Source organism: Scardinius erythrophthalmus, assembly GCF_964197995.2.
Source record: "Scardinius erythrophthalmus genome assembly, chromosome: 5".
NCBI classification, from domain to species: Eukaryota; Metazoa; Chordata; class Actinopteri; order Cypriniformes; family Leuciscidae; genus Scardinius; species Scardinius erythrophthalmus.
The window spans coordinates 34,541,938-34,666,673 of NC_138225.1; the positions used below are offsets into that span (position 1 = coordinate 34,541,938).

The 124,736-nt window shown below is 37.8% G+C and overlaps 8 protein-coding genes across 13 annotated transcripts in view; 6 read left to right on the forward strand and 2 right to left on the reverse strand.

Annotated features, from left to right (window-relative positions):
- Positions 1 to 2,001, forward strand: part of cert1a (ceramide transporter 1a) — a 30,830-nt gene extending 28,829 nt beyond the window's left edge. The window contains exon 17 of the mRNA XM_081366365.1: positions 59 to 2,001. The gene's annotated coding sequence lies outside the window, so the exon portion shown is untranslated. The remainder of the gene's footprint in view (positions 1 to 58) is intronic.
- Positions 2,002 to 2,784: 783 nt separating this feature from the next.
- Positions 2,785 to 13,602, reverse strand: hmgcra (3-hydroxy-3-methylglutaryl-CoA reductase a). Its single transcript, XM_081365037.1, has 20 exons — positions 13,384 to 13,602; positions 11,967 to 12,157; positions 11,733 to 11,844; positions 11,557 to 11,644; positions 11,367 to 11,451; positions 11,137 to 11,242; positions 10,902 to 11,008; positions 10,706 to 10,825; positions 10,131 to 10,291; positions 9,337 to 9,578; positions 9,077 to 9,246; positions 8,562 to 8,756; positions 6,426 to 6,584; positions 6,121 to 6,278; positions 5,930 to 6,035; positions 5,624 to 5,794; positions 5,370 to 5,510; positions 5,095 to 5,253; positions 4,796 to 4,950; positions 2,785 to 3,909 (listed from the first exon to the last, which is right to left on the reverse strand). Exons 2-20 carry the CDS (start codon positions 12,129 to 12,131, stop codon positions 3,855 to 3,857), a joined length of 2,655 nt encoding a protein of 884 aa, XP_081221163.1. The 5' UTR covers positions 12,132 to 12,157; positions 13,384 to 13,602; the 3' UTR covers positions 2,785 to 3,854.
- A 1,352-nt stretch (positions 13,603 to 14,954) lies between these two features.
- On the forward strand, positions 14,955 to 30,386 carry LOC308691310 (uncharacterized protein; the record flags this gene model as incomplete). The annotated part of the gene is made up of 7 exons (XM_081366386.1): positions 14,955 to 15,031; positions 17,961 to 18,061; positions 24,024 to 24,077; positions 25,827 to 25,969; positions 26,068 to 26,212; positions 26,466 to 26,615; positions 30,163 to 30,386. The coding sequence occupies 7 exons, from the start codon at positions 14,955 to 14,957 to the stop codon at positions 30,384 to 30,386; spliced, it is 894 nt and encodes a 297-aa protein (XP_081222512.1).
- A 4,032-nt stretch (positions 30,387 to 34,418) lies between these two features.
- Positions 34,419 to 43,253, forward strand: LOC308690319 (uncharacterized protein). Its single transcript, XM_081364725.1, has 8 exons — positions 34,419 to 34,702; positions 34,778 to 34,933; positions 35,011 to 35,153; positions 35,562 to 35,826; positions 36,229 to 36,347; positions 36,453 to 36,599; positions 36,798 to 36,921; positions 42,244 to 43,253. Exons 1-8 carry the CDS (start codon positions 34,444 to 34,446, stop codon positions 42,384 to 42,386), a joined length of 1,356 nt encoding a protein of 451 aa, XP_081220851.1. The 5' UTR covers positions 34,419 to 34,443; the 3' UTR covers positions 42,387 to 43,253.
- Positions 43,254 to 44,329: 1,076 nt separating this feature from the next.
- Positions 44,330 to 48,732, forward strand: gcnt4a (glucosaminyl (N-acetyl) transferase 4a). 2 transcript variants are annotated; one of them, XM_081365396.1, is made up of 3 exons: positions 44,330 to 44,419; positions 44,800 to 44,859; positions 44,971 to 48,732. In XM_081365396.1, the coding sequence occupies exon 3, from the start codon at positions 44,972 to 44,974 to the stop codon at positions 46,256 to 46,258; it is 1,287 nt and encodes a 428-aa protein (XP_081221522.1). In that variant the 5' UTR covers positions 44,330 to 44,419; positions 44,800 to 44,859; position 44,971; the 3' UTR covers positions 46,259 to 48,732. The 2 variants fall into 2 exon arrangements, with proteins under 2 accessions (XP_081221522.1, XP_081221523.1); XM_081365397.1 differs by having other exon boundaries at positions 44,371 to 44,457; positions 44,971 to 48,726.
- Positions 48,733 to 72,749: 24,017 nt separating this feature from the next.
- On the forward strand, positions 72,750 to 90,541 carry LOC308691606 (uncharacterized protein). The gene is made up of 12 exons (XM_081367001.1): positions 72,750 to 72,976; positions 76,371 to 76,506; positions 77,363 to 77,462; positions 77,566 to 77,651; positions 77,754 to 77,922; positions 78,007 to 78,186; positions 78,295 to 78,417; positions 78,693 to 78,805; positions 79,523 to 79,550; positions 79,635 to 79,737; positions 79,817 to 79,919; positions 80,085 to 90,541. The coding sequence occupies exons 2-12, from the start codon at positions 76,372 to 76,374 to the stop codon at positions 89,715 to 89,717; spliced, it is 10,773 nt and encodes a 3,590-aa protein (XP_081223127.1). The 5' UTR covers positions 72,750 to 72,976; position 76,371; the 3' UTR covers positions 89,718 to 90,541.
- Positions 90,542 to 91,165: 624 nt separating this feature from the next.
- On the forward strand, positions 91,166 to 102,952 carry pomt1 (protein-O-mannosyltransferase 1). Of its 5 annotated transcripts, none has more exons than XM_081366357.1 (20): positions 91,166 to 91,412; positions 91,550 to 91,673; positions 91,759 to 91,865; positions 91,955 to 92,005; positions 93,587 to 93,733; positions 93,827 to 93,932; positions 94,059 to 94,118; positions 94,230 to 94,323; positions 94,404 to 94,559; positions 97,031 to 97,161; positions 97,263 to 97,358; positions 97,450 to 97,542; positions 97,713 to 97,809; positions 97,897 to 97,989; positions 99,130 to 99,250; positions 99,326 to 99,423; positions 99,530 to 99,643; positions 99,741 to 99,867; positions 102,026 to 102,203; positions 102,379 to 102,952. In XM_081366357.1, the coding sequence occupies exons 2-20, from the start codon at positions 91,555 to 91,557 to the stop codon at positions 102,551 to 102,553; spliced, it is 2,163 nt and encodes a 720-aa protein (XP_081222483.1). In that variant the 5' UTR covers positions 91,166 to 91,412; positions 91,550 to 91,554; the 3' UTR covers positions 102,554 to 102,952. The 5 variants fall into 5 exon arrangements, with proteins under 5 accessions (XP_081222483.1, XP_081222482.1, XP_081222484.1 ...); XM_081366356.1 differs by having other exon boundaries at positions 91,185 to 91,392; XM_081366358.1 differs by having other exon boundaries at positions 91,204 to 91,288.
- ccdc180 (coiled-coil domain containing 180) lies at positions 102,866 to 121,362 on the reverse strand (the record flags this gene model as incomplete). The annotated part of the gene is made up of 34 exons (XM_081366387.1): positions 102,866 to 103,292; positions 103,989 to 104,130; positions 104,523 to 104,625; positions 106,244 to 106,355; positions 106,449 to 106,586; positions 106,816 to 106,976; positions 109,473 to 109,617; positions 109,714 to 109,783; positions 109,883 to 109,957; positions 110,198 to 110,306; positions 110,440 to 110,507; positions 111,603 to 111,790; positions 111,878 to 111,964; positions 112,043 to 112,141; positions 112,229 to 112,345; positions 112,435 to 112,579; positions 112,694 to 112,840; positions 112,929 to 113,109; positions 114,010 to 114,185; positions 114,444 to 114,631; positions 114,711 to 114,820; positions 114,915 to 114,957; positions 115,040 to 115,166; positions 115,331 to 115,446; positions 116,694 to 116,867; positions 117,026 to 117,145; positions 117,220 to 117,502; positions 117,610 to 117,729; positions 118,003 to 118,166; positions 118,247 to 118,342; positions 118,423 to 118,533; positions 118,629 to 118,757; positions 118,890 to 118,999; positions 121,275 to 121,362. The coding sequence occupies 34 exons, from the start codon at positions 121,360 to 121,362 to the stop codon at positions 103,158 to 103,160; spliced, it is 4,377 nt and encodes a 1,458-aa protein (XP_081222513.1). The 3' UTR covers positions 102,866 to 103,157.
- Between the last annotated feature and the right edge of the window lie 3,374 nt (positions 121,363 to 124,736).

Consider the following 124,736-nt stretch of genomic DNA (forward strand, 5'->3'; position numbering starts at 1 on the left):
TGTCCCGCTTGTAAATCACAACGCGTTGTACATTTAATCTTGTTTTCTCTTCCCACAGGTTGTTTAATCTACATTCCCAGTTTGCTTTCTGACTCACCTGAAGAAACGCCTTATTCACAATGCTCTACCATCACTCATGACAAAGCGCTGCTCTGCCCAAGTGCTCTTGACACTCTTCAGAAACCCTTTTCAAACTGTATCCATACAGACTGAACAAAAGCGGTACACCAATGTCTGTAAAAGCACCTTTGAAAAGTCAAACACACTCGAATCACCAACACAGTCTGTTCATCTTCAAAAGGCCTTACTTGTTTTTTCGTAAATGAGCTGCGGCTCAGGTTGTTAAAGTGTTTTACATTTTTGTAAATATTTGATCATAGTTTGAGTTCTTGACTGTGGTCTTGGTGAAATATATATATATATATATACTGTAAACTTGATGCCTTGATTTATATGATTCTCACTGGCCAATAGCCGTTTGTCTTAGGAAGACCCTTTCTGTCCTCATGATCAAGAGGATGTCACACTTCAGTCTTAAGATCTATTGTACAGTTAGTGTATGAATGTTTAACATTATTTACATGTGAAGGCATTACACATTTTTGATTTATTGTAATTCATAAATGTGGCTTTTGGCAAAGTGTATGTTTAACGGGAACTGCTAATATTGAAAAGTAGAGGGTATTTTGGTAGACCTGTAAAAAGTTGGTATATGACCATTACTCCCTTTTCTTTTTAAGTTTAGTTTTGTTTTTTGTTCTAATTTTCAGAAGTTTCAAAAATGATTTTTGCTGGTAGGTGGCACTTTGTTGTACAAATGCCTGTGTTTGGATGCTATTAGAGCAGTTTCATCATTCCACTTTTCATATTCCTTAATGAATTGGTTCATTATTACCTGGCCTTCCATCTACACAATATATGAGGAATTACAGCAGTTGTGCCATTTCTCAGTTTTATGTCACTTAATGTGGTCTAATTCACTGTATGGAAGAATTAATGAATCTGGCACATTTTCAGCTATCACTAGATTTAAACGAGTAGTTTACCCTAAAATTGTCATCATTTACTCACTCTCATGTCGTTCCAAACCTGAAGAACTTTCTTTATTCTGTGCGATATTTTGAGATATGTGTTTTTTTTTCCCCATGCACTGGTTACTAAATCAGTTTGGTTACCAACATTCCTCAAAATATTTTCTTTTGTTTGGACGAACAAGAGTAAATTATGACAAGTGAAATTTTTTGGGTGAACTATCCCTTTAATAAAAGCTTCAACTTCCTGATTTTTTTTTTGCAAGGCAAATCCATTTATTAATTGAATCATCTCACTGTTGTAATATGTTGGTTTTGTGTTTTTTTGTGACGTCAGTAACATTGTTTGCACTAAACGATATGATTTTTTTTTTTTTCTGTTTTAAAATCCCATCATATTTTTTTTTTCCATACTAATACTCCAGTTCCGAACGGCTGATTTGATGCATGTAAATGATCGAATTGTTGCATAGGTTATGCCGTCACAGATTTGCTGCTGCAGTACTGCTTAAAGCACTTTTATTTAGTTGAATGTGTGAAAATCTTAGTTTATGAAAGCAAGAACAAGAAACTGGGAAGAAGAAAAAACCTGTTTTGAGATTGGTTACAAATGTTAATTGCTTTTTAAAAAATAAGCTTTGTAAATGACTTCTTTCTATATATATGTAGTATCACCAACTTATTAATGAAACCAAATTTTATTAAACACAAGCAAAACTTTCACTTTTTCATTTGTGTTTGTTACAGGCTACAGCAAATGATTTAAGTACTGAGTAATATGAACTACATGTAGTTGCAATAGGGTTAGTTGCATGTAATTATGCAGAATATATAGAGACTACATATAACAAGGTCACTGTTAAATCAGTTGTTACTGCCTACAGTTTTTTAATCTCACTAAAGGATGATTTTATGCGTGTTGTACAGGAAGAATGTCTCACAGTACGTTGCAATAAACCAATTCAACCTCTGTGAACTCTGCACTGGGCGTTTCCAATCACGCTGAGCGCTGATGATGACTGACAAACCTATGGGCTGATATGGTATCATGAGCATGCGATAGGGTTACTATTCAAGACAAGCATTAGGGGAGGAGTAACACGGTTAGCGCTCTCAGATTAAGTTGTGTGTGTGTGTGTGTGTGTGTGTGTGTGTGTGTGTGTGTGTGTGTGTGTGTGTGTGTGTGTGTGTGTGTGTGTGTGTGTGTAAAAAGCCCAAAGCCCGTTTCATCCCCGCAGGTCTGTCTAGGCTAGTGCCTCGCTGAGGTTAAGCCAATCAGCAGTCAGTATCCTGGTGAGATGTGATGCAGGGCGAGCTGATTGGTCGGCTCACACTCTGGTGAGGCAAGAGCCTATAATGTCATTGCCTTAGAGAACTCAAACATCTCACCACATTGGTCTCCAGCACACGCATAGCCTCAAAATATAACAGCTGTGCTTTTTCTTTTTTTATATATTGAACTTTTTTTTTAGGTGGTATTAGAGAATAAATTGCGACATGATTCATTTGGTGCTTTTTTGTTCTGTTCTTAGGCTTATCACTTTGTAATCTTTCTTTCTTTAAAGTTGAGCTAAATGTTAGCAACACACAAGAATAAATAGTAATGCACACAATGGCAACCGACATTATTTTTTTATATGAAATGCATTCATATATTCATTCAAATAGTGTTTGTTTAGTATTTGGTTAAAGTTGCCCAAGTGAGAAAGAGAATATGATCAATTCAAGCGCAACACAATGTATTATATATTTTCCTTTATTATAAAAAAATATACAAAACTTTGCAGCTTATTATTTATTTAATCATTTGAATTGTGCCTTTGGGGGAAAAATAGCAAGCTTCCTTTCAGTCTTCAGCATGAAACATACTTTTCTAAACATCAGCCACTCTTTTCCATTACATAAAAACCAGAACCAACTTAATAAAAGCCATTTCAAGCCTTCAGAAATACGCAGTGTGTTGTGTATTGTTACATAAACCTATTGCAGTAGGTGTTCAAACACAAAGAAATCAGTAATTGAACAAAGAACTGAAACGTGGATTATAGCACCTTTTGAAATATTTGTCCCATCATGCCGTAGCACAACTCCTTTCAGTTAAACAAGTCATTCAATACATTCCTGTGTCATAGAAAAAAAACGGATGTACATTCTGACACGAGAAACACTGCGATCACTGCTGACGGCTGCCTTTGGCAATTTCATAGTCGTTCTGTAATATTCTACACGTGTACCAACTAGTGAATCATAGTACTTTAAACTCCTCTGTGTCAGTACTGTCCTGTGCCATTTCCCTTTCTAAGTGCAAAGTAAACCTTCTCTTTCCCTTTCTAATGTTGCTGTCCAGTTTGGCGAACAAGTTGGCAAAGAAATGCTCCCAGTTGCCATCGCCATCAAATAAAAATAAAGTACAAAATGCTCTCCACTTTAACCCATCCAGTCGGCCTTGTATGACCTGAACTTCATTGATTTTAGAAAACAAATTATGTTATATGGCCCTCTTTATCTGTATGTTCCGGCTGCTGTGGATCTAAGATCAGATTTGCTGTTCATAGCGAGTTAAGCTTGACAAAGCAGGCCTGGAAACTGCGATCCTGCGAAGATACGATTTAGAAATACGGACTCTAAGCTTGTGAACACAGCTGGTCTTGATTCCAGTCTTTAATTAATCTAGTCTCTTTAACAGATCAGGGAAACCATGAACAGCCATAAGTTTATATTCCTTTTGCTGTCCTTGAAAATAATCTGAATTACTAATCATTTGTGCCTTGAAGTTGAGATGGTCTTTCTGTTTGGCCCTTTGCCTCTTCAACAGGCGACGTCTTAAGATGCCTGCTTAGTACATGTTCCTGGAGCTTCTTGCAAATTCACTTTTGATCTAAAGCCAAAATATAAAAAAGAAATGATACAGGTGTTTGCAGATGATAGTTTACGTTACAAAACATGGTCAGTCTATTATTATTACATTATATTGTACTATATTTTAATTTGGAAGGTTATTTTATTAATATGATATTAAGATTACAATTATTATAATGATATATTACTGTGTGCGTGTATATATATATATATATATATACTGTATATATATACAGTATATACTATACATTTTTTAATTAAAATTATATATATATATATCTAAATTATATATAGTATATACATATATATTAAAAAATACTATTAATTCTTATAATATTTGTATATATACATATATATATATATATATATATATATATATATACATACATACAGTATATTACATAAATGTGAATAAAACTAGACATGATTAAAGTATTATTATATACATTTATATTCAATAAGTATTTCAGTTGTATCTGACTCCATCTCATGCCATACACAAGAGACAGTCCATGCATTTTGTTGGCGATGATTTTTCCGGGGTAAGTTGCTTGGTATACAGTATATGAAGAGTTCAGATGCAAAAGCCTCTAAGAGCCATCTGAAATTTTCTTCTAGAATGATCTTTTTTTATCAAGCTTGTATATTTAAAATCAGTAATTTCACTTAAATGACAATGAAAATTACCTATTAATTGAAATTACTGAACTCAAATATACGAGCTTGATAAAAATGATCATTCTATAAGAAGATTTCAGATGGCACTTAGAGGCTTTTGCATCTGAACTCTTCATATATATATATATATATATATACTGTATATATATATATATATATATATATATATATATATATTAAATAATATTAAAGTAATGTTCTATTCATATTTTATAAAGAGTTCTTACCTGTTGTGAGTCATGTGACTTTTCACCAGGTGTCCGGCAGCAAGTGCAGACATGAGTGACAGCTCTCCTGCAAGCACGGTCCCACACACCACCTTGGCAAGCTGTCGGGCATTTTCGCCCGGACACACCTGATTGGCACCCAGAACACCCAACATCTAACAGGAAGAGACAGAGAGAATAAAACTGAATGAGATGCTATGAGAGTGGCTTCAGAACTGCGCATCCACAATGAAACTAAAACATACGTCTGTCTTTCGTAAGTGTCAAATATTGATCCTGTATCGAATAGGTGTAAGTACCTGTAAACAAGCCTGCTGTGGAGGAAGGTTAGTGCCTCCGCCCACAGTGCCCAGCTCAATGGATGGCATAGTACAGCTGATATAAAGATCCTCCCCGGTGTGGCCTGAGGCTTCCATTATAGTGATACAATTAGAGCTGCCCACTGTCTGCGCTGGGTCCTGTCGACAACAAACTCATTTGTACATCTGCACGTATTGTAACTACACAATCACACAACACATCATTATCCGTATCAAAATCATACTTCAAACAATACAGCATTAACTTTTATTACCTGTCCACAAGCAATATAGATAGCAGCTACGATGTTGGCAGCGTGAGCGTTATAACCTCCGATGCTTCCAGCCATAGCAGATCCAACCAAGTTCTTGTTTATGTTCACGTCTACCAGAGCCGCAGTCGACGTCTTTAAAATCTGTGAAAAAACACTCGTGTGAGATAGTCTGGACTTTCATTCCAAAAACATAAATTTCTACCCAATATGCATCCAATATGGGACTTTTTTTGGAATATGACGTGGTTGTGTACCTCTTTGACAACTTTAGCTGGAATGGTGGCCTCACACACCACTGACTTGCCCCTGCCTTCAATCCAGTTGATGGCAGCAGGTTTTTTGTCAGTACAGTAGTTTCCACTAACAGCCAAAACTTGAAGCTCTGGAAATTCCTCCTTCAGCCTGGCGAGAGCCTGTTCTGTGCCCTGGTGACCAAAGAGAAAAGAAAGTTAAAAACTCAGCGAAGCGCAAGTAATGAATCATGTCAGGTCAGTTAAGATCATTTCAATATCTGCAGAGACCGTGTTTAACATCATTTTGTAAAATGCAATTCAGCGTACTTTTGAGATCATGTTCATGCCCATTGCATCTCCAGTTTTGGACTGGAATCGAATGTACAGGTTGCGACTTGCCAGGCCAATCAGAAGCTTCTCTAATCGTGCGAACCTACACAAACAACACAAATATATGCTTCAAAATCACTACTAACTGCACTACCACAATAAATCTGTTCAGTGAAATGGTCCCGTACCTGCTGGTCTGGTCAAAGGCCTCCTTGATGGTCTTGAAGCCCTCAGTGCTCTCCAGATAGGCCTTGACTTCAGCCGCTTGACAGGCAGAAGGCAGACGCACCACCGGCCCTCTGGTCATTGCATCTGCAAGAACACGGCTACTGGCACCACCTCCCAACTGTGGGACAGCCATTCACAACAGAGCATTAGATTAATGTGCTTTACACTAGACATTACGCAACTTTACATCAGTTTAGGCTGCTGTTAAATGTGTTTGCCTTCAGCTTCCCTTTGAGAACTAAAAAAAAAAAATGGTTTTGCTTACAGCTATAGCTCTGCAGCCTCTATTTGTGCTGGCAACTAGACAGCCCTCAGTTGTTGCCATGGGGACTTGAAACTGCTTGCCATCCAATAACAGAGGACCAGCAACCCCCACAGGGACTGGCATGTAACCAATGACGTTCTCACAACATGTTCCCATCACCTGGAATAAAAAACATGAGAATTAATGGTGAGGTTTCCATCAAAGGCTCAAAAAACCTCAATAAACTGCTAAATGTTCTGGGTGGTTGACAGGGTTGCTGTGCAGTTGCTGGCGCATTACTAAATAGTGTTTCCTAGCCCAATTCAGTCCACCCTCTAAGTATGGTATCAAATTAGTTATGAGCCAATTTATATATATATATATATATATATATATATATATATATTTATATATATATATATATATATATATATATATATAGGTATTGCTCATTTTGGTATACATATCATTTTTGTTTTTTAGGTCAATAAAATAAATAAATAAATAAAATTGATACTCTAGTCAGGAAGAATGCATTAAATTGAGCAAAAGTGACAGCAAGGACATCTATAAATGTTTTTTACAAAAAATCTATTTCAAATAAATGAAATAAATGCTGTTCTTCTGAACTTTCTATTCATTAAAGAATCTTAGAAATAATTAAATAAAAAGTATGATTAATAATATAAAAAAAATAGCAGCACAACTGTTTTCAACACTGATAATAATAAGAAATGTTTCTTGAGCAGCAAATCAGCATATTAGAATGATTTCTGAAGGATCATGTGGCACTAAAGACTGGAGTAATGATGCTGAAAATTCTGCCTTTTCATTAAAGGAATAAATTACATTCTTATAGTTCTGTCAAATCGATTAATCACATCTAACAAAAAATGGGTTTAGAAAACAAAAATATATGTGTGCATATATACTTATTATTATATTTATTTATATTATTTATGTCTGTGTGTATATACTGTATAGACGCACACATATTTACACACACACACACACACACACATATATATGTGTGTGTGTGTAAGTGTATATGTATGTATTTATATATATATGTATATATATATATATATATATATATATATACACAGACACACACACACACACACACACACACACACACACACACACACACACACACACACACACACATATATATAATATAAATAAATAAAATAATAATATACACACACATGTATAATGTAAACAAAAACTTTTATGTTAGATTGCGATTTATCGCAATCTAACATAAAAGTTTTTGTTTACATTATACATTTTATTTATTTATATAAAATATATTATTATTATTTTATTTATTTATATAAAAACTTCTAACATAAAAGTTTTTAAACAAAAACTTTTATGTTAGATTGGGATTATTGATCTGAAAGCACAAATTTTAACAGTATTACTGTTTAGCATTAAAGGGTAACTAAACCCTAAACCAACTTTTTTTAGTGAATGATCTGTAAGAATGGGGCTTTATTAGTGCTGTTCATTGATTCAAGTAATTTGTTTGACATTTGTGTTTAAAGTATTTTAATTTTACTAAATAGGGTGTAAAAACGTCTGAGTGCTGCCCTCTTCAGGTTGAACAGTGGCTACTGCAGTTGAATTTTCCTATTGGAAGTTGTGGTACCCTCTGACGTCAGAGGGTACCAGCTAACCACGCCCTTGCCTGCAGAGAGATAAGGCTTGTTCGACTTGAACCGGCGATGCACAGACCGATCGGTTTATGACATCAAAGTACCGCGAGAGTGATTGAAAAGCATACGGACACGTCAGCTCTCTAATCGCTCTCGCGGTACCTTGATGTCATTCACCGATCGGTCTGTGCAGCGCCGGTTCAAGTCGAACAAGCCTATAGTCTCAGATGCACGCCCCCTCTCCACTGGGCTCTGCCTAGTTTTCCAGCATTTTTCAAATATTGCCAGTGGGTGGAGTCAGGCTCTGACCAGGGGTTTAGTTACCCTTTAAATAATCATTAAATAATAAAAGCATTAAATAATCTTATTGGATCATATCTTTCTGAACAAAATTTGGAATTTGAAAATGTTTAAATGTCAGTACATCCCTAGTTTGTTCAAATCAATAAAGCACCACTAATTAAATAATGTATGATGTAATAACCTCATGTCTTACCTTAGAGTAGTCATAGTCTTTATAAGGCAGACAGGAGAGAGCTGAGGGATCTGGGAATTTGGGGGAGAGCATTTTTCTACGGATCATCACCCCTCTCTCAGGGGTCTCCATCATGGCCTCCAGTTTGTAAGCTGGGATGTGCTTTGAGTTCACCAAAACGATCACCTCCTCATCACTGAGGTACCGAGCGCCCATCTGTGGAGTCAGAAGAGGTGACACTTAAAGACTCACACACATACACTGTGATTATACTTGGATTAAGGTAACAGAAGTCTACTCTAGGAGGTAAATGGTTTCACTACATGCTTCTGATCTTGTCTAACGTCATAAACTAATTGGCTAAGAGTCAGAGTAAAGAGGGAGAGGAGGATCTCATTAGAGATTACATGGGTCAACCCTGAGGTAAAAAATAACTACAGCCTTCAGTCCCACAGTGAAACCAGGGCTAATCTTGATGTCGGAAAGAAAAACAACAAGAGAAACGGTATCGCTGGGATATTTAACAACGCTCTGACCTCTGGGTTTTTCAGAATGGACAGACAATCTTCCACAGGTCTAGGTTCGGCAGGTACACTGATCGCAGGCTCCGACACATCAGCGTTTTCCAGAGTTTCATCCTCTCCCAGAACAAAATTACTTTTATGCTCAGGCTCTTTCAGGGCAGGCAAGGGCCGGATCACTGAATCTGAAAGAGAGAAATTGCTGTTAGATTCCATTATAGAGTGATGGTTTTGCATAAAATGAACACAAAAATGAAAAGGCAAGGGGGGAATACCTCTTTCCTCTTTGGTAACAACAGGAACGGGAGTTGGGGTTTTCTCAGGCTTGCTAGAACAGGAAACCTCTTTCCTACAGCACTGATCAGGAGACCATTTCTGCGAGAGCATGGAGCCTGGAGTGGGGACTTTCAGGGACAGGGTAGATTCCATCTCCACCTGCTCGAAGAAAATGTACTTCACAGCCAGGAACAGGGCGAGACCCAGTGTGATCACCTGCTCAATGTCCATGCTGATCATCCTAAACGCACAGAAAAAAATAATAATCACATCATCGTCTTATTACTATAATTATTAAGGATGCATGATGATATATCAGTATCATATTGGTTATCAGTGAATATTAGAGATTTTCTTTTCAATTTATCGTATCTATTGATATTAGATATTTAATTGTGCATGATCGTATCTACTATTTTTTACTATGGATGCACTGAAATTTCGGCTACCCCAAAAGACACAGAACGTGCATCCTGAATTTTCAGTTTCGGCCCAAAATTGTCATTTCGGTGCATCTCAATTAGTGATTTAATATGCATTCCCAATTATTATACAATGCAGTATGCAATATTATAAAAAATGAAATTTGCTGCAGAGATTTAGCTGTACTATTAATACATAGAACTATGTATTTTGAACTATTGAAACATAAAAACTAAAGAACTTAAAAAAACAACAAAAAAACATTCAAACAATTGAAATTAATAGTAGATAGTAGAACAAATCCAAATATTAATGGCCAAAACCAGCATTATTATTAATAAAATGAATAAGACCTCTGAAGTGTGCCCACCTGGACATGTAAAAGTGCCACAGGGGCATGTCTGGTTCAATCCTCTTGGGCATATTGTCATTCAGGCTCACTCCGACTTGAGGAAGATCAAGAGTTCCGTTACTTGACGTGGGATCGGCAATCCACCGGCTATGAGCGTGAACCATGACCAGGCCAAGAGACTGCAAATATTAAACATGATCCAGACCATTAGAGACCAACCCATTAATATCACAAATCCCAGTATCAAAAAACTGTTGTAACGGTCTTGTTCTGTTTTGGTTTTGTTTTCATTCTGTTCCCTGTGCTGCTTTTCCTGAGTTCTGTTAGCTAGTTAGTTCCTATGGTTTCTGATTTGATTACGTTCACCTGTTGTTTTTAGTTACCCTGTGATCTCTGTGTATTTATATCCCTTCATTTCCTTTTTTCATTGTCTTGTGACATCTTAGTTTTACTTGATAGTTGTTTATAGCTTTCCAGTGTTTTCCTGCATTCCTTGAATATAGTGATTAAAGACTTATTCTAGTAATTATCCTGCGTCGTGCGATCTGTGCGACCAAGCGTGACAACTGTAGTGTTTTTGGTTCAGTGTGTACCATGATCATTTTGACTCTTTGCGTGACAGGGTTAGGCTTGTTGTCCTCTTCCTCTTCCAGAACTCTAGAAAAGTGGCTCAGCTGCCAGATGGGTCGTCCCTCCCTGCTTTCTCTGGACAACTGATTGAAATAGACATACATGTTAGAATATGACCTAATCTTCATTTATGCGTACTGCGCAAATAATCTTACATACCTCCAACACAAGAGAGACACAGGCCGGGAAGAAGGTCATGAACACAAAGTAGTTCGCCAGGACAGACATACAACCAAAGCAGCACATGATCTCAAGCTGTCGCACACCTGCAGGAAAAATAAAGTTAAGTTTAATAAAAATTAAGTTTATTGCTGCTGGGTTAAACAAATCTGTTTAATGTTAGCACATTCCACCTGTGCTAATTTTCTGTCTCATATGAAAGGGTGAAGTTTACCTGACATTGTTCCCACACCGATCACCAGGCACTCCACAAGGGCATCAAGAGTAAAAGTGGGTCCTAAAACGGCCATTCCTTTGGCAATATTCTCTCTCACCTCATCCTGCAGGACAGCCAAAAAGCCATTTACAAAAACCCAAGACAGGCATGATTGGTCTTATTTACTTAACCCTCAGTTAAATGTAACAAATGTGGACTGGACTGAAAAAATCGAAAAGGTGAAGTACCTGTGAGTTGGAACTCAAAGCAAACTTGGCCAGAGCACATGCTTTTGAGAGGTCAATCAACAGCAGAAAGAATGGCAAGGCCTCACTGTGAATATTAATACAACATATAAACATATAATATATGTACAAAGAATTTTCCAAAGCAATACTTCTAAAATTTCAAGTGAGAGTGATACACAAATGTACATACTTGAGGCCTGTCAGCTCCTTGTCCAGGAAGTGAATCACAACCGTGCTGAACACAAAACTGGAGAATATTGTGAAAAGTCCTGCAATGCCTGAAAGGAAAATTTAAAAATGAACACTTGCAATTCATGTTACCTCACAAAATAATTGTATTAACTAGGTTTAAAAGCTTCAACTCACCCAATATGTATTTGGATCCTAACTGTCGAAGATTTTGGAATTGAAAATAAATATAGACGATTGCTATACATCTTGTGATTGTCAGGATAATGATATCGCTGCTTAGGACTTGCTGGAGACAAGATAGAAAGGGGGAAAAAACATAATATTATAATTCAAAGAGAAAATAATATCATTCAACTTTACTTTAACCGCCACCGTGATGTAATTTATTTCCAAAGTAACAAACTGTACCTCCTCTAATTTGGGGCAATCAAAGTTCCACCCACAAATCTGGTCATTTCCAGTGAACATGTTCATGGACATCATGCAGATGGTGAGAGTCACAGTAGCCACAATGACTTCCCAAGGATGGGAGGCCACAAAGAGGCCGTGGATTCGGAAAAGTCTCGTCAGCATGATGAATTGTGTGTTGCAGTCTCTTACTGTAAATGACAAAAGCAAAGAAGAAAAGACAATTGTTAAACAGGATTACAGTGACAGAATTATGATTATTCTTCTTACTCTCTACTCATAACATTGCAACTTCATGAGTATGAAATCAAATCATGCACAAAATATACACATATATAAATATATTTTAAAAAACAATACATTTGTAAAAGAAAGAAACATTTAAAAGTACTCCGAGAGCATAACTTACATTTTAAAGTTGGCATGAAACTGAATTTGCAATAGTCTTTTCTTCTCTATTGTGACATATATCCGAGTGAAACACAAGAAAAAAATGTAGGGCAGAACTTTTGTCTGTCAGGAATTGATTGGTTCGTTGGTGAACGAACGATCTCATGTGATTGCAGGTTGTCCAGCCCTCGAGGCAGTGCACACATCATCAGAGATGTAGTTGCAAATGGGCGTTATATTGATTAAAGATAATGAGAGCACATGAATATAAAAAATTTCTTTAAATAATATACAGCACCATTAAATCATGTGTAATAACTACTGGTGCAATAGTCCATAAAAAATAAGAAGAAAATAAGTCTTTTTTGATTTCATGGTGACTTTAAAAGATGTTTTTTGAGTTGTTGATCTTTACTGCAGTTACAATGTATAGTAACATCAGATGGCTTGATATAAATTCAGTGTGCTAAATACATATGTGATGTGACAGATGACAGACAGTGCCATCTGTTTCTGTATTTACATTTTTGATTGGGATGACCAATAATCAGATTATGATGACTGATTTAATTGTAAAAAAATACTTATAAGATTTAATATCAAAATCAAAAAATTAGAAATAACTTTTTTGTATGTGGTGATAGGTGGTGGTAAGTACGTACTTTTGTAATCATTAACCCAAATGACTCACCTAAACACTCATGATTAAATTTTAAAATATTCCCTTTATTTAAATTTCTTTAAAATATTTACAATAAAAGTGTATCAATAAAAATTATATTGAATATAAAAGCACTTTCTTCTGCACTTTGCATAAGCTCGTACAAAGATTCTGACTTCCTGTTCTGCTTTCTTAGCCTATAAATATCACCAACAATGATAATAAACCAGATGAGCAACTGATGCAATCATGCAGTAACGAGCTGAAGGAAATTGACATTCAAAACATGAATCATGGATGACATGGTATATTAAGCAGGCATGTGTAAAATAAAAGCTATGAATAGATCTCGATGCAGGTACTTACCACCAGTGAGGGTCAATGAGGGTTTAAAGAATAAGTACACCAAGAGCAGATCACTGTCAAATCCTCCTCATATGCGATTAAATAAATAAAAGACTATAGATATTTCCACTGTTACAAATTAACATTTAGCGGTGGTTTTCATAATTAGAGCGGCCGAGATAAATAAATACAGACGACAGTAATCCATATCCCGTCGTTTGAGACAGGACTCCAGTCGCTAACACCGGCATCCTCCTCTAGGCTTATATGAAGCGATGGCATGGCTCTGCGTCAGTCGAGTGATGAGCCAATCAAATCGTCGAACCATATCGATACGCGAGAAAACCACGCCCAATTCCTCCAGTTAACTGTGTTTGAAGGCGTGTCCTGACGGAGAACGCGTGATCTGGCCATCATTTGAATGCGTGTGTGTGTGTTTGTGTGTGTGGGTACCAGCCAGTGGTCCACATGAGGGAAATGGGTTAATAAACATACTAAATTATGTTTTTCCAAATGTAAAAATGCAGAAAGTTTACTGTAATGGGTATGTTTAGGGGTAGGGTTTGGGTTAGGGAATAGACAATACAGTTTGTACTGTATAAAAAAACCATTACGTCTATGGAGAGTCCCCACAAAGATAGAGAACCAGACTGTGCGTGTGCGTGTGCGTGTGTGTGTGTGTGTGTGTGTCAACCTGGTGTGAACCTTGACGCAGCCTTGACCTTTAAAAATATCGAGATATGAAAATATCCGACCTTGGAACTGCAATACACACTGCAAAGATGACATTCAATATCACTGGATTTTGTAATCGCACTCTCAATTAATCTTGGTTAACCTTTTTTTATATCAATAACAATTATCTGATGATCTATGGTTCTGTTTCATGAAACGTACATTTCAGAATTTTTGACAAAATAAAATAAACCATATGAACCATGGAGTGGTTATAAAATGTAGTGTTTGTTTAGCCTACTTTTTAAATGTGCAAATATTCCACAAAAGGTTTATGTACATTCTTAGGAGCTATAGTAGTTTGGCCTGCAAATACTTAAAGGCTGCTCATTTTTATGTATTAAAATTGCCTTACAAGTATATTGTTGTATAAATATAGATATATTTTAGATCTCTGGATTCTTTTTATATAAAGATGAGTGTGAGTGTATTTACTCACGTTGCTGCTGGACTTTAGAACCAGGTCCCACTTACATAATAAGTTCTTGATTCTTCTCAGAAATTTTGACTTTGGCTGAGTTATGCCTATGATTTCTAATCTACTTATAAATGAGAAATTTGAAAAATATTATTTTTCATGTGTGTTTTGTTCAAACAGATTAAAAGAAGAAGAAGAAGAAGAAGAAGAAGAAGAAGAAGAAGAAGAAAACATTAAAGAGCTCATCTCGAGACTCGATCGGATCTTGATTTTGACCAATCAGATTCGAGGAACAATTGAATCACCCAATTTGGCGCCAAACAACAAAAGAAATTATTATAACAAACCTTCATAGAAATCTTTCCCGAATATTCCTAAATAGCTCAGACGTTACTCTTTTATTAAGCGCCATGTGTCGTATTGTTTAAAGCAAACAAACATGGATTTAAACCAGGATGAGACCATCGCGACCGACGACGACAGTGGTGAAGTAGACGAGAGCTTTTACCTCAGCAGGTCATCATCTGATTTACGCCTAACGTTAACTAAGTTACTCCAGCTCTGTATTTTGACCCGAGTTGGTCAAATGTAGCGAAAAGTCGAGATTTGTAACGAATGATTGATATATTATTGTAGGTTAATGTTGACAGGATATCAGTTATCGTCCCCCATCGTCGTCTCTCCTGGAGCCCTGAGTGAAGGTATGATCATGTAACTTAACGTTAACGTAATCAAACTCAGCTCGTTTCTTGAGAAATGTCATTTTCGATTTTGATCCTGTAAATTTCATAGTTTCAAACTAATTTTGTGAAGAAATTTCAGTGGTGCTTGCCCTTGCAAAACTTAACCATGATGCGAGGTTGTTATCATAGATATATTATATGTTAACGTTATTATACACATATAACGTTACTATATGGTTGTGCTGTCCCGATTCAAAATATTCGAGTCACTGTAATTAAGGTAACCACTGACTCGAAGCACTGCTAATTACACTAAGTTACCAACTGTATAGTTGCAGCTAAAGCTAAAGTAACGTTAATCTCTTTGTTTTACAGAGATTTCTCCTCAGATTGGCCTGCAGTGTTACACCAAACAGAGCAGAAAGACATTTACAACAGAACAGGTAGCTTACATTATACTACCCTAATCAAATCTGCACCACTGCAGTTGTATTTACATTATGTGTTGAATTATTTTATTTTATAATGAGCAGACTAATGGCACCATGGTTCCACCAGCAAATCTTGTAAGGTGTGTAAAAACCTTTTTTTTTTTTTTTTTGACTTGTAAAAATACACACTCAACTGTAAAATTCAAAGAATAATAATTTGATTTGTTCTGTGTTTATCAAGAGTTCAAGCTGTTCTTGATGAAGAAGAAAGTTCTCCAGAAAGGGAAAACAGTGAAGGTAACTCAGTTGATGTACAAAGATTGAAAACGTGAACTTTAAACAAGTTCCATAAGACCCACAAAATTATTTAGTGCCTTGCAAATGAAGAATGCAATATTGTTAACTATATAGATCTTTTTTAAAACGAGTTGACTGTCAGCTACGCAACTGATCCACCATGTTTCATGGTTTCAGCGATTCTATAAGTAGTTCACACCCCTGATTTGTGACTAATTCTTATGTACCTTCTGCCCTCTAGTGGCGAGTCCCATTCCCGTACATGGCAGTAACTCTGATGCTTCTCACCTGGAGCCTGGGCCTTCTTTGAGACGTTCATTGAGAATAAGTGCCAAGAATATCGAAAAGAAAACTGATCCATTGCCCTCAATGAAGAGTACACAACTACTTAATACTCAAAAAAGGTCAATCTTGAATATGCTATATGGAATTCACGGATTATTAACTTTCATATTGTCGATTGTTAAAACATAATAGGGTCTTAAACCATTTGAGTAAAAATTTGAGGTTCAAAATCTTATTTAAACCTGAAGATAAATAAAGCTTTCACATTATTAACATTTTAAAACAAAGAAATGTTATGACGTGAAAATGTCTAGGGGTGCATCTCAATCAGCTCCTTGGTTCAGTAGTCAAGGCACTTTCGCTCCCTAAAAAAGTCCCACAATGCACCGTGAAAACAAGGGAGCATCAATGCTCACAGTGCTCCGTTAACGGAAGTTTTGAAGCATGAAAACAAATTGTGCAAGCCAACTCAATAGATATGACACATGATTGATGTTTAAAAAAAAACGTTATTTAATTATATTTCAGCATAAACATACATTGATGGACAAGTTTTGTATTTGTAAAATTACACAAATACATACAGTACATATCCTATGACAGCTATAATTTAATGTACAAATAAATGCACAGCCATTCACATCTGTTCTCTGCATTAAAAATATATGAACACACTGTTGCATCTTTGATAACTTTTGAGACTTTGTGGTGTTTTTATAAGCCGTTTGATTGGTTAAAGGGCCATAAAGACCAGTTACACTAACAGTGTGGATGAATTGCTTCAGTTTTGAAGACTCAGGATCTATTGAAGAGAACTAATGCGTTGCAGAATCTCTTACAAAGCTGTGTAAAGAAAACAAAAACAAACACTCATTTTTGATCCATTAATAATGCATCTCTCACTTGCTGAATGAGATCTCACTGTTTGAAGCGCCTGTCATAGGAAATCAACTTGTGCTGTCATGAATAATTAAGCAAGGTGTCTTCTTATAGGATAAGGACACACAGTCTCATGAATAATTATTAGACACAGATGAGTCATCGATGTATCATAGTTCAAGAAAACGTCAGACGAATTTAAACCCAGAAGTTGAAAATAGCACAAAAAGGTTTTAAATTAACTAGTTTTGTCCTACAATCAAAACTAACAGACACTCGTGACTGTTAAAATCTCAGAATATTTGGTGTAGGTTTCACCTTTAAATAGCATTACAAAAAAAGAATGGTAGGAAAATATCAGTTCGGCTGTTGTTCATCATAAGTAGTAGTAGTGACATTGTACAATGAGAAAATGTTTATGTCACTGTAAAAAGTCATCAGTGTCCCAATGTGTAGTGAGCCAGGGTCCTTACCAGTGGCCGAATTTATGCACACTATATACTTATTCACAATCTCGGAGCTGATTGAGACGCACCCTAGGTCAATAAACAAATATAGAAAATATAGTGACAAATGGATCATGCCATCGTTTATGACTTGTACTTTTTTTTTTACAAAATGTTAAGATGGTCTTTGGAGCTTCATGATCTTTTCCAACTTCTTTTGTGGTTGTATCCATATTCACTGTAATTGTTATGCTGATCATATGATTTGTGATTGGTTAATTAAATTTGAAAAATGCTAAATAGAAGCATTTTTAAGCATAATTTCAGACTTTCGGACCCTACTGTATGTTATTTATCTACTCTATACCGTATAAATCAGCTCAAAATGATTGTTTGTAAACTTAATATTTCTGTTTATGTACAGGTCACTGAAGGAGAGTCCAGAGACTAAAGAGCACAGTGAAGGGTTTAATACACCTACACCTAAAAAACAGACATTTGTCTCTAAACCCCTCGTCAGTCCAGGCAAGTGTTCAAACCTGACCATTAAAGGGGCATTCCACCCATTTGAACATCGTTTTTTAGTGGGTCATATATGTAGTCGAAATGTAAAATAATTTTTGATTTTGGTGCCTTCGTGACCGAGGAAAGTCAAAAAATAACTTCAGGACGCATTTGTATGAAAGACAACAACTCCCACAATGCACCACATTGCACAGCTCCGCAAGCCACTCCCACTAATCCAGAAAGCGCATATCTGCCTATAAGAGAAATCACTCTTCCGTCTACAAGGCTAGCTACCACCAGAGCTTGAAATTCATTTCACATTCACACAAAATGTCTAGTTAGTTGGCGAACTCATTAGTGCATTACTCCTCGTTTGTATTTCTTTTGAAAAGGTGAATTATTGCATGGTACCTGGATGTTCAGTCAGAACATATGCGGTGCGAAACTAGAATAGTTCTCAACACAAACGTCCGTGTCCTCGTCTGATTCAGAGATTTCGTCCAGGAGAAATTGTCATCGTTGAAATTCTTTGCCGCAGACGTACTCTATCTCTGTGTTCGTAGCGGTTCGTAGTTGCATAGTGAGATCACCGGCGCCACCAGTCCGCCCTAACTCGAGCCAGTCCGGGCTCCTCGTCCTTCGCTATAATGCGGCTTGTAAAGGTAGCCACAAACACCTGATTCAAGCATCAGACTTCCGAAATCATCTTCTTCTATATCATATTGAGCACTCTCCTCCGCTATTGTCATAACTTTACATCTGTCTCCACAGCGTCTGTTAGCTTAGCTTCAAACAAGATGGAGGATATTGCTATCAGTTTCAGAGATTAAAGTCCCACCCACTGATCTGTAATAGGTCTGTAGCGTGAGCGGGTCCCGCCCCCTGGGAAAGATGAGAAACTAGTGTCTGTAGTCTCAACAGAAATCCCCCCCTCTTACACTTCCTCCTACAATGACGCAAAATGACGATTTTTGCGTCATTGTAGGAGGAAGTGTAAGAGGTAAATAACGGATTTCTCCCGTCTCCCGAAAATGAGAGAATGTTGCACGACCATTCAGTAGTATGACTGGGTTTCTAACAATGCAAAGCTTAATGCAAATGGGTGGAGTGTCCCTTTAAAATTAAGCTACATTTTCAGACAGATAACATTACAGCATGTGTTCTTGTTGATTTTGTATAGAAATATGAATGAACAGATTTAATTTAGGCTTTTATTCACATTTAAACATTAATCAGCGGACAGAAACAGAAGCTCAATTGAACCTCATTGGTTCTTGCAAAGCTCAAACATGCTCCGTTACACACAAGAATGAACCTCATTGGTTCTCACACGTCAAGCAAGCATGCTTGAGCTTCCGTTTATCACAACTGATGTGTGAGTTGATGAATGTGAATGATATGTGAATGAAAGCTTAAATTCAATACGTTCATCATGTAAAGCAATCGAGTCTCTTCTGAAAATTTTTACTAAACCGCTCGATTCATATGGATTAGTTTTACGATCTCTTTATGAACTTTTCGAAGCGTTAAAGTGGTAGTTGCGTAGCTGTAAATGAAGGGACAGAAATCTCGTAGATTTTATTGAAAAGATCTTCATTTCATTTGTGTTCCGAAGATGAACGAAAGTCTTACGGGTTTGGAATGACATGAGGGTGATGGTTATTTTGTGAGATCTATATTCTACTTGAGTACAATTTAAACTGACTACTTGTCTACTTTTACTTGATTACATTTCTGAAGAATTTTTTTTACTTTTTACTCCTTACAATTTTATCTCAACTTGAAAAGTACTCGTTGCATTTTTGCATTTTATTTTCTTCCATCTTAAGCACATTAAATATGGTAAACGGAAGCTCAAACGTGCGCATTTGATGTGCAAGAACCAATGATCTTTTGTTTTTGCGCATCAAGCAGACGCGTTTCAGCTACAGTTATAACTTTCATCAGGGCAATTTCTGGCTATCAAATTTCTTCGCCATCAAATCTGAGGAAGCATATTGAGGTAGTCAAGTTGTTTATTTCCCCAAAAATGTATTTTTACGTTTTGATATAGCCATTAGCTGTCTGTGTAGTATATTGGCTGTATCCCTATAAGGGCTGGATTTTTTGTGCTCCACTGTGCTGCAATTTAAAGGGTTAGTTCACCCAAAAATGAAAATTCTGTCACTAATTACTCACCCTCATGTTGTTCCAACCCCGTAAGACCTTCGTTCATCTTCGGAACACAAATTAAGATATTTTTGATTAAATCTGAGCCATGTCTCACTCCTCCATAGGCTGCTATGTGACCGAAACTTGCTGGCCCAGAAAAGTTATTAATGAGATCGTTAATATAGTCCAAGTGACTCCAGTAGCTCAATCTTAAGTATATCAAGCGACGAGAATACTTTTTGTGCGCAAAAACAAACAAAAATAACGACTTTATTCCACTATTCATTTCCTTCTCTCTGGACCTCTAGTTGGTTCGCGTAGTGTTTTTGCGCAGCGCAGTGTTACACGTCACCACGTAGGCTCACAATTGGCCGAAGCGGGTCATGTGTGTGATGCGTGATGACGTGCAACACAGACGCGCAGCGCAAAAACACTACGAGGCCCAGAGAGAAGGAAATGAAAAGTGGAATAAAGTCGTTATTTTTTTTTGTTTTTGCACACAAAAAGTATTCTCGTCGCTTGATATACTTAAGATTGAGCCACTGGAGTTACTTGGACTATATTAACGATCTTTTTAATAACTTTTCTGGGCCAGCAAGTTTCGGTCACATAGCAGCCTATGGAGGAGTGAGACATGGCTCAGATTTCATAAAAAATATCTTAATTTGTGTTCCGAAGATGAACGAAGGTCTTACGCGGTTGGAACAACATGAGGGTGAGAAATTACTGACAGAATTTTCATTTTTGGGTGAACTAACCCTTTAATTGTTGTTTTATGCACTAGATAGATATTTTTGACCTGTGCCATTGTGTTTTGCTTGATTTTAGGCAATTTATTTTTATGCAAATTTTCAATATGATGAAACAAGAATCTCCTCTCTCATTTTTTTGATTGGTTACTTCTACTTTTTTATTGCTAAAGTACAATCTAAAGTTGTACTTTTTTACTTTTAATTGAGTTCAAGTTTCACTGAGTATTTGTAATTTCACAAATTTTTTTTGGTACTTTTCACATCCCTGTCCTTAGGTTTCCATGGCAAAGGCATTATAAAACAAAAGACAGGGAGATTCCTAGCACTCAAAAGCATTCACAAGCGGAATCGATTTGGAGAGACAAAGCTGCATTTAGCTGTGATGCGGGAAAACATTCAAGATGTCAAAGACTTACTCGCAGTGGATGATTCCGTAAATGTAACAGATTATGCAGGTACTGTATGACATGTTGGAGGATATCATAAAATTGTTAATTTCTCTATCACCATTTTTTAAAGTAAGAGAGAGTGCTGTCTAGGGGTGGGCGATATGACCAGATTTTCAATACAAGTAATTTTATTTCACGATAATGGTATACATCACAATTTAATTATTTTTGCTTTGAATAAGGTTTTTATGATATACATTTTCTTGATACCATTGAAATTTCATAATTCTAGGTAAAAAAACTTTTAACATTATAGCTTAAGAAATATAAGTAAGTGTATTTAACCGATCAAGCTCTATGAGTTGGCAAAAAGCCCCAGTTCTCACGCTCTTTATGAGCAACGGCGTCATTTGCGCATGTCTCTCAGACAGCGCTGAGAAACAGTCTCTGAAAGCACGCGCATATAAGCAGTACTTAAAAACTCATGCAAACGATAAGCTTTCGTGACTCTGTAGTACAACAACGTCACTTGAGCGTGACCTCAATAGATTGTCCAAAATCTCTACCGGTTGACAAATTTCTACCGGTTAATCTTGTCTACTGTATATCGCCCACCCCTAGTGCAGCCATTTGTAAGTTGAATGTGTGAGGCTTCCAGTGTCACACACACGCACTTCACTATAAAACACGCAGCTAGCACATCTATTTATATAATTAAATCGCAGCATTTGCGATTCATAAATCACACTAAGCAATATTGTGATTTCGATTCAACGTTGTTATATCGTGCAGCCCTAGTCTAAACTGTTTTTGTGCGTGTGTGTGTGTATGTGTGTTAGAGCTTAGATTCTTTGCCCGAGCCCGAACCGTGGGCTGGGTCGGGCCGATATTTCCCGCCACTATCCTCGGGAATGGGGCGTTGATTAAGCATTTGTGTTACAAAATGCAACACGTCATGTGTCATGCGCAGCGTCTTCTCCACTCGCACGTATCACACCGGGGCCTGGGATAATCAGGGGTGTGATTCTTCCGGATAAATCCGGAAATCCGGCTTTTCCGACCTGAAAATGATGCTCTCGTAAATCATGCAAATCCGCTTTTTTTTTTCTTCTTTTTTTTTTGCGGGTCGCGCTCAAAGCACTGTTCGGGTATTGGTAAACATAATGACCGCTCACCGCTGTCAACGTTTTTTGTGCCTCTGATTCATGTCTTCATGTCACTCCGCAAGTAATCCATTCATTTGTCACGATGGAACTTCATTCAAAGCAGAGCTCCACCAAAGAGCCTGCACTTGTTGCGGAAGGTTATCTAAAGTGTGCTAAGAACTTTGGACATGTGGGGCAAACTATTTCTTTTCTTAGCTGAAGCCGACAACGGGACAAAATAAATGTAAAGAGAGACATAGCTGAGTTCCTATTTTCGTTTTGACAAGTATAATAAATTCTGTAGTCTCCCGACATGGTTAGAAAATACTGCCTCTAGAGCCAGCTGCACAACGAGAAAATGTCATGCAAAACGATCATAGCATGATCAGAATAGCTTACGGAAGCCCTGAACCGCAACAAAAAAAAAAGAAAGAAAGAAAGAAATCCGTAAAAAAAAAGAAAATCTAGCATTTCGAGATTAAAGTCAAAACATTTCGAGAATAAAGTCGAAACAGTACGAGAATACAGTCTTCCATAGAAGTTGCGTGTGTGCTTGCCGTTGTTTCACATTGCACAGGCATTGCACCGGTGCGCGTCCACTGGCGCAGATCGAGTGTTTCCAATTCATTACGCACACCTGTGTGTGTGCGTGTGTAAAGAAATGCGCTTGTTAAGTCGAACTGCCTCGGACATGGATCTACACAAAATAATAGCTTTTTAATTTTATCTGGGCTTTCAACAAAAGGAAATTCTATAGGTGCCAATCTACCAACATGCCATTAGACTTCTAACCCTAACGTTATAAAATATAATATAATATAATATATAGGACGTTTGCACTGTATTTCATTAAATGTATATAAATGATGCCACTGTGTGTGTGTGTGGGGGGGGGGTCATGGTAGGTGCGCCGTATATTTGTATCTTTTTTGTCCTTTGCCAATCACACCTATGATAATAGGCTTTAAAAATATTTATTTTGTTTAAAAAATATTCTATATTCTAAAACCTTGTTGAATTATATTAGAGTAGTAGGCCATCCAAAGTTCATTCTTGTTCATTTTCTGTGTTCATCATTGTTCACGTTTTTTTTAATGTTATTATTTTCCATCTATATTGATTATGAAAAGTGAACAGCATGAGTAAGATAGGATGCGCAATATATCGGGAGACATAGAGTGAGTCAGACATGATTTTGACCACTTCATTAAGTTTTGTTTTGTAGAAAGAATTTCTTTGAAGTGAATTTCGTTTTGTATAAATTGTTTCTTAATTTTAATAAATTTTTGGATTTAATAAATAAGAAGCAAATGTAGTAGATATAATAATGACATGGAGGCCCCAGCGCCCCGCGGTCACTTGCATTGCATGTGAACTGAAGCGCATCTCATCCATAAATTAACCGAAACTCAGTGTATGCCTCACAGACATGAGAAATATATCTAAAGAAAGCTTGAAATGTCTTTAAACGAAACAATTCAAAACTAAAAGAAATAGGCTACTCTCTGATTATGTAATCCATGATGTGCATTTCTCTGTGTAGGCGCGTTCACTACGGAGATGGTGATCGTCTACTTCATTGCAGCTGACACTGATAGTAGGGCTGGACGATTTTGGAAAATAATCTAATTGCGATTTTTTTTACCAAGATTGCGATTTAATATGCAATTATTTTTTTTAAGCTCTCTTTATCTTTTCTATTATTCAACAAAAACAAGCAATAATTCATCGTAAAATATGGAAGGGAATCTTTAGGCGCTTCATGAGCCGATGAAATTTTTTTTTCTTTAATTGATCTTATAAAACTTAAAATATTTAATTACATAATTATAAGTAGGCCTACTTATAATAATTACACATTAAAGAAATAAATTAATACAATTACATGTTAATAATTTTAACAAATATAGCTTCAAAACAAATAACAAAGATGGAAAAAAATATTACAAGCAATAAACAGAGTGCTTTCAGTATTTAAGAGTAGGCTGTCTGAACGTTTTCTGAACGTATAAGATGTGGTTTGTCCTGTCTGTTTAATAACTGACTGTCACATTAATTTCGCGTCATAAAAGCATTTTGAGATGCAAGTACATTTAACCACGTAGACAGAGTCGAGCCGCATGCTCAAACGCTCTTCGCAAAGCGCACGTGAGTATTTGAAATTGAAAGCAGCTTCTGTCGGTGATTTTCATATTTTTAATATATAAGCCAACTGCATTCCAAGACATATGATGCCTTCGTAGAACATTTGTAAGTAAAATACCGGCGGGCGAGACCGCGCACTACAAAAGTAACATCACGCAGACCGCGCGTATCTCATATCTTGTGCAATGAAGCCCGCGAATGTCCTTGTAATTCGCTTCAACTTTTCCGAACTTTATGAAAGATTATTTCTCGTAAGGTTCGAGTGGTGTCGTGAGTGGTGTCGTGTGTGTGTGCGCGCACGTGCAGAGGAATTAGAAGCAAGCAGAATACGGTTGTTTATAAAGCACACGCATCATCACGTATCTGTGTTTAAAACTAAGCTCAGACATAAATCTGAAATTATCTTAATCGATACAGAATCGTTGGAGAGAATCTATAACACAATATCCCATAAATTAAACAAACTGTTATTTCCTGTAGCCAGGTCTATATGTGTCGCGTGCCAAGTTGATGCTTCATCTGCAGTACAGACTGGTTTACTCTCGCGTCACGTGACCAGACTATAATCGCAGCTTTGCGGTTAAAAAAATCGCATTTCATCATATCGCGATATTATCGCAAATGCAATTAATCGTTCAGCCCTAACTGACAGAAAACACTAGTTTATTAATAAAAATCAATGCACGCGTCATCCGAATTTACAAATGCACATCTTGCTAAAAATTATCTGGAGCCGCCCCTGGTTATAATGGCCCACGCATTAAAAAATGGTCGGGTTTTAATTACAGTTAATGTGTCGGGCTGGCCGGGCTCGGACACAACGTGGACGGGCTCGGGTAGGGTCGGGCTTGATTTTTTGGGCCTGATCTAAGCTCTAGTGTGTGTGTCATTCACTGAAACGCAAATTTAGCTGTTGTCAAGTTGGGTCTCGACCCACAGTTTAATAGCCCTTGTTCTAGTTAATTTCCTCTAGCTAATTTCCTATAGCTGCTTACAAATCAGAAATTCGCACAATCACAAAAAAATAACTTACTTCTGCATTGCAAAATAAGGTGGAAAGGATTTCACTTTTTTCCTCAAATCCTCCCACAAGCTTTTTTTGACACCCTGGTTGTACACAAATGGTCGAAGTTAGCACATATTTCCACCTGATGGCATTGTGGACCAACATTTCTCAACTTAATGATCTATTAATTGTTAGGTTGGACTCCACTCCATGAGGCGGTGTACAGAAACAACTATGACTTGACAGAAATTTTACTTGAAGCTGGAGCCTTAGTCAACTGCAGAGGAGATAATGGAATTACACCTTTACATGATGCCATACACTGTCAGTATTACAAGGTGTGTAAATTGCATTCAATTGTTAACTGTTATTATTAAAAATGTGCCTATAAAATACAGACTGTGAGAGTTATTATATTGAATACATATGCTTCCAGATAGCAGATCTACTTCTGAAGAATGGTGCTAATCTATCATCAAAGTGTGACAGAGGGAAGACTCCTATGGACATGACCACAGACAGATATTTGGACATACTGTTGGAGAAATACCTGCAAAAGCCTAAAATAAACCATCTTACAGGTGGATACTCTTTATATAAACAAATCAGATTTTTCCTACAATACAAAAAAAAATTCTTATTTTTTATTTATTTATTTTATTTTTGCTTTATTTTGGAAAAGCTGAAAATCCGCCCAGAACCACCAATTCACCATTTAATCCAAATATGAGCAAAATAATCAACCAGAACTCCATCACAGTAAGTCAAATGTGATACATCATTAAATAAAATATCCGATGTCACTGATGATTACATGATCTGATTACTGATCAGTTACTTTTGTTTCTTTTAATTTTGAGGACACAAGTGCTCCTCTTCAGAAATCAGCTGTTGAAGGAACTGCTGATACAAGTGAGCGTGAAAGCAGCCTGCAGTCTTGTGAAGCTGAACCCATTCCTGGTCCAAGCAGAGAACAACCAAACTGTGATCCATCCAAGATGTTTCAGGCCCCTTTCAAAGGTTCTCCTCTATATTAGTCAAGGGTTGTGGGAACTAGATATGTCTCATCCAATATTTAATAGCAGTAAAAGTGCACCCTTCAAGAGTCTTATCTAGTCACTGTGATGATCATGATTTTTATCCGACGGTGAAATACACATACGTTAAAATTCAAGTGATGTGTTATTTTTCTAAGTTAGTTTAAGTTAGCCATCTTAAATTAGGACAAAGATTGCTTTTTAAGATATATCAGATATTTTCTTTCATCTGATAAGAATCTGATTTCCATTATATCAAATGTTTAGGTAGTGTGGAATTATTAGTGCTGGTGCTGCAGAGCTGAATGTACCCATAAGCTGACAGATGAGTTTTTAGAGGGTGTCAAACGTAAAATTCATCATCGTGGAGTTAGGCAATGACTATTTTGACAAATTTGATTTTCATATGAACTGCAACAACGACATGTATACAAAAAAGAAAGTATTTTTATGTACCAAATGAGTGACAAAATCCACCTCAGCATCTCTCATATTTAGTTGACAGTGTTAAAACTGCGCAATAGCAAGCAACACCATTTTCAAATTAAGCCATGTTTCACCCAAGCTCTGCTGCCAACAGCTTTATTTACTAAAATGAGTCCCTTACGTCCTTGGACCACATATATAAGACAAAATTAGCTTTAGAGAAAATGTTAGTTTAGATGTTACCTTGAGGAAACACATAATCAAAAACAGTTACTCATTTTTGCCATTTTTGCTATTTATTAGATTGTACTGACTGAAGTAGAAACAGAAATAATTATGAGGAAGGAGATAAAGGAACAGGAAAAGGAAAGGAGCACAAGCCTTTACTCAAACTTTACCCCAAGGTGCTACTGCACAATATGTTGGCGCACTGTGTGACCTGCTGTGATGGGTTCACAAAAGTTTAGCCTGAGTTGAGCCTGTTGGTTGTCTAACACAGTCAGAGTTGAGAGGGTTACTTTAAAAATGTATTCAGTTACAGTTACAAATTACTTCATAAAAAATAATTCAGTAATGTAATCCAAGCACCAGTGGCTCACATGATTTATGATTCACATAATCAGCTGTCAATTAGAGATATGCGGATCAGTTAATGTCAACCGAATTCGCTGTTAATATAAATCATCCACTCGAACCTATGCTTTTCTCTAATTTAGAAATCCGCATCCGATCGTCACATTACAAGTATTCTAATTCTCAGTGTTAAGCATGATGATATGGTAACATGTTACACTGAAGTAGGCTGCTTTTAAACGAACCAAACTAACTGGATTTAGACATTATGAGCTTATTGTCAAATACATACAGCGCTTCATAGCCGTTACATATCACATACCCGTTACATATCACATACCCATCACTTGATTCGTCCTGGTGAACCATTTCAGTAAAATCCTCCCACATAGTACTTTTCTTTCCTTTTATGTTTTTAATTCTCATTTTTTAAATTTCTCTCTGATCTGGTTTGCCTCCATTGCTGCTTAAACTGCGTAGCTTAATGAGAGTCTGCAAATTAGTGTCTGATAATTTTTTTACCTTTAAACACGTTAATATTTCCATCATTATGTTGGGAAACATTCTTATCAGAATCATTTCTGTTAAGCTTGTGTATATTTTTAGAAAGCTATTAAATTAAGCAATAATGTAGTTTTTTTCTTTGTGTTTTATATAATGACCACTTGGAGGTGATCTAGGCTACGGTGGCCCAGTAGTGCACAACACAACGAAATTTAAAAAGCAAACATAAGTTCACAACACAACGGAAACAAGCCACAACACAACGAAATAAAGCCACAACAACAGAAATGCTCCCGACCAATAGAGGGCTCTCGGAGCATGGTAAAGTTAGTTTTCTCCAGAGCAGCTATATATATATATATAAATAAACTAAATTAATAACTTTTTTACAACAATAATGAACCATCACTGGTTCCAACCATACCAGCCAAGTAACCAACCATAACTTACTTAAGCTAGACTATGACGTTTTTTTTTCTAGATCTGCTGTACAACAGAAACAAACTTTGTTGCGTTATTTTCCTGTTATGACTGTAAAGCTGCTTTGAAACAATCTGTATTGTAAAAAGCGCTATATAAATAAAGGTGACTTGACTTGAATATAATTTGATAAATAAAAAAATACCTTTTGATGAATTACAGTAACCTTTTTATAAAAAAATAGTTTTACTGTACATGTACGGAGGTATTGTCACAATTTCACCTGTAATAAGTCAGTCTTACCAATAGGAACCTACTTCAAGCTTTGGAACATGAAAAAAACCCTTTAGGGTGTTCTGTGTACTGTGCATACAGGGAGCTATTGGCATAATTTCACCAGTAGTAAGTCGGTGTGGGCACTAGGAACATACTACAAACTTTAAAACATGAAAAAAGAAAAAACCCTTTTGTTATATTGAAGTAATTTTTCTTAAAAATAATTGTTTACTGTAAATACATGAAGGGAGGTATTGGAAAAAAGTCATCTGTCGTAAGTCAGTCTTACCAATACAATCAAGCTTTGGATTTTCAACATGTCTGTTTTTAAATGTTAAAAATTATTTTAATTAATACAAATGATACATTTTTACCACTTGGTGGAATTGGTAGACGTTCCCTTAGGCATCATGCGCTGTGGTAGCGCATCAAAGCATTTTCAAGTATAAATACGCAGCTATAATGCACGTAGGTGATTTTGAATTAATATTTCATGTCGATATACAATGGTTACATACTGTTAAAACTAATCGTGGTGTTGATATATTTTTAAGACTGCCGACTCTATAGAGAACAATGGAAAGGAAAACTAACTTTACCATGCTCCGAGAGCCCTCTAGTGGTGGGAACATTTCCGTTGTGTTGTGGTTTTATTTTGTTGTGTTGTGGCTTTATTTTTATTTTGTTGTGGCTTATTTCCGTTGTGTTGTGACTTGTTTGTTTTTTAGATTTCTTTGTTACTGGGCCACCGTATTAGGCATATGTTTTTCCTTAATTGGTTTTCCCTGAAGAGATATTCATTGTTGTTGAAAACAAAAGTAAAAGAATGGCGCACGATCGTTGCGTTTTACCGTGAAATGAGTGTTCTGTGTCTTTACTAAATTCAAACCATTCGTGATTTATTTCTTATTGGCCCGCGACCCACCCGCAATTAATTGGAATGTTATTTTTGTATTACTTGGGCCGCCTGATTATCCGCAGTCTCCACAGATATAGTCGAAATCCGCGCATCACTATTGTCAATATAGTGTTATGTCAAAATACTAATTTATTTAAAGTAAAACCATTGTAATCCTGATAGTAGTTCCATTTTTTACTAAACGTAGCTGTAATCTGATTACTTAGTTTTTTGATGTAACTGTAACAAATTACAGTTGCCAGATTTGTATATCCTGATTACGTAACACCATCCGTTACATGTATTCCGTTACTCCCTAACACTGATTATAATCAAAATATGAATGGAAATGTGCAGCTCAGTCTGAATTGGGGTGTTGTGTGTCCTCATTTCCCAGTGGAACCATCACCTCAGACTTGCAGAAATGTACTGTGTCTTGTGAGAGACCAAGGACAGGACTTCTGTAGCCAGGGTCCCTCTCCGGTTCACGATCAAGAGAGTGAGGGATCGGACACCTCCAGCTGCCTAGACAGTGATGTTACAGTGGACTATATCGAAGATAATTCATCATCACCAGAGCATTGGACTCTGTGTGCCACTCAAGATTTCTCTGGTTCCTAGAGCACTAGAGATGTTTCTGTGGATTGTCAAATATCTGATAAGTTCATTCAGTTGACATTTGACACTTAAATATTGGGTTATTTTTTTGGAAATGAGTTCTCTTATGTTTTTTTACATCATTTGGGCTGTATGCTATCTGTGATAATACATGCTTTGGTGGAAGTGATTTCATCGCCTTAGTAGTCAATTACAAAATATATATACATCTGGTATATGTTAAAAGTTTTGCAGTTTTCCTTATGAATTTGCAGCTGCTATTAAAAATTTACAGTGAATGTCCAGCCAGAATTAAAAAATTGTATGCTAATTACATTTGTTTTGTTATGTAAAGCAAGCAGTGTTATGCAATTTTGCAATTAAAATTTGTAATAGCAATAAAAATTATTTGTAAGCACACAATACAACAGTTTTAGGGGGAAATTATTTTTTGCCTTTATTTTTTTAGGGCTGTCAACGTTAATGCTTTATCAGTTGCGATTAATTCAAAATCATTAATGCATTAAAATAATTTAACGCAAATAAATTACTGAAGCACGTGAAATTGCATCATTAAATTATGTTTTATTAACAAAGTTCGGGAGAAGCACGTTCAGATAATTAACCTAATTGTCATGGGAGGAGCTCATCTAGTCAACTCAATTGACATCAGGAGCAGGAGGTATATATACCTCTCGTCAATTTTCTTTTCCCTGTTTTTTTTTAAGAAAAAAAGGGGTCGGGAAAGACTGTCATACTCCGGCAGCGTTGCTGAGCAAATATCCGTCATCTGCAGAGCCCCATGGCCAGACCTGCTATCGCACATGCCAGGTCATGAACTGTTAACTTTTGGCAGTTATGATACCCCACAGTGGAAGAAGCTAATAACATTCACCTATGCTACTCTCAGCTGATCGAAACTGCCGCGTTGTGCAAGAAAACATGGAGCACGAGCTGCGAGAGGCAGACGAGTTAATAAATCGCAGGCAACTCTCAACCCAGTGCAAGTGACGTGAAGGCCAAGTATGGTAACCCATACTAAGAATTTGCCCACTGTATTTAACCCATCCAAGTTAGTGCACACACACACACACACGCTTCAAGCCAGTAAACTCACACACCTGAAGCAGTGAGCAGCCATTCACTGTGGCACCCGGGGAGCAATTAGGGGTTAGGTGCCTTGCTTAAGTCGTTTCCTGCCTGTATTGAGAATCAAACCAGCGATCCATCTCAAACTCTTGACCATTAAACGTTAGGCCCCAACTCCCCTAATGTGGAAACACGGGAAGGGATTAATACTCACAGAATTGTATGTGGGCAGAGGAGGCGGTTTAAGTTATAACATCCGCCTCAACCCTTTCCGCATATACTGTAATCCTTTAGAAAGAGACAGCCACAAAATGATCTCATTCAGGAGGAAGTGGCAGCTTCCTCATCATGAAAACAATGGAGCTACTGTAACTGGGAAAGCATGAAGAAGGGAAACTGTCCTGTCAAACTCATCCACCAGTTTTATACCCGCAGTCCCCACGATCAGAACTACCGTGCTGCCATGGCAATGCAGGGTCAAAAACGTGAGGTGCAGACGCTCAATTCTAATCTCTAAAGAAAATAATCAAGCGAGAGAAGAGCTTCCCCACCACGACTCGTCACAGCGCATGCATAAACGGCTCCCTCAAGTACATTGGCAGGCGATATCTTCACACGCACATTGAACTAGCAGATCCTGAAGACAAAAAAGCTGTTGACGTCTAAGGCAAGGCACCCTTTTATACTCACGGGTGGTCCATGTGACGTCATAGGGCTGCCATCTGCCAATCAATTGCCATGTTTCCATACATGCTTCATGCCTGGGGGAGTTCCCCTAGCGTCAACATCATGACGCAGTGTTGAGTTCCCTCGAAAGGGAACCAGGCTGGTTACATCAGAAATGGCAGAGAGAATAGAGACTCGCGTTGCGTTTTCAGTGAATTATTCATTCCAGTGTGTGTTTCGCTTTAAAACACAAGCTCTGTCATATTCTGTCATTGTTTCTGAAGTGCGCAAGCCCTCACGTATTGCGCTGTTTGAAATACAGACTGTATGGAACGCTAAAACATCCCACCGCTGTATGGCCAGATGATACGCAAACTACATTTCTCGGCTGGATGAAGCAAACCATTAAGAATGTGTGAGTCCGTTACATTGATGCGCATACATGAGGTTCTTGACTTAAATAAGTACTTTGCTGCTGCACTGTACACATACAATACACTGTGAATTCTGAAATGTTTTTTTAAAGGGTGCTTTTGTGTGAATGCATTTATGAATTATATGGGCTCCTTAAATGGTTATTTGGTCCTTTTTTGGAAAGACACCTAAATTTACCTTGAAAAAATCTTGCAGAAAATACAGTTTTGGGAGAATCACCCTTCAGTCTGATGGTTTACTTCTCTGGATATAGCAAATGATGACAAAATGACCATGTTAAACAAGATAAATGTTTAACATGTATAAAAAATATATATTTTGGCAGCCCTATTTTTTATTCTATCTTTATTTGTTTCTATGTATTATTCTTAGGTGAGGCTGGTGAAACTCTGAAGAATGATGCCAATTCAGTTGTTGAGGAGCCAAGCTCACGTTCTTTCCATGACCACAACTATTCAGTGAGTGGTTTCTTTTAAACCAAAGTCTGTCATATGAATTTTGCATTGTAATCCAAAACTGATCTACATTTTTATTTCATGGACTCAAGGTAAATCCATTTATTGGACTCGAGGGAAATCCAAGTCAGAGCACAATTGGAGATTCATACAACGTTTGCTCTGCTAAAGCCATGTCAGCAGGAAAGAGGGTTTTGAAAGGTTGTCAAGACAGTTATGGGGCTGATATTAGTTATGATGATGATGACTCTGCCATGGCTAAGAAACGGATCAAAAGAACAACATATAACAATCAAATACAAAATGATTTTTTGCAGTACTTGCTCAACTTTGATCTGAAACATGTTTTTGAAATTGTAAAAGATGTTGATCGCCCCTCACTTCAACAGAATGAAGATGCAAGCCGAGATGAACAGTCAGCTCTTGATGTTTACCAGAAGGTTCCATCTGAAACAGTGTTTATTTCTGACACCAACAATGAAAGCAGTCAAGAGTGTAGCATTTCTTTACTGTCCCCTCATTTAAATGAACTAATTGACTCATGTTTACAAGGTAAATTCAAGGAGGACGTTAATGTACATTCATCTGTAGAAATGGTGGAATCACCATTACAGAGTGAGGAACTGTTTGACTCGAGCAGCTCTGCTTCACTGCCTCTGCTCAGCAAAATCCACAATCAAGGATTAACCTGCAGTCCGGAGTTTTCAGAAATAAATGAACCATTAGAGGAATTTGACAAAGCCAACAAACAACTGGCAGATACTGAAACATCAAAAGGACCATTTGTGCAATCAACCAGCCCTGCTATTGAGTCCATTTATGTGGATAATACATCTGGCTGGTCAAAAAACTTAATGAACACACCACATAATGACTTGACGCAAATCAGCCTTCAAGAACTGCATTCTCCTAATAGACTGTTCCTAGAGAATCCTCTAAATCAGGATGAAGAAACAGATGTGGTCACTGTTCAAAACCAGCAGGGGTTGGTAGAGATAACGGAGACAGCACTTAGCACTAGCCAGACTCAAATGAGTAAGAGCTACTCTGAAAATCCTGGCATGGAATATGAAAAGCTGGAAGGTGACACATTTTTTTTAAATGCGATAGATCTCACTGATGGACCTAAAGCAGAACCACATTCTTTCTGCAGGGGGGCAGTTAATGAGCTAGTGATTGATGTTCCTGAAGTTCATGCCAATGCATGTGCTGTTTCACCAATTTTTTCCTATTCCAGAGTAGATGTAGAACATCCAGAAAATTCTCACAGGGCTGATTTTTTTGCTGAGGGTGACCCGTTTAAAAATTCAGTTGATTCAGACTGCACTGTTGTGGAATGGTCCGACGCTACTGACATTCAGGATGTGGCCGTCATATCAATTCAGCCTAAAGTCTCTAGTTGTGAAGAGAGGCATAGTGAAAAGGAAGCAGAGAACATGGAGGGTACACCAGACACAGTGGCCTCAGTGAGTGTTTTAAGTCCGCTTCTTCCTGAAAATTTGTGCACACATCCATCACTGGATAACACTGAAGAAAAAGCACATTTAAAACAGGATCCACACATAGCTCTGGAAATCAAAGGGCTTTTCAACACTGGCGAACTAACAAGTCAGAAAAAGATGTCCAAGCGGCAGAAAAGGCGGTTTAGAAAAAAGAAATTGCAACGAAAAAATGACCCAGATGCATTGAATACAGGTAATTCCAGTTAATCATAAGTATTATCATCACAATTGAGAACATGTTACTTTATATATTGTTAATTCTCAACAGTATCAAAGAAGGTCGTGCAGATTACCCTGAAATCTCTCCACAAGACAAATGGTTTAGGAGAGACTCGTCTTCACCGGGCATGCATAAGTGGAGACCTGCAACTGGTCAAATGCTTGATAGAAGCTGGGATAAATGTTAATATAACAGATAATGCAGGTGGGAAAACTCTTGCCTTATGTCTTCATTATTACCTTTGATCTATTTAATGCTTACACAATGTTTTGGGTGGACAGGATGGACCGCCCTTCACGAGGCCTGTTCTAGAGGTTTTGTGGATGGGGTGGAGCTGCTCTTGGAAGCAGGTGCCGATGTCACCAGCAGAGGGCTAGACGGATGTAACCCACTGCATGATGCTGTTCAATCAGGCACATATGAGGTTGCTTCTATATTTCTGTAATGATCCGATGTCAGAATGCTTCACTTTTTCTAGAGTGGTGGTTAAAGGGTAGTTCCCCCAAAAATTATTCTGTCATCATTTACTCACTTTCATGTTGCTTACGCATGTTTCCATACAGTGGTCGTGGGCTGATGAGCTATATAAAAATAACCCATGCAACTCATGCACTAGATTCTTCTGAAGCCAATATGACTACCTCTGTTATAGCCAGAATTATGTAATTGCAACTGAACCTCTACTATTCCAGTATTATTCTCTACAGTTTTCAACCTGATCTCCAGTTAACCACCACCATTTCACCACCTCATTCACACCATCAGTGTGTACTAAAATGTGAATGCATTTTCAAAAGCAGTTAAAGTTCTGATCTTGATGTTTTATGCATAGATCGTGATGCTTCTCCTTCAGTTTGGCTCAAGCCCTCATGATAAGAATATAATGGGACAGAGTGCTGTAGACCTCGCAGCACATGAAAGCGTCAAAGAGCTGCTTTTGACATTTAAAGGACCTTTTCGTAAACCTGCCCGGACAACTGGCACTTCCAAACAAGGACCTCAGCATTTGGCTGTAGAGCACATGCAGCCAGTTGAAAGTCTCTGCATAGAAGAAGCAGAAGAAGAAGCAGTCAAGCAACAGGAGAGGACATCAGCTTGTAAGTGTTTTCTTTTCTCATTAGATTTTAGCGTGGTTTTTCGTGGCTAAGATGTGTACTGTGCTAGACTAACTGAGACTTGTTACAGCACTTGTATACTGTTGCCCTCTTGTTAGTTGGTCTGATCGCTTCTATTGTTCTCCTCATTTGTAAGTCGCTTTGGATAAAAGCGTATGCTAAATGATTAAATGTTGATGTAAATGTAGAAGAAATTGAGAAAGAGCAAAAATGGCTTATTTCTTAAAGAAAGGTCACAGAAAAGTAAAAATTCTGTTATAATTTATTTACCCTAATGTTGTTCCAAATCTGACTTCTGTGAAACAAAAAGTTTTTTGGGGTGTGTTTTTGGGTGTGTTTAATACATGTATATTAAGTTTATTTATTTACCGTTATCCTCAACAGATCAGTGTTTACAGTCAGTGGGACCAAAGATTGATTTTAGTGGCAGTAGGAAGTTGACCTGCCTTATAAGAGATGGAATCATTCGACATGGGGATGATAATTTAGAAATGACACTTAAGGTACAGTACTTAATCATTTGTTGTGTTCAGGATGTTGCCATTTGACCATTTCAAAGTTAGTTTGGTGACTTCCATAGGATTTTTAAAGCTCTGATTGAAATGTAGGGTTGTAGCCACAAGGCCTCTCTTTTGGAAAATGGATCTATCAGAGATGCCAGTGGGAGAGTCTTCCTTCTTCCAGAACATTGGGTTGAATCAGTCCCAGAGAGTCAATCCATGGTTCCTGTTACCTCAGATTTTGCCTGGAAAAAGGTAGGCCTACAAGACAGCCGTTTGAAGTGTTAGGCTAATATCTGCAATTAGATTTCTGATGCATGGCTAAAATTGTAAAGCAATCATAAAACAATAAAACGGCCTAATGTGAATACTCTCACTAATGTGAGCTCAGTACTTTTATTGTTTATTAGTGACCTTCAAACCACATTCGTTTTTTTTTTCTTATCTTTACAGGTTATGTATCAATCAAAGTCACTGTGGAATTACATTTCAAGTGATTTGAATAGAGAGAAAACACCCAAGAGATCAGTAGAACCACAGTGTTGCAACACCAGTACACCAGAACCTGCTGTAAAAGGTTTGTCAGCTTAGTCACTCAATCGTGGACCAGCCTCACTACTCCTAGTTCCCTAACCACATTACAGACTCTTATAAAAGAGTTTCATACATCCCTATCTTATCTAAATCAGATATCTTTTAAAAGATGATTACAAAAACATACACAAACCGGACCTGTGGCATGCTTTCAGTTACCATAGAAACTCCCCCAGTTCTTCAAATCAACTGTTGACAGAAATCTCCATACAATGGAAGCATACAGTACATAACTACAGTAAATACAGTACATACAGTAAATACAGTACATTGTAAAAAAAATATATATGTTAAGTTCAAGGGTTAAATTGGGATGTTTTGTGTGTGTGTGTGTGTGGGGGGGGGGGCTCTGTGGTTTCAGTTGACATCAATTGACATACTGTAAAATATAACGCGTTGAGAGAGCCCTCTGCAATGAACACCAAAATGCTGATCAGAATCATTCTATAGGCTGGCAGTGTGCAAAGAATAAAATCTTCCTGTACGTCTGTGCCCTCTCCTTTGTGTCAAAAATCTAGAAATGATGTTACCATTAAAGGAGAGAATATAAATACAAAATACAGGGCTCAACCTTAAGACTTGACGGATGGTTGCTTGTCTTCTACAATTTTTTTTTTTTTTTTTTTGTGGTGTAAATATTATTTATTCTGAAGCAATACTCTCATCAGTGTTCTATCAGCTTTTACATATTAAAATCTGCATATTTGTACAACTGCATTAAATAATGTTATCAGATTCTTTAATTTTTTTTTATATTCCTGGGGGGGGGGGGTAACTAAACATGAAACTAAACCGCCAGTAGGTGGCGGCAGATGACCGTCTTAATGAGTGAGTCATTGAGTCTTTTAATTCAAACGATTCGTTCAGACGGCTGATTCATTCAAGAATGAGGCAGTTGTTTATGAATGGTTAATAAAATCTTTAGGCTTGGTCGACTTGAAGACCGATCGGTGAAAGACATCAAAGTACCGCGAGAACAATTAGAGAGCAGACGGCTCTGCTCACGGAATTTTGAAGTCATAAACCGATCGGCCTGTCTGTGCAGCGCCGGTTCAAGACGAACAAGCCTTTAGACTCAATCGATGAGTTCAAAACGCTGAATCATTTAGTAAAGTATTGCTGTTAGATGCGCTGTTGTTCTGCTGTGATCTTTGTTTGGAACTATTTTCGGTGAAAAAGACCCGTATCGGCGTCCACTTGCGCGCAGTGACGGATCCGCAACGAAGGCGGATCGTGGACCCGCTGTGGCTCCGTACGGCCTCCGCTCTGCATCCGCGATTATTGATACACATCCGCCACGGACCCGCAACGGACTCAAAAAATAGTGGCTCATTTGGCCCGGGTCCATTTTGGACCCGTTTATCTCATCCCTTCTGTTCTTGCTGTAGGCTAGGATAAAATAGGATTAACTAAACTATAGGATAAAACCAAAACTATCACTAGGCCTAAGTAACCTAGGTTACTACAGCATATAGACCTTAAGCTTAAAATCTGCATTGCATTGCCTTGTATTTTTAACCTAACAATATTTATAGGCCTAACAGAAAAGTTCCAATACAAGACATACATTTACTGTACAAAAGTAATCACTACTCAATGGAAATATAAAATTGACATTTACATTTATGAAAAGTTGTAAAAAAAAGTCAACCTAATTTAATGCTTTATAGGCCAAGGTCGGTGCAAACATAAAATATTTTATCTATTAGGCTACAACTTCAATGAAATGCTGCACGATGCACAGCTAAACTATCAGAAAGTGAGTGAACAACAAGAGGTTCAATAAAAATGTTTTATTGTTTAATCACTTCTATCACTCAGTTTGTGTGGATGGAGCCGGGACACGTCTCCTCGTTGCCCGATCTGCCGCCAGGTTGAACCACCTGATGGCATGCTTTGTGACCTCCGCATCCGTGGCTGAGCGTGTCACTGTGTTTTTCCTCACAGCACCTGTAATAAAACAGACAGATATGTTTATGTTTATGGTATGTATAGGTGGAATATTAAACGAAATATAGTAACACATAGCTTTGGTGCGCGAGCTGATAAGAGAAAAACGCCCCGTGGATTGAGCACGCTGCGGGACAGACGCGCGAACTGGCCGAGCGCATCCTTGCGCGTGCGCGCTCTCTCGTCAGTTAAAGGTGAACTAAGTAACTTTTTTTACCTTAACTGAACAGCTTCGGAGTCATTGGAATGGTTATATTACTTATTTCGGGTTGAATGGTGGTCGTTTCGCACCCCCCTGGTGCCCGTGAGCGGAAAATACGCACTTGCAACTTTGCGCCGGCTGCCGCGTCAGGAAGACTCGCGTGATATCAGGTCTCGCGATGTAAACAATTGCTTTACGGCCAAAAGAAATCTGCTAAAATGCTGTCATTATTGCGCTCCCTCACGCTGTCCGAACCCGAATGAAGAAGACGTTTTAAAGAATGTCCCATCTGCTTTGATGTCGTTGATCTACTAGCCTCTGGTGTCTGAGAATCACCAACGAGTTTTTACAACAGTGTTGTCAAATATCTATTCCGAAGCTGTGGGGGGAGCTCTAGAGAGAAACCTGCGAGCAAAAAGCGAGAATACAGCGAAGAAATCCCGAAGCTACTGAGTGCTGCTTTAACGTTAATAACGTTAATAATAAGCTACATGCCTCGTTTTATTTTCTTTGCCATTGACATCCGACTGAAACAACGAACTTTCCACTGATGTCTGTTTAAAGGCATGTGGCTTTATCAGCTCGTGCGTCTGTGCCGCTGCGCGCTCAATCCACTGCGCGTTTTTCTCTCATCAGCTCGCGCACCACAGCTATGTGTCATGGGCCTTTCACACAGGATGCGGAATGCGCGCCGCTGTGCTATAAAACCCATTAATTTCAATTGCTTGTGTGCAGTAAGAACTGTCGGAATTCAGTCGCCTTCCAACGGTCCAACTCCCTAAGCAACCGTGGTCTCCTGGCAAACTCAATTGGCACGTTGGGCCTCATTGACTGGAGTTTGTCTGACATCCTGTCTACTATTAATGCCGGCAGTCTTACAGTTAACGGACCCCGGAGCCAGGTCTGGAGCAGTTTCCTTACAATGCCCAAACACACTAGATGCATATAATCCAAGGGAAACTGCGATACCATGCCAACCTTCACATTTTTAAATGGATGTTGCCCCTCGTGGTGGTGTAGTTCATCAACCTTCATATTGAATGAGATGTCAGTTCTCTGGGGGTGCTCTGATCCAGGGAACGTCATACGCCGGTTCTGGTATTGTACTGGGTGTAGGCACTTGTATCGCACCCATGGTAAGCATTATGGGCCTTAGTTTTTTTACAAAGGACCGTGCAGGGGCATCACAGATTACCGTGTGAAGCTTCATTTTAAGGTTCTTATCTCCAATGCAAAACCCAGCCTCTAGCTCCTGTAGTTCATTGACAAAATCAGATAGGAACTCTGTGGCCGAACTAGGTTTTTTCGGTCCACAGTAGGCTCCAATGACCACAGGTTCTTTCATGGGGACGGTAACCAGTAAGCCAAGGATGGGCCACAGCTGTACAGTGGAACTTTTAAATAAAGGTAGACCATCTATATTAATCTGCAGCCCCAATGGCATGCCCTCTGTCAGTGTTTTGGCATATTTGCTTATAGTGGCCTTCAAAGAGGGAAGGATGCCAAAGTGATGGTAGTTCCCCCCAGCCTTCTCCTGAATAGCATAATGTGTTTTTGTCTTGAGAAGGGTCCTACCATCCTTTGGCAGATTGGGATGGGTTATATGGAGTATACTCAAAAGTGCAGTCAGCGCAACAAGGGAAATGCCAAAACTCACTGCCCAGTTGGCAATTTTATCGGAAAGTGATGTTAGGTCATCATCATTTTCAGAATTCGAACCTGATGTCCCATCCCCATCACAATACACATCCTCAAAATCTGCCTCCAATTCCATGTCCTCTTCAGTTAACACTTGCACCTCTGGCATTGCATGTGCAGCTGAAGAGGGTGGGGCAGTGTTCTCAGAAAGAACTCTGTCATCTGCCACTATTCCTGTCATGTCCATATCAGTCATGTCTGTCCTAATTTGATTAAGCCTTTTTTGAACGTCTACACGTGTCCTTCGCCTTACGGTTGATAAGGAGACAGGCACAGTCTTTCTATTTTTCATTTATTCATTTTATTAGTCTTTCTATTTTTCATTATTCATTTTTGCTCTAAAAGAGAAATTTCAAGAAAGACAGGTTGCAATCAGTTGTGTAAAATTGATCATTGTTTCTAATGTTGTATTTAAATAAATACATTGTTGAATTGTGGTGTTTTCTGTTTCATAGCTACAAACTAGACAAGAACAGAGAAATAGAGCAACATTAAAATTTGGGATCCACTTCTTGATTCGGCCCCATGAATAGGTCTAGATTTACATTGAAAATGAATGTTCAAAAAAATCTCAATCCAGGTGGGACGTTTTATTATTTATATCTGCTTGGCTTTGACATTTCCTTTGTTTGTTTGAAAATAATTATATTAAGTTGGTATTCATTTAACAATAAAAAGTAGGTATTCATTTCATAGGAAGACCTAATATTTGTTTGATGAATTTAAGAATTTACGGAGCCTCCCGGAGGCGGAGCTGATCCTCTGGGCGGCGCCAAAACGAATTTGACAGTAACGCGGGTTTGGCGACTTGAACGCGGATCCGCATAGGAGTCTCCTGCTGTGTGGGAAGTGACTTAATATGAACTACTTGTTTAATGAACTGTTGTATGAAATCAGTGTCACATTTTCATTCATGGTGGTATTCAGGAAGTCAGCATTCTTGTTTGTGTGATGTTGCTTAACTGTATCACATGTTATAAATATAAAACTCCACATTTCATTTAGAATTGTTACCGCAGTATGTTAACTGGGTTTCTTTTCCTCGAAAGGATGCGCGAGCCTCAAGAGTGCAACCTTGTCAGTACATTATACATTATATATTATAGCCTATCCACTATCAGTCGCCACTTGTAATAAAATAATTTATTGTGGGATTTTTTTTTTTTTTTTTTTTTTTTTGGTATTGATGTTTCAGTCAGGCTACTTGTCCGGTCGGGCTAGAATAAATAAAAATTATTTCACTTTCCCATTAAAAAAATCCACTTGTCCCGGACAAGCGTTAATGTCTATCCCTGGTAAGCAGCCCAGGATGGCCCCGGCCCAATTTAACCCCTGGTTACGTGGTAACAGCATGCCATAAATGTTTTCTAAACTTAAAATACCTTTAGAAATACTAATTTATGTAGTTAATACTATTTTGTTCAATAAATCATTCATGTATTTATTTTGTTATAGAACCATCCAGAAATGACGCAGGCCTATTCATGAACATCAGGTCGATTCACTTGGTCAGCGATGAGGAGTTTTTTCCAAGCCATATGATGAACAGATACTTGGACTTATTCGCACAGAGTGAGGAGTGGACCTTTGGCACTTAGTTGCTTGTGCAGCGCAAGCTCTAAGAGCATCAAGAGAAGACCGTTCTAGTGTTATAGAATGTTTGTTTCAAACGTTTATAAAGTGTAAAAGTTTTCTTTTTTCATTGTTGAATATGTGTGTGAAACGTCTTTGTACACCGATCAGTTTCAATGATAAGTTGATGATCTTGATATTAAAATAAATAAATAAAAAAAATTAACAAAAAAAAACCTGGTATGGACCCTCGCCTTTATAGGCGGGTTTCGATTAGGTTAAGTTGCGTTTGTTTGTTTGGTGTGTGTGCGATGTTCAGAAATGCTGTGTAGTTAACTTTTAAGACAAAGCCCCAGTATGAGTGGGCGGACTGCACTTTACTGGCGTTCTAGTATGGCAAGCCATTTTAACATTTAAAAGCAAATTTTGACTATCCGGAATTAACATTGTAGATATCAACAATGTCTTTCTGACTAGTCGTAATTACATTTTGGATAGTTGGAATTGTCATTCAAGATATCTGTAACGTAATTGTGACTAGTCGAAACGACAGATAGAGATATCTTTAATTCAGTTTTGACTAGGCAAAACTGAATTACAGATATCTGCAATGACCTCATTGAAAATGACATTCAACTCGTCACACATCTTAAATGACAATTGCAGATATCTGTAATTCAGTTTTGACTAGGCAGAATGAAAGTTAAAGATATCTCAAACGTCATTATGACTAGTGCAAATTATTGTGCATGACGTTGCTCTATTTTACATATCCATTTCCCCTCCCCACCATAATCAAAGAAAAAGTGGGTTAATTTCTTTATTTCTATGAATGGAAGAAGAAAGAATCAGGCTGTAATCGAAAAAAACACCAGAAAATGTTTTTTATATACAAAAAAAATAAAATAATTTTTACAATGCTATGTTTATGTTCATGCTTAAAAGGTTGTTGTTGCCGTAAGATTTATGCATGAAAAAGATTCACACTAATTCACTTTAATAAAGATGCTTACATGCATGCTATTCATGAAAGTACAATAACATTAACTTCCAGATGAGAAACAAAGTTCTTAGTTCAGATTAGTTCTTATTTTTAATTTTATTTTTTCAGTTTGAAACAGTATCTAACAGCATGAAAAAAGATGATTAAAAACTCTGGTTGCTCTGACATGGTGCTAATCAGTGCTAATTAAAGTTAACAGTTAACAGGTGCTATGTGATTTGATGATTTGAACAACACGCTCTGCTCCCGCCTAAAGTGTGACGCATGCATACAGATATCTGCAACGTCATTTGGCCTAGTCAAAACTCTAATTCAAGATATCTGTAATTACATTTTGACTAGGCAGAATAAAAGTTACAGATATCTCAAATTTCAGATATCTCTAATCAAAATTAATTTCAAGATATCTTTAACTTGATAATAGATATCTACAATTAAATTATGACTATCCCTAACTCCAGTTTGAGATATCTACAACGCCATTTTGACTAGACATTACTTTACAGATATCTACAACGTAATTTCGCCTAGTCAAAACTTAATTTAAGATATCTGAAAAGGAACATGTAGATATCTTGAATTGAGGTGAATTAAAGATATCTTGAACTGGAGTTATGACTAGTCAGAATCTAATTGAAGATATCTCAAACTAGAATTACAGATATCTACAATTCAGTTACAGATATCCGTAATTCACATAGTGGATATCTGCAACTGAATTGTAGATATCTGTAATGATAAACCCCATTCAAATGAATGGCAAAAGTGATGTCATTTGTCCTAGGAAGAATGTCTTTGTGGATATCTGAAATGACAATTATGGATAGGAAGAATGTAGTTGCGGATATCTGAAATGTTCTTTTTGACTAGGCAAAACTGAATTAAGGATATCTGCAACACATATCCAGTCTAGCTTTTAAATGTTAAAATGGCTTGCCATATTCACGCCTCAAACTGCCTCTCTTCAGTCCCTGAAAGTGAAGTCACCGCGGTGTCTGAACTTACTCATCTTAAACGGAGTGTGACGGTAGGAGTCACGCAATCTTAACAGCAGTCGTAAGTATCCTGAACTCGATAGATTATTTTAGAGAACAGTAAGACATTTAATTAATATTTCGATCGCTTTTCATTTTGTTTTATTTACACACAAAACGCGCAAAGGTGTTGTCTAGTTATTCAGTATTTTATTTGCATTCTATATTAAGTCATTCAATTGCTTGAATAGAGTTGCGGATATATAACAAGTCAGCTTTTCTTGCGTTTCGGGCAGATTGATGGAAATATGTAGTGTGCTTTGTTTAATCTATGCGGTTCGTGCGCTTTAAAGCTTTCCAAACAGCCTCAGTGAGGCAACTTTGCATTCATAGGCAACGAATACATTTAGAAACCACAAGGCTTTTACATTTAGGCTATATGTTATGCTTTCTTTGTCACAGGTTCATATATTGTAATTTTTGATGGCAGTGGCACAAAACAAAAGACCGGCAGTGTGCAAGGTAAGCAAATCCCCCTTCAGTTAGGCTAAATTACTAAGTATGATACCGTTTCATGTCAGAAAATATGCCTGCTGTATTTCTAACACTTAGTTGTATGTTCTTTTCCAACAGAATGAGAAGAAGATGTGCTATCTTACACTGGTTAAGATGCAAGTTCTATGTGTTTGTTGTGTCACTGTTTGTTGTTTTGCTGGTGTACAGAAATATTTCAGTGGACGACAGTATCTACATTGAGCCCTATGGAGCTAAACAAAGATCACTCAAACCTCAGCCTCTGAATGGCATTAACTGCACAGCCATTTATGAACTGGAACCAGTGGAAATTGGCAAGTCGTTGGAGATAAGACGCAAAAATATTGTGGAAGTTGATGATAAGAGTATTGTTTCTTTCACTGCAAATTGCAAAAACTACATTGAAAAAAGGGGCTATAATGAGATCTTTGTAACTGATGAGGAATGCAGCTTTCCAATTGCATACTCTTTGGTGGTGCACAAGAACAGTGCAATGGTGGAAAGGATTCTTCGAGCCATTTACACACCTCAAAATATTTACTGCATTCATTATGACCAAAAGTCATCGAAAGATTTTATTGCAGCATTGAAGAACTTGGAGAAATGTTTTCCAAATGTCTTCATAGCATCTAAAATCGAGTCCGTTCAGTATGCACACATTACAAGACTTAATGCAGATCTCAACTGCCTTTCAGACCTGTTGAGTTCAGAGGTCAAATGGAAATATGCTATCAATTTGTGTGGCCAAGACTTCCCGCTGAAGTCCAATTATGAGCTGGTGGCTGAGCTCAGGAAACTGAATGGTGCAAACATGCTCGAATCAAGCAGGCCCAGCGAACTGAAAAGGCAGCGATTCCAGTTTCAGCATGAATTGAAAGATGTATCATATGAATACCACAAAATGCCGGTTAAAACCTCCAATCCTAAAGACCCACCGCCGCATGACATCGAGATGTTTGTTGGGAGTGCCTACTTTGTGTTGACACGGGATTTTGTGACGTACGCTATGAACAATCAACTTGCAAAGGATTTTCTGCAGTGGTCAGCTGACACATATTCTCCTGATGAGCACTTTTGGGCAACCATGGCTAGAGTGCCTGGAGTTCCTGGGGAGTTACAAAGATCTGAGCCTGATGTGTCAGATATAACGAGTAGGACACGTTTGGTTAAATGGAAATATCTGGAAATCCGTTTGTATCCACAGTGCACCGGCACACACAGACGCAGTGTCTGCATCTATGGTGCAGCAGAGCTCCGGTGGCTTCTGGAGGACGGCCACTGGTTTGCAAACAAGTTTGATCCCAAAGTTGACCCTGTCATTATTAAATGTCTTGAAGAGAAACTTGAGGAGAAACAGCGTCAACAATGCATGAAAAGAGTGTCTTAAAATGGGACCTTTCGTAGTTTTGGTTAAAATATGTATGTTTGCTGCTGCACGGATGTCTGTTCAAAGTACCAGCTGATTGAAAGGTTAGCTGGACCATCACCAAGCTATTCCTTTTCAATTTTGAAATGTTACCATCCACCTATGTTAGGTCAATTTGAAAGTGCCTTTCAGCTTCATCTTTTTTTAATCCGTCCAAAATATGAATTTATAGATGTTTGAGCTACAAAATATTTATATATTTTAATGTATTTAAACCAGTACTGTCACATGCATGGATACCCTTTTTTTCATTCTATTTTTTATTGAATCATTATATGTGGGGACTTTCGTAGGGCTTCAGCTGTGAGAGTTGTGTTTTTGTTTTGAGTCAAAAAGCATTGAAAGTGCACTCATATTTACCGGTATTTCTTGCTTTTTAAGTGCGTTATATGTGGATTTTTAATAGTCATACCAGGGTGATGCTGTGTCATTTTAAAATTATTTTATAATATCTGATGGTCTCTATGTACATTCAATATTTACTGTTTCAAATAAAGATATTTAGCTATTGTAATTGAATCACACCTGTGTACTTAGAGAACTTGTCTATAAGTGATGTAAATATTGAGCAACTGTTTGTTTCGATCTTGATGCCTAAGTGATGTTCCATAAGTGATGATAGAAGCTAAATTCTGGATGGCATACCATTACTATTTCTGTCTTCAGAACTCCAGACATACTGTCATTCTGATATTTAGTCACTCTTTCTGCGTTTTATATTATTAGGTGGTGATGCGTGATAAGTCTTTATAGTTAAGTCATTTATTTCACTGAACTGATTAATTTAAAACAAATTAATTCAGGTATGAATCAAGCAGCTGTGTTGTAAGAGTGTTAATAACTCAAACACTCAAACTATTTGACTTATTCGAGAAATCTACTATTGTATGCTGCACTGAAATGAGTGACGGTTACGGTAATTAAACTGTGGTTAGTTTTTAACTATTGTTAACTTGCAATGTTGTGTCTAAAATGTAAGTTGCTCAATATTTGCTTCTTGTTTATAGAACTGTTGCACAAACAATTTTACTCTCGCAATCATGTTGTTGGCCTGAATATCATCATGTGCTATATGATATTCAAAACAACAATCTTGCTTGTTTGATAGTATAACAATTTTTAATTATTCATAGTTAAAGTAGGCTTATGAAATTTGCTCCTGTTGAGTTTCTTTCCACTACTGCACTGCATAATATTAGTTTAGTTTAATTGTATTTTGGTATGGTTATATGTTTGTTTTATGACAACATCGATAGCAGCAGTGCTTCCAAATTTCATGCTGAGTTATACAAGAACAATAAAGATTAACCTTATCTTATAAATCACTTATTTAAACAGATCTTTTAAAAGGTGCACCTTTGTACCTAAAGAGTGCATAGCTCAAAGTAACAAATTTGGTACCAAAAGTGTACATATTAGTGCCTTAATGGTACATATTAGAACCTTTTTAAATGGTACCAACCCAGTGACAGCTTCTGTACCATTTTTTTTTTTTAGAGAGAGTTGAAGCTGAGTTGAAGTCTGTTGAGTCAAAGCTCATAGCAGTCTTTAAAGTGGAGATGCAAGACCAATAAGCAAGCTTTAATTTCTTGGCTCAACAAGTCAGTGGCTGGACAAAAGCACCTAAACTTTCACTGCAACAAGACACCCATGTGTACACACTGAATGAACTCCCAAAAGCCACTTTTTTATAACTGATATGTCCCTTGAGACATTTTAAAAACAGCCATTTTTAGAGGTAGCTTGTAAGAGAATCATTTCGTTATTTTCGGAGACTGAATGAATGTTGTCAAATATTATAATAGAAATTTTAGTCATTTTAACTCTTTTTAAACATTTTTTTTTTAATCTGTTAGCGCCAATGTCCCGAGTTTAGCCTCTGCCAGTCTGTCTGTGTTTGTTACCAGAGGGCTGGAAACAGAGCTCTTGAACCTACTTTTCTGAAAGGTTTCCACTCTAAGACGTGATTGTACAGCATGTTTGACCACTGAGGTAGCCAGCGAGGCTCTATTTCCTCAATCTAAATGCAGTACGACCGGCCCACGCGGCCCGTCATAGTGTTGACAGTGTAGTTAATGCACCCTGGAATGTAGATGCCTGCCATTAAAACCCTCTCAGTTTTTTCTTATGTCTCAGACCTCACATTGATGAAAAAGTACAGAAAGCCTTCTGTGTTCGATTTATTTACTTAATAGCAGTTACTGCCCTGCGATCAACAGTTTGACTTACCAGTTCATGGACCACGTACATGTTGTGAGTACAAAAGAAATGGCACATACATCTACTTCACAAAAAGTCTGGAACATTCTCTGAACTGAAACAGGGATAAGTCAGTTCAGTGTGTTTCCTGAAAAGTCTGGCATGAGGAAGTCACTTCTAGATAAAGCTAAAGGATAAATGTCTCTGTGGTTTAAGAGGGGAAGGAGGTCAGCTTGAAAAAAGAAAAAGAAAACAACCACCGGTTATGGGAACTAAACTGATGGAAAACAGGAAACAGACAGCAACTACTCAGTAAATTCCTGCAGACTGGGCACATCTACTTGATCACATAGTCAACATGCAAATATGATTTAAACACATGAAATATTAACCTATTCCAACATTTTATTCCCATGTCATGTTATGCACTAAAGTCTTAGATCTGCAATGACATAACTAAAACACATGAACTGAAGGAGCTTTCATACAGAAAAACAGCTTGCGTTAGTGGTTTTGTGGATTCATTGTGAAAGTAAAACACCATTTGCTTTTTCTGGTTACACTTTATAATAGGTGTTTTTAACTACAAAATTGTTAGGTACAATGAGGGATAGGTTTGGTTAGGTTTAAGGGTTGGTTAAGGTGGTAGGGAAGGGTCAACAGTGTAATTGTAGATGTTACAGAAATTACAGTCACATTAATTTCCCCCCATTTCTACTGTATATATAAGGAACTTAATGAAATATGGGTGGTTTGTATTTGAGACTGAATGTGTGTAAATGTTTCTTGTTTGTCTAAGGCAGTAACAGTACATGACTTTTACCCAGTTTTTTACCATGGTTTGAAGTCTGGACGGGTGAATGCTATTGCGGAAAGTCAGAGTCAGTCAGCATATTTTGGGCAGTCGGGGTTGTCAGATTTCCCAGAATTCAGGATGGACACAGACTCAGTTTTGTTTTGTTTTTTAGCTTCAAAAGACTAAAAATCTGTCAAATAAGAATACCAAACATGTTTTATATTTTGAGCCAATTTCAGACCTTGTTGTTTTAATTTGTAATGCGTCTCCTAGCACTGAGCCGCATGTTTCTGGGTGAGTTTGTTGTGTTCGGAACAACTTGAAAGTCTGTGATCATCAGTCATTTATTATATGATGACCAGTTTTTCTCTGTAACCAAGTCAAGATGCCAACTTGCCAAGTCAAGTTGTGTAGTGTATTCTTTCTTTTTTTCTAGTGTAGGTTTGGGATCAGTACACGCAAACAATATGAATGAACCGTTTGCTTTTTAAGTCATGTGTTCAGATATTTTTATATATGACATTTTGAAAACAATTGTGAGCAAAAAGGAAGCGATTTCCTGAAGCATTACCACACCAGCTCATATATACTGTACAGTGAAGCATAACCACGAACCTCACCCATTTCCTTTTTATGACAGGATGGTTTAACAAGCTAAGTATTTCCACCCTCAAAGCATTTGCATCACCACAGACTAAATATCATCAGCCTTCATGGGTGATACTCAAAAAGACAGGCTCTAGAGCTTAAGTACAGTTTCTTTAGAACCTGAGGGTAGAAAAGTCCAAAATGAGGGGTCATCCATTGTACCGACGTGCAAGCCTTCACTGAGACCACACCTCTGTGTTATTCATGCTAGTGCTATTTAAGGATGTGACATTATTAGCACAACCTTGTGTAGGCTTCCTTACTGCCAGAAAGAAACTGGTGTGAAAACTCATTTAAACTGACAGCAGTCAGTTGTCTAAGGCAGCCTCTTAAAGTCCCACAAAACCATCTTAAAATAATTTTATTAGTTGTTCGAAGCAAAGGACTATGTTCCTTGTAGTTGATCTAAGTAAAAAAAGTAGATTTTTGTCAATTCACAATCTTAAGTTTTTCCCCTGGTTTCACAGAAGCCTTAAGCCTATAGTCCCAGACTAAAATGCATGTTTGAGCTGTTTTAACTGAAAGTAACTTGTGCTGACATTCAAAGTAACAATAATTTGACTTTTAAAGTGTCATGTAAATGCTTTAGTCCGACTGAAATCATACCAATGCAGCTTTTGTAAAGTCGGACCAACAGATCTTGATAATGTGATTGTTACTTGGCTTTGCCCAGCATGTAAACACACTAATCAGACAATTGCCCTCACTGCTTGAAGAAATGACGCACAATGTGTATTCTTGGTAATCTTTCACTTCACATTATACCAATATTTTCCCAGAGTACTGACAAAATCAATAAAAATAGAAGTCATGTAAAATCAAACCCTTTCCATGAACAAGAAGTTTGAGTCTGTGCTCTTTGACCGACTCTGAACATTGTCATCATATCTATAATCACGTCCATTGTGGGTCTGGTGATGGAGGCTCCAGGGTCAGTGACAGATGAGCAGAGCCACGCTGACCGTAAGAGCTAACAAGACAAGCCTCGTCACTCAGCATCGTGCGCGGAGTCAGCCTGGCCAACCGACCAAACTGCAACAAAGAGCCTTTTTATTCTTCTTGCTCGTTCGCAGCACTCGCCAACCCTCCAGGCTAAGCTTGTTCACCCCAAGGACATTTGATTTTTTAATTAGATTAGAAAAAAGTACATGGCAGCAATGAGCTCTTCAGAGTCATCAAAATGCCACTTGGCAGTTTGTACCAGGAAACATACTACCAGACTAGCTAGATGTTAAGCAAGTTCCTGTTGTAACATTCCACCCAGTGCAGTAATATGTTAAACAGGATTTGAATGTTTTGCCTTCAGTAAATATTGATATGTATTAGAACATTGACTTATGATGTACATGCATTATGTGAGACAATGACTTCTTCCTTAGGCAAAACCATGGAGTGATTAGTCAGTGACTTTCAAGCATCACCGGTATTTTTCTAATATTATTTATGCAATAAATCATAATATGAAAGGGTAATATATAAAATAAAGTAATCATGGGTAAATATTGAAACGCATTAGATTATATTGACTTATTCTGAACATTATGTGACTCAATGAAACCTTAGGAGTGGATCATCAGTGACTCTGGAAATTCAAGTATTACCAGTATTATTCAAAATGTTTTATACAAGTCAGTCTTGTCTGGAATATGGAAACTGAGAAGAATGCAGCCTGTTTGCATGAGAGAAACTGTATGGCTGAATTCAGTCTCGACACACACACTTAAGTCCACTGAACTTTGTTTGTTAAAAAGGCTACAGTGACCTTTGGTTTGTGACAAACACGTCCTTTTTGAAAACACAATGTGATGCGCACAATGAGAGATTCTTTAAATACCTGTGATCGACAAACTAGAAGAACCTCGCACCATACAGCTTGTGAAGGTCTATTGTTTAAGCAAGGCCGATAATCTTCAAAGAAATGTGCCCTATCATGATCAACATGAGGGCACTAATGAAACCCAACACCTAACTCGCAGTCTTAGCGACACAAAGATACAATTGTTGAGGCAGCGGATCATTTTCTGCCCTCATGTAATGGCTTCCTCTGCATTCTATAGGGTGGGCAAGCAGGTGGCCGAGTAATTAAAGAATATTGCAAGGTGGGCTTATCAATAAATTAAAACGAGGGGGCAGAGTTTCTTTCAATTATTGATATGAAGTCTTATGTATCCTGAATCTTCTTCTGCAGGTGGTTACAGGTCACTGACACCACAGAGGGTGATTGTCAGTGGGGAAGAAGAACAGACATAACCTGTGGCGTCAGAGACATATAGGGGCTTCCTGCACTCCTCGCGTTGCTAGAAGAAGTGTGTAAAGAGAGAAGTCAAAAGTAGGAGAGAGTGAGTGGGGAAATGAAGACATAAAAGGGGAGTGGGGTTCAACGTAAGCATTTATACTTCCACTTTTTGACGTTTTGCTTTGATCCAAGTCCAGTCATGGGTTTGCTGAATATAAGGCAACTGTGATATCAGAACAAGATTTCCTTTTTTTTGGGGGGGGGGGGGGGGGGGGGTAGTAAGTTTATACAAAATGTATAACCGAGGCCTGAATGCTGGGCAAGCAGCTAAAGCTGGAAAAAAATACTGTACACTCCATAAAAAAAGTCTGTAAAAACAGGGCACAATGTACCGTGTTATTATGAAGGAATTTTCCGTGCTGACTTTTCACAGTTGTTTTACACATATTTTGAATTATGTCTTGCATTGTGTTGAGTTTAAAAAGAAAAGTAGTACCTTTTCCGAGTGTATAAGCAAACAGCAGCGTTTTTCCATGTTTACAGTTTTAGACAGGTTCAGCAGTTGGTCTTTCAATCTACCCATTTATTATAAATATATAGGGGAGATCAAGGCCAGTTGTCACATAGGGATGTTGTTGTGTTGTTGTGTAGTCTTTTAATGTAGAATCATGTCTACACTCATGTTTAGATTAAGCCAGCATTAGCTGTTAAAGAAGTGAACACAGTAAAGACAGAATGACATACAACAGAAAGGTTGAACTAATCTCAGGACAAGGGTATATTTAATAAATGTCAGGTCAGGGCTTTGTAAATAGCCTACATTTTATTTATTACAATATTTGTTGTCCAAAATAAGAGTTATAACATTGTTGTTTTAACTTTATACATTTCTGTTGTTTGAAAGATATGTATCTATACAGAAATTGACTCAACAAAAATAAATAAATGCACCCTGAAAATGTCCAGGTTAAATAAGTGTACTCTTTCAGTAAATAAGCTTGACTTTCAGTCACACCGTGATCTAAAACGAATATTGCACGCCACCTAGTGTCAGGAAATGACACAGCGCAATCACACTACTAATAAAGTGTAAAATGTCTCACTATAATGTTAAAATACAAAGATGTATTTATCTTCATGAAAAACTATATTGTTTACAAACAACAAGGAATCATGAATCAACTTTTCTTTTCTTTTTTTGCAGTGATAAAGTACATAAAACATGTATTTTTTAAATCGTAAATGAAAAACAACCACAATCTAATTCCATGCTCATCAAAAAGCTTGACCTCACAGCTTTATAATAATTTATATGACAAAATAATGTACATATGGCAGAAACAACAACTCTTTGGAGATGAAATTGTGGCTGAGAATTCTATAAAAGTAGCTTAGCCTATTGTTTTCTGAGATCAATCAAGTTGGAGAAAACAAGAAAGAAACAGGTGTTGGGCTGGAAAACTATGGTTCAAGTCAAGTCAAGTCAAGTCATCTTCATTTATATAGTGCTTTTAACAATGTAGATTGTCTCAAAGCAGCTTTACAGAGATAAATGAATCCGTGTAGGCTATCATTCGTTCAATCGTTTTTTGATTTAATATTGAAAGTAGAAAAATGAGAAAACAGTTCCTTTTTCGATTTTTCATTTTTTTCCAAAAAACGAAAAACAAGAATTCAGCTTGATTTTTCGTTTTACGTTCTGAGGTAGCAAAATTAATAAACAGATGGAAAATTCGATTTCTACACGTGGGCGGAAATGAAACGCCCCTTTCCTCTGATTTGTCAGCCGAAGATCAAACTGTCCCGTCATCAGCTCTTCCTCAGTTCTGCACTGCAGAATAAGAGTCCTCCGTTGTGTGGATTCTTAACGCGTTTATTGCAACTACATTTAATCTTTTTTTCATCAAACAACCAGACTAACGAGTGGTTCGACACAACCCGTACTGGGAAATAAACTAGACAGGGCTTTCTTCTGTGTAGATATAAATTCACCTAACTTTATGCTTTGCATCAGCTCGGTATGCAGGGTAAATGACAACTGTTAGCCTAACATGGTCGCCCTCGATCGCCCAGTAATTTTTTTTAAATAATAAATGTAGATATAGATAATCAATATAATTAGTTGTAAATTAAATATTTTAACACTTATAGAAAAAGAAAAGAATAATGCATTGACTATATATAGCCTAAGCCTAGGCTATATTAACATAAACGCATGAAATGTCATTCAGACTGACTATCTAACAACCGGAGAACAGAGAACAACATAGATATTAAAATACATACTCTTCTGAGTTTTATAATGTAGGCCTTATTGTGTTTTATTAAAATGTATTAATTTATATCTCAAAGATGTGCGCTTGTGCGCAGTGCACTGGGTCATGTTGAGAGGGAAACAAACGCATTTTTATTATTAGCCTATTCAGAAAAAAAACCGGTAAATAAAATTCAACATTAACATTATAAACACTATTAATAACATATAGGCTATTTCTATGCGTATTTTACTTCCCCTTACCATTACTTCCCCTTTGACATTTGCCTATGTCAAATCCTTAAATGAATGGTATTCAGAAAACAACAAGAATAAAAAATAAGTAGCCACGTATAATAAAAATATAACCTAATAGCTTATAATAATAGCCTATTGTGTCCTTTATTATAAACAACATTTAGCCTATTTTAAACGCCAAGCCTAAACAAATTTAGGCTATTTGAATCGAAACTGAAACTGTACCGGCGTTGGTTTCGCGCATCTCGGTCCCAAGTTTCCATATTTGCAATGCAAAATTTCGATGCTAACTATAATGTAAAGAAGGCTTTAAACTTCAGTCGAGTCCCAATATAGGCCTACACGTATAGGCTAAATCATCATCTTCACAGCATGGGAAATGAGTTTGGATTAACTGCTGTGCGGCACAGCCTTTATATTGTACAACAGACGAATTAAATTAAGCAGAATAACTTTTTATATATTTGGTTGACTGTGTTTTATTTTAATAATGAACAGGCTGCGATGTCAAGTTAGCAATGCCAGAAGTGAACTGATAATAGCCTATGTTGCCTATGTTGTGAGAGCGAGCGATGCGTCAGCGCCATCACTTGGAGTTGTTGCTCAGCAGGGGAAATAACTTCGTTATTCGTTACTCTGTCATTCGAAACAGTAAAAAATTATGTTTTTATTTGTTTACATTCAAAATGACTACAAAATGTCATGCCTTTGAAAAATAAAGAAAACAACATGATTTCTACTTTAGTGCGTCTCAGTCTCCTTGAACATCTTTCTGGCGCACACCAAAAATGAACCAAAATAGAGTGAATAGCCTTCGGACGCGCCTACTTTTCAAAGTCAACATTTAGATTATTTGAAGTAAAATGCATTATATAGTCACTCAGGAATAAAACTCAGCGTGGTTCATGATAGATAAAAAAAAAAAAAAAAAAAAAACTTTACAGTTCGGAAAATATGAAAATAGCAAACCCCTGGCACTTGAGAACTCTGGTCTACAAAGAAGAAAGCCCCGTCTAGTCTATTCCCCAGTACGGGTTGTGTCGAGCCATTCATTAGTCTCGTTGATGGAAAACATGAAAAAGTTGCAATAAACGCGTTAAGAATCCACACAACGGAGGACTCTTATTCTGCAGTGCAGAACTGAGGAAGAGCTGATGACGGGACAGTTTGATCTTCGGCTGACAAATCAGAGGAAAGGGGCGTTTCATTCACGCCCACGTGTAGAAATCGAATTTTCCATCTGTTTATTCATTTTGCTACCTCAGAACGAAAAACGAAAAATCAAGCTGAATTCTTGTCTTTCGTTTTTTTGGAAAAAACGAAAAATCGAAAAAGGAACTGTTTTCTCATTTTTCTACTTTCAAAATTAAATCAAAAAACGATTGAACGAATGATACACGGATTTAAATGGTCCGTGTACTTTTTGTTCATTTGATTTCCTGTTTGGAATGGAATAACGAGAAATGAAAACCAGCTTGTTTATTCGTTTTTTACTTTAGTTTAAAAAACGAAAAATTAGATTTTGGCTTGATTTTTCATTTTTCGTTTGTGGTTTACAAATCGGTTTATGGGTTCGATATTTCATTTGCACACGTGGGCGGCGCTGAAACGCCCCTTTCATCTGATTGGTCAAACCGCTCCGCCTTCAGTTAGCTATGAGCTTTCTTTCTGTCAGACTGAGTCAGTACGAGTGTGGCACGGACAAATCATACACTATAATAAAATAATGTCTGAAACAACCACCACTCACTGTTAACTATGCACAATATTTGAAGCAGAATATGTTGCTGCTCACGTAATTCGTGCTGCAAGCGACCCCATTAATGTGAGCCACAGTATATGACAGATTATTTTAGCATGGTATAGGCTATTTCCTATTGATAAATACAGTGCAAATAGTCCCGTCTCTTTGGATAAAAGGGAAGTGGAAATAAATATCAACGATTGGCTGAACGGTAGCCTACCATGATAATATGTCCGTAACATTTACCATTTACATCAAAGGGCAGTGTGGCGTATAAATAATTTAGAAAATCGAATAGAAATAAAGATTATATTTATTAATGTATGCATTTGTAGCCTACTACTCATTTCACATGAAAAGAAAGAGACAGAAAAGAGAGAAGTGAACGTACATTAATACTGACAAAATTAGCAGGGTTTGGGATTAATTAAAATCATGTTGGTTGAAGCACGGGATACCTTTAAAATGTTATTAGTTTTATTATAAAACTAACATTAATAAATAAAATTAGTTTTATTATAAAACTAATACAATTTTTTTACTGAATTGGTCGATGTTTGTCTGAGTTTTCTTTATTAGGTTGGCTTTAAAAAGCCAGCATATATTTAAACATTATTATTATGTAATATTATTATGAGAAATTGACTCCGCCTAGAACTTAAAGGGGTGGTTCGGGATTTTTGACATCGGACCTCATTTTTAAGTCAGCCTGGTTGTTATTCATCAGTGGAGACATTTTTTAAAAAAAATTATCCAGTCCTTATATTTGGATAGTTAGCCGATGCTAGGCTAGCGCGAGTCAAGGGTAGATGTTAGCCAGCCATTAAAAACCGTTTTACCCACTCCACAGTGCACCAAACGCAAATCAGTTATAACACTAGACTATCGATGCAAATGTACGTTGAGAGAATAATGTTAGAAATCAAACTTACCTTTCATCTCAATGATCCCAAAGGAACTAGTTTCTCAGCAGCTGCGGAATTTTACTTTGCTCCAGTTAGTAATGCGGCAAAAAGTAAACACAGAAAAGAAGCGCACTACAGCGTGTGCAGTACATGTGTGTACCGGTGTTCTGTCGATGTAGCATACTTTGTCAGAATAGCATACCGGAAGTTAAGTTTTATAGCGGGGTCTGTCAATTTAACCTACTTTGTCAAAACAGCATACCAGTGTTTGTGAAGGGTATGCTATTTTAAAGCCCCTGGTTTAATAAAAGTACAGTTTATAAAGGGGTTTCAGACATTATTTTATTATAGTGTATGATTTGTCCGTGCCACACTCGTACTGACTCTGACAGAAAGAAAGCTCGTAGCTAACTGAAGGCGGAGCGTTTTGACCAATCAGATGAAAGGGGCGTTTCAGCACCGCCCACGTGTGCAAATGAAATATCAAACCCATAAACCGATTTGTAAACCACAAACGAAAAAATGAAAAATCGAGCCAAAATCTCATTTTTCGTTTTTTTAAACTAAATTATAAAACGAATAAACGAGCTGGATTTCATTTCTCGTTATTCCATTCCAAACAGGAAATCAAATGAACAAAAAGTACACGGACCATAAATGTATAATTTAACGTAAGATTGTTTTGGCTTTATAGCGGTTCTTTAATAAAGTTATTTTCCAGCTAAAGTTAGTTTTGATTGATTCGCTTCCGTCGCAACGATCATTTGTTTTTAAATTAGGGCCGCCAAGACGACACCATTCTCTCTACACAGACTTTAAACGCGAACCTGTGAGAAACGCTGATGGCGTTCAGATGCGCATTAAGAACGGGTTCTATAGTTATGTTCGTTAAAATATATGTGTGCAGGTTTGGAATTCCCTAAAAACCAAGCCTAAACAAATTGTGTTTCCTTATAGTTTTGATTCAGAATTTTATTTTATTTTATCAATTCGGGGTAGATACCTAAATTGAGTTTTCCCAACGACGCTTTATCTGTAGAGTGGGAAAGGGATCCTCCATAGGGAGAGACTAGTTGGCACTTCAGCAGTGCGTTGACATCGGGTCCAGGCGAAGGTCCTTCATCAGATCTGGCAACGGCCTGGATCCGGCAGGCTGCGGGAAAACCTTGGGATAAACAAAGACACTAAAATTAGCGTAGATGCCATTCTTCTCATGATGTAACAAGTACATCAGGATTTATGGGAAGTGTTCCCGGTTGACCTAATCTATGCAGCCTAATATTGAATTATAGGCTAGACGTCTATAATGTATTATGTGAACGCTATGTCAAAGAGATGTGTCTTTAATCTAGATTTAAACTGACAGAGTGTGTCTGCTTCCCGGACAATGGTAGGAAGGCTGTTCCAAAGTTTTGGTGCTAAATAGGAAAAGGATCTACCGCCAGCAGTTGATTTTGATATTCTAGGTATTATCAACTGGCCGGAATTTTGAGATCGCAATAGACGTGAAGGAGTATAATGCGTTAAGAGCTCGCTCAAGTACTGCGGAGCTAAACCATTTAGTGCTTTGTAAGTAATCAGCAATATTTTAAAATTGATGCGATGTTTAATAGGGAGCCAGTGCAGTTTTGACAGAACCGGGCTAATATGGTCATACTTCCTGGTTCTGGTAAGAACTCCAGCTGCTGCGTTTTGAACCAGCTGTAGTTTGTTTATTAAGCGTGCAGGGCAACCACCCAGTAGAGCATTACAATAATCTAGCCTTGATATGAACGCATGAACTAATTGTTCCGCATTTGTCAATGAGAGCATATGACGTAATTTAGATATATTTTTAAGATGGAAAAATGCGGTTTTACAGATTCTAGACACTAGACAGATACTGACTTTCAAATGAAAGATTGGTATCAAAGAGCACACCCAGGTTCCTAACCGACGACGAAGACTTAACAGAGCAGCCATCAAGTGTTAGACAGCTTGACCTTCAAAGGTTGACCTTTCATCCTGAATCAGAGTAATGCAAAATGTAAGTTTTGACTTGTATGAAAATAAGGCTGTGAGGGCAAACATTCAGTTGTTCAGCTGATGAAACATCTTTACAAAAAACTTTCAGTAGACAAAAGCTGCATAAACAGTTTTAAAAGTTGTGAGTTGTGAAAAGGACATGTGATCTAGGTTCAGACTGCATGCCATTTAAAAGACTGGAAGTCTATCCCTCGCAGCCTTGTTGTTTCGCAATGTCTATTGTTGACAGTTAAAGTACATATCTATGAAATGAAGGTGGATAGCAAAGTTTGTTATTGTACATAGTGACTGAGGTATGGTGGCATTCCTATTGAAACTCTGACTAAAATGCATACTTACACAGTATGTGCTGAGTGCAGTGTTGAGGACTAGTCTCTTCTGGGGGGACTTGTGAGATTATTGGGCTCTTCATCTGGCACAGAAAAAAAAAAAGATGACTTAAGTAAAAGTCTCTTTTTTCTTACAATATAATTGCTGTATACAAAAATGGTTATTATAACGATTGTGAAAATCATTTCATGTGGTCTTATTTGTCTAACTTTTGCCACTTTTTGGCTTTTATTTTGAATTTTTTGTCAGATGTATGTCTTAACCATGTTCATTGACACTACACTGACTCTTTCAAACATTCGCTGAGTAAGCGAAGGGTTCCCCTCCCCAACTCAGGCAGAGCTCGACCTACTTGTAATGTGCCGGAGGGCAGCGAAAAAACTGACCATTGCCTGGCTGTCGCAGCGGGCAGCCTGTGCAGCAGCAGCCACTGAACGGAGATCTCTATGATGCTAGGGACTGCCGTCACGTGTCCCAGCCAGAGCCGTTAAATATGTTTTTCAATAGGTCTGGTCCCAGCCATTACACATAAACGTCCCTCCGTACGTTTCAGAGATGAAACCTTTCTGGGATAAGCCCTTTTCACACATGGTTCCTGGGTTTTCCAGGCTGGATGCTAACAACACGGAGGTGTTCGCAATGTCAAATCCACCTCCTGCTGAGCTGTCAGTCGCACATCATCTCAACCTTAAGGCCGTGTGTCCACCAAAGCATTAGCCTGCTGAAAACGCCTAGCTGTGGGTGCTTGAGAGCATACAATTTTGCCAGCGCAGCGTGTGTTTTTTTTTGTTGAAACGCTTTGATTGATACGGAATATCCGCGGAAGTGCTAGCATTTCAAAAGGCTTCCCGTGGTCTTACCCTTGTAGTCCAGGTGATATGTTCACTTTTTCATAAAAGCATATGAAACTTGGTACTCTTGTACAGTTTGGGGCCCTGAACATTTTCAGAAATGGAGCCATTGCAAAAACTCCTCGTGGTGGCCATGGGGGCCATTTTACTTTCCACCATAACCCAATTATGTATTTTGTATCATATCTGCTGAATCAAAAATGATAACACAGAAAAGAATTTCAGCAGGAGTGGGTGGGACTTGGAATATAATAACACTGATTCCCAACTTTGAAATTTTTTTTTTGATTTTGAACTCAATTCTAGTTGCCCTTCATCTTTATGTCTCTTTTCCAGCACTTTAGACACAGTTGCTCCTTTGCGCTTAAAGACGATTAAAGAAAATAGTACAATGAGCACACTCAGGCCCTTAAGAGAGCAGCCAGAATAATGGAGCGCAACTGGAAGAAAACAAAACTAGAGGTATTTCGCATTTCATGGAAAGAGAGCACGATTGCGTACAGAGAGGCCTTAAAAGCTGCTAGATCTGCTTATTTTTCAAACCTATTAGAAGAAAAAAAAAAAAAAAAAAAAATGAAATAGTGGCTAAACTAACGAAAAATAAATAAATCTTCACTTTATGAACTTCTTCACTAATAAGATTGATAATATCAGGGAGAAAATAATAACTATGCAACCGTCTACTACAGTATCGCATCAGGCAGTGCATTGTAGTCTCCTTGAAGAAAAATTTGATTCATTCATTGCTATAGGAGAGGAAGAATTTACTAAACTCGTTAAATCATCTAAATCGACAACATGTATGTTAGACCCTATACCGATTGAGCTATTGGAAGAGATGCTTCCAGAGGTCACAGTCACAGATCCTCTTCTTAATATCATTCATTCATCTTTGTCACTAGGATATGTACCGAAAACTTTTAAGCTGGCTATGATTAAACCGCTTGTTAAAAAAAACGCAACTTGATCCTACAGAATTAGTCAATTACAGGCCGATCTCGAATCTACCTTTTCTGTCAAAGATACTAAAAAAAGGCAGTATCCTTACAACTATGTTGTATCGTGGTTGTATCTCGTTTTTAGTGTTACTCGATCTTAGTGCTGCATTTGACACTATCGACCACAACATTCTTTTACATTGACTCAATTATACATAGAAAATTATGTTGGGATTAGGGGAATTGCATTAGCATGGTTTAAATCATACTTATCTGACCGTTATCATATCGATCAAAAGGACCGTTGCTGTTCACTCTGTACATGCTACCCTTAGGAGATATCATTAGGAAGTATGGAATTAGTTTTCACTGTTATGCCGATGATACTCAGCTCTATATTTCTTCACGCCCAGACGAAACTTACCAATTCACAAAATTAACGGAATGCATAGCTGATATAAATAATTGGATTACTAGTAATTTCCTACTACTTAATTCTGAAAAAAAAAAAACAGACTTCTAATTATTGGACAAAAAACCTCTGCACGTATTAACCCAGAATACTGTCTAACAATTGATATATTAGCTAATATTAGATCTGATTATTTCACAAAATGGCGACCGAGACCGGAAGTAGGGTAGCGATACTTCCGGTCGCGCCGCCGCCCGCTACGATCGCTATTCATTCTCAAAATGGACTATGAACAGCTTGTTTTCTCTATCATTAATATATTTGACAAAAGTAAGAATAGCAGATGTTGTCCATTTTGTTGATAGTTTTCAGGGAGCTGTGACAAGATCGAAATTGGACAAAGGTTACAAATTATTCTTGACGTTTGCTTAAAAGTTCCATTCATTTAAATGGCATGACACTTGATGACTAAGCTCACACTTACTATAGCTAAACAAAATAAATAAATAAATTGAAATGATGTCTGATTGTGGGCTATGTTTGAAATCTAGTGGCTTTTGTTAAAATTTCATGTTATTTAGTGTTAGTTTGTCCCGGAGATTGCAGCAATCTTCCACTAGTGACTAGATTATGGCTCATTTTTCATGTTACCACCATGAATGAAACTAAGAATTGTACATTACAGTGAATTTGACCTAACGTTGGTCTAATAATGAAATTAAGGCAAATAATTAAAAAATTGTTAGACTGAAAACATGAATGAAGTGAGTGATATTTCATGTTTTAAAACATCATGATGTCGGGTCCCCTTATGAAAAGAAAATATAGGCTATTTCCCTATATATGAATGATCAATATATTAAATGGTTTAACAGTACATTTGAAAATATACAGAATAATATATTGTGTTAATATTTCAATATATTGAATAATACATAAAAAAATCATATATTTAAAAACGTGAGACAATATATTTACTAATATATCATAATGTATGTAATTTTATATTCAATACACTTCATATATACAGTTCTCAGTCGATACGAGAGTATACGACGGATTTCCGTCAATATCAAGGTTGCCCCTGTCCCTGTCCTTATGTCTTAAATTCACTTTTCATAATTTTAAGGCTGTAAATATTCTTACATTTCTCAAATAGTGTAATAAATGTCTTAATTTTAGTTTGAATGGGAAGGACGAGGTAGGCTATTCACCCTGCTTCGGGGGATGTGATCAAAGCCTGGAGTGGAGCAAAAGTATGTTCCTCTCTCCACTCTAATCGTTCTGCTATCACTCCGCTCCTGATCCACTCCAGGTTTTCCAGTCCCGCTCACGGAAAAACTGCTCCGTGTTCACTCATTTTAAAGAAAGTTACAGAAAACAACTTCTACAAACAATTTTAATTTGCCAACAGTTAATAATAATAAATAAAAGTGCATGACGTGCAAATCAGATAACAATCAAGAGCAATATAAACATGTTTAGTCAGGGCATCACTTCCGAACAGGTGTTGTGCCGAATTTCGACCCCCTGCCAAATTATTACCCCCCTCGTTGAAGTCAGTACCTGATTGCCTAATCCTAACCCCACCCCTAATCCTAACCCCTCCCCCACAACTAATCTTTGAAGTCAGTACCTGATTGCCTAATCCTAACCCCACCCCTAATCCTAACCCCTCCCCCACAACTAATCCTAAACCTACCAATACTAGGGGGGTAATAATTTGGCGGGGGTCGAAATTCGGCACAACACCTGCATCATCACTCCATTTTCAACATCTGCTTTCTCCTCCACACCACAGACACGTCTGTGTCTGGCGTGATTTAACTTCTCCCCAGTTGTTCCATGAAAACCTGCAAAGCACGGCCTGCGGTGTAAGATATCTACGACCGGACTCTCGTAGACTCGTAAGTTACACGGACTTCATCCTCCGTGAAGTGCTTAATACACAAAAAAGTGCCCAAATCCAGCGCTTTTTCAACATTTCGTCACAAGGAAAGCTGTGAAATTATAAATAGGGTTGTTTCTTCTATGAGTGCAAACATAAAAAGGTAGGCCTACGCAACAGGACTGGCCGCTTTTAGTCTCCGCATTTGTCCACCGACTGCTACAAGGGGCAACATTCTAATCTGAAAGATGAAGCCTACCCGGAAGTGCGAAAAACTGCAATACATTGAAAATCCGCTAGGGGCAGGTCCCAAAAGGGAGCAAATGTCCATAGACCCCATGTTAAAATGTCCATTTTCACAGCATAAATTCATGTTTTTACAGGTTGGTCCCATGGACTTTTATTGTATTTTTCGATAGGTCCCGAGTGCCTGACAACGGTGAGGGGGGTGAATTTTTTCTAACTCGTTAGTTTAGATCGTATTAAGATATAAAATGTATGACAAATAAGGGTGTGGTTAACTTTGATTGACAGCTTGATTGACAGCTGCTAATGAACATAGGCTGCGCCAAGGAGAATGACAACATAAGAAGCGCCATTTTTTAATATACAGTTGAAATATAATACTACTGTTTTTGTATCATGAAATGTAGTTTTAAGAGTTTTTCGGGCGAGAATGTAGTTGTTTAAATACATTGCATTCACTTGAGAAAAAAAAATCTATTCTGTTTTTCTGAATTAATGAGTTAATTATCTCAGAATTACGAGATAATTTTTCATGAATAAAACGTTTTTGCTCAGTTTTTCTGAATTAATAACTTTATCTCAAAATTATGAGATGTTTTCTTGAAATAAAAATATTTGCTCTGTTTTTCTGAATTAATGACTAAATTATCTCATCATTCTGAGATAATTAACTCATTAATTCAGAAAAACAGAATAAAAACTTTTTATTTATGAAAAATTATCTCATAATTCTGAGATAATTAAGTCATTAATTCAGAAAAACAGCAAATATTTTTATTTCAAAAAAACATTATCTCATAATTTTTAGATAATTAAGTCATTAATTCAGAAAAACAGAGCAAATATTTTTATTTCAAGAAAACATCTCATAATTTTGAGATAATTAAGTCATTAATTCAGAAAAACAGAGCAAAAACTTTTTTTCCATGAAAAATTATCTCGTAATTCTGAGATAATTAACTCGTCAATTCAGAAAGACAGAGTAGATTTTTTTTCCTCAAGTGAATGCAATATGCTTCCGTAGTTTAAAGCTTAAATCTTTGGTTTATTTATAAAGATTTATGAAAATTTTATCCAGGTTGTGAGATGCAGGCGATCACCGGGCGCTCGGCGTTCATGTACCCCGCCTGTAACAGCCTTTCCTCGGCTAGTCGTTCTGGCGTTTGCCGCTGACTCTGTAGTGGTTAAACATGAGATATAATTCGTCTTGTGTATATCTTACGGGCGATCTTTGGTCTCGTGAATCTATTATTTGTTCCCTGGCCAATCGTTTTGGCTGAGGGCTAAGTGAAGTTTCATAACTTTATAAGCTATTTAACTTTACCGTTGTATGGTTAGACTAGAGCGCTGACTTTGTATGTTTGACTGAATTGTTGGCTTTATTTGTATAGCTTCTTGTACCTTTTACTTATACTTTTATAATGGCTAATATTGATAAAACTGAAATTTAACAAAAAGAGACTGGGTTGAGTTTTGTCATTTTAAATTTTAATACAACGAAGATGGTCTGTAATGTTGTTTACTGCATCATCTGTTGTTTAGTACAAATGCACATATTGCCTTGACCATATTAAAATGTTTAATATTTTTATATTATATAAATCGAAAAGAGGCAGGGTTGTGTTTTATATTTCGTTTTGTTATAAATAGGCTAATGTTATATGCAGAGAATATAATCAATACGCGTTGCCTGAACCACATTTGTGTGGCTATAATGTTTAAGATTTCTTTAAATTAAAACGAAAAGAGGCAGTGTGGTGTTTTATAACATATTTCGTTTTATTGTTGCCTAAAATATACATACAGAGATAACTGGAGTAGCAGAGTGAGCTGAGTGATGCAGAATAACCGGACTTAGGTCCTCGGGAGTCATTCTCCTGAGTCGGACTTGGCAATTAAGTCCGAACTTTGCGTACTTGCTATCGAGAAACGCCTAATGTCGGCGCTTGGCTTCTTGTGACAAACACGCCGAGAAGCAAGAACAAGATCTGCTGTATGTCATCCATTGTTGTTTATGTTGCTTTCTTCACGCGAAAATGACATTGTTCCAGTCTCACACAAAGCCCGCCCTTTTACCCATATATGGATTGGCCAGAAGGTGGGCGGGGTTAGGATTTCCGGAGATTTTCCAAGATGGCGCCGCCCATACCCCCCATAAACGGCTTCAAACCCGTTTTTCAGAAAGTCTATGGGTGACGTCACAGACGCTTTGTCCATATTTTTTACAGTCTATGCTGGCGCTTTCACCGGAAAAGAGTTTACCCTACTTCCGGTCTCGGCGGCCATTTTTGTGAAATAGGCCTATTGTCTCCTGTTCTTCCCTCAGACTCGTCCCCCAGAAACAGTCCCAAGGACCCAGCCCCAAACCCAATCTCTTAAAGGTGGTATCAGTGATTTCAGGCCCAAATATATATATATATTTTTTCCTAACGATCCGCTAGCTGCCCGCCCCATAAGCATGCGGCATTCCATCCAAAAAACGCGTCTCTGTAGGCAGCCTAGGCTCTGAGATCTGCACACAAAAACAAATGGTTTAGCCAAACACTCAAAACTCACAACACCCTTCCCCTTTCGGTGATTGGTTGGAACACTATTTGTTTTGGTTTTGAGTGTTTGGCTAAACCATTTGTTTTTGTGTGCAGATCTCAGAGCCTAGGCTGCCTACAGAGACGCGTTTTTTTTGACGGCATGCTTATGGGGCGGGCAGCTAGCGGATCGTTAGGAAAGATTAGATGAATGTGATAAAAAATATTTTTGGCCCTGAAATCACTGATACCACCTTTAAAAATTAATAAAGTCTGGTTTCTAAAGTACTTCTTCCTGCCTCTATGTATTAATGCTCATGGGTAGCCTAAATGGGTTCCATTCAGACCTTAATATTAAGTATTTTACTGTTATTTGTCAACAAAATTCAACAAGACATTTTCTCCTGGCTAGACCCAATGTTTAGATCTGTTGTGGTATTTGTGCAAATTAGCACATCTGTAATTAGATTATGCACCGTTTGTCCATGTTAACAAACAACTAAAAAAAACTTGTAATACATTTTTTGTTTGTCTTGATATAAGTAATCAACTCAGTAATTTTCATGGCGATATCTAAAGGTTACATTTTTTACCCTATTCACATGAGAAAAAGAATGAATAGGCTATATTTGGGTCTTTTTCGGAACTTTCCCCAAGGGGATTCTTCGGGGCTTTTTTTTCCTTACTCAGGACATATGGAGGATACAAAATCAGTTGAGTTTGATTCTGTTGCAATTTGTTCACCCTTTTTTCCTAAAACGCCTGGACTAAAAGTGAGGTAAACCCCGGCCGTATCCAGATCAGATGGTGGATCTGCACCTGGACCCAACCATGACGCATCCCTGAAGTGCCAGCCTCATCAGCTGAGTGAAGGCCTCATCGAAACGACCAATCTGACTTCTGACTTGTAATGCTGCCTGGATCATAATCATACACTATTCGCTCGTTGGCCAGAGGAGAACTGGCCCCCGACTGAGCCTGGTTTCTCCCAAGGTTTTTTTCTTCATTCTGTCACCTGATGGAGTTTTGGTTCCTTGCCACTGTTGCCTTGGCTTTTGGCTTGCTCGGTTGAGGACATTTAATATTCAACAATATTATTGATCTGCCTTATTTAGGGTGGACAATGATGCAATTTTCTTCTAGAAACAAACTTTGTTGTATTATTTTCATGTTATCAAGAAACTGCTTTGATACAATCTGTATTGTAAAAAGTGCTATATTAATAAAGGTGACTTGACTTGACTTTATGCTTTCCTGTTTGCCGAATGATGTGCTCCACCTGTAACAGCTGGTGGCGGTAATGCACCAAGTTGATGCCAATGGCAACCACCGATAATAGAAGAAGATGGTGACTTCCCTGTGTACTTTGTAGCCGCGAAAATCATAATCAAAATGGAGTCAGACATGAAAGCCACGCTGCAACAACTACTGTCGGAAAATGATACCTCAGTTGTGCTCACCGACATTTCTGTCCGGTCTGAAGTAACCAAAATTTTTTTACGATTTGAGAAAGATGGCGTAATGTGTGCGGGTGCGTGTCTGTGTGTTTAATACATGGATGATTTATATTGAATTTAATGTGTATGCATTGTTTAAGATGGCTTTCAATTCAGTAAAATAACATAAAAACTACATTTTGGATTTTTATTCAACTAGGTGGACATGCTGTGATCTACTGTATTTTTTACTGTAATTGACAGATTCCGGGAGTGGCAGGGAATGGGAGTCATTCCTCTGGGATTGGGAGGGGACAGGATTTTCCCCAAATTTTTTTGTGGGATTGGGATGGGATTTTTTTTTTTTTGGAGAGTGGGATGGGAGAGGTTTGAAAATCCACTCTCGTGTCACCCTCTAATGTATATATATATATGGACAAGCACTTGAGGTGGCACCAAATATGCCATCTCCAACAGACTGGGGTTAGATGGACCCAAGCGATTGGAGACCATTGTGGTCAACTCTTCCACAGGCAAGCCAGTCCATCCTTGAACTCTTAAGTTGTGGCTGCAAGAAAGGCTGTTGGGGGCATTACAAATGCAAATGCAAAAAAAAAAAAAAAAAACACTTAAAGTGCACAGCTCTGTGTCAATGTGGAGGAGACTGTGAAGGAGACATTGAAGAATAGGTTCAACAACAACAACAACAACAAAACGATCAAACAAACGTGTTTCGGAAAAATATATATTTTTGAAGTAAATCTTTGTGTTTGACATTCTTTTTAAGCTATGTTGCTGAGGTCATATCGAATATTTAATTCTTTACAGTCACTGTATTGTCAAGGTTAATAAACAAAAGGATTAAGCTTTTTAAACTCTACACAACATGCATGCAACATATATTATTGATATTATAATGTCTAGCCTAGGTTCTCAGATACTGTGATTTCATTCTCAAAACCTCACTGAATTCACCATTAACTATCTGAACAGTTTATTATGTTGTATGTGGTATCATTGTAATCATTGACCATCAAAACATTGGGGTAGAAATCACATTTTCCATGATATCATGTTTGGTTCAGGAGATATAATACAAAATACATAATTCAGTTGTGGCGGAAAGCAAAATGGCTGCCACGAGGCGTTTTTGCAATGGCTCAATTTCTGAAAATGTTCAGGGCCGCAAACTGTACATGTATACCAAGTTTCATACTTCTATGAAAAAGTGAACATAATTTTCACATATCACTTGGACTATTAAAGCCGGGAGAACACTGTACGAATTTGGCCACGATTTGGCTGTCTGAGACAAATTTTGCAAATCCTAAAAGATTGTCTTTGATCGTTAGTTTGACATACTCACCGACAGCCTAGTAATGACCGTTTAGCCGGGTGCACACTGTGCGATATTGGCCACGATTTGGCATTCTGCCTATCCCTTTGTCAGAAAGGGAACAGAGTCCCATTTACATTGTGTTCTGGGGCTGATGGCCACAACAGTCTCTGTCATTCCAGTTGGACTGTTGTGAATGAGAGAGTTTCAGCACTGTGGGTAGCGACGCAGCACTTGTGTCCAAAACGCCACCTCAACCGCACAGAGATAGTAACATCACTATGCATGGCTTTTCCGTCAGTGGAGAGGCTGGTCTTTTCTCGAGTCAGGGACTCTGCTGGGGCAGTTTCTCTGAGAAAGTTGGTGACAACAGTCACTCACAGGTTGGGGTGCAGTGGGAAAGGGCAGGATAGCAAAACGTTATGCTTTGAAAAGAAAAGAAAAGAAAAAGGCTTGTGTTTACTGATTTGGTTGACATGCCTGCTTTGGACAGCATATCTGCAATACGGGAGTTGTTTATATCCCATCGAGATACCGAGCAAATGTTTGAAAGAGAACATTAGGTTACTTTGCATAACCCCGATTCTCTGACAACATGAGTATATTGTGATTGGTCTGTCAACTGACAGACATCTTGATATTAGTGCTTCCAGGATCTGTCACACCAGAGGTGTTTCCCATAGTGTTATTGGTGTTATTTCTTTACATAACGTTTGCCATTGTCCTTTCTCAGTTATTTTTCTGTATAAGGGTAAGTCTTCATTTTCTCAGATTCCATGGTTTCAAGTTTTGTCATACCCTGCTGAAAAATCTAGCATAAACCAGCAACAATACAATGAAGGGTCCAGGCTGGTTAGAGCTGGTATAGTGCTGGTCAAACTGGTAGACTAGCTAACACATGCTGTTCTCAAGCAAAACTGAGTTAGTGTAGCTGGTCCACCAGCACTCCCGTTTCCCATGCTTGGGACCAGTAAAACATCAACCAGCATCCTATGATGGTCCCAGCATGCAAAACATGCTGGTGACCAGCAATGCTGGATTTTTCAGCTGGGTAGTCAGCCACAGCCACATTGCCCTGTAGCTCAAGACTGGTTGCCCACTGAAGCTGAGCGGGGTTGAGTCTGGTTAGTACCTGGATGGGAGACCTCCTAGAAAACTAGGTTGCTGCTGGAAGAGATGTTAGTGAAGCCAGTAGGGGGTGCTCAGCCTGTGGTCTGTGTGGGTCCTAAGGCCCCAGTATACAAGGACCGTCCTTTGTAAGAGACATCAAACCGCGATCCCGACACTCTGTGGTCATTAAAAATCCCATGGCACGTCTCGTTAATGAAGAGAGGTGAAACCCCATTGTCCTGGCCAAATTCCATCCATTTGCCTTTATCAATCATGGCCTCCTAATAATCCCCATCCACTACATTGGCTCTATCACTCTCTCTCCTCTTTACCTATAGCTGGTGTATGGTGAGCACACTGGCGCTGCTGTACTGTGGCTGCCGTCACATTATCCAAGTGGATGCTGCACAGTGCACACTGGTGGTGGTTGAGGAGAGATCCCCTGTTCTGATTTTAAAGTGCTTTGGGTGTACATACGTAAAGTTCATTCACAATTAAAAATGTGTTTTGTGTTTGGGTTAACCAATCTTTCTGAATTCCAGTTTTTTAGCTCTGCTTTTGTGAGCCCTTGAGTATCTGTAAAAAGATTCTTTTTGTGATTTCTCTTTTCTATGGGTATTATTTTTCCTTGACTGCACCAAACCCCTCAAAACACTCTTAACCCATGAACTAAAACTTTCAACACTGTCAACATAATGTTCAACTTAACATTATAAGATTTATTTCTACTGTAACATTCCCCTATAAAATAAGATACAATGAGATATTTTAATAAAAATTTTCTCCTAAAACAACAAATATAGGCTATATATATATATTTGTATATATAAATGACCACTACTTTTGTCCACACTAAGTTGTGATAGACTTTTTTTCCCCCCTATTATGATGTATAGTCAAGTGAAACCACTTCTTGAACAAGAAAAAATGTAGGCAGGTCCTTGATTTTGTCCATCAGGAATTTAATGGATTGTTGTGGTTTGCTATGTGATCTCATGTGAGTGACAGTTGTGAGTGGCCAGTAAACAAGTCATCAGAGAAGAGAAGAGATGTCACTGCTAGAGGGAGGGGAAATTATTTTAATTAAATATTATGAGGGCATATGAATGTAAAAAAAATAATAATAGCCTAATAATGTGCACATATAAATTATTTATAATAAATATTGCAATATTCCATATAAAAGAAGAATTGTCAATTTTGATCATGGTGACTTTGAACATTCATCAGCAAACAAAAACAGAAGCTCAACTGAACCTGCTTGACGCGCCAGAACAAACCGGAAGCTACCGGAAGCTCAAACGCACTGCAACACGAGAATGAACTTCAATGGTTCTTGCACGTCAAGCGAACATGCTTGAGCTTCCGTTTACCACAACTACTGTGTAAGTTGATGAATGTTTATGTGAATAAAAGCCTACATTAAATTTGTTCAAATGATCGTGTCTCTTCAAAACATTTGGACTAAACTGCTCAATTCATAAGGATTTGTTTTACAAATTCTTTATGAACTTTAGAAGCGTCAAAGTGATAGTTGCAGTCAATGGAGGGACAGAAATCCCTCATATTTCATTAAAAACATCTTTGTTTGTGTTCCGAAGATTTTATGGGTTTGGAAGGACATGAGGTGAGTAATTAATGACAGAATTTCGTAGAAATAACACTTTAAGCTCTATGTTATGTTTGTCACTGTGTATTGCAAAATTCCTGATCCTTGATTTCACTGTGTGCATTAAGAAAAATAGATTAGGTAATATGATCCAACGTTTTGAGACAATCTTTTGAGACAAAATACAATAGCAATTGTTTTTCAATTACTGTCACACAAATTAAATGATAGTAGGCCTATGTGAAGTAAATTGCCTAGCTGATGAGGCTAAAGCCTATGTTGGGTCTTCCTCTACTGTTTGGACTGTAAACCATGCATGCATGGCCGGACTTACCATTAGGCTTGACTGGGCTGCAGCCCAGGCCCCTCCCAATATGTTGCGTACGGTATAAGTTGTTCTAGGAACCTCAAAGCATATTTTTTTATTCATTTTTGCATGCATGCTATATACCACAGTTATTTAATTATGGTGTCTGAACAGTCTCATCTTTCTCGGATTGATTTTCTGCATCAGCTTTTCTTTCAGGTGAAGTCAGATTCTACATTTGACTAATAGCTATGATTTTTTTTTCCTTCTGATAGCAGCTACTCCTTAAGATTTAGTTATGAAATGTGGATAAAAATGTGCTATTTCAGATAGGCCTATGTTTGCTTTAAATATCAAACGCGTTCCAGATTAATGCCCGGAATGTAGAAGGTTTTGAGCAGTGTGAATGTGATTGCATAACGCGATTGTGCGCTCATCTCCCGTTGGCTGCTCGAGCGCTTCTCAAAGTGGAGGGAAAGAGAGTGAGGGAGGTGGCTCGAGCTCGAGTCGCGCTTGAATACACAACTACTATGTAACAGCCACGTAATATTCATTCACGGAGATTTACGGGGATTAAAACATATAGCCCAATCGACGGGAATTTAGAAAATCAAACAAACAAACAGGTAAGTTCAGCTTGCTTTCTATAACAAATGCTTTGTCGTTATTTTTGTTCTTCAAATCAGAACAGAGTAATGGTGTGACGTGCCAAGCCTGCATCATCAGCGCACTGGATTAGTGTTTGTTTACTAAGCTTCTTCTCGCTCCTGCTCGAGTTCAGTAGGTCCGCTGTTTAACGAATCATGCATATTTGTTAAAATTAATACATGACAGTCATTCTATGTCGAGAATCTTTTGCGTTAAACTGTTTTAACACTCTTCCACAATTGCAGAACATGTAAGAGCAAGTCCATAAATTTTAATTAAGTATTTCATTATTAATGACACATGTGCGCTGTAGGCTATGTTATGCAATTGCAAGCTTTCGGGGGGCTGCTTATTTTGCCAGCGTTTTACTGCTCGGTCCACCTAAAGAGTGAGCTTATTCGCTCGAAAAGCCCACACTCGTTAAATATAGATGTTTTTCTAAAGGTTTTTTTCTTTTCTTTTCTTTTTTTTACACAGCACAGTTGGCCATCTTTACTCAAAACCTCTCGAAGCACACTTCGAGTCTCGTTCAATAGCAGACATAGGGTTTTTAAGGGATATTATCGTATAGGTTTTTTAAGTTTTTCTCCATAAATGTCTCTAGCTCAGATCGAGGAACATGTAGGCTAAGAAGTGTTGAATTAGTTAAAGTTTGTTTTGGTTCGTGGGACTTTAAATGCAGGGATTCCTCCTGCAGCGTAGCTAGACGCACACACCCACTCTGTTTTCCCGAACCTTTCATTGCTTTTGTTAGGGGCCCCATGCATCTCACTGGCGACCCTAGGGACCTTTTCTTCCATTATACTTTAAAGTGTGCGCTTTACATGAAATTCGTCTGGAATTTCTGTATTTCAAACTTTGTCTAAAAAACTTTGTCTAAATTTCTTTCTTTATATAAAAAGCTTCATTAAAACAGTGTGTACGTTGTATAATATAATATAATATAAAAGGCTATATGTATTGTATAATATATTACAATTGGTGGTATGTTTCAGGTGACTGCTCACAAGTGTTATCTCAAAGTCATTTAATAATTTAATTAATTTAATAATTTTATTTTATTTGAATGCATGCAGCAGCAGATAAATGTTGATACCAATAGCACACATACTAATGTGTTGAGTGGATGTGTAGAATTTTTGCATACTTATTTTCATGTTGGCCTACAATGTCACATGTAAATGCCATGTGCAAAGCACCTCCTACATGTATTTTAAACGAACATGGGCAATTTGTTCTGTGTACAATACATTTCATAAAAGTCTGTTGTTCTTTTACATGGATAATATAAGAATGCAGTGCATTTTTAAAATTGGAGAGCAACCTTTTAACCTAATATTATTGATAGCTTTGAATTGATCGTACAAATCCATACATGACTGGCTTTTAAAAGAGGGAGTTCATCTGAAGTTGACATTAACTTCTTGTCATCAATTTTGTTAATCTAGCACATCATGACAACCTTGCATTTGCAAGTTGCAGAGCTGGTTAGCTGTTATGTTTGAAATCTTCCAGACAACCAGATAGAACCAGTTGTAGTTTACAGTGAGCAGGTTTCTGCAAAGAGCTGATATTTATATTCAGTTGCCCTGCAGGTGTGTACATGAGGAAGGTGATCATCTGGTTCTCAGCAAACCCAAACAGACACACACAAAGCTTGCTCTTCTGCCTCACTGGTAATGATTCCTGACAGAAGGGCCATTGACTAATTAATAAGGCAGCCCTTAACTAATTTTCCTGTCAAATGTATAGGCACATACATGAACAAACCCACTTTGTTATGTGGCTTACTAACAACACATTCTTGTATTGACTGGTTCAGGCACAAGCTGACATTCAGTCTGTGCTCATAAATGCATAATTAATAATATTGACTCATTCTTGTAGCTTCTGGAGTGTCTGCTTTGTATTCAATGTTTTTCCCTAATAATACTGAAAGCGTTTACAGTGCATGTCATTTATCATTGCGATTTGCACTTGAAATTTAACTTGAAATTATACACTTGATCTTTAAGACGAAAGCCTTGGACGCAGAATCTAAGACAACTTTACACATTAAAAGAATGTGCCAAACCATAAAAGGGGCCCACAGCACAGACCACTCTTTGTTTTTGTGTTTATGTTACTGACGTTGCTCCTCCCACTTACTATATGTTCTTCAGCTCCAGGCCTCTAGAGCTACTTATGAAATGCAAAAGAACTACTAATGTCTATGTGGTTGAGATGAGGCATTCTGGTGTGTCACACCTCCTCAGCTCTCCATGATATATTTTTCTATCTCCACTGCAATAATCATCGTCAAAAGCAGCTGTCACTTCTATCACTCAAGGGCAATTCTTAGCCTTATGTCGCAAGCAGCATTTACCACATTCCAAAAAAGCCACAGTTAAAGAGGTAAATACATTTAAAAATATATGAAGCTTCTTGCTTTGTGGTGCCAAACTCTAAGTTAGATGCCAACATGACATTTGTGATAATGGGATCTACACTGAACAAAGAATCTCAGAACAGTAAATCTCGATTATTTCTGAAATCCTATTTTTTTTAAGGTTGAAAATGAATCTTTGCTTATTGTACATTTTATGTTTAAAGGGTTTTATGCATATTCTGGCATTCAAACAAAAGAATGTTTCACTATGCTCATCAGGCAAGAATCAAGAATCCCGAAAGAAATGTATCACAGTTTCTACAAAAATGTTAAGCAGCACAACTGTTTTCAACATTGATAATATAATAAATGTTTCTTGAACATCAAATCAGCATATTAGAATGATTTCTGAAGGATTATGTGACACTAAAGACTGGAGTAATAGAGTGCAACATCGTCCGCTTCCTTTTGCTTCGGTGCTGGTTCTGGAAGTAATCGTTTTCCATTCATTTTTCCAATAGGGATTTATAAAAAAAAGTCTTTGTTAAAGAGGTTATAAGCCATGAACCAAGCCAATCATCTACAAGGTGAATCACAACACTAAAAACTTTGAAGCAAAATATTTCTGAAAATCAGACAAAAAGACAAAGAAGACTGTGTAACAGCTTTAGTGAGGGAAAGGGTTGTTAATCCATGAAGCATTGCGAACAGCATAAATAATCAAATAAAAAAATGATGGAGAAATACAAAATACTAATTTACGAGTGTTGGTTTAATATATATGTTTATATAATATATATACCCTTTAATAATATGTGCTGACGGCTTCAGCAAAAGCAAATACCATGGATTAACAACCTTGTAGTTCACTGTGATAACGGGACAAAAAGAAGTCATACATTATCGTTTACGACTTATAGCCAAGATAAGACACACAAGTTTAGATATTATGTGAGTGGTATTTTTAAAAAACAAAAACACATATACTATCATTTCTTCCATAGGATGGCATTCCCTGTAGATATTCTGAAAAATGTGGATCACGAGTTCTTAGAGCTGGCAGCCGAGGAATACATGTCTCAGATCCTCTACAGAAATCCTGACACAGCTGAGTACTTCAGCCTACCTGATTCCAAAAAGGTAAGATGCGAGGTGTTATCTATAATGTCTGCATCCTTTCCCTTCAAAATAGATATTTAATTCTCAGGAAAGCTTAAAGGAGAACTCCGGTCAATTTTAACATTGAGCTCATTTTTTTGTACATTTGGAGTGCTGTCAATACAGAGAACAACAACAAAAATCGGTGTTGCCTACACCGAGTTATTCTATTTTTAAAATTTGCACCCTGTTGACTTCAATGGGGCAAGTACTAAACCTGCTTTTAGCCTCTTAATATCCTTGATGTGTCATTACAAGTGCACAGAAAATGTGAGTGATTCCTTCAGAGTGAACACGAGTGAATCTGACTGCAGTAGATGTGAAAGATATTAATAAAAATGATCCATATAGGATCACGCGCGTGAACTCGGCAATCGACTACTTTGGACTTCAACCGAAAACAGGATGTAAACACAGGTATTTGCGCTGGCTGAAATAACATCATTTTTATTAATATCTTTCACATCTACTGCAGTCAGATTCACTCGTGTTCACTCAGAAGGAATCACTCACATTTTCTGTGCACTTGTAATGACACATCAAGGATATTAAGAGGCTAAAAGCAGGTTTAGTACTTGCCCCATTGAAGTCAACAGGGTGCAAATTTTAAAAATAGAATAACTCGGTGTAGGCAACACCGATTTTTGTCGTTGTTCTCTGTATTGACAGCACTCCAAATGTACAAAAAAATGAGCTCAATGTTAAAATTGACCGGAGTTCTCCTTTAATATATTTTTTTGCATTTTCTTTTTTTCCTTGATGGCAATAAACAACAAATCTTATATGAATGTGTCTTTAAAACATTTTCAGATTTTCAAGTATGTTCTCTTCTTGACAGATAGAGATTGGACTCTGCAATGTGAGTTTTGTCCCTCTATATGGAACAGATACTAAAAAGAAGCTCCTTGCACTGTTCTTACCTGATGACTTTACCACAGGTAATATGGTCAGACTCAGAAGTTATGAAAATCGGAATCATTTGTAACATATTATGATGTTAATGCTGTATATTTTACCAGACTTATCACATTATACCCGCAGTTGTTGGGCTTTATTTGTTGGGTCAGTGGTGGGGAGTTGAAGATGTTCTTAAAACAACAGAGCCCTCAAGAACGGGCCTGATCAAGGTCAGTGTTTTCTCTTTTTTATGCAAGGCCAGTAATGCTTATTTTGAATTAGTTGAATCATTTTTTATAACTACTACAAGACTAGTGCCATGCTTATCGTAGGTCAGCACTCTTGGGGAGAGGATAGTCCTATATGTTCTCAACAGAATTGTGTTGAGAAATGAGAAGAGCAGTGAAGATGTTTCCTTTCTCTGCCATTGTGAGCATGAAAGTGCGAAAATACTATGGAAGGATGGAGAGGCCATTGGCTTTTACTCATACAAACCCAAAGGTAATGACAGTTCCTTCAAAGCCCTTACTTGCTGTTTTTACATAAAAAAAAAAAAAAAACAGTCATATTACTCTTTACTTACAGGTAGCTTGTGCAGAACCTTCTTGACCCAGTGCTATCAACTTCCTGTCATGGACACAGTATTTGTCAGGAAGTGTCACCGGGGCAAGGGTCATGGCGTAAATATACTGGAAGACTTTGTTGGTAGCTTCAGAAAGGAGTCTATAGGGTTGAAGTTTCCTCTTTCTAAAGCTATTTATAAAGGTATAGAAACAGACTTACTTTATGGTCAAATGTCACTTTTGCTCACATAACAGATACTGTATTATTCCTGGTTTCTACATTCTGTATCTCCAAACTCTTTCTTTACAGTTTGTGAGAAGTACTTCAGTATACATCCAGCAGACAAAGAGATTCTGTGGGAAGTAGAGAAAATAGGAAGCCCTTTCCAGAGAACTCTAATAGCAAACAGGCTACAGATGTTGAAGCTAAAAGGTAAGGAAAATATCTGTATTTTCTGCTTCAGTGACATGTAAATAAAGAAACAAACAATACATTGACTTCCAAAGCCATTTTTGTCTATTCAGTGCTTTTGTCTGACACAATGATGTCTTTGAATTACGTTAATCTGGTGACTTTTCTCTGCAAATATTGATATTTGCGATTACTTATGATAATAAATTTGATTAATTAATTAGCATATCATGCAATTACTCTGATTACATTTTTTAATGGATTGCAGCCCTAATAATGTCATTCTTTATTCACAGAGAAGGACCAGGTTGTGAGCAAACTGAAATTTGAGGAAGATGCTGTCATTGCTCCAATGGAAATTGAGATCACAAAGGTTCAGGAAACCGTTGAATACACAGTGGAGATAGTGGTAAATGAATTTCTGATTCTTTTACCTTTGTATTGATTAAATTTGTGTTGACAGAAAATAGTTTTGATGAACTAGTTCAAAATCGTTTTTGGCAAATTCAGAACAATTCAACATGATTAACAATGTTCAATTCCCCAAATGTTCAATTCAGCAATAAAGCAGCTCTGAAGAAAACAATGAAGTTCATCATCCAGTCAGTTCTGATCCGATAGTGTCAGTTCAGTCAAGTCAGTAATATTGCTGACTATTAAGTGTCCCCAACTAAGCAAGCCAAAGTGGCAAGGAACCCAAACTCCATTAGGTGATAGAATGGAGAAGAAAAAAAAACCTTGGGAGAAACCGGTCTCTGTTGGGGAACCAGTCCTCCTCTGGCCAAATGTGAATGCACATGGTGTGATTGTGATAGCAGGCTGCATCACAAGTCAGATTGTGGAAGCGATATCATTCAGGATATTTTATCCAGTTCCTTCTGCTGGAAGATCAGGATTCATCACGCTGGCATATGCAAATTAAATTAATCAACTCACAAAATGAGTTGGCAACTGATTCAATTTTTAACATTTAGATTTTTACATAAATGTCAAGATGGATGCATATAAAATATTTCTGATCCAATGCACATTCTAAAAAACTGAATCTTTAAATTCATATTTAATCAGTAAATAATGAAGTATATTATGAAGTAAATCTTATATCTAATGTTGATATTAACTTTAGGAGGAGACCATTACAGACATCACAGAAGGCAAGTATAATCTTTTTGTTGAACAATAATTTGTTCAATTAAGACTCTCCTGCCTAATCTAACTGCTGTTCTTCACTGCTACAGAAGTAGATGACGTACCTGTCTCAAGGCGTGGCAGAGGTAGCAGCCTGAAACGCAGAGGTATCAGAGAAAATTCAGAGGAGAGGCTTTCAAAGAACATAATCAGGTATCATATTACTTGTCCGCCTGAATACCATAACAGTATTAAATACTACATTGTGTACAATTAACTATATCTCTCAAAGGGTGGAAGACATTGAGGCAGGAGTTGAAAGTCCAATTGAGGTGGCAACTGAGGAACATCTTGATGACACTTTTTCTGTAAAAGAATCAGAAACTGTACTCAGGGTATGAATTCAACCAAATAAACCTATGGCTCGACATGTATTTTCATTACTAAACAGCTTGACCAGTATTATTATGTACTTTGTTTAATTAAAATGTTTGGTTTTTTTTTCACATTTTTCACAGTTTCAGTACAGTAATTAACATCCATCTTCTCTAATTTGGCAGAGTGCAACAGACACAGTAACTGCAACTGTGACAAACATATCAGAGCTTAGAAGTTCACAGAAAGAGGTGGAAAAAAACACAGTCACAGCTACATCAGAGGGGAATCCAGTCACCCACCTCACCACAGCTGGGGAAATAAAGAGGCAAAGAGGCAGTGAAGAGGAATGTGAAATTGTTAATGTGGAGCACACTGTTGTAAAACAAGGAGCCACTATAGGGTCTATTGACCAAAGCCAACTTCCCTCTGTGGTGGATATAGAAATTGTAAAGATGAGTACTGAAACTGAAGAGGAACAAAATGAGAATTTAGAAAAGAACAAAGAGGTTGAGGAAGATAAACCTGTGTGTGAGACAGAGGAGGAGGAAATAAAAAAAATGCTGGATGAACCTGCAGAGGAAAAGGCAATGAGTGGGACTGTTGAAATGTATAACAATACAAAAGCTGTAGAAGAGGTGACAGATCAATCGGAGACTCTTGCTAACAAAGCAGAATCTGAGGTTGAGGAATACAGAGAAAAAGAAGAGCTTACAGTGGAAACTGATTCTACTATGGACACTGAAATCACACAGGGGGAAACTGTAGATGTAGTTCCTGAAATTTCAGAAATAGACCAAGAAGAAGCACCACAACAGTCATCTGTAGAGTCTGCTGAGGTACATAAATGGAAAACAACACCTGAAGAGGACCAGAAGACAGTCGAGAATAGCTCAAAGATGTTGACATTGAGTGAAGCCAAAGTTGTGCTTGTAGATTTGCATAAACTTTCTCCTGAAGAGGCGAGTGATTGTAACAGAGAGATAGATATTGCTGAACAAGATGAAATGAAGCACACAATGTCATCTGAGCAACAAGCAGCTGAAGAAATTATGATAATGGAGGAACAAGAACAAAAAAGAACTCCAGAACTATCAACTGGAGACAAAGAACAAGAGGGTGAGCCAGAACCAGAAACCACAGAAGTTGTTCTTCTAAGCCAAGTTGAGAAACCAGAGGACAAAAACACTGAACAAGCTAAAGAGGATGCACAAAAGAAAGGATCTACCGACACCCCAAGTAGATCAACAAATCTTGGAGATCAAACTGTTGACCCTAGGTTTACGGTTAGATGTCTCAGAAGTACTTTGAAACAAATCAAGATTGCACCTGTTAGGAGATCTACACGTAGCAAAGCAGTGATTCAGCAGGTAGAATGTGTTGAGCCACAACACAAGGCCAAATTCAGGACTGATAAGAGGGATGAAGTTATTGCAGAGGATGTAGGTCCAGAGGAGAGTGACGTGGCAAACACAAATATTGATGAAACAGTAGTCATTGAATCTGGAAGTTTTGAACTGCTGAAAGCTACAGAAGAGAAAACACCTCAGATTACAGAGACTGCTGAGGGAGACATCCCACTTGTAGAAGCAGAACCTGAGGAGGATGTAACAGAAAAAGTTAAAGAAATCAAAAAGATTGAGAACAAGGAAGCAAATTTAGCTGGACAAACAAACAGTGACATAGAGATGAGCAGTCTTGCTCAGGAGACAGATGTCCAGGAAGAGGAGGTACCAGTCAGCACAGAGATAAACCTCAGACGTAGAACAATAAGAGTTCAGTCTCCACTGAGAAGAAAATCTAGACGTGTACAAAAACAAGAAGCTGAAGCAGATGTTGAACATCAGGAAAGACACACAGTGGTGACCAAGAATAAAACTGAAGCAATCTCAATGACAGAAGAGAGAGTTGAAGAAATTGATCAAGAGGTCAAAAAGATGGAAAACAAGGAAGAAAAATTAGCTGAGTTGGAGCCAGTGGAAGAACCAAACATGATTAGAAATGAAGATGAAAAAACTTCAGCATCAACAGAAGAGATTGTGAATGTCTGTTTACCGATTATTACAACAGAGACCAGTTTTGAAAGTCTTGATGATATGGCAAACTCAAACACTGTGGAAACTGCAGCTGTTGATACTAAGAAATCTGAGATACTGATGGGTGTGGAAATAGATTATCAAGAAAAAGAACCTGATGAGGAAAAAGAGATAGAGGATGGTACTCCAGTAATAAACATACAACAAGCCACTGTAGTACTAGTAGATTTGAACAAACTTTCCCAAAATACAGAAGAGGTTGGAACTCCAGAAGTCTTAAAACATTCCCAACTGGAGGAACATCTGGAACTGGATAAACCAGATAAAAGTGTAGATCTGTGCAACCTGGCATCAGAAGAGGAGGAACAAAAAGAAGAAATACAAACACAAGAAGACACTGAAATGATCCCTGAGGAAGAAAAAATAGAGGAAGAAAACACAGTTGAAGAGCAGAAAAAACTTGATAAACAAGACATGACATTTGAGGAGCAAAAGCCAACAGAAGATTTTGCCACAGTGCCAGCTCAGAAAAACCTGGTGGAAAGCACTAAAAATGAAATCTACCGGAATGAGGATGAAGGAGTGAGCAGTCTTACTCAGGAGAAAGAAAAAACTGAAATAGTCCTAATAGCAGAAAATAGTGCTGACAAAGTGGATCAAGGTGCAGAAAAAGATAAAGAGAAAGCACCTCAAAAATCAACTGTAGAGGCTACTGAGAATGTGATCCCATTTGTAGAAGCAGAACCTGAAGAGGGTGTAGTAGAAAAAGAAGCTCAAGAAATGAACAAAATGGAAAACAAAACAAATTTAGCTGTGACAAAGGACACATATGATGAGGCACCTGAGATGGGAGAAGAAGCCAATTTAGAGCAACAGAAAAATGAACCATTGTTTAAAAATGAGAAAGAAACAGCTGAGACAGAAAAACCCATGGAGATGGACCCAGTGGTTAGCAAGGGGCAAACACATGTTGTAGAGGGGACCACCATTCAAATAGAGGAGGTCTCACAGGTGGAAAGCACTGAAATAAATCAAAGTGACAATGCAAGGATCACAAGGAGAAGTCTCAGGCTCAGTGCAAAATCAGTTACATCTACACAGAATACTAGAAAATCTACACGTCTCCACAAAGCAGAGTTGGAACCAGTAAAAGAAGCAGATATGAGTAGAAATGAATATGAAGAAACCTCAGCAACAGAAAGGACTGTGAATGTGGTTATACCCATAATTACAGCAGAGACCAACTTGGAAAGTCCTGATGAAATACCAAACACAAATGTTGGGAAAACTTCAGCTGTTGGACCTGAGACATCTGTACTGCTGATGGGTGTAGAAACAGATAATAAAAAAGAGGCACCTAAGATTTTAGAGGAGGTCACACTTGTAGAAGCAGAACCTGATGAAGAGGTAGAGAAAGATGATGGTACTCCAATAATAAAGCTGCAAAAAGCCACAGTAGTACTTGTAGATTTAAACAACCTTTCCCAAAGCACAGAAGGAGAGAGTGACAATCCAGAAGTCTTAATGAATTCCCAGACAGAGGAACAACTGGAACTGGATGAACCAGATAAAAGAGAATATCAACTACATATCCAGACATCCGAACATGAGGAACAGCAAAAAGAACTACAAAAAGAGGAAAATACGGAAAAGACCCCTGAGGAAGAAGAAGACAAAATGGATGAAGAAAACACAGTTGAAGAGCGGAACAAACTTGATAAACAAGACATAACATTTGAGGAGCAGAAACTTGCAGAAGTTTTAGAAGGACAAAGTTGTGTAAAGAAGACAGAGATTGTAGAGGAGTATAAGGCAGTCGAGGATGTGGAAGAAATTGTAACATCTGAAGAACATCCAGAAGCAACAACAATGGCAGACAAAGCAAATATAATTAAGGAGACAGAAAATGATCAAGTTGTCGCTTTAAAAGAGAAACAAACAGACAGTGACGTAGAGATGACCAGTCTTGCTCAGGAGGCACCAGAAGCTGTCCAGGAAATCTTAGAAGAGGAGGTACCAGTCAGCACAGAGAGAAGTCTCAGACATAGAAAAATAAAAGTTCAGTCTCCACCAAGAAGGAAATCTAGACGTTTACAAAATCAAGAAGCTGAAGTAGATGTTGAACATCAGGAAAGACACACAGTGGTGACCGAGAATAAAACTGAAGCAATTTCAATGACAGAAGAGACAGTTGAAAAAATGGATCAAGAGGTCAACATGAAGAACAAGGAAACACGTTTAGCTGAATTGGAGCCAGTGGAAGAGGATACTGAGAAGGTTGTCCCAGTTGTAGAAGGAGAACCCGATGAGGATGTAAAAAATGTTGAACCTGATGAGGATGCAGAACAGGGATTTGAAGAAATCAACAAGATGGAGAACAAGGAACCAAACTTAGAGAACGATGCGGCTCCTGAGATGGGAAGAGAAGAAGCCAATTTAGAGCAACAGAAAAATGAACCATTGTTTAAAAATGAGAAAGAAACAGCTGAGACAGAAAAACCCATGGAGATGGACCCAGTGGTTAGCAAGGGGCAAACACATGTTGTAGAGGGGACCACCATTCAAATAGAGGAGGTCTTACAGGTGGAAAGCACTGAAATAAATCAAAGTGACAATGCAAGGATCACAAGGAGAAGTCTCAGGCTCAGTGCAAAATCAGTTACATCTACACAGAATACCAGAAAATCTACACGTCTCCACAAAGCAGAGTTGGAACCAGTAAAAGAAGCAGATATGAGTAGAAATGAATATGAAGAAACCTCAGCAACAACAGAAAGGACTGTGAATGTGTGTATACCCATAATTACAGCAGAGACCAACTTGGAAAGTCCTGATGAAATACCAAACACAAATGTTGGGAAAACTTCAGCTGTTGGACCTGAGACATCTGTACGGCTGATGGGTGTAGAAACAGATAATAAAAAGGAGGCACCTAAGATTTTAGAGGAGGTCACACTTGTAGAAGCAGAACCTGATGAAGAGGTAGAGAAAGATGATGGTACTCCAATAATACAGCTGCAAAAAGCCACAGTAGTACTTGTAGATTTAAACAACCTTTCCCAAAGCACAGAAGGAGAGAGTGACAATCCAGAAGTCTTAACGAATTCCCAGACAGAGGAACAACTGGAACTGGATGAACCAGATAAAAGAGAATATCAACTACATATCCAGACATCCGAACATGAGGAACAGCAAGAAGAACTACAAAAAGAGGAAAATACGGAAAAGACCCCTGAGGAAGAAGAAGACAAAATGGATGAAGAAAACACAGTTGAAGAGCGGAACAAACTTGATAAACAAGACATAACATTTGAGGAGCAGAAACTTACAGAAGTATTAGAAGGACAAAGTTGTGTAAAGAAGACAGAGATTGTAGAGGAGTATAAGGCAGTCATAGATGAGGATGTGGAAGAAACTGTAACATCTGAAGAACATCCAGAAGCAACAACAATGGCAGACAAGGAGACAGAAAATGATCAAGATGTCGCTTTAAAAGAGAAACAAACAGACAGTGACGTAGAGATGTCCAGTCTTGCTCAGGAGGCACCAGAAGCTGTCCAGGAAATCTTAGAAGAGGAGGTACCAGTCAGCACAGAGAGAAGCCTCAGACATAGAAAAATAAAAGTTCAGTCTCCACCAAAAAGGAAATCTAGACGTGTACAAAATCAAGAAGCTGAAGTAGATGTTGAACATCAGGAAAGACACACAGTGGTGACCGAGAATAAAACTGAAGCAATCTCAATGACAGAAGAGACAGTTGAAAAATTGGATCAAGAGGTCAACATGAAGAACAAGGAAACACGTTTAGCTGAATTGGAGCCAGTGGAAGAGGATACTGAGAAGGTTGTCCCACTTGTAGAAGGAGAACCCGATGAGGATGTAAAAAATGTTGAACCTGATGAGGATGCAGAACAGGGATTTGAAGAAATCAACAAGATGGAGAACAAGGAACCAAGCTTAGAGAACGATGCGGCTCCTGAGATGGGAAGAGAAGAAGCCAATTTAGAGCAACAGAAAAATGAACCATTGTTTAAAAATGAGAAAGAAACAGCTGAGACAGAAAAACCCATGGAGATGGACCCAGTGGTTAGCAAGGGGCAAACACATGTTGTAGAGGGGACCACCATTCAAATAGAGGAGGTCTCACAGGTGGAAAGCACTGAAATAAATCAAAGTGACAATGCAAAGATCACAAGGAGAAGTCTCAGGCTCAGTGCAAAATCAGTTACATCTACACAGAATACCAGAAAATCTACACGTCTCCACAAAGCAGAGTTGGAACCAGTAAAAGAAGCAGATATGAGTAGAAATGAATATGAAGAAACCTCAGCAACAGAAAGGACTGTGAATGTGGGTATACCCATAATTACAGCAGAGACCAACTTGGAAAGTCCTGATGAAATACCAAACACAAATGTTGGGAAAACTTCAGCTGTTGGACCTGAGACATCTGTACGGCTGATGGGTGTAGAAACGGATAATAAAAAAGAGGCACCTAAGATTTTAGAGGAGGTCACACTTGTAGAAGCAGAACCTGATGAAGAGGTAGAGAAAGATGATGGTACTCCAATAATAAAGCTGCAAAAAGCCACAGTAGTACTTGTAGATTTAAATAACCTTTCCCAAAGCACAGAAGGAGAGAGTGACAATCCAGAAGTCTTAACAAATTCCCAGACAGAGGAACAACTGGAACTGGATGAACCAGATAAAAGAGAATATCAACTACATATCCAGACATCCGAACATGAGGAACAGCAAGAAGAACTACAAAAAGAGGAAAATATGGAAAAGACTCCTGAGGAAGAAGAAGACAAAATGGAGGAAGAAAACACATTTGAAGAGTGGAACAAACTTGATAAACAAGACATAACATTTGAGGAGCAGAAACTTACAGAAGTTTTAGAAGGACAAAGTTGTGTAAAGAAGACAGAGATTGTAGAGGAGTATAAGGCAGTCATAGATGAGGATGTGGAAGAAATTGTAACATCTGAAGAACATCCAGAAGCAACAACAATGGCAGACAAAGCAAATATAATTAAGGAGACAGAAAATGATCAAGATGTCGCTTTAAAAGAGAAACAAACAGACAGTGACGTAGAGATGACCAGTCTTGCTCAGGAGGCACCAGAAGCTGTCCAGGAAATCTTAGAAGAGGAGGTACCAGTCAGCACAGAGAGAAGTCTCAGACATAGAAAAATAAAAGTTCAGTCTCCACCAAAAAGGAAATCTAGACGTGTACAAAATCAAGAAGCTGAAGTAGATGTTGAACATCAGGAAAGACACACAGTGGTGACCGAGAATAAAACTGAAGCAATCTCAATGACAGAAGAGACAGTTGAAAAAATGGATCAAGAGGTCAACATGAAGAACAAGGAAACACGTTTAGCTGAATTGGAGCCAGTGGAAGAGGATACTGAGAAGGTTGTCCCACTTGTAGAAGGAGAACCTGATGAGGATGTAAAAAATGTTGAACCTGATGAGGATGCAGAACAGGGATTTGAAGAAATCAACAAGATGGAGAACAAAGAACCAAGCTTAGAGAATGATGCGGCTCCTGAGATGGGAAGAGAAGAAGCCAATTTAGAGCAACAGAAAAATGAACCATTGTTTAAAAATGAGTCAGAAAAACACATGGAGATGGATAAAGTTTCAGTGGTTTGCAAGGAGCAAACATACGTTATAGAGGAAACCACCATTCAAGTAGAGGAGGTCTCACAGATGAAAATCTCTGAAACCAATGACAATAAAAGTGAAAGGATCACAAGGAGAAGTCTGAGGATCAGTGCACAGCCAGCCACATCTACACAGAAGACCAGAACATCTACACGTCTCCACACAGCAGAGTTGGAACCAGTGAAAGAAGCAGATAGGAGCAGAAATGAAGAAACCTCATCAACGACAGTAGAGACTGTGAATGTCTGTGTACCAATTATTACTGTAGAGACCAACATGGAAAGTCTTGATGAAGATGGAGATTTGGTTTTCATGAGTAGAAAGTTGGAAACTACTTCATATGAGCAAGAGACAGACATATCAAATGATAAGGGAAAAGTGGATGAAGCTTTGCCTGACAAATCAACAGATGAACAAGAAGATGAGAACAAGAGCTCAATTAAAACAACTGAAAATGAAATTCTGGTGGAAATGGATAAAACACAAAAAGTTGTAGAGGGGGGAGTTCAAGATGAAGAAAAAGCAGAGCCTCAACAAGAAAATGCAGACCAGAAACAAGAGGAGAATACTCAACAGAAGGGAGAAGATGAAGCAAGAACAAGCTCAGTAGAAGAGGATGCTACTCAAGAAGAAGAAGCAGTGTCAAAGGAGGAAAATGTGGGGGAAACCAATCTGACAAGTGCATTTAAGACAACAGCTGCGGAGGGGAAGGTTGTTTTAGAAAGCTCTGATCAAGAGGCATCCTTCATTACAAGAAGAAGTCTCAGATACCGGACAGTAACAGTCCAGTCTACACCAAGAAGAAAATCAAAACGCCTCCACAGACAAGAGGTAGAGTCAGAAAAAGAAACAAAGGACAACATATGTGGAAATGAAAATGACTCAACAATACAGAAATCAACTGATGGTTTAAATATCGAGAAGGAGAATGAGGCATTAAATGCTGAAGAGAGCATTACTTATACTGAATTTGAAAATTTGAAGACAAAAGAGGGAGAAGGCATTATTCAGGTAAATATAGAAGGAAAGGCAGAGGAAACTGGGACAAAAGATGATACTGTAGAGGAAGGAAATGAAATCCTGTTTGAAATCAATGAAAGTAACAGTGCCAGCCCAGAAAACACTGAGCAGAACAAGACTCAAGAGGAAAATCTTGAGAGAGATGTACAGGTGCCTAAAGAGAAGCCTAGTGTACAGGAGAAAGAGAAACCACTCCAGGAAAAAGAAACTGAGGGAGCAGTGCAAGGAAGTTCTTTTGATTTGGAGGAAACAACAGTGGAAAGGAGAACCCTGAGAAAAAGAGTGACTGTTGAAACGGCTGCTCGAAGAAAATCCAAACGTCTTCGCAAACAAGAGCACAATGAAGATAGCGAGCAAGTCAAGGAAGAAGTTACGCAACAAACTGAGACAGTAGAAGTGACATTTACAGCAGACAATGTAGAGCTGAGCTCAGATATTCCTGCAGCAGTTTTTGAGGACAGTAATTTGGGTGGAGGAACACAACAGGAAATCCAGAAAAATGCAGAAGGGACTAAATCAGATGGAGATTGTAATATACATGAAGACACCAAGACAGATACAGGTGAATCTCAAGAGGAGCATAAAGAGAAAAGAGTAAATAGACCTCTGGAGGATAACGAGGATAACGAAGAGCTTATGGAGCAAAATAGCAGGGAAGTAAAAGAGACAGGTGAATTGGAGGAAGTGATAGAGCAACATGTGGAGGCAGAAGAGCAAAGGCTTGAGTCGGGCTTCACTTTAGAGTTGGAGGTAGAGGAAACATCTGATCAAGAAGAAAACAAAGCAGATGAGGACAGCAGAGTGGAGGCCGCAAAAGACATCATATTCACACCTGCTGAAAAATCTGATGAAGGTGAAGAAAATGTCTCTGACGAGCATGTTCTTCAGAGCAGCTCAAGTACATCTTCAAGCAGACGAAGATCAATGAGACTGCAAATGCATGAATCTAAAAAGAACACTAAGGAAGATGAATCCAAATCTGAGGAGTCAGAAGAACAACAAACAGAGAAACAGAGGAAAAGAAAAGCTATAACTGACTTGACACCTGCACGCAGATCGAAACGCTATGTTAGAGCAAAAATTGTTTAGCAGATTTGTGGGTCTTGTATTAATACAGGCCTCCTATGCATTTCTTAAGGGACCTACCAATTATATAATGTGAAGTTTTCTATTACATTTTCAAATGCAAAATCATGCAAATTATTTTACAACTTTTTTTTTTCCTGAAGTACTGGGGATTTTATAAAATACTTTTTTCTTGAAATGTACTGGATTTAATTAAATTAAGCATGATAACTATAACTTTTTAGTTGGTAATATCTACCTATATCTTTAAGTTAGACACAGTTATTGTTTCTTTTTACATTTTTATTCTACATTGTGCTTTGCAAATTAATTATAGGGGTAGTTTTTAACGTAACACTATTTTTATATATTCCACAATAATTCATCCATTAAATATCGTTCCTCATTTTCGGAGTAAACGGGCAAGTGTTTTGTGTGAAATTTTTCCCAATGTGCAGTATGTGCTTCCATTACATATAGTGTACCTTTCGGTGTACATTAAGGTGAGTTTGTAACACGTTTTGTGATTGCAGTGTACCAAATTACAGAGAATCTGCCACAACTGCCCTTGTTTTTATTGCCAAGGAAATTCTATTAGTCTTTTTGTGAATCTCAAAGCAATACATTTTGTCCTATTTTCATTTTCAGATCTTTTAAATAGCAAATGTTTGTGAATGTGTAATGCTATAGGATTGTTAAAGGTTGCTTAACATTTCACTTTTGAATATTAAAATGCAAAAATAATGACTTATCTCTTTTTACCTCTGTGATTGTCCTGTGAAAACATTTTCCTGAACTGTGATTTGTTAGCTAATTTGGCTTGAATGTTTAAATAAAGTCATAAATTACCTGAGGTTATTTCATTTTATTTGTGTCAAATGTGTTTAAATAGGCTCCAGCATCGATCCTACAGTGCATAAAACAAGCAGTTTGGAAAAAGGATGTGTCAGTTGTTTCACATACTTACAGTATTTATTTGATTTATTTAGATTTATTAACACTAAATTCAAAGTAACTCACTTAAAAACTACACATGAAGCATCTTATACAATGGTCCCAAAAAGTAACTTTTAAAAGCATGAAGTTGAACTTTTATTTATTTTACACACAAGTCAAGTACGATTCCAATTACGTTTTAAACAAAACAGATAATATAAAGTGGATATATAAAGTCAGTTTCTTCAATTCACTCAGCTGTTTTGTAAGTGATCACAGGTAATTTGAATCATCACATTAACCAGAACATGTCCAGCTTGACTTTTTATCTAAATCTGAACAGTGTATTGCTTATAAACTGTTGATGCTTATTGCAGTTATTTTTTTTTTAGATTATAATAAGCACTTTGCTTTGCCTTCAAAGAATTTGTGCACATTCTTTAAACAACAGAAAACATCCACATACTTTTTTAGGAAAGGGACTCATCTAGTGCAGGAATGTTTGAACTTTTATTTTGAAATGTGAGTGATACTGCCCGGAAACACTAGCACACAGACTACATATGTTTGGGTTATTTGTCAATTTTAATGTTTTTAAAGTAAAGGCTAAAGCTGTCGCTTGTGCCAGAGGCATGGCTGCATTTTTTAAGCAATTCAAGGTTTTGCGAATATGAATGCATTGCTTCTTTTTTGCGAAAAGAACCGTAGCACATGTAGACTCGAAATCAGCCGTGTTGACCTATGATTTCGAAACTCGTGAGAAGTAAATCGAACTGAATCAAGGCAAAAAACTAAATGCATTTACATGATATGCAAAATAATTTTCCAAGCTGGATTCTGCTATTGTAGATGCAGCATAAATGAATACGTATATAGTAATATCTGTATGCTTTACCTTGATGAATGTATGTATTTTTCAGGGAGGATGCAGTGTGTGAAACTGCCCATCAGTGTGACAGTGGAGATCAATCTGCTGCTGGTGGCAGTCACAGCACTTGCGCTCGCCACCAGACTATATGCCATTCACTTTCCTAAAGCTGTAGTGTAAGTCTGCGTTTAATCATTTCTTTACATTCTTATTTATTGAAATAAATTCACCTATGTATGTCATGTTTGTGCACCGCTAAAGGTTTGATGAAGTTTATTATGGACAGTTCCTGTCTCTTTACATGAAGCAAGTGTTTTTTATTGATGAGAGTGGTCCACCTTTTGGCCACATGATACTAGCTTTTGGAGGTGAGAAAATTGTTGATACTTTATAAATCACATTCACGAAGATAACCACTTAATGTATATTAACTAATGTGTATTATTTATCTGTGTAGCGTATTTAGGAGGATTTGATGGCAACTTTGTTTGGAACAGAATTGGAGCAGGTGATCATATTATACAGCTTCATGTTGTGTTGACAAAGCCAACCAGTTGTTCATGTACAGATTTTGTCACTAATCCAGTTCTGACTAACTGTTTACATTAGAGTTATATTAAACTATTTTAGGGCCAGGGCCCCTTGGTGGATAGACTCGGAGCCTAAAATGCATATTGAGCTGTCTTTGCACTGACATATCTTACATTTCAAAGACATTTAAATAATCATTATTGATACACAAAGTCATATACATTGGATATTAATATGAAATGAACAGTGAAACATTTGACTGTATTTCAATGCATTTATTCACTCTTTTTCTCTCTCACACACACACACACACACACACACACACACACACACACACACACACACACACACACACACACACACACACACACACAGGTTTCCATGTTTTATGGGGACTTGATGGACGTAATGGTTTTTTATACTGTACAAACTGTATGTTCTATCTCTAACCCTAACACTAACCCTATTTATATCATTAATTATTAAGTTTTTTTTTTAAATATATATAATTAAATATATTTTAAGTCCCTTGTAAGTATGCGGAGGCCCTCCGGTGGGCCCTGGTTGAGAACCACTATAAATGTCTTAAACTGTTGTGGTGGATTTTAATTAATCAACTTAAATTAATCAACTAACATTTGTTTTTCTTGCAGGAATAACATTCATATGCTTTTAATGTGTCCAAACTCTTTGGGGAAAAACTTGTGACTTGTGACAGTATGTGTCTATGTATATTAATAACAAAAAGGGAGAAGTGAAACTAGACAGTCTGTTAGAACAAATTAAGTCATCATTAAAACCTTGTGATAAGTAATCACAAGATAAGAGTTTGCTTTACCTAGTAACAGAGGGGTTTGCATATGAAGAACCAATCAAATAGTGGGGAAATTATGTAATGCAGCCTGACATTTATGCCATACCCTGATTCTATAAAAACTGTTGTATATGTGTTTTTCGGTGGGATTCTCAATGGAATTTGTCTGAGATCCTCCGGCCTTGCTTCTTGGGAGAGATTCCCTGAGAACTGCTCGGGAAGATCTCCTGGCCGTGATTAAAGCATTTAAAGGACAATTGCAGGTCTGTTTGTCAATTTATTCCTGCGCAGGAAGCTAGTTTAGGTAGGAAGCTAGTTTAGGTAGGAAGCTAGTTTAGGTAGGAAGCTAGTTTAGAAAACGAATTAGTTAAGGAAACAAGTTAGACTAGGTAAGATATCCAAGTGAGGACGTCGCCAGGAGACGAGACTCAGATATCAGGTGGGGATGTCGCCAGGAGACGAGACCCAGGTACCCAAGTGGGGACGTTGCCAGGAGACGAGACCCAGGTACAGATAGTTAGTTTAGGGAATAATCTACCCGAGTGGGGACGTCGCCAGTAGACGAGACCCAGGTAGTTAGGTTTAGGGAAAAAATCCATGACACTGTCATGAGTGTTCAGGCAAGGCTTTGTCAAGACAACATTTGAACTTTCTCTTTATTTTTTACATGTTACACTGTCAGACATTAACACAGGCTTTAGTAATTGCATTACTCTTATTGATTATTATTGGGGTCCATTGTAGAATATACCAGTAATGTTCCTGTTTGGAGCCTTCGGATAATACCGGCCCTTGCTGGATCCTTTTGTATACCACTTGCCTATCTTCTGGTGGTGGAGCTGGGATATTCCCACTTCTCAGCATTGGGGGCCAGTGCGCTGCTCCTCATGGGTAACTACTTAACTTAGAATTTTCAAGTCATTGCCTGAGTGAGGAGGGTTTTTCTTGAATGTGAGGTTAAATACTTTTGTTTCATTTTAACAGAAAATTCCATGATTGTGCAATCACGCTTCATGCTGCTGGAGTCTGTTTTAATCTTTTTCCTACTGTTAGCTGTACTGTCTTACCTCCGCTTCCACAAAGCACGCAAGTAAGTATTGTAGGCTAATGTGATTTTTCAGTCTCTGATCTGGATTGTCTTGTCAACCTCCAGTGGCTGTAATGATGATGACATACTCAATGTCACAAGTGTGTCATGTGTTCTCTCTTCTTCCAGTTCATCTTTTAGATGGCTTTGGCTCGTGATCTGTGGGGTCAGTTGTGCATATGGAATTGGGTGTGTGCAGTAAGATTACTTTTGTGAAGCACCACTCGCATTTTCATCAGAAAGTGTAAACTGCGAATGAAATTCAAGTAGTATTTGTTTTTTCTTTGTCTTATTTTTCAGGGTTAAGTACATGGGTATATTCACATACTTGTTACTGCTAGGCCTGGCAGCTGTACACACCTGGCAACTTATTGGAGATAGAACCTTAAGCCATGTGAGTAATAGTTACCAAATATCTATGGGTTTTACATCACTATGAGTACAATGTTATGATTTTGCGATCTATGTCCAAAGGGCAAAGTTGTGGTCCATATTTTGGTTCGCTTCCTGGCCCTTGTGGTGTTACCCGTCATCATGTACCTTGGATTTTTCTACGTCCATCTTACACTGCTGTATCGCAGTGGACCACATGACCAGATGATGAGCAGTGCTTTTCAAGCAAGTCTAGAGGTACAGATAAAATTCCTGTATTAAGTGCACTACCGTTCGAAAGTTTGGGGTCGGTAAGATGTTTCAATAGCCGCGTTTCCATTACCCTTCAAATTGCGCAAATTGAAATTGCGAATTGAAAATACGCCCAATGGAAACGCGTCAATTTTGCGAAAACTTTTTTGCGATAAATGGGAGTTTTTACGCTCGCATGAGGTGGTTTTTCAGGCAATTTGAAAAAGAAATATTTTGCAAAACTGCAATGGAAACAGTTTTTGCGTATTTACAGGTCACCTGACGTAGACGGTGCGGTATATTTGGACAGAATACGAGACCGAGATCTTTATTAAATTCATAAAAGACAAAAGAATTACAAGAATCCTGGATTCTAAACCTCAAAGAAATGTCACAAATTAAGACCTCGAAGCAGATATGAGGGAGAAACACCCAGAAACACCTGATATGTGCTGCTCCAAGTAGGAGTAAGGGTCTTTCCTTGCCATTAATGCTTGGATAACACACATCTCCTTCGATTAATAATAATGGCCAGTGCAGTGGCTGGGATATACATAAACCTACCAACGTCTGTTGCCATGATTTTTGGAATGACTCATCGTGAGAGAAAAAAAATTAAGTTTTAGTCGCAAAACATTGGTTAATGGAAACGCCGTCATTTTGCAATAGTTTTTTTTCGACATTTAGAATAAATCGCAAAAGTTTTGCACAAATCTGTAATGGAAACGCGCTACTGTCACATTTGATCAATCTGATGCACTGTTGCTGAACAAAATTGTTATGAAATGGAAGTTGCAATAGTCTTTCGTCACTATTGTGACATACTACACTCACCTAAAGGATTATTAGGAACACCTGTTCAATTTCTCATTAATGCAATTATCTAATCAACCAATCACATGGCAGTTGTTTCAGTGCATTTAGGGGTGTGGTCCTGGTCAAGACAATCTCCTGAACTCCAAACTGAATGTCAGAATGGGAAAGAAAGGTGATTTTGAGCGTGGCATGGTTGTTGGTGCCAGACAGGCCGGTCTGAGTATTTCACAATCTGCTCAGTTACTGGGATTTTCACGCACAACCATTTCTAGGGTTTACAAAGAATGGTGTGAAAAGGGAAAAACATCCAGTATGCGGCAGTCCTGTGGGCGAAAATGCCTTGTTGATGCTAGAGGTCAGAGGAGAATGGGCCGACTGATTCAAGCTGATAGAAGAGCAACTTTGACTGAAATAACCACTCGTTACAACCGAGGTATGCAGCAAAGCATTTGTGAAGCCACAACACGCACAACCTTGAAACGGATGGGCTACAACAGCAGAAGACCCCACCGGGTACCACTCATCTCCACTACAATTAGGAAAAAGAGGCTACAATTTGCACAAGCTCACCAAAATTGGACCGTTAAAGACTGGAAAAATGTTGCCTGGTCTGATGAGTCTCGATTTCTGTTGAGACATTCAGATGGTAGAGACAGAATTTGGTGTAAACAGAATGAGAACATGGATCCATCATGCCTTGTTACCACTGTGCAGGCTGGTGGTGGTGGTGTAATGGTGTGGGGGATGTTTTCTTGGCACACTTTAGGCCCCTTAGTGCCAATTGGGCATCGTTTAAATGCCATGGCCTACCTGAGCATTGTTTCTGACCATGTCCATCCCTTTATGACCACCATGTACCCATCCTCTGATGGCTACTTCCAGCTGGATAATGCACCATGTCACAAAGCTCGAATCATTTCAAATTGGTTTCTTGAACATGACAATGAGTTCACTGTACTAAAATGGCCCCCACAGTCACCAGATCTCAACCCAATAGAGCATCTTTGGGATGTGGTGGAACGGGAGCTTCGTGCCCTGGATGTGCATCCCACAAATCTCCATCAGCTGCAAGATGCTATCCTATCAATATAGGCCAACATTTCTAAAGAATGCTTTCAGCACCTTGTTGAATCAATGCCACGTAGAATTAAGGCAGTTCTGAAGGCGAAAGGGGGTCAAACACAGTATTAGTATGGTGTTCCTAATAATCCTTTAGGTGAGTGTATAATCCAAGTGAAACGAACAAAAATAAACTGTAAGGCAGGACTTAATTTTTTCAGTGGGAATTGACTGAATCGGTGTGGTTTGCTATTGCTGTGATCTCAAATGAGTGACAGGTTGTCCCGCTCCCATGCAAGTAAACACGTCATCAGAGAAGAGATGTCACTGCAAGAAGGAGGGAATGATATTTTGATTAAAGATTACGAGGGCACATGACAAAAAAATGGATAAATACCGCAATATCCCCTAAAAAATGGTCAATTCTGATTTCTCAGTGACTTGAATTTCTTACTGACCCCCATTTTTGAACTGTAGTGCACATAATGTATTCAAACAGATTTGTTCAAATACACAGTGTAATAGTCACCTACCTGAATAGTGAATCTCATCACAGGAGCGTTTATGTGTTTGTGGTCATCTCCTTTATTTCTCCCATAAAGGGCGGTCTAGCCCGGATCACTCAGGGGCAGCCCTTGGATGTAGCGTTCGGCTCACAGGTCACTCTCCGCACCGTGTCCGGTAAACCTGTTCCATGTTGGCTTCACTCCCACAAGGTTAACTATCCAATCAGGTGAGCCATCAGCAGTCACAAAGCTGCAGGTTCAAGGTGATGTAATCCTAAACAACCGCATTGTCATGCAGATCTTTACCGTTTATCTATGCTTATCTAAGGTATGAAAATGGCCGCGGTAGCTCCCACCAGCAGCAGGTGACCTGCTATCCTTTCAAAGACGTCAACAACTGGTGGATTATTAAAGACCCTGGGCGGTATGTATCTGTTGGTTATATGGTTCATATGATCCATATATGGTCTGCAGATAAATATTTACATTAATTGTATTGTAATTTGAAACCGCAGGCAGAGTCTTGTGGTTAGCAGCCCACCCAGACCTGTCAGACATGGCGATATTATTCAGCTGCTACATGGAATGACATCTCGCTACCTAAACACGTAATACAGTTCCACCACCAAGTTTCATTTCATATTAAATTATTATTGTTAACATTATTTTTTTAATTTTTATAATATTAATAATAAACAAATTAACAATGATAATAAAACAAAATAATGTTTGTAATATTGGTAGTAATCAATAACCTGACTGTGCTTTGTTTTTTAAGACATGATGTTGCAGCTCCCATGAGTCCTCACTCACAGGAAGTGTCTGGATACATTGACTTTAATGTGTCTATGCCGGCACAAAATCTATGGAGAGTGGTAAGATCTCAGTCCCAGAGGTCTATAATAAATATTCACATTTACTCAAAATGGGTTTTGTTATGCATTGTGTTCATTGCACTGTAGGACGTAGTGAACAGGGAATCCGATAGAGAGATCTGGAAGACGATTTTATCAGAGGTGCGACTAGTCCATGTGAACACTTCTGCTGTTCTGAAGGTTTGTATAGTTGTACAAAAGTATTTAAGCATAATAATACAGTATACAGTTTTAGGAAAAATGTAAACTTGATCAAATTTGAGACTAATTTATGCAGAAATACATGGACAAAATTGCATATATATATTTTTAAATTTACTTTATATATTATTCATTAACAATGAGCAATACATTTGATATGATATTATTTATTAACCACTGATAACATTAGTTTAGAAAAATACAACAGTTTATTGATGGTTTATGTTAGCTCAGGCCCATTAAATAATATTAAAATAACACTTTTGATTTTAATAATGCTTTGAATGTTGAAATTAACATCAACTAAGATTAAAGGTGGTATCAGTGATTTCAGGCCCAAAAATATTTTTATCACAGTCATCTAATCTTTCCTAACGATCCGCTAGCTGCCCGCCCCATAAGCATGCCGTCAAAAACCGCGTCTCTGAATATATTTTTGGGCCTGAAATCACTGATACCACCTTTAATAAATGCTTTAGAAGTATTTTTCATTGTTAGTTCATGTCAACCAATATAGTTAACTAATGGAACCTTATTGTAAAGTGTTATCATATCGGTATTTAATTAGTTATTGTTTCTGCCCTTAAAAGGATTCAATTAAACTAAATTAAACTTATGTCCAAATTTACTTTATTTCTTCCATGGAACATAAAAGATGTTTTGAAGAATGTTGGGTCACACTTTAGTTGAGGGTCCAATTCTCACTATTAACTATGACTTTTGCCTTAATAAACTCCTAATTACTGCTTTTTAATAGCAAGTAAGGTAGTTGTTAAGTTTAGGGACTGGGTAGAATTAAGGGATGTAGAATATGGTCATTCTGAATAAGGCATTAATTTGTGCTTTAAAAGTACTAATAAACAGCCAATATCCTAGTAATATGAACACTAATAACTAGTTTATAGTAAGAATTGGACCCTAAACTGAAGTGTAACCGAATGTTGGAAACCAAACAGCAGCTCACTGAGAAAAGAACAAAACAATAAAAATATATTTTTTTATGTGCCATACAAGAAAGTCAGTCATTTTTGGAATGACATGAAGGTGACAGAATTTACATTTTTGTGTGGAGTATTCCTTTAAGAGAGTTATTTATACCTGTTTTGTAATGTTTTGCAGCTCAGTGGAGCGTCTCTGCCAGAGTGGGGTTTCAAACAGCTGGAGGTGGTTGGGGATAAGATTCATAAAGGTTACCATCAGAGTGGCATGTGGAACGTGGAGGAGCATCGCTATGGCAGAAGTATGAATATTAACATCTGTAAATATTTTCATATTGCTTATGTCTTCTTTTTCAATTTAACACATATCTGTACAGGTCAGGAACAGAAGGAAAGGGAGTTGGAGCTGAAGTCACCTACTCACGGCGACGTCAACAGAAACCTCACTTTTATGGCCAAATTTCTTGAGCTGCAGGTGAATATTAAATGTTAATCTTGATCTTAATTATGTCAATCGTCAGAAAAGCCATTTAGAGCCGGTGTTGTAGAATAAATACACTTAATGTATGTTTGAGTAACAGTGGAAGATGCTGACAGTAAAGAACGAAGAGTCCGAGCACAAATATAGTTCATCACCTCTTGAATGGATCTCAATGGACACTAACATTGCATACTGGCTTCATCCTTCAAGTAATGTACGTCAACATCATTCTGTTGGTTTTTATTTTATGTCTGTGTTTTACAGAATGATAACAGAATTAATCTGTCTAATCTTTTCTATTTTTAATGCAGGCACAAATTCAATTGATAGGGAATTTTGTGACTTGGACTATTGCAAACCTTGTGCTGGTGGTGTACTGTCTTCTGTTTTTAACCTACTTGCTAAGGCGACGGAGGAAATTTGAAGACATTCCTCAAGGTATGTGCCTGGAAGTACTGCCACATGACGGTCCTAGTACTGAGCCTTGTGGTACTCCATACTGAACTTGTGATCGATATGATACCTCTTTGTTTACTGCTACAAATTGATAACGGTCAGATAAGTATGATTTGAACAATGCCAATGCAATTCCACTAATGCCAATGTAATTTTCAAGTCTATTTAAAAGAATGTTGTGGTTGATGGTATAAAATGCATGACTGAGATCCAGTAACACTAATATAGAAATACAACCACGATTAGATGATAAGAGCAAATCATTTGTAACTCTAATAATAGCAGTCTCAGTACTATGATACGGTTTAAATCCTGACTGGAAATCCTCACAGATACCATTTCTTTCTAAGAATGAACATTGTTGTGAGGATACTGCCTTTTCTAGTATTCTTTTACAGAAAAGGGTGATTTGAGATCGGCCTGTAATTGACTAATTCTCTAGGATCAAGATGTTTTATTTTTATTTTTTATGAGAGGTTTAATAACAGCCAGCTTAAAGGTTTTTGGTATGTATCCTAATGACAATGATGATGATGAATTAATAATATTAAGAAGAGGATCAATGACTTCTTGAAGCATCTCTGTCAATAGCTTATTCGGTAAAGGATCTAACATACATGGTGTTGATTTTAATGATTTAACAAGTTTAGACAATTCTTCCTCTGTAGCAAAGAATTAATGGAATTGTTCCTCAGGGGGTCTATAGCGCAAAGTCTGTTGTAGAAGGTTACATGTGTGCTGTTTGGAAATGTCCGAAGTTAAAGGTGCACTAAGTAACTTTTTTACCTTAACCGAACAGCTTCGGAGTCATTGGAATAGTTATATGACTTTTTTCTCGAGTAAATATCGTTCTTTTTGATGGACTAGTAGACATCTTCAGAGGTTATCTGTGCCTGTTCGATGTCCGACGCTTTGTAACGCGTTCTGTCAGGAGGAGAAATAGGGATAGCTCACAGATGAAGTTATTACAGAGGCCAGACAGACTCACGGAAGCGATTGGCATCTCACAACTTGCACTTTATTCCCCAGTCGAACTCGTGTAACTGTCTGTCACCCGTTCTACCGTCCACAGCTTTACTTGATAAACAAAAGTAGGATAAGAATGAGCATCAAACTGAAATAACCCGCATACGGGTGTTCGAGGTGCACATACAACACAGACTGCCGACGACAGTTCAACAGGGCACGCGCAGCTCTTAAAGGGGCCACACCTTATTTCCACTCATTACAACTTCCATCCTATTGAACAGGTACCGGTATAGAGCTGGTAAGTCTATACCGCCCCTTTTTCCGCCCCTTCCGCCCCTTCCGTAAAACCCCGCTGGACCTCAAAGTTGAAAAACCGTCAATGCAAGTGAATGGGAGAAAATAATTATTTTCTGGTCCCGTTTGAATTGTGCCATGAATGTGAACATATGTTGTCTATGAATTTTTTATATAACTTTTCATGTTACGAGTTTGACAGTATATGGTATGATTCTTCAGCTAGCAGTTGTGGAAAAGACATAACGAGAAAGACTACATGTCGCCTATGTGACGTCACCCCATAAAGTTGACTTACCCGTGGTTTTCACCAACCTCAATGATTTTGTCCTCTCCCTGAAAGAAGGCGGTGAAGTGCACCAAAGACACAGCCATGTTTAGCGGGATCCGTGAGCTAGTCCGTGTGCTAGTGGTGTTGACGTTTCAAACGCGTCGAGAGTTGTAGTCCACAAAGTGCTCTCACACAAAGTCTAACCGTATCAAACTTCTACCCGCTAAATTGTATCATTCTTTACACGAAAAGTTATATAAAAAATTCACAGACAACATATGTTCACATTCATGGCAAAATTCAAACGGGACCAGAAAATAATTATTTTCTCCCATTCACTTGCATTGACAGTTTTTCAACTTTGAGGTCCAGCGGGGTTTTGCGGAAGGGGCGGGACTTACCAGCTCTATAGAGGGCGGAAGGGATCAGGCCGTGAGTGCAGAGACGGCTCTGCGCGAGTGCTATTTACGACAGTAACGTTAAATACAAGTACTCCACAGCGACTCTAGGGGTCGCTGTTTGACAAAAACGGAAAGCTGCATAGTGTGCCTTTAAAGCTTTATTTCTCGTTAATTTTTGAGTCTGTTTCTTTTTCTTCTCTTTTAGACGCTTGGGAACAGCTGGTTTTGGCTGGTGTTGTTTGCTTTGGAGGCTGGGCAGTTAATTACCTGCCATTCTTCCTAATGGAGAAGACTCTGTTTCTGTATCACTATCTTCCAGCACTCACCTTCAAGATTTTGCAGATACCGATTGTCATAGAGCACCTGTACATCCATGTACTGAGGTAAGAGATGAAATTTCATTCCAAAAATCATCAGTTACTGAAGATCTTACGTTCACTGTTGAAATTTGCACATCTGTCTATCTATCTATCTGAATAAAACCTGTATGTTTATCATTGTATCACACCAGTGTTAATCACGTCTATACTCATATCTGTATGTCATGCTGTTTCTCAGATCCCCAGCTCAACAGAAAGCATTTGGTGGTGTTATTTTGGCAGTCCTTTGCTCAGTATATGTGTCCTACCACAACTTGAGTCCTCTCACCTACGGCCGGCCAGCATTAATGTCAGACGAGCTTGCTGCACTACGCTGGAGAGAAAGTTGGGATATTCTCCTACGAAAACGCTAAAAATGTTTCTTAAAGAACAGGAGCTTCCATACGTTTATGATGACATTAACTTTGAAGTCAAGGCAGTTTGGTTGTGTCTTTAGATTTCAAGAGAGCTGTGAAACACGGTTTTTAGGGACTTGTACTCAAACATAAAAATTTGAAAATGTCTACAATGGGAATTCATGCTGCTGAATCTCAAAACTCTAAACCAAATGGACTGTAAAGCACTATTTTAGTGCTTAATTTATCATGAGCTTATGTTTACATATTATTCTGTTTGTATGGGAGTTTTATTGTACTGTTTTTATGGACTTGTTGAACTGAGATGTTGAATTTCTTAGAATTTCTTTTTATTTAATCCTTGCACAACACTAAACAATAGAAACTGAAAATGGAATAAACATTTTTATCATAACAAACTTTGTATTTGCATATTCATAGCAACAGCCATTATATTAATCATTAAATGAATCAGGCAACATGGAATAGATAAGTATGTAAATGTTGAGTGGTGAAAGCACAGTTGTTCCTGTAAGACAAATCCATGTGTTGTAGTGCCTCCTCTCTTTGATGGTGTTTAATACCTTGGCTTAGACTGTCAATGTTCATAAAGGTCTCATGGTCATTCAGAGTTGAGTGAAGCGAGGGTTGTTAGCTGACTCTGCCAGTGGTCGTGCCACTGCTTCAGCTGTCTTTCCTGAGTGTCACACTCTCGCTGGCTTTTGTCCAGCTCCTCCTGAACCCTCCGCCCATAGAGCTGGGGGAAGATTAAAGGATTAGTTCACTTCAGAAAGAAAATTCTGTCATCATGTACTCACCCTCAAGTGGTTCCAAACCGGCATGAATTTCTTTCTTCTGTTGAACACAAAGGAAGATATTCTGAAGAATGTAACCAAACAGTTGATGTGCCCCATTGACTTCCATAATATTTTTTTTCCTACTATGGAAGTCAATGGGGTCCATTGACCGACCGACATTCTTCAAATCATCTTCTTTTGTGTTCAACAGAAGAAAGAAATTCATAGAGGTTTGGAAAAACTTGAGGGTGAGTAAATGATGACAGAATTTTAATTTTGAAGCGAACTATTCCTTCAACACAAGCACACAAGTACAACACTTGTTTTATATTTATACATGTTCATATTCTTTAACATTAAGCCTGCAGCAGTGTTTCTGCTTTATATGCAACCAAAATAAAAATAGGAAAAAGGCTGCTCCTAGCAAATTACTAATGCATGATGTCACGGACCTCTAAACGGATGAGCTAGCATCTGCCACAGCCTCATTTGATCAGCACTTCACAGCTCCAAAAGAGCTTATGTTATTGTTGTAAATGCTAGTGCATAAAGCTTATTTATTGTTGAATGCTGATCCACAATAGTGCCTACAACCTATTTTCATGCTCTATCAGACATGTTTTGACGAGAATAGAACTTAATTTAAATGAACTTACCTCATGCATGGCATCTCGCACCTCAATGGTCTTAAGATGCCCTAGTGTGGTTTTAGCAGTTGTGATGGTGGCCGTTTCCTGAGCTTGTTTATGAAATGTGCTGTCGTCAGTGGATCCGAAGTAACAAATGCCTGACCATGTTCTACAAAACAACACGTTATTCAGAATTTAATATTCACAATTAACGTCCCATTAACAGTTAATCCTCTAATGCATGGTGACCTATATGTAACTCTATCAGAATTAATGATTTAGAATTATTAATTACATTTTATTAGATATGGAATCATTATTTTCTTGTTTTAAAACCCCAAAATATTAAATCAGTGTTGTTACTGTTAAAACAAAAACTAAAATAAATATATTACTGAAATAAACTTTAACCAAAATTAAAATGAAAACTGAAAATATAGAAAAATAAATACTAAAATGGCATACAGATAATATTTAAAATAACACGGATTAAAATTGTTTCCATATGTGAAAAAAAAACTGTTGCTTGAAAGATTTTTTTTGGCTACGGTTTTTCAACACCTGCTGCCCTTCTGCATCAGAGTACTGCTCTTGTCTTCCAGCAAAAGTCCGGTTTGTGCTTGGCGGATGAGAGTAGTGATATTCTCCCTCTTTTGTTCAGCATCTGCTTTTCCAAGAAGACATTCAGGTTCAATTAAGAAAATGAATGATTATTGTAAGCAGTGTTGGGGAATGTTAGCTTTTATAAGTCACGTGTTGCACTATTTTTAAAAAGTAACTAATCATGTTACATTGTTATGGGAAGTATGGTTTTAAAAAGATTTTCTCTAACCATCAGCTGACAAGAGACACATTTACAAATCTGTGAGTGAACAAAAGGGAAGCTTCAAGGTCTCTCTGGGACCGGTGTCTGAATACACACGACTGTATACACAAGGCAATTACATTGGCCGACGACAGTCCATGACGTCACTAAGTGCCATGACGCCACAGAGTGCCCGTGAGTATAAGAGCAGATGGAGTTAAACTGGAGTCTGTGGACTGATTACTTGATTTAATTATGATCATGATCACCTGAAGACCTGTAGCGTGCATAACTATTGAGAACAAGTGAAATTGTTACACTGATATAAGCAAATAGCTGAAACGATTGTACTATTTTTTTTATCTCCTGCTTGAAACTAAGTGATATTGGCATGATAAATAAAGGACACAATAAGCTAGCCAGACTGAATTGTGTAAATTATATGGAATGTGTGAATTCTTTACAATAATTATGATTGAGATATAGAAAATAACCAGTGTTTTTTTTCCATTTCACAATGCCACCAAGCTAGGAAAGACCGTATTATAAAATGGATTCATATGCAAGTGATAAAGAGGAATGTGGAGATGCCTGTGAACTGCAAAAGTACTATAAAAAAGAACAATGACCACCCATCTGATTGTTACTGTATGTGACCAACAAAATCAAGTCATTCAAGAACACAGGCCATGCCCCGTGACAGGTATCACTGGCTGAAAATGGATTTTATCAGTCCCAAAACTGATTTTTCAGGTCAGGATATCACTATTGATGCCATCTCCCTTCATACACTACTGGAGTATTTCCAAAGGTTTGTGTCATAAGATATGAACAAATTAGAGGACGTTGCAGACATTGTGGTAAAGGCTACACCATCACACTTTGCAGCAAGTGCAATGTCTGCCTCTGCTTCTTGGAGGACAAGAACGGTCTACACGTCTCCTTCAGACAAAAAAGTTTATGACGTCTATTGCAGGTGCCCTCTTATACACGTGGGCGCTCTGGTATTGACGTCATGGACAGTCCTCGGCCAGTGTAATTGTCGTGTGTATACATATGCTTTAGACACCGGTCACACTGATGGTGTTCCCTATAGTGCCGATCCAAGACGCTGTATCTCATTCACCTTCTCAGGGAACCATAATCATAGATATTTTACGCCAAAATAAAGACTCTATTGAATCGGGGGAACATTGTTTTCCTTTTTTTGTATTTTTAGTCATATTGAATTGAGGGGGAAAATGGATTTCCTTATTTTCGTCCTTAGCTAATCACAAGCCTGAAAGACCCATTCACACCAAGAACACACTGCAATAAAATTGTGTATATATTAAACATGTATTATTTTTTCATCCAACACTTGTGTGAAAAAACTGATTATGTAATTTATGTTGCTTATGAATCAAGTGTCAACACCAAAACCTGTGTTGTGGCACCATCTACATCTCCATACTATTAATTGAATTCATAAACTTACGTCCCACTTGAACCTCATGGATGGTTATGAGGTTGTCGAACTGGAAGAGTAAGGCCTCTGCCAACCTGGAAAGAGCAGTGACAAATTCTTCTGCGTATTTGAGGGCACAGGCCTGTCCAGAAATAAGACCAAGTTTAAATTTAATGAGTTAAAAAAAACCTAATAAAAACAGAACAGCGAGTGAAAGTCTGAGTAAGTCTGTAACCTGAACTTCCTGTCTGGTATTGTGGATGGCTTGTCTTCGTTCTCTCTGTCTCTCGCCCTCAGCCTCCACCAGCTGCTTCAGTTCTGTCTCACAAGCCGGATGGCTCAAACGCACACGCAACTGACCACTGTGCTCCCTCTATGACAGCAGGCCACAGAACAGCAGAAACCTGGTGACTGCTTTATACATAGCTAGAGGTGCATATTTGCATCATATTTTACAAATATCTGAGATAAATATTAGTAATATTGCATCATGACAGTTTAATGGCTTCTTTCCCACAGTGACTTTATGAGAGGAACTTAGGAGGGTTATGACAGGATCATTTCCCTTTGCCCTTACCATTGTTCTGCATTTATTTACATACCCTCTTTTGTTCACTCTGCTGCTGAACTAGTTCAAACCGGTGTTGAATTTGTGTCATGTTTTGCGTCAGCTCCTCAAGGTATTGATCTCTTAGTTTAGAGAAAAGCTTCTCTGGTACGCTAGACAGAAACACCTCAATGGCCTTCAACTGCACCTGAAATTCTACACGGAGTGAAAACTGTCACATATTGTCATGTAATCTGAATGAACATGATCTTGAACATGATATTTCGACCATTGTTATTGTTATTAAAGGGATTGCAAGGCAGTATGGTATTGTATGGTATATTTCGAAAATATTGCATTTAACATTGCACATAACATTTAAAAAGACATAGGGTCAATTTTGTTGACGTATTAGAGTAAAAGGTTTTTACAGAGGGAATTTTAGATACTTTTTGATTCAGAAAATACTGTCAACAGCCATACATTTTCACCCTATTTTAGGAATAAACTACATAATTCCAGAGAATGAAATATGAGTAAGTAACTTTAAGTAACAAACTAAGTAACTTTGCAACTGCATGTCAACTAACTCATTAAAGGAGCTGTATGTAAGAAATCTATTTCAATTAATCATAAAATGGCCCTGATGTGTCACTAGACATTAAGAAATCATGTTCATTTCAAATACTTATATCACTGACAACAGTAGTCCGGCCAGGATATTGTCATTTAAAAAGTGGACTTGCAGCCCTCAACTGATGTTGATGTTGTCATCTTGTGTTTTGGCCTGACGCGCCGCCCTCCACCTATCTACCAATCACGAAGTCAGTAGTGTTTCGGGATCCGGGTTGCCAGCTTTGCTCTAACCTACTCTAGTCGGATAAAAATGTCTCTAAATCAAAAAGACCTCGTTATAATTCAGAAATTCGTTGTGACAAAGTCCGAAATAAAACCAGAATTTGTATAGGAGATGCTTTTGAAAGATGGAGACGGCTGAAAACGGAGAAGAATTTGAACACAGACGCAACGTTGCTAATTTTCTCCAGGACAGGTAAGATTCATCTATGCTTGGCTAACTTGATGTCAATGGACATTTCATATATTCATGACAGTCGAACAAAGTTATGCATGTTCGTGCAAAGTAACGTAACATTAGCTCACATGGACGTATCCTAACATTTGCAATGCATTATAGGAGCCCGTTTCTCTGTCATTATGCTGAGACGCTGATGAAAACAACATTAGCACGCCCATTATGGCAATTTGAAACGTAATTGAGACAGAAGCCTAACTTTACCTCAGAAAAAATTATTCGTCATTCGTTCTTCTCGTACAGTATATCGTGGACTAAGTTACACATGCTGCAAGTTGACCTGTATGACCATTGCTAATGTAATTTAGTTACTCTAACAATATTTTCTAATGGGACTGAAAACAACCCTGTGATAGCCATTGGTGATATTGAATTTGTCCCACGTTATAATTGCTGTGGCAAATGTTTTGGTTATTTGTTAGCCAAAAACTTAAGTACTTAAATCGAGATTTTTTTTTTTCGTATTGAAAAATAAGGAAGTTTTATTTTGTTGTTTATATGTTTTTTTTCTTTGTTTTACTATTATCCTTTTTTTCTCCGATTTTTTTCAATTGTAATTGTATTTATATGTTCAAAATAAAGAAATCAAATCAAATTAAATATCAAATCAAAAACGCTTATCTCTTCAGCTATTATGGCCCCAGCAATCTTTACGATTATATTTAACTAATGACAATTAGTACATTTTTTAAATACATAGTTACTTATCAAAATATCTCTCATGAAGCATAAACATAATTAACAGAAAAAACATTACTGTGTACGTCTCGTCGTCACTTGCCATTGGAAGCTCATTGAAGCAGCCTACGTTTCTGCTGAATCCTGCAGCTTATCTGGCAACCTCGAGTCAGGGGGGAGGGGGAGGGGATACACCGCTCTACAGTATTTTTAAAGTGATTGCAGTACCAGTTTTGGCCACAATCCTACATACAGTTCCTTTAATTTTCAACTACATGTCAACTAACACTCAGAGTATTAGAAGACTGTTAGGTTAGAGTTAAGGTTAGTAGAATAAGTTGAAAGTTGCACTTGAAAATGTACTTAGTCACGAGAATGTCTTTTGGTGGACCATCAAAATAAAATGTTAAGCCGTACACAGGCGATTTTATTTTATCTCTGGAGAAATTGTTGATGCTTGTATGGTCACGGCTCGCATTGTGTGTGAGGAATTATGAGTCGAGTACGATACGAGCTCCTCTCGACCTCCCGAGAAAAAATTGGGGAGTTGGCCCGATTTTGACCAGTGTACAGGCTGTTCCATATTGCCAAATCATACATGTCATCATGTCACATAGGCTAGATCCAGGTCCGGTGTTCAAGAGGGGGCTCCTGCGATGATCTCAAGCCCCCCATATTAATACTAATAAATGCTACTTAAAAAGTTACTTATTGTTAGTAGAATGTATATAAGTGTATTATCGAAATAAAGTGTTACCGATAATTTCATTGTTTGGCATGTCAGTTTTGTTTTTTAGAAAATTTAAATGCTTTTTAAGAAATTTAAATGTGAAGTGGGTATTACAGCATCATACAATGGTGACACTATCAAAATATCTGAATGCTGAATTGAAACTGGTCTACTTTCTAAAGAAATAAAAAAAATTGAGAGTTACAGTAACCTTGGAGGCAGCTGTTGTGGTAATCATGTGACTGACTCTGGTAGATAAGAAGTCTTTTTTGTATCTCCTCTGCACACTGATCAAATGTCTCCTGTAGTTGCTCAGAACGAATGATGGAGCGGCGCTCTTTCCTCTTATAGAACTCCTGATGGGGACATATAGTTCAGTTACACACTAAAATCAACTTATTTAACACCAAATGCTAAATACACATAGGCCGTGCTCATATTTTTTATAGTACCTCTGCCAACAAGAGGAGAATATCATTGGCTTTCCACAGAATACTGGTGATTGAGGCTTTGAATGAAACACTTGAGAAATGCAAATATATTCAAAAAACATGAAATTAATATGGCAATAAATAAATAAATAAATAAAACCATAAAATAACAGCTAACAAATTCACTAACCTGTCCTTCTGCTCTTCGGGTTTTGAGCCAAAAATAAGGAACTTCTTATCAAAGCGGTTGGGTTTGAAGACCCTCCTGACACAGACAGAATCGTTTAAAAAAAAAAGTTTCTTAAATTAGAATATTTTTAGCATAAAAGTTTATTTTACATGATCACCGAATGGAAAGTATGCTAATTATTACATTAACAGCTTATTTTCTATGTAGTCATATTTTATTATTTTATTACTATATTACCACCAGAGAAGAGACAGCCACTTCTCTAACAGTATTTCCTAAATCTCTTTCTCTCTTATCATATTTCAAATGTCAAACCTCTGTGTGGTCGTTGACTCCACTGACTTTCTGTGCAGAGTCTCTATTCCACACTGACTGGCGCTCTTTCCTGACCTCTGACCTGATCCAAGAGGGGAGTTTAACTTTGCTGAAGGCAAAGAATTTAGAATTTTTAGAAGAACAAAAACCAGTCACAGATGAGTATAAAAAGGCAAACTAATAACACTGAAGTTCACTACAATGACAGTATTAAATGATGAGGACACATGAACAAATCCAACCTGCTGAAGAGTGTCTTTCTGTTGGGTCAATGTTTACATCCTTGACTTCGTCTTTAGCTTTGCCTACCCTGTTCACAGGAAAGAGCCATTATGTTCATAATGAGAAGTAGATTATTTCCTCATTTTTTAAAGTTTTCATTTTACTTAGACGTCATGTGTTCCGTTAGTGAGCATTGCAAATAGTTGCTCACAATAGAACCAATTACGCAAAAAAAAAAAACTGATGAAAAACTTGAATCACTTTGGGGGAATCAAGTCACTTATGATGACTGAGGACAATGACTATGTTTACATGTGCACCAATAATGTGATTATTTCTAATAATCAGAGTAAGGTCTTAATCGTTAACACCTTGCGATTTTCATTATTCTGATTATTCGCTAAAAAGTATGGTTATACCACATGCAGTATGCATGATACTGGCCATTGTTTTAATCTACTCGCATCAAATTCAAAATAAATTTTTATGGACATTATGGATATTATTCAGTGCCGTGATTATCATCTTAATGTGGAGTTTGCCTACGCTGCCGTAGCGTTTTTCTCACTGTCTGGATGAAGAAACAGAGCAGAGACTGCGCAGCGAGTTGCGTTGACAGAGTTTAGCGATTTGGAGAAGAGAAAACTTCAGAATAATGTCACAGAGTTCATTCATGAAGTTGTGTGAACAACACATGGCATCCGTGTAGAACTGAGCACATGCACACTATGGTCAGACCGGTAATAATGAGATTAAGGTGTTTACATGCCTGTTGTGTACTCCACAGTTTAATGTGAATATGGTTACTATGATTATGAGCTTAATCGCATTAGTTTGATTGAAGTATTGCGTTTACATGAGTTAAAGTTTAATCGCAAATTCCATTATAATCACATTATGCGGGTGCATGTAAACGCAGTCAATGTTAGGTGATAACAACCTGTGTGTTAAGAACATTTTACTTGAATTGATACTAATATTTTAAATTTAAAGAGGTCCTATTTTGCTTTTATTAGTGTGTAATGTTGCTGTTTGAGCATGAAGAAGGTCTGCAAAAAACAAAGTCCACTCCAAAGGGATTTTTTCTCTCAGTTTCATGAAAACCTTTTCTAGTAGACCCCAACAACAAAACCAAGACTTTGAAAAAGGGCATAATAGGTCGGTCCCCTTTAAGGACACTAACTTGAGTAGGCCTTTGATAACCCCCACTGCTGCATCATCCAGGAAGGACACTCCAATTCGGCTAGGATGGAGCAGGCTGTCTCCATCTGGACAGCCTGTTTTTTCCTGTATACGGGACCTGGTGCGAGCTGCAACTGCAAAAGCCCCCTGAAGTGGAGTCTGTGGTCGAGGGACAGCCATAGAGGCATCCTACAAAAATATATCAGACATTATCATACGTGTCCATAAGGATTACAAGTCAATATCCCAGTAGCATTGGACTGTGTAATGTCCTACCAAGAAGCAATCGAGATACTGACACCTCTTCTGTAGCTCCTCCATCAGAGAATTTGTTAAACTTGTTATCTCCACCATGGCTACAATCTGCAATACAAATTGTTTTCTGTAGACCATTACTTTAATGACATAAATGTGAATCTAATATTATATTAGAGGATTTACCTTCTTATCAGGGCTGGGTTGGTCATACTCAGCAATCATTTCCTTTAAATCGATCAACATGTTGTCAATTGTCTTTTTCTGCATGTTACTCTTTAAAGCCTGAACAAGAAAATACAAATTCAACAGATTATGAACAGTGGACAGAAGGAAGGAATTAAATAAGAGTAAATTATATAGTGAAAATACCTCGCTTTTGATCTGGACTCGCGTGTTGTTAAAAATTTGTTGCATTTTTGCAAGAAACTTCAACTCGATAGCGAGGAAACTGAATTTTTCCTCAAACTTCCTGACTATATCCTTGACCTAAGTAAAAATGGATTCTCACAGTGAATTCCTGTCGAAATATTTGTTTAGTGCATGATCACAGTAATCTACTTATGAGTAATATCAACCTGCTCCAGACACTTTGATTCTTGTTCTTCCATGTCCTGCATCATGGCCCCCTCGGCAGAATCAATGCGCTTGTCCATTCTTTCCAGATGTGACTGAAAGACCTCAATTTCTTGGGGTGTGAAATTCCCCCCCTCAGAAAACAACCTTGTGGAATAGACAGCAATTGTTGTTAATATTTTCACTGGGCTTGTATCGAATTCCCTGCACAACACAACACAACATTGATAATGACTTATATAGAGAATTTCAATGACATACTTGAAAGATCTAATTATCTGAACATTTGCTTCCCTCAAGCCCTCCGTTTTGAACTCCATCTTTTGTCTGAAGTCTCTTTGTACAGTCTGGATTATATTGATGTGTTTGTCCAGGTTGGTTTGAAGTGAGGTACAAAGTTTATTTATCCTATGAATAAAAATGACCAGAATAAGTAGATTGTGTATACATTGCTCAAATCATTACCAATATATATATTTTTAATACATGTATTTACTTTTCATAATTAGTGGCAAAAGTAAAATCTTTCTCTCTACTGAAGATTTGCATTTGGAAGTCTTCGGTCATTTTATTTTTCTGGATCTGTAACTCCTGTATGTCTGTCCGGCAGTCTTCTAGGACCTCTAGTATACCCTTGCAGTGTCGATCCACACATTCTCGATGTAGCACTAGTTCAGCTGCCCAAATAATGAAGAGAGTTATGACATGTCCTCTATATAATAAGTGAAAAAGATTTTCACTTATTATATAGAGGATATAGAGGATTTCCTCCCTTGTGAAAAAGAAGTATGCATAATTGTACTGAATGTGCACTCATGGTGCACCTCAAATCTTAGTACATTTTAATGACTTTTTCATGTCTATGTAAAAGGTGTACTTTCTAATAATGCCACATTAACATTTCACAGTACATTTTAAATGTATTATATGTATTACATGTAATAAACGTTTTAATAACTTTTGTCATGCTTTAAAGAAATACACTTACGTTGAAGTGTTGACAAACATAATAAAGCACACTTGATTTTAATATCAACTGTAGTGTTCCTCAATATTACATTGGTTTAATTTTTTTATTTACATTTAAATATGCATTTATATAGGCTAATTTGAATGTACTAAATTGCAACTTCATCATTACAAATGTGTTTTTACAAATATATTTCAATACACGAGACACAAGTTTCAACAGAAATTTCATTAAATTTGAATTTACCATAAATGCTTGTCAGTTCATTCGGCAGTACACTTAAACCATATTTCAAAGACAATAGATGTAATTATAAAATAACATATAAAATGTAATGAATTAAAAGTGCTATTTGAGTATGTAAAAATAGATATAAATTTAAACTATAATACATATTAATTTATTTAGAAATAGCATCCAATTAAGTGTCCAAAAACATTACATTCAATTAACACAAGTATATTATTTTAAAGTATATTATTTCAGTGATGAGTACTCTTTTTTTTATAAGTCTGCTACAGTGTACTTCTTTTTCACAAGGGCTCTTGTTAAACTCTTCTAAATAAGAAAAAGCCAAAATGGCTTTGGATGTGATGAGGTGTCAAACCTGCTCTGACATTGTGAATATCCATCTCAATGCTTTTAGCACGAGGTTGGTGGAGTTGAAGGCGAAGTTCCAGCTCAGCTTTCAGTTTCTCGTTCTTGGCTTCCACAACAGTCATAGTGTTGGTTAGAATAATATGAAATCTCTCTTCCAGATGACTGAAAAATGTTTGTCTCACACTATGATGTGGGAACATAATAGTATTTACTTATTTTGTTACTGTATATATATAGGAACTAAAAAATAGTTAAATAATAATGAAATAGTAAACAGAAAGAAAATGCAAGCAAAAGTAAATTATAGTTAAAAAGAGAACATGGGCTTTTTAAAATTGCACAATTTTCATTTCAAGTTTCCAAATTTCATCACTCAGGCTTATGGCTCTTGGACATCAACCAAAGCATTATTTCATTCTATCATTTCTATTGTACACTTACTCTTTTAGCAATTCCACAATGAAAGCCTTTGGGTACAAAACCAGCTCGGTTTCCTTAAGATTTGTTTCCAGATCCTCATCATGGGTAGCGTGAAACCCATAGCAGTTGTACACATTTCCTTTTGCGGTAGTGAAAGTCTCTTTGGTTTGAGAAACTGAAAATGCTAGAGCTTTACAATCTTGGTCATCCTGCAAAATTAAGAGGAAATTAAATAACGAAATAATAGATACAAACTGAGAAGCGAAAGTGTGTATGTGTCATTATTACCATATCACAGAACGAGGCAAACGTTGAGCTTCCTTGGTTGTTGAAATGTGGCTTTTGTGCACCTCTAGGTTTCACCTCAAGTTCTTTCTTCAATCTTTCATTCTTAATGGCTGAATGATAAACACCAAGATAAACATAATGGGTGTTAAACAATTCAAAGGCAACAAAAATAATACAGCTCATTGAAACTAGTTTTCAACTCACCAAGTTTAAGAGAGGGATAAAGTTGGCAAAAATCCTCAGAGTCCTTCGACAAAAAAGAAAGTTATTTTAACAATTTTTGTCTCGCACAAATAGAGATAACATCATTGTTCTTGTTGAATATGTACCTGGCCATAAACCTCTTTGACATTGAAGAATTGGCTGACAGAAAGATTGTATGCTTGTAATTCCTGCAGGACTATAGATGGGTAACACTCCACAGTTTCCACTTCCTCCTTATAGATTTGTATATACCTTAAAGAACAATACAGTAAAAGGATTTACAAAAATGTCCAGGTTTTCTATCATATTTTGTCAAAAACTTTCTTATTTAAGTCAAGTTAAAATAGCTTAATGTACAAACAACAACAACAACAACAACAACAAACATCACTCAAAACATTCTCAATGTTTGTTACCTTTTCTTAACCTCTTCCAAATAGGCTAGCGTCTTCTCTAAGGAGTCTTTCAGAGCTTCTTCTGAGCTTTCCTGCCTGAGTTTGTCCAACATCATATCCAGCTGGGCCTCTTTCTTCTGTCGGGTGAGGCATTTGTCAGCTCATTTTCATGTTTCGCAAACATGTCAAGGTGATAAATGTTACAAAATATTTCAAAAAGATGGATATTATAAGCATTCGTTTTGGGGGTAAAGCAATACAAGTAACGCAAGTTACATAATCAGATTACTTTTTCAAGTAACTAGTAATGTAATGCATTGCTTTTAAATTTCCAACAAAATATCTGAGTAACTTTTTCAAGTAATACAAGTTCTTTTTTTCCCCATTTATTAACTGACAGCTCTCTTGTCCCCATGTTGAGAGAAATCGGGTGCAGAGGCATTGTGTGCGCTGTCTAAACATGATGATAATTGGTATTTCTAGACTAAAGGTAAGCATGCATTTACTCATCTCACTTGCACAAAAACAGATTCATAATTCCTCAAAATGAATGAAAACTGAAATTGCAGACAATTACACAAACCTGCAATAATTAAATATGTTAAATAAAACAAATATATGTATTTAATCTCACTTTTTATTAACAAATGTCTTTGCTGCTGACCTTCGATGATCCAATTCAACCATACTAATACGCAAAAATGACTTTAGTTAAACATCACATTTGTGTATATATTGTGTATCTGAAGAAAGAGTGTTAAGCTTTCTTCCTCTGCGTCCGATTCTTCTGTGATCTAGATTGGCAGCACAGCTTAAAGGTTTGTTTGAGCTGCACACTCTATTGTACAGGCGTGAATTTGCATTTCCTTCAGTCTAAAGGTCCATACACACTGAGCCTGAAATTTTCATATGCATTTTTTCATATTCGTGATTCGGTGGCTCTGAATTGTCAAAACACCTCTGAAAATGCTTACTATGGATACGGAAAACGCAGAAAATCGAACCCGATCCAATTTTTTTTATTCACAACTTGAGGTTGTATTTATTTTTTAACGTGCGAAAATTTCAGACTCCTTAAGGCTTATTCATTTGACTTTGTGTGGCCTTTACATTTGCCAAAAATAGAACATTTGTGTTTTTTGTTATTAAAAAACAAAAAAGCAAGCCCAGGCTAGGTGAGAAAAAGTAATGCAAAAGTAGCGCAACGCATTACTTTCCAAGAAAAAGTAACTAAAATTAACCAAATAATGCAATTAGTTACTTTTTCGGGAGTAAAATTATTGTAATGCATTACTTTAAAAAGTAACTTTCGCCAACAATGATAAGCTTTTCTTAATAGAAACCTCTTCAAAAGTACTGCATAAAACAGTTAACACAATCTTGCCTGGTTCTCTTGGTTGTGGACTTGACTGATGGACTCCAATGACATTTGTAGCTGCTGTTCTCTGTTCAACAGGCATTCGCAGTGAATCTCCCACAGCTGAGCCATCCCACACATAAACTTGAATAAACACTCGCTCTCATAAGCAGTGGTTTTGGCCAAACTTTCAAAAGCTTTCTGTAAGAAGGTTCAAATGCACAGTGTATCATGAGAGAGTGAAGTACTGACATAAATCAATACATAAAGATGCAGCACATCCATAAATTACAAGTTACAAGTTTATAGTCCAAAAGTAGAGAAGATTTAATATAAAGCATTAAGGAAACTAAACTTACATCCAGTTTTTCCAAATAGATGTCCATTTGTCTCTGGCACTGGCCAACGAGAGGTAATATCTCCACATTAACAATATTCTGTATCTCGTCTGAGGTGAACCTGAATGTAGATGCCTCTGTCTGTGTGTAAAGAGTTGAGAAAATTGCTGTGTTGGTGTTGTGTTTTGACAACCAAAGCAAAACTTATTTCTCACCTTAAATAGATCAACCTCTGCCAAACAGACTTGCCAGTTGTTCTCGTAGTTTTTGTGAAGTTTTTCCATTGTGGCAACATGAATACAATCTAAAGAAATTAAACATAGAGAGGAATTTATTAAAGTCCACATAAAGTGGTGTAGAGCATGCAATACCATTGTATCGCATTGGATTATTAAAATGAGAAGCCCATTTTTCTGACCTATTTGCTCATTGATGACAGACAGTGCTGAATACCATTCTGCAACAGATGACTCTGAGATTCTTGGAGGCGTCATGTCTCTAGATATGGGGCAGAAAAAGTGAGTAAAAGGTTCACAGCATGTTTACAATTAATATTAACTGAGGAAATAAAGCGCAATACTAGAAATCTGTGTTTTATTTCTCACCTAAGAATCTCCAGCGTTTGGATGCGTTTCTCACTCAGTGTTTTCTGATCTGACCTCACTGTTCTCAGAGTATCTTGAATGTTTATAGGGTTCTGAATGTGAGGGCTGTTCATAAAGTCTCTGCAGGGGAACACATATATAATCAGTATCCCGTTTTTGTTGTGCCCTGTAAAAAGACTGGTACTGCTGGTCACCAGTATACTGTTTATTATATTTTAGATCCAGGTTCCCAGCATGGGATGCTGATATGCTGGCTTCTTAGCTATCTTAACTAGCAAGACTCCCTTGGCCAATTATTTTCACCAGAGAGATCATGCATTTTGTGGGTAAACCACATGGCATTACTTTTCTGGCAAGGGAATTGTTTTTACTATTTTTTAACATTAGACATACTTGAACCGGTTGACTGCATCAATAAGTTTGATTCTTTTCCAATCTTGAAGCTTTTCCTCCCACTTCAGCCTTTGGAAAACGTCTATCTGTAAATGTTTCTCCATCAAATTCAAACGCAGTTTGGCCAAAGCACGTCGATTTGCTAGCAGGGCTTGGTTTATCATCTGTGGAGAACATGGACTCATGCCAAAAAACAATACATATAATGCATACAAATACAAATTTGTCAAGTAGAATATGCTACCATGGCTTCATTGTCAATCAGTCTGTGGACATCACACGGCATCAAATAACTGATTTTCTCCAGTTTTGAGGTGTATTTTCGCAGTAATTCTGCTATCTAGGAAAGAGGAACAAACAAGCAGTGTACTAATCTACTGACTACATTAACATATGCTTTACACAATATAGACCACATACCATGGTTTTTCTCTCAGATTCATGTTTGACATATATTGCATCTAGCTCTTTAACCCACTTCTGTTTCAAGGAAGATTCATGACACACTTTGTTCCAGATCTCATGCATATCCTTTAAAAGACAACAGATGTGTAACAATTGAGCGATCCAACAAAATGCTGAATTTGAAAAGTAAGCAAGTACCGTTTTTGACATTTGGTCCTCACCTGATAGCTATGTGCCATTAAATCAGAAATGTTTTCAATCTTCTGCATAAGTCTTTCAATATTGTCATTATACTCAGACAATCTGAGCAGGATATCTTTTCCCGTCTGTCTAAATAATGGTTCAAAACCCTAAATGCAGAAATATCACAATATAAGGCACCTTTGAGAGACATAATTATAATGTATTGATAACTAGATGCACAACATTTGAATTGGGCTCGAATTAACACATATTTTGGCACTATATATAGACGCGTTTACCACACTGAGGCTGGCGAGATCTGTCTGCAACTGAGAAACAGCTTCATTGTGATCCTTTTGCCTTTTCTCCATAAGACGATCAATGATGTCTGAGTTTTTTTTCTCTGGAACTACAAACAAAACAGAATCACAACAGATTGACTTTTAGTTCTAAAAGACTTTTGGGAAAGATGACTAGGCCTACAGGTTTGTAATTAGAAATGGCTTCCCTATTAAAAAATTATTGGGACATGTATTGCAATTTTTCTTTATATCTATATCTATAAATTACAGAAACGTCTGTCTGTGTGTGTGTGTGTGTGTGTGTGTGTGTGTGTGTCTGTTAACCGCATATCTCTCGAACCGTTAGTCCGATGGATTTCAAACTCGACAGGTGTCTTGCTACGGGCATGAGTAAGTGCAGTGCCAAGTTTGATGTTGTTTGGATGAGAAATGCAAAATATATTGTTAAATATATCATTTTTAAAAGGTTGTGGTTTAAAAAGAAACATTCTGACATAAACACTCAGTCAGCTACACTGTTTACTTCTGAATATTATAGTTTGGTTCCAGAACGTGATAAATCCATTTTGATTAATTTGAGTTAAAAATGTGATTTTATTCACGGCCATCTTTTGTAGTAACCTAGCCTGCTCCCTGAATTCAGTGCGTTCACAGTCTCTTTCACGGGCACCAAACCAATAATTACTAAAAACACACACAAAAACTGATTTTGCACGGGCATTCTGCACTAGTCTATCTATAAATTACGGGAACGTCTGTGTGTGTGTGTGTGTGTGTGTGTGTGTGTGTGTGTGTGTGTGTGTGTATGTGTGTCTGTTATTCGCATATCTCTCGAACCGTTAGTCCGATGGATTTCAAACTCGACAGGTGTCTTGCTACGGGCACGAGTAAGTGCAGTGCCAAGTTTGACGTTGTTTGGATGAGAAATGCAAACAATATCGGTAAATATATATCAGTAAAAGAAGCACACACTGGCTTTTGCCGCTCTAGCCACCCTGGCTTTTGACCCTCACAGGGAGCTTAAGTAGCATGGAGTTCCCTGTGTAGCCTGCTCCCTGAATCGTGTAGTTCAGTGTTCCACATTTATTGTATGTCATTATGTCAGTATCAGTATTTGCTTTCTACCATGCACAAATAAAAATGTCACTGAACTTTTGCTATGTAATTGTAACAGTGAACACTCAAATACACCAAACCAACAATTACAAAAAACACACAAAAACTTTGCACACACTTTGCACTGCTCACTGAATCGACGCGCGTATTCATTTGGATGAATCTATATGTCAGCTATGCTGTTTACTTCTGAATATTTTATTTCATTCTGGTGCGCTTAACATTATCGCTACTGTGTAATAGTAGCCTATGCTATTGTAATGGGTAGAGAAAATGACCACATATATTAGTTTAGTTGAAAAAACCTTCTTCTGTTTTGTTACTTAAAAAAAAAAAAAAGCCTTTACACTGTTTCAGTTGGGTTGCCGTGGAGACGGTAGCTCAAGCCCTCAGAAATAAACATCCAGCGCTTGAGAAAGACATAATTTTTGTATCTCCACTTCTTTCCAACCCACAGGTATTTTTTAAACCTTTCCAATCTCTGTCAAAAGTTATCGAAAGAGTATATAACCAGTACGGTTGTTTAGGTGATGTATGTTGTCATGTTCCGTGTAGAAAGGTTATTATGCTGTGTTTATACTGTATGTATTGGCTTGCCGCTTTAGCTGGCGAGCTAGTTGAACTGTCACCGTTAGTGAAGGTTCCGTTCTCTCGTCTTTTTGTACTGACTGTAAACAGTAGTGTCAAGTGAACATCGGTATGTTTAAAGTGTATGGTGTAATGTCTACATATTTGAATATGCTAAAGCAATTGTTTCAAGATATAATATAATATATAGTGTGATTTGTTAATGTATATTTGACATATTATAACGTTACAGTAAGACTGGTATCTATTTCACAATATGGTATTAATGGGTTTTGTATTTTATCTGATATACCAATGCTTTACATATTGATTTGTTTATTGTATTCAGTATAGTTATAGACCATCTATATTATATGGTCTATGTTGATGTATATTTGATATATTATACAGTAAGACTGGTATCTATTTCACAATATGTTATTAATGGGTTTTGTATTTTATCTGATATATACCAATGCTTTTCATATTGGTTTGTTTGTTGTATTCAGTATTATAGACCATTTCTATATTATATGGTCCACGTAATGGCTGAAGTTAAGGTTTATGATCTCATAGTATTATTGAGATATTTGATCCAAAAGAGAAAAGAAATAAACATCCAGCGCTTGAGAAATACATAATTTTTGTATCTCCACTTCTTTCCAACCCAAAGTGCTAATCAAGACTGTGGTTTTGTACCTGCCCAGATTCCCCTAGGTCTGAGGCCGGTAACAATTGGGGGCTCGTCCGGGATATCCGTTGAGTCAAAAGCGAGGTGAGCAGTCATTGCGACGGTGAGCCAGGGGTTCAAGCTTCAGGGAAGGCTGCTAGGTTGAGCGTCATCCAGAGAGCAACAGTCACCGGTGAGACGTCACGATGACTACAGTAGCCCCATGACGAATGTTGATCTTCCAGATCATCAAACAGCTTCCAGCGCTGAGTTTAAGCCAACTGCAGTTGGTTGCCAGGTCAATTGAAGATGGCAGTGAAAGCACTGAGGGCCTCAGTGAACCAGAGCTCTATGACTTCATCATCGACTAGATCAGGAGCGAGAGGTTGAAGGCGATGGAAGATGAAGGCATGGCTCAACTCCTCTCCCTCCAGGACCTGCTGCAGGAACTGACATCGACAGACTCCGGGTCTGGTGAGGTCTGTGTTTCCACTGTTCACATGAACGGCACACTGACGCCTACACATCAACTCTTACCTCCCTCCACAAGAGATATCCACACACCATCCATGGACATGCACACACACACGTCACTCATGGACAGAGACATTCATGTACCTGTTACTACGGGGAGGCAAGCCCAGCCGAGCGTCACTGGCACCTGTGATGCCCACCATGGTAGGACAAGCCTGTCCTCAACTGTAACAGACCAGGTAGTAAGACTGTCAGATGTTACTGCTCTGCTTCCACGTAGAGAGTGTAAAATACATGGTGGTCAGGTATCTGACATGGGTTCTGACATATCCTTTAATGGTCTTTGTAAGCAGATCGATGCTGCTTTACAAGAGGGGTTTAGCAAGGCTGAAACTATTAGAGCTGTACTTAAGATAACTAAGCCAGGTACATTCAGGGAAATGCTCACTAACCATGATGATCTAACAGTGAAGGGGTTAAAAAGGGTTCTCCACTCTCACATCAGGGATAAAAGTGTAACCGAGCTCTTTCAAGAGCTCAGTAATGCTAGACAGCATGACAGAGAGAGTCCACAGCAGTTTCTCTACAGGCTTATGGGGTTAAAGCAGAGAGTCATTTTTGAGTCACAGCAACCTGGTTTAGAGTTCAGTTATGACAGAAGGCTTGTACAGGGTACTTTTCTACACACACTCTACCAAGGTCTAAATGAGAGAAACACTTATGTTAGACATGACATCAAACCCTTCCTTTCTGACATGCAGGCTAGCGATGACTTTCTGTTAGAACAGATGACCAAGTCCATGACTGAGGAAGAGGGGAGGTTAAAACGCCTGGGTGCTGTAGCTAAGTATAGACCGGTGACTGTAAGCAGTGCCCGATATGACCATGACGGACAGACTGATACAACCAAACCGAGTCCAGTTGACGTTGAGTTACAGGCTAACTGTGACGCTATCAGAGAGCTGACTGCCCAAGTGTCCTCACTGACAAGACACATGACACTTGTTGACAAGTCTGCAGAACGTGTACAGTCTGGTCGCCCTAGCACATCTGTTAGTCTTCCACGGACACTGTCAGCTGACAAAAAGGGTAGATGCCACGACTGCGTAGTGAGCGGAACCATGAGCTGTCCCCATTGTTTTGTCTGTGGCCAGGCAGGACACAGAGCTATTGGCTGTTTACAGAGGAAGGCGTCGGGAAACGGGAGGAAGTCGCTGGAGCAGGGCAGCCAGTGACTGTGAACAGCATTCAGCCCATTGTTAAGATCAAACCGCTACCCATACCATGCCAAGCAGGTCCAAAAAAACGCATCGCCCAGCTCATAGGAAAACGTTGTATCGTCTCTTGCAACATCAATGGTGTACCAATTGAAATGCTTTTAGACGATGCAAAACCTGGATAGACAGAGCAGCACCCCATGTCAAAATCCAACCACTTCAATCCCTCTTTGCCGATCAACCTCTTGAAGTATCAGCAGCAAATGGTACACAAGTTCCCCTTGATGGATGGGCAGAGGTTGACCTGCAAATTTGTAGTGAGCGCCATGTGTCGGTGACAATTGGAGTGCCCCTACTGGTCAGTTAGACTTGTCACTGCCCCCTGTTAGGGAGTAACGTCATAGCTGAGATCATCAAAGAGCATGACAACACTGTGAATGTGACTGCTATTCTGACCGACGCTTTAAGTGTCCCTGAGAACACAGTTGAGGCTTTGGTCTCTGCCCTTCAGATAACCACCACTGACGAGACAGCCCTGTGTACTGTACACACAGGCAAGAAAGGTGTCACTATCCCTGCTGGTAGAGTCTATGAAGTCAGGTGCCGGGTTAGGGGGTTGCCAGGGAATTGTACCGTACTGTTCCAGCCTCTTATAGAAAACACCTGCCCTGAGGGCCTAGAACTGTTCCCTGCATTAGTTGACATTCCCTGTGGACCCTCAAAATGCATTAAAATTCCTATCCAAAATGCAACCCGACATGCCATTTATTTGACCCAAAGAATCACTCTCGGCACTCTTGAGGAAGTGGCTGACATTAAACCTGTCCCGAGTCTTGAGCACATGCCGAATGACGTTGTCCAAACCTTTGCAGCTCAACTAAGTACAGATCCAACGGCTTACATGAACAAAGAGCAGGACAGACAGATCAGATCTAAAGCTAAAGACAAGTGGCACCCTCCTGTTGATGTATCACATCTAGCTGAGGATGAACAGAGATTAGTTAAGGAAATGTTGTTTGAGCAGTCTGAGGTGTTCGCCAAAGACGATGCTGACATTGGTTGTATTCCTGACCTCCAACTTAGAGTCAACCTTACACCTGTCCAAAAGACTTACAATTCCATCCCAAAGCCCTTGTATCAAGAGGTAAAAGACTATGTTCAGAACTTGCTTGACCGTGGTTGGATCAGAAAATCCACCTCATCATACTCTTCTCCTGTGGTCTGTGTGAGAAAAAAAGACATGAGCCTACATCTCTGTATTGACTTCCGGGGGCTGAACAGCAAAACCATCCAGGACCGCCACCCCCTTCCACATATCCAGGACTTGCTTGACAATTTAGGAGGCAACTCATGGTTTTCCATACTTGACCAGGGCAGTGCTTACCACCAAGGCTTTGTTGAAGAGAGCTGCCGGCACCTGACAGCTTTTAGCACACCCTGGGGGTTTTACGAGTGGGTACGCCTCCAATTTGGCCTCACCAACGCTCCGGCAGCATTCGAACGCTGCATGGAGGGTGTGCTGGCTGGTCTAAGAGATGAATGCTGTTCTCCTTACCTGGATGATGTGCTCTGCTTTTCCAAGACTTTCCAGGGCCATGTTGAGGACTTAAGACAAGTTCTGTGTCGCTTAAGGGAGCATAGTGTGAAGCTGCGCCCGAAAAAATGTGAGCTGTTCAAACACCAAGTGAGATATGTTGTACGCCCGGTCACTAGTGAGGCTGAGACTACTTGGTTTCCTGGGCTACTATCACTCTTTCATCCAGGACTTTTCCAGAATAGCCCGGCCACTGTTTAAGCTTA

What these genes read in the sequence shown, in the direction of transcription:
- hmgcra (XM_081365037.1), bottom strand. Translation starts at nt 12,131, where the DNA reads ATGCTGACGAGACTTTTCCGAATCCACGGCCTCTTTGTGGCCTCCCAT. An exon ending in CTTTGAGTTCCAACTCACAG is followed by an intron (nt 11,243 to 11,366) that starts GTACTTCACCTT and finishes GCTGTCCTGCAG; the next exon opens with GATGAGGTGAGAGAGAATAT. An exon ending in TCTATATTGCTTGTGGACAG is followed by an intron (nt 5,254 to 5,369) that starts GTAATAAAAGTT and finishes TGTTGTCGACAG; the next exon opens with GACCCAGCGCAGACAGTGGG.
- LOC308690319 (XM_081364725.1), top strand. Translation starts at nt 34,444, where the DNA reads ATGGAGGGTACACCAGACACAGTGGCCTCAGTGAGTGTTTTAAGTCCG. An exon ending in CCCAGATGCATTGAATACAG is followed by an intron (nt 34,703 to 34,777) that starts GTAATTCCAGTT and finishes AATTCTCAACAG; the next exon opens with TATCAAAGAAGGTCGTGCAG. An exon ending in ACCAGAACCTGCTGTAAAAG is followed by an intron (nt 36,922 to 42,243) that starts GTTTGTCAGCTT and finishes ATTTTGTTATAG; the next exon opens with AACCATCCAGAAATGACGCA.
- gcnt4a (XM_081365396.1), top strand. Translation starts at nt 44,972, where the DNA reads ATGAGAAGAAGATGTGCTATCTTACACTGGTTAAGATGCAAGTTCTAT.
- LOC308691606 (XM_081367001.1), top strand. Translation starts at nt 76,372, where the DNA reads ATGGCATTCCCTGTAGATATTCTGAAAAATGTGGATCACGAGTTCTTA. An exon ending in ACCTGATGACTTTACCACAG is followed by an intron (nt 77,463 to 77,565) that starts GTAATATGGTCA and finishes TTATACCCGCAG; the next exon opens with TTGTTGGGCTTTATTTGTTG. An exon ending in AATCAGAAACTGTACTCAGG is followed by an intron (nt 79,920 to 80,084) that starts GTATGAATTCAA and finishes CTAATTTGGCAG; the next exon opens with AGTGCAACAGACACAGTAAC.
- pomt1 (XM_081366355.1), top strand. Translation starts at nt 91,435, where the DNA reads ATGATATGCAAAATAATTTTCCAAGCTGGATTCTGCTATTGTAGATGC. An exon ending in CATGATACTAGCTTTTGGAG is followed by an intron (nt 91,866 to 91,954) that starts GTGAGAAAATTG and finishes TTATCTGTGTAG; the next exon opens with CGTATTTAGGAGGATTTGAT. An exon ending in GGCTTCATCCTTCAAGTAAT is followed by an intron (nt 99,644 to 99,740) that starts GTACGTCAACAT and finishes TTTTTAATGCAG; the next exon opens with GCACAAATTCAATTGATAGG.